Source organism: Papaver somniferum, unplaced genomic scaffold, assembly GCF_003573695.1.
Source record: "Papaver somniferum cultivar HN1 unplaced genomic scaffold, ASM357369v1 unplaced-scaffold_154, whole genome shotgun sequence".
Lineage (NCBI taxonomy): Eukaryota > Viridiplantae > Streptophyta > Magnoliopsida > Ranunculales > Papaveraceae > Papaver > Papaver somniferum.
The window spans coordinates 755,296-899,474 of NW_020624820.1; the positions used below are offsets into that span (position 1 = coordinate 755,296).

At 38.6% G+C, this 144,179-nt stretch overlaps 4 protein-coding genes and 1 pseudogene across 5 annotated transcripts; 4 read left to right on the forward strand and 1 right to left on the reverse strand.

Annotated features, from left to right (window-relative positions):
* Positions 1-21,694: 21,694 nt before the first annotated feature.
* LOC113336964 lies at positions 21,695-21,794 on the forward strand (annotated as a pseudogene).
* A 15,632-nt stretch (positions 21,795-37,426) lies between these two features.
* On the reverse strand, positions 37,427-44,644 carry LOC113336830 (chloride channel protein CLC-d-like). 2 transcript variants are annotated; one of them, XM_026582504.1, is made up of 22 exons: positions 44,285-44,644; positions 43,906-44,200; positions 43,766-43,812; positions 43,521-43,619; positions 43,023-43,097; positions 42,729-42,817; positions 42,493-42,633; positions 42,331-42,401; positions 42,153-42,232; positions 41,875-42,024; positions 41,343-41,402; positions 41,168-41,242; positions 40,358-40,509; positions 39,657-39,792; positions 39,438-39,569; positions 39,279-39,356; positions 39,129-39,184; positions 38,918-39,004; positions 38,671-38,827; positions 38,479-38,580; positions 38,346-38,392; positions 37,427-37,877 (listed from the first exon to the last, which is right to left on the reverse strand). In XM_026582504.1, the coding sequence occupies exons 1-22, from the start codon at positions 44,474-44,476 to the stop codon at positions 37,796-37,798; spliced, it is 2,403 nt and encodes an 800-aa protein (XP_026438289.1). In that variant the 5' UTR covers positions 44,477-44,644; the 3' UTR covers positions 37,427-37,795. The 2 variants fall into 2 exon arrangements, with proteins under 2 accessions (XP_026438289.1, XP_026438290.1); XM_026582505.1 differs by having other exon boundaries at positions 38,351-38,392; positions 44,285-44,476.
* Positions 44,645-63,572: 18,928 nt separating this feature from the next.
* On the forward strand, positions 63,573-64,817 carry LOC113336627. The gene is made up of 2 exons (XM_026582277.1): positions 63,573-64,089; positions 64,318-64,817. Exons 1-2 carry the CDS (start codon positions 63,573-63,575, stop codon positions 64,815-64,817), a joined length of 1,017 nt encoding a protein of 338 aa, XP_026438062.1.
* A 39-nt stretch (positions 64,818-64,856) lies between these two features.
* On the forward strand, positions 64,857-67,674 carry LOC113336628. The gene is made up of 5 exons (XM_026582278.1): positions 64,857-65,916; positions 66,127-66,276; positions 66,434-66,728; positions 66,837-66,997; positions 67,115-67,674. The coding sequence occupies exons 1-5, from the start codon at positions 64,857-64,859 to the stop codon at positions 67,672-67,674; spliced, it is 2,226 nt and encodes a 741-aa protein (XP_026438063.1).
* Positions 67,675-135,795: 68,121 nt separating this feature from the next.
* LOC113336952 (pentatricopeptide repeat-containing protein At3g05340-like) lies at positions 135,796-138,751 on the forward strand. The gene has a single exon (XM_026582668.1). The coding sequence runs from the start codon at positions 135,916-135,918 to the stop codon at positions 137,899-137,901; it is 1,986 nt and encodes a 661-aa protein (XP_026438453.1). The 5' UTR covers positions 135,796-135,915; the 3' UTR covers positions 137,902-138,751.
* The last annotated feature ends 5,428 nt before the right edge of the window (positions 138,752-144,179 follow it).

Here is a 144,179-nt window from a genome sequence, read left to right on the forward strand (position 1 = left end):
CATACATTTTCCACAACTTCTCATACATGTTGGCATACCCAATAGGAACGCTGAATCCACCAACATACACATGATACAGGAGTTGAGCACCAAATGGAGGCTCGCAAACAATACCTGCATTGGTATATTCGTGTATTATTACACGATTCTCAACTACTGGAGCATCCTCCATTGTCATTACAACATCTTCTTCTGAGACAGTCTCTTCTGTTCTTTGCTCGGTTCTCAATAGCAAGTGGAGTCTCAGTTTCTTATACGGCTTCAACAATGATATTATCATAACCTGGAGGTGGAGAGTTGGTGATGTTACTGCTTTGATTCACCACATTGCTCGAATCTTCAACAGTGGTTCTGTTATTCTCAACTTCGGTATTTGGTACCTAATACGAAGATTACATGAAACTAGAGCAGGAAAATCAAAGGCAACCATAAAATTCAGAATGTAAATGAACTAACATCATCTAAGTTCCTTATTTTGCACCCAAAACATGAGAAAATGGTGTAGAATCCATGAAACGCGTTTTCAAACAAGCTCATTTGAAGAGATTCTACACTTTACTGTATTAAACGACGAACTAGGAGAAATTGGTAAAGCATTTTAGGTTTGGTCGTATACCATTCTATTCGTATGGAAGTCCTCTACAACATTTCAAAATTTCATAAAAATCGGATGAACTATCAAGGAGATGTGGCCAATGTATTGGACGACATGCAATCTGGAAAAGTTCCGAAAATCTCCTGGAAGTTTACGGTTTCGCCTTTTTCAGGGCCTAAACATGCTCAAAAATCAAAAAGCTTCTTTGATTAAACCTTGGAAATTTCCTGGGATTGAAGATACATATGCAGACATCGAAAATACGACTTCAAACGAGGATTCTACGGTGTTTCTACTAAAAGATGAAGTCTGAAATTTCCTGGTGGCGTATTTCGGCAAAATTACTCGTATACTCGCATGAACTTTCACTTATTCATTCATAAATCAGCAATATCATATATCTATGAAGAGGTCACAGAAGGTATACTTACTAGGGGAGTCTCTAAACCATTTGAAGGCTCGGCAGTGTTGGAATCTCCGTTGGCACCTCCGTTATCTTCATTCGGTTCGAGATTTCGGGAACTCTCCATGACTCAGAGAAGAGTGTGCTTCATCAACATGCGGCTCATCTACAATGGTTTTCTCTTGGATACATCAACAACGATCATCAATAATTCATCCAAAGGCGTGTTACACTGATTAGCTTGAGGAGGGAATACTTACGTCAACTTCCTCGTCAGTGTTGTATCCCTGAATTATTCGACCAGGAGCAAAACGAAGACCATCAATAACAGATGGAGCAAAATTCTGAAACGAATTAACAATATTCTTTTAAGATCCTGATCACAGGGACGAGAAAGTCGCAACAATGAAAAAAATATTAACAACTCCCCAAAGAAGCGACATGAGACTGTATATCGTTCGAGATCATCCTATGAGATGTCTCGCTCTTGCCTTCTCCTCCTTGAGGACTTTCTTGAAGGTTTGGAGAGTTTACATCAACTCGAAATCTCACAGCACGGTCGTCCTACCATGGAGTCTACAATACAATTAAGAAGCGTGATTGGCATACTTTGGTTAAAATTATGAAAAAGGTACTCACCTGTGTCGCATTTAGAGACGCCTTCCTTTTGTCGCCACTGGAAAGATATCTCAGCCTGGGTCGATCAGAGATCATGTCAGAGGAAGGGAACTCTCGAACTGGGGACTTGACTTCCATTGAAAACTCATACACACGCTCAAGCTGCTAACGCCAGAAATCTATGTAACCCGGAGTCACGAAATTAGCAGGATCAGAGTATGGGAATAAATACTCACTTCCCTCCACATGAGTGCAGTCCATATTAGCCTTCAAATAATCAATTGATGGTTTGCTCATTCGGTGACCCGGAATACACTGATCAGCACCCATCTGTCGGGCCGCTCTATCAATATTGTATTCTTCTACCCGGAATTCTACATTCATTACTGATATCAAGAAACCAGGAGTACAACTCAAGACAAAAGATCTCTATCCTTCACTCAGACCAGCACCAGCACTCAGCGTGATGTTCTCGTCAGTAGTATTGAAAGTGATCAACTGTGAGAAAAGAGAAGGAACCGACACCCAGGGGCGAAAATTGAACTCGAACTCAATGTCCAAAACGTCAGTAATGCATATCTTGTATTGTGGTTTCTTTCTAGACCAGCTCATCATCCTGGCATTATTCTTCTCAAGAAAGGAGTGACGAGTGTCGACCTTAGGGCCTTGCAAAATGCTGCGGGGAATTGGGGAACTCTCGAGATGCTCCCACATCAAGGCTTGGAGGAACATGGTATTGGCATACGTCTCGACTTTCATGAAGCCATCAGAAATACTGGAGTCTATAACTAGAGAGTCTAAATTGGCGAACAACGAACCCAAGAATAGACTGCCAATGGGAATTTTCTCACCTTTTGCCATCTTTATGGCAAAGCGAATCACAAACGGCTTCAGCAAGTGTCCACAATCTTCAAAGATATCCCTGGAAAGCCACAGGCATAAGAAAGCAATTGTTAAAGCGCCATCAACCGGTTCTTCAGGAATTCTATCTCTCGGCCACCAATGTGATAACCATTGAGCATAGCAGGATGCGGGTGACTCATTGAATTCGTGCATCTTGGCCTCTAATATGTTAGATATCTCCTTCTCCTCTGACGAAAGCTCTTCAGGGAAATTACCAGTAATTGGAAGGTGCAACAAAGCAACTACATCTTCTAAAGTAATGGTGAATTCTCCCCATCTGCATATAAACGTGTGAGTAGGAACACACCAACGGGCGAGCAAGGCTACCATACCTGGTATATCATGGTTGATGATTAAATCTCCAGCCTGAATGGCTCGTGTTACCTGGGCACTATCCAATATGGTCCTAACACGGCTATGACCCAGCATGTGTCTTGCCCATCCAGAGAAATGCATCAGGGGCTTTCGTGAAAGCTTGAACTCCACATGAGAAGCCGAAAAGTGTTTTCCTTGCAAAAAAACCGGATTACTTTGAGGAGATACCAATTTATGCTGAGTAGTGCTCCTGGGATTTATTAACAACCGAAACGAGGAGCCTAAGGGACGCTTTTCAGGTCTATATAGATACGTAAAGAACTTATCCTCAGCAGTTGGAATGTTCTTAGTCTTGGGACTTCCCTCTTTCTCCTTGGAAATCTCAGAATCATCATTTCTGGAGGAACCATCACCTCTGGAAGAGGCGTCTGTGGAAACATCCTCTCTCGAAGAAGCATCATCTTCAGAAGCGCTACGGGACTGAGCCATTTTCGCAAAGTTGCTGTGACGTCCATACACAAATTTCATCAACAGAATTGAAGCAACAAGACAATTATATGCTCATATCGACGTCTACAAAAATGGTAATCCTCAACTCTTACCTATTTACGATTTCACGAACTTAGTGATAACAGCGTAAAACCCCAAAACTTGCTCGTTCTTTCAAACCTGCAAAGTCGAGCATAAAACATTTTATTCAAGAGTCAACACTGACTTTTCGAGAAACTATGAATAATTCACATAACTTTCCATGTGAACATTCGCTGGTTTTTACGTGTACATACACTATAAAATCACTAAACTCACACATACACTACGAATTCATCGACTCATGAATTATTCGCTTTCAAAATTTTTCATAAATCAAAACTTGATTTATATTCAATAAAACGTGAACAGGTCACGTACCTTAAAAAAATCGTGAGTTAATAACTCACGTAAATATATAAAAAAAAAAACTTTTTGTTCAATCGAGCATCCGTCTATGAAACGAGAGTCTTTTCTATTTTTGCAAAAGTATACATACTTCAAACAAAATTTCGAAAGTTCTCAAACAAATTTTCATCATGAACTCCAGGTATTTTCGAAATTCCTTTAACCCTAAGGATCGTTATTTATTACTTTTACGAACAAACCTACGTTCCTACAAGTATTTGCAAAGCTCATGCTTCGAAAAACAAACTTGGGTTTTCATGAAACCTAATAAACAAAACTTTTACTACTGCAACTAGACCATGTCTATTCAAAAGTTTATGAATATCTTTCATGTTAGGGATTTTTGCTCGTTCCTTCAACTAACGAACAACGGGCATATACATACGTTTTCTAAAAATCCTTCATAAATCCTACGCATGCATGCAACCATGGGGTTTTTGGTTTTGTGAACAACTCATCAATCATAAAACCTACAGCAAAAAAAAAATCGGACTTACCTGGTCGGCGTCGGTCGGAGCTTGGCCGGACGGCAAACGGCGATGATCGGCAGTGACTAAAATCCGGCAGAATTTTTTTTCTTCCCTGCTGCAACTCGCGTGAGAATGGTGAAGAGAGGGAGGTGCTTAGTCGACCAAAATAAAGAATTTTAGGGTTTCTCCCCTTTTATATCAAATTTATTCCCAAAACCTAAGAAAAACATGGGTTTCCTTTTTTGGGCTTGGGCCCATATGTCCTAAACCGACCATAACTAGGCTTCTCAACACTCAAATCAGCAGTGCCTCATCTCTCTACGCTCACGGGATGACACTTTATCTTACTATCAGGGTTCTCATCTGTGCATTTGCTCGTACATGACATCATTGGGGTAAATCGAGGATTCTGAAACTACCTTTGTAGACTGAGTTCAACCACTGATCTCGTCGACTGAAAATCACCATTTAATGTTTACTGCGGAACATGATTGTTCCTCACTAAGCAGGGGACTTAATGTAGATGGTGGATTTTCAACAAAGGTCAAAACCGTAAAATCATGATACTGCATGTTTCTGACACGGCTTCAGAGATCCATGTGACGATTCGTGTTTTACAAAGTATGATGCATATGTCGCTCGAAAGGCCTCCGGAGCGTTCGACACCGGGAATTTCATCATAGCCTCTATGTAGAATAACGTAATTGGGCGGTTCTTCGTAAGATTGAGAGCTTAACGCCTTCAGGATACCGGTGACACTCACTGTTCCCTGACTACAAAGAGGAATTTGCCTCTACATAGAAGAACAATTGGGCGGTTCTCCGTAAGATTGAGAGCAATAACGTCTTCAGGACGGTGAGACTCACTGTTCCAGACTATGTAAAGAGACCCATGTATAGACTCAGGCGGTCCTCCACACATGAAATATTGAGAGGGCAAAACGTCTTCGGGACATTAGCAACACTCGCTGATTTACTGACTATACGCAAGAGATTAAATTCTAGGTCATATTCACCACCGAATTCCTAGAAGATAATTTATCTTATCTCATTACTCTTATTTCATGATCGAAATGGTAATAGATAAATGTATTACTCCGATTTCATGATCGAATCCACGACTGATCTCATGAAATGGTAATAGATGTTACTCCGATTTCATGGTCGAATCCACGGCTGATCTCATGAAATGGTAATATCTTTCATTACTCCGATTTTATGGTCAAATATGCGATTCCATAAGATGGTGATGAAATTATCATTTTATTATTCTGAATCCATAGTCCGATTCGTTGATGATTTTATGGATTGATAATAAAATAACTACTCATCTTATTACTAAGTTTCATGAATTATTCTCCACTGAATTTCATAAATCAGTAATAAATACCCAACAACCGGCCATCTGGACCATCACTGAGTAAGCCCCACAAAAATGGTGCGAGTGTACTCGACAATGATGCACGACTGAGCACCCGGATGCATGAACGAGTGTCCAAAAAATATGAAATAATGAGGAATCCTTCGCAAAACAAGAGAAAACAATGTATATTAATAAAATAATAAGAGGCGCCCAAGGCCGGGCCCACCAGCCGGCCATGCCCTAGCCATGGTCGGTACCACACCTTGCAATCCCTAATCTTGCATAAATATTATTTTCCTCAATTCATGAAACTCCTGGGTTTGAGTAAAATTAATGATTTCTCCATATTTTCTCAAATATTGCTCAAATCACGAAAAACCAAAAGCCAACATAGTCGCACGACTGGCTATGTTGCTCGAACGCGCATCAGAAAATACTGAAACTCTCAGTATGGAAACACGGATACCACGGAAACACGTGCATTCCTCCATGACCGACCAGAGTCATTCCTAGGGCTTGCACAAATCCGGTCCCACATGTTTTCATAATTCTGACAATTTGTTCAATTGCTCATACTGGTCCCGAACTCTCTCCAACCAACTGGAGAACCCTTCAAATGACCAACAACTGGTCCCGTGACCACCAAGAGCCGGTCTCATGCTCTCTTGGTCGGTCCTCATCTCTCATACCTAGGTTTGTCACCTAACGCTGAATCCAGCAATATTTCAATAAATGATGAAACCTGCATTTAATCATCGTTCTTTCACCAACTCTCAAACTGAGAACCCTAGTGCGTGCTCACTCGAGCACTGGGCATCACATGGACTCTCATCATCCCATGTGGTCGGTCCCTCTTCACTCATGACCAATTTTCAGCAATTCACCAATTGTTGAAGGATTGATCAGAAAATTAGGGTTTCGAATAAACGCTCCACGAATCACCATTCTGAGCAAATTCAAACACAAAATTATGTTGATTCAGCAATCAACATCCAAATTAATAATATTCGGTAATTCACCAATATTTTTGATTAATATTTTATTGGGTCACGACACCAGTAAATAATTCTTTGAATTGAGCAATACTTGCTCAGTTGCTCGAATATTCATCCAACCATCAATATTCGGTAATTCATTAGTAGTTTGTCGAATTGAGCAACACTTGCTCAATTGCACGTCAAATTATCAATATTCAGTGTTTGGTGAATTGAGCAACACTTGCTCAGTTGCACACCAAAATTATCAAATTCGTCGAATTGAGCAATACTTGCTCAGTTCTTCGACAAACTCTCAATATTCGGCAATTCGTCGAGTTGAGCAATACTTTCTCAGTCTCTAGTCAGTAATTCATTGACATCTCAGAGAACTACATGTTTGATCCATGAATCGCCGAGCATCCACCACTTATGCTCGATTCAACAAAATTAGACTCACATTCTAAATCAGTCAACAACTGACAACTAATACACGTATGCCTTGCAGACTCCACGATTCGTGAAATCTCAATCAGGTCACAAATGGGGGATATCACTCAGGGTTTTGGTCTGGCGGTCTACGGCACGTGGATTCATCCACAATGAGAAATGTGCGTAAGTCGTGTAAACGGTGGAAGGAGTTAGCAAAGTAGTGGGTGCACGATTAGTCAAGTCTCCGCACGACATGGAACTGACTTTACCACGATCTCCCACTTTCCCACTCTTTCACTCAAGAAACCCTCACACTTACATGGATCAGTGGTACATCATTCTTGCAATATAAATAAGTCTAAATCGAGGACATCAGAGAGGATCAATGGAATATCATCAATCATCATCATTATTCGTCAACAACTCGATATAAACTTATTCACAGAACTCAACTTCAGCAGTTCAACAATATTGCAGAAACCTTCAACACACCCACAATCCTTGATCATCACTGATCCCACACAACTCTCAGCTTACCTCCTACAGATCAACCCATCTCCCTCTTTGCGACCGAATTGACTCTGGAACGACCATTTTCTTGGTTTAGGCCGGAGTCATACAAATTGATTTTCAGAATCTAAGCACCCCCTTTGCAGCGGTGCATCTGTGTGAGGATTAACATTTTGCCCGCCTGAGGAGTCTCGAAAGCACGCTCGACTCTCCAATTTCTCAAAAAACCGGCGGCTCGTTTTTCCCCATCTACAGTATTTTACATTTATACATCCCCAAAAGCAGTTGTGAGGAAAAATCTGGCAACCGCGGTACATTACAGATTAAATCCATCAATCAATCTATTGTGCAATCGTATGAGCCTGAAAGTTGCATTCAATTTGTCCAAAAATTACTCCATGAATACCCTCATCATAACAACAAGCAACGCAAGAACAACAAAAACCAGAAGGCTCTTAACCTGAGTGTCTGTAGAAATAAAATACTTAGTGGGATTTTCAATGCAGCTATAAAAGTCCTCACTTCAAATGGCATTGCTACATATGAGGAGGATACTTTGAAAAAATTGATTGATAAGCACCCATTTTCCCCTCCCCCTGCCATACCTATTGGTCCCAGTGTTGTAAGAAGTGTGGTTTCCTCAAATGAGATCATTCTATGTAGGATAAGGAGCTTCCCCAAAGGCACATATTGTGGGAGAGATGATTTGAGGGTACAACATCTCCTTGATGCCCTTAATGGACCTGCCGTTGTTATATCTAAAGATTTACTTACCACCATAAAAGGAGTAGTCAACCTATGGTACGACGGCAGGTGTCCATCGCAATTAGGAGAATTCGTGGCTAGTGCACCTCTTACACCCTTGCTCAAACCATATGGGGGAATTCGTCTCATAGCTGTTGGGACAGTAAGGGGAGATTAATATCCAAGGTAGATGCCCAAGCTGAAGGAAAGGATATGTGCACTTACCTCGAAGACTTCCAGTTTGGTGTAGGAGTACCATGTGGAGGGGAAGCCATCTTACACTCTGCCAACAGGATTTTACACCAATAAGGTAATTCTTCCTCTATGACCATGCTACTGGTTGATTTCAGCAACGCCTTCAACATGGTCAGTAGGTCAGCTATGCTCCAAGAAGTTAGAACCCACTGTCCATCTATCTCTAAGTGGGTAGAGTTTTGTTACTCACAGCCGGAAAGACTGTACTACAATGATTCCACATTGTCTTCTGCTCAAGGGGTACAACAAGGTGACCCTCTTGGTCCCCTTCTTTTTTCACTCAGTCTACACCCTTTAGTCAAGAGGGTTGCCGAAGAATGAAATCTGGATTTACAGGCATGGTATTTGGATGATGGCACGATAATTGGAGACACGTTAATGGTATCTAAAGCTCTGAACATCATCAAAAATGAGGGTAGAAAGCTTGGTCTTCATCTTAACATCGCCAAGACAGAGATCTTCTGGCCTATGATGGATATATGCTTTCATGACCGGGACGTCTTTTTTGCTCAAATTAGCAGACCAACCAAGGAGGTAAAACTTTTAGGGGGGCCTATAAGTTTAGACCATGAGTTCTGCAGTAGCTTGATCAAGTTTAGAGTGGTCAAAACAAACAATTTAATGGACGTTGTAAGGAAGCTAGATGATCCCCAAAGCGAATTGTTATTGTTGCGTAGTTGTGATGGAGTCTCCCGACTTTATTTCTCTATGAGAACCACCAGGCCAGATTATGTCATAGATGTTCAAGCTATTTTTGATGCTCACCTGTCGCTACATCTGCGACATATTGTTACTAATGACGAGCCTAGTATGGGGTTGTTGCAGTACCATATGTCTTCTCTACCACTTAGTTTTGGTGGTTTAGGTATCTACTTCATGGATGATGCAATGAACTATTGCTACTTGGCGTCTTGCATACAAACTCATACCCTTCAAATCAACATCCTTCGTAACACTCAATTACAGGGACATAATCACAACATGCAACAAGCCATAGATCTTTTCTCCAGCATATATGGTCTCGACGTCAACATCCAGCTTACTACCCCCATCCCATGAAGACCTTGGCAGTAAAATTACTTTGATGTTGTCATGAAGGAGTTACCGGATAAATTTTCCATGTCCACTCATGACTGTGCTCTTTGGGAATGTAATAAATCTAACCATGCACAAGACTACCTTAAGGCTATTCCAATCGAGGGCTCAACCAGAGGGTTAGTGCTCAACAATTTGGGGCAGTTTTACGGTTTAGGATTGGTATACCTCTTTTTGTTGAAGGTAGCATATATGCTTTTTGCAAAATATATATGGAATGTTACGGGGATCACGCCTTACACTGTGCACACGAGGTAGGCATCAAATTTCGACACGATGTCGTTCGTGACACGTTTGCAAATATGTGTTTTCGTGCAGGGGTGCCGGCAAGAAAAGAAGTTGAACTGGGTTTCTTGGAAGATGATGGGGGGGCTCTCCGTCCGGCTGATATCTTAGTCCTCAACCGGGACAACAGGCGTGACAAGTGTTTAGATGTCATTGGCGTATCACCATTCACCGACTGAGGGGTGCACACATTTCGCCCGGGTTAGCACTGAATAGAGCAATTAAACGAAAGCATAAGAAATATTTGGAAAAATGCTTAGCCCAAGGTTACAACTTCGGCACTTTAGCCTTTACTACTTTTGGTGAACTTTGCAATGAAACGGTGGATTTCTTGAAAAGGCTTAATAATCACTTATCTAGATTTGATTTTAATGCTAGAAAATGTAGCTATTTCTTTCATAGATTAAGAATAGTCATACAAAAAAAGTGTTGCAACCCAGCTTGTCGCTAGGCTTCCATATAATTAATTGTAGACCCTTATTTTCAATGAATAACGGCATATGAAACTAATTTGGATACGAGAAATAAAGAAATAAGATTCCGACAATGTGCACCCTCTTTTAACTCGGGGTGCATATTCCTAAACTGTAGTTATTGTCTTAGTTTACGCTTAGATATTAAAAAATTAAATACATGTTGGAAATCGGAAGTGGGAGAAAAACATCTGCGCACAAATCCTTTAACATTTTTTTATGTCAGAAACTCCATTAAAGAACCAGTCTTGCTAGACACACAAATTCACCCTTTTCCCCTTAACACTTTTCTCTGTTAGAAACCACAATAAAATTTTATGGAAGGATCTGGAAATTTAACTCATGGTCTACCTGTAATTTATTTTTAATTCCGTTTGATATAGTCTTTAGATTGAAAATTACCCCATATATATACCTCCTTCTTGATCAACCGTGTTTTTCAAACTCTAATCATATTTAACGACTTGTCACCCTCAGTATGTACCATGTTCTAAAAGTTTTCCTTTCTTTTGTCAATAAGAATTTATTACCAAATCATGGATTTAACATTTTAAGTTATACAGACACCCTTTATTATTCAAAGATGTGGAGAACATTAGATCTGAAACCTTGAGTACATGATTAATTTGGTCCTGATCTATTAATCAATGAAAGATATGTAAATCAAATTAAACACCTTTGTTCCTATAGCTCTTCTAAATAGATCTGCACTCAACTCATTAAATCTGACTTTCCTCTCTACTCTCTGAGGCGGTTTCTTCGCCACTGCTGAAACCACCACTTCTTAACCAAAAAACACCATAAACTAGCCAGTAACCACCGCCGACGATGGAGAAATTCACTGAAAATATCAATTAACTCTATAAAGATTTCTAAGACACTATGATTTGATCCCAAGGTTCTAAGACACTTATTCTCAAAGAGAAATACCGCTACCAAAGACCTCTGATTTGTTATTACCAGTTACGAAGACTCCAAGATATGATTTTGTGTTTCTATCTGTTACAAGAGTCTTAATAAAGCTAGAGATCTCCACTTGATTTCATCTAGAAGACCCCTCAAACCTATTTGGTTTTGTTTGGTTTTGGATCTTGCTACCTCCAATCACAAAGATTCAGAAGCTCACCTCTTCTAACCCTTCTTCTTAAAATTTCAATTTATGTAATAGCTTCTGTTTGATTTGCTAATTTTTGTATTTTTAGAAACTAATTGGCATTCATCTATCGCTCTCTAATTTTATTTTCTGATTTGTGCTTCATCTTCCCCTAATTAGTTACTCCTTTTTACATAAGATTTCCTTAATTTAGGTTATTAAAATATGTTTTAATTGTGGATCATTTGTAATCCCCTCTGTGTTTCTGTCTACTTTTTCTGGATCGCTGTCATCGGAAGAAAAAAAATTAGATCATTTTTGTGTTCATCTTGTTCTTTTCTGTATATCTCCTATCAGATATACGAAATTTTTTAAATTCTGCAAAAGTCAATTAAAGTCTCTGTCAAGACTGATGCATTCTCGTCTAAACTTAGGTACAATTTGCTACAATCGGAAGAAAAAGAAATTACTGAGAAAACTAGGGATTCAAGGAGATACACAGTCTACTCTGTTGACCCAATCTAAGGTAAATATTACAAATGTTGAGAAGCTAGATCCGGTCCCCATCTACTCTAATACAATAAACCATGCTAGTGACTTGAATCTATTACATCTCATGAAAGAAATGTCATCCTATAATGAGGTAATTCTAACCCCCTTATTGTTCTGTAGTTGTTTGAGGGTGGAAACAGTTTCCGCTGGTTTCGGTAATTTCGTGTGTTGTGGGTGAGAAACGAGTCTAAATCCTAAACAATGTACTGCAAGGGAGTACTTTAGATTTGGGAGATCAATCTGTACAAATCCGGCCTAAACCAAGAAATGGCCGTTCCAGAATTGCTGCGGTCACAAAGTGAAGGAGAAGGGTTGGTTTTGGGGAGGGAAGCGAAGAGAGTGTTGAGACCAGAATAGTTGATTCCGGAAGAGTAGTTGTTTTTACTTGTATCAGAAAGCGTAAGCTAACAGATGGGAAAGCTAACAGGTGATTTCTGAGTGTTGTATACTCCTGACCAAAAATTTTTGTTCGGTGGAAATAAGTAAGACTTATTTATACAAGTCGAAGTGAAACGTACTCTGGTCTCGTAATAAATAGAAACGGATGAGTAAATGGGAGGAGGTGGTAACTGGTAACGCCTGGAATTGATGTTCCATAATGAAGGAGAGCGTTTCACCATTACTCCCTGTATTTACTAACCGCCTCATTCTTATGACACTGTCTTGTAACGGGCGTAGTGTACGCTGCACGCTGTAAACCGCCAAACCAATACCCTAATGAGCATCCCCCAGTTTGTAACATGCGTTGATGTCTCGAGTGTTTTCGTGGAAAACATGTAGCATGTTGCTGCTGTTTGGAAAGTTGAGCTTGGAGACTTGTCGGCTCGGCGGTGACCTTCGACGGTCGAGATTTTTCATCTTGAGAGGAAGGGTAGTCGTTGATTATTGCAACCCTTTGTTTGGTAGCCAGTGACATGAAAGCATGGCCGACATGGATTTGACATTGTTAGGCGTGTCCAAGCTATGATTTTGGCATAGTTTAGGCGCGGCCAAGAGTTATGGTTTTGGCATAGTTTGGGCGCGGCCAAAATTAAGGCTTGGCGTTGGGCCAAAGATTGCCACGCGTTAGCTGGTGGTCTTGGACGGCTAAGATGTGCATCTTAGATGGAAAGGTGACCGTTGATTATTTCAACCCTTTGCTTTGGCAGCCAACGGTCGTGAAGGAAAGGCTGGCATGGTTTTGGCACAACGGTGCGGCTGGCCTGGTTGGCATGCCTTGGTGCGGCTGGAACGGCATGCCATTGCCACATGTGGCATGGTTGGCATGCCTTGGCGCAGAAATATGGCACGACATGCCCTTGGAACATGCGGCATGGTTGGCATGCCATGGCGTGGAGATGTGGCTGAACGACATGCCATTGGCACATGCGACATGGTTGGAGTGACTTGATGCGGAGATGTGGCTGGCATGGCATGCCACGGGCACATGCGGCATGGTTGGCATGCCTTGGCGGGGAGATGTGGCTGGCACGGCATGCCATTGGCACATGCGGCATGGTTGGCATGCCCTGGCGCGGAAAGGTTGCACGGCATGCCATTGGCACATATGGTGCGAATGGCATGGTTGGCATGCCTTGGGTGGCGAACATGGACGGTTGGGATCTGCATCTCAGATGGAAGGGTAGCCGTTGATTATTGCAACCCTTCGTTTTGGCATCCAGCGGCATGAAGGTATGACCGACATGGTTTAGGCGTGGCCAAGCTAGGATTTTGGCGTAGTTTAGGCGCGACCAAAAACTAGGGTTTTGGCATAGTTTGGGCGCGGCCAAAATTAGGGCTTGGAGTTGGGAAAAAGGTTACCACGCGTTAGCTGGCAACCTTGAACGGTTAAGATCTGCATATCAGGTGGAAGGGTGGTCGTTGATTTTTGTAACCCTTTGTTTTGGAAGCCATCGTCGTGCATGGCATGTTGGCACGGTTGGCATAGTTTGCGTTCCTTGGTTCGGAGATGCGTCTGGCACGACATGCTATTGGCACATGTGGCATGGTTGGCATGCCTTGGCGTGGAGAGGTTGCACGGCATGCCATTGACACATGTGGTGCGGCTGACATGGTTGGCATGCCTCGGTGCGGAAACGTGGCTGGCATGGTTTGCCATTGGCACGGTGGCGGGGCTGGCATGGTTGGCATGCCTTGGCACGGAGACGTGGCTGGCATGGTTTTCCATTGGCACGGTGGCGCGGCTGGCATGCCTTGGCGCGGACACGTGGCTGGCATGGTATGCCATTGGCACGGTGGTGTGGCTGGCATGGTTGGTATGCCTTGGCGCGGAGACATGGATGGCATGGTTGGCATGCCTTGGCGCGGAGACGTGGATGGCATGGTTTGCCATTGGAACGGTGGAACAGATGGCATGGTTGGCATGCCTTGGCGCGGAGACGCGGCTGGCATGGTGGTGCGGCTGGCATGGTTGGCATGCCTTGGCGCGGAGACGTGGCTGGCATGGTTTACCATTGGCACGGTGGTGCGGCTGGCATGGTTGGAATGCCTTGACGCAGAGACGTGGCTGGCATGGTTTTCCATTGGCACGGTGGCGTGAGATTTTGGGTTTGGTAATACAAAGATAATGTCGGTCAATACTAGGGGTTCTGCCGTGGAACATGACACATGTAAATGAAAAAAGGTACCCCGGTAATTCTTACGTAGGCATGCTGATTGAATCAATAAATGCGCTCGTGTTCGTAGTGACGTCATGTCAGATACACGGTTTTACGATTTTAACCCTAAGCTAAAAGCCATAATCAACATTAAGTCCCTGCTTAGCTCGGAACAGGAGCATTGTTGCGAGGTAAGCATAAGATGGTGACAGGCAATGACAAAATCGAAATGGCAAGTCATGAAAAATGGTCAGGAAGACCCGGCTAACCTTTTTCCAGAGGTGAGGAGAGTTTGTGATTCTCGTGTTGGTGGTCTTGCATAAATTCTGCTCGTGGTGTTGCTGGCTAGACCGTGAAGTGGTGAGATGTAGACTGTCGGCTTGGCTTGGTCACGCGTCATCTTGGTTGGACTAGGGAACGCGGAGGTGCTGTATTAGCGATTTGTTGGTGTTGCTTGGCTCGGAATGGGAGCCGTAGGTGTTGTGCGGCTTGGAATGGAGCCGCCGACGTAGTATTGGCTTGGGATGGGGTCGTTAGCGTAGACTTGGCGTGGGCGTTGTGTTGGTCTTGGGCTTGGGTGCTGGCTCGGTGTGGCGTGAGCGTTGGCGTGGCACGACATTGTTGGTGCAATCGGCTTTGGGCGGAGAAGTTGCGCTAGAAGGGTGCAAGTTGCCGTCGCTGGAAAGACGTAAGCTGTTAGCGCTGGAAAAGGATGCAAGCTGTCGGCGCCGGAGGGACACAAGCTGTTAGCGCTGGAAAATATGCAAGTTGTCGGTGCTGGAAGGACGCAAGCTGTTAGCGCTGGAAAAGATGCAAGTTGTCGGCGCTGGAAGGACGCAAGATGTTAGCGCTGGAAAAGATGCAAGCTTCCGGTGCTCGAAGGACACAAGATGTTAGCGCTGGAAAAGATGCACGCTGTCGGTGCTAGAAGGACGCAAGCTGTTAGCGCTGGAGAAGATGCAAGCTGTCGGCGCTAGAAGGACGCAAGCTGTTAGCGGTGGAAAAGATGTAATTTTCCGGCGCTGGAAGGACGCAAGTTGTTAGAGCTGGAAAAGATGCAAGCTGCCGGCGCTGGAATTTAGGCTACCAAACGGTGGTGATGGCGTCTGGCAACTTCGTCTAAATTAGGGTTTGGTATGCCGAAACCCTAATTAGCGCCCTTTATTAGAATCGTTGTATAATTATCGTACGAACTCGGATTTTGACGGTCCGCCCCTCCATTTTAATCGGAAAATAATTTCCTATCTTTTCGCGCGGGCATATTTAGGTTTTGAGATCTTTTAGAAGGTGAAAACGGCCCGACAGTGAAACTCAGGAAGAATCCAGGAGGGATGTTGTGGGCCTGAGGTAGCTTAGTCCCGCTCAGTCATCTATTCCCGTTCATGGAGCAAGAAGGAAGTTTTATTCTGTGCAAATTCCAGAAACTCCATCCGCATGAAAAGAGGTATTGACCTTCTTCTATTTTTTGTTGCTCGTCCGGATCCGTGCTTTCGTCTGCAGTGTCTCTCCAGTGGATTCTAAAATTTACCAAACTCCATTACATTCTTGGGATGGATGGATGTGGTTATGTTGTCGTTCCATCCTTGATTTTAGGTTGTTCAGTGCCTGGACCTTCTGATCGCAACGATAATATGTTGTGGATGCTTGTACGGTCGAAATCTTCCGGAGCCACTAGATGAAATAGATGAGTTGGGAGACGTTTCGTTGCCGATGTGATACTTTCAAGCCTTTTAGGACTTGGTTCCAAGCGACATCCTTCAAACCATCTTCTGAATCTTGGGCTATCGTGTGGAATGGGATCCGGTGAGTGATGTGATTTGTAGATAGTGGTAAAACTGGTTCGATTCTCAGACTTGTGAAGATTTGTTTTAGACTTAAATTAAAATAAAAACTCAAGATGAAGTTGTTATCAAGATTATAAAAAGCACCGAGACTCAGGATTCCACCATTGACCAATTAAGTGATTTAATCTAATCAATATTCATGCAATTCTTTGCGTTTAAAGTGATTCTAATATATTGCCTCTAGTAGATTTTTGAAGTGACAATTGTATACATCAAGCATGAAACATCAAAAGTCTTAAACTAAGCATGCTACATCAAAACGGATCACAATCATTCAATAAAAATCAATTTTCCAATATTAGTTCCATGCAAATAATCATAAAAGAAATTGCAAGAATTAATTAAAATAGAAATATACCACTTTTCATGGAACAATGGCTTCCTCCGTCGCCTCGGCTAAGGGGTTTAGCTCCTCATATTATTCACATACTCAAAATAGGTTTTCATAGCTCAAAAGGGTGAAAAACAAGAGAAAACTAGTTAAGCAGACAGTTTGCAACGGTGTATAAGCGTTACAAACAGTTGTTACAGAAACGATATATGAAAACTGTTGTAGAAGAAACGACTGTCTCTGGGAGTAGTATGTTCTTCGTGTTCTTCCCCTACACCAACAGAACTGAATGTCTGTAATTTTAATTTTGAACTTTCTGTGGTTATCTAAACTACCCCAAATTGTCCGTTACCCTTCTATGACCTATCCGAACTCCTTTTATACTGCTCAGAAACCTAAAAATTCCGATAAAAATTCTCTCTTTCTTTTCGTGCAAGTCACGGAAATAATATTCTCTGCCGACTTGTTTACGCGTTTCTGAGCTTTCCAAATCATCCCAAACTCTCTATTAGGTAAGTAGCTATCTCCGGAAAGATTATCTCCGGTTTAATCTCCCTGAAACTTCAAAAATCAGGCCAGCAGAGACCCGTGTGTAACTTCACCTCTGTTTTCTCCAACTTGAGTTCTAGCCTAATTCAACTCATTCCAGCGCTCATACCAAGCCTGTTATGCTAAATCACGTCCATCCCAACAAATTCCCGCGATTGAATCTCCCTAAAACAACCTAGAAATCCAACCCTAACTCTGGTATGCAAACTGGTTTTTTTCCCGCCAATTTTTTCTTTTGAATTTTGAGAAGAAAGTGGTCTCCCCCTATCCAGAGTGGGGGTGCGAATAGTAGATGCCATACAGGGATGCCCCTTAGTAATTAGGTTTCCCCTTATCCATGGTGAGAGTCCGAATAACAAATGTCCTTCGGGGTTGCCCCGCACAACTTTTCGAGCCGATTTTTCCAAAAATGTTCATTGGCCAAAAATACCTACATACACATAAAACACCGTAATAAGTACAAAAATGAGCACTATCAATTATAGAATCGAGACAAATTAGACACAAAAATGTGTCTATCGAATACCCCCAAACTTATTATTTGCTAGTCCTCGAGCAAAGATAAAATCCTAACTCACTGACGCAGGCATCGTCGATTGCATTTAGCGTATGCAATAAGCCTTTAAACCCCTAGGTGGCCCTAGTGGCCGAGTTATAGTCTCGGGAGGGATTACCAGAGGTATACCCACAAAACCTTTATACTCCAGACCCTAGCTATCTACGCAGAACCTTGGAAAGCACTAAAGAATCTCCTTGGTTGGCATACTTATTGACTACAGAAAGAAATACCCGATGCGAAATTCCAATTGTTGTACACGAGTTTGCACTCAAGCATACTAAAATTCATATAAAGTGACAGAGCTCTACTCAGATAGTCGCACTATGGACATCAATATCCGGAGTCCAAACTAATCACATGGATAGATCAAGAAGATGGATATAGAGAAAAACATAGATGGTTTTGATGTTTACTAAGTGAACAGGGTTTCCGATATCTGTCTGAAGGCCTCCGCCAAGATGAAACTATCCTAATGGATTGAGGTACTAGTCTGACTAATACCAACACACTGGCATATACAAGGGAACCAGTGGTCGATAACCTAACTCTAGGTCAACACAGCTGGCATATACAAGGGTACCAGTGGTCGAATTTATTGAATTTATTCCTTTTGGTCAAATGGTCTGGTCTCAATTACTTCCTCTCTTTTTTTCATCTTTTTTTTCATCTTTTTTTTTCTTTTCTTTTTCAACTTTTTTTTTCTTTTTCCTTTTCAACTTTTTTTTTTCATGGTATCTCAATCACTCTAATTCACCCTAGCATTGGTAACAACTTGAATCGTGAGCCCCACCTAATCACTTAGAGAAACATAGTTTAAAAAAAAAAACATCAAAAAGAAGTGAAAAGGACTCAACGAGATATGGTGAAACTATCATGTTATTCCTAACAACTGAGCTCTGTGCTTTTATGAATAGACTCTTTAGATATTTTCATCTAATCAGATTGGTTCCTCAATTCCTACAACCAAAATGCTTCCATCCACTTAGATTGGTTAGTGCAATCCTTAATAAGCATAAATTTATAGGCTCTGGAGTTTATTTATTGCAACTAAAAAGTTTATCCCATACCCCCAAACTTAAATCTAACATTGTCCTCAATGTTCTAAAGATAAAATTAAAAGCATGAACAAGGAGAAACTGTTACCATTTGAAGCAAAAGAGATAAGGAAAGATATTACCGTGTTGCATGAGATTGGGTTACCTCCCAAGAATGCTAAGTTTAAAGTCTTCAGCCAGACATCAAGTTTCATAGAATGGCTAGTTGCCTTTCAGATCATATATCAGTAGTCGAAATAACTGTGGGTCATCAAAACCAAATAAAACTGCCACTAATATGAAACAACTGCACAGGATCAGAAAAAATAACATAAGGAGCACAACCTCATTGAAAGTTTCTTGCAAGACAACTGGATTTATTTGGGGCGCCCATTTGGGCTTCATATGAGTGTCTTGAAAAACAGATTCATCCGAGCAACGGGACTTTAATAGATGGATTTCCTCCTGGACAGTATCAGGAGGATCGGGTTGAGGAGTCTGAATAGACTCAAGTGATACCTCATATGCAGTAGGCTCGAGTCCCAAGTTAGGGACTTCTACTGGGGATAATTGACGATCACTACCCCCAAACTTAGAATTTTGGGTGTCTCTAAATAGACTAGTCACAATATTCCTAACTTCTAGACCATCAGGTTCCTGAAAAAGGTCAATTGTTTTCTATGAATTATAATGGGGTGGTTCATCCTCTATATTATTTTGAGGTATACTAGTTGTAGGACTTATATGTTTCATATCCTGTATGGTCAACCCTAGAGTTTCTTTATTGTCTTGAAGCACGATTTCTGGCTTGTTGTCCTGATCGGACGCTATAATCACAGGCAAAGTCTTAGATGGCCCTAAGAATGCAGATTTAGGGTCCAACTTAGGAGGCTCTTCTAAACAAGGGATTAAGGTAGACTCAAAATCTAGTAATGGTTCTAACCTAGCTTTCCATTTATCAGTATCTAACATAGAAATAGAATCCAACATAGCATTCACTTGTTCAATGTTGCTATCTTCGTCGAAATCCATGCTAAAGTTGGTTAGACAACTCTCTAATGGATCTTTTGATGCGATATTTGGTAATGACTCCTGAACTAAGGTTCCTATCATGTTCACCTCTTCAATGCACGTGTCATCTAGCTCAGAATGTAGCTTATTAACATTAAAAATATTTAACTCAATAGTCATATTACCAAAAGATAGATTCATAATACCATTTCGACAGTTTATGATCGCATTAGACGTAGATAAAAATGGGCGACCTAAAATCACAGGTATCTGGTTCTCTGGGTCAGGGACAGGTTGGGTATCTAAGACCACGAAATCCACAGGATAAATAAACTTGTCGACCTCAATAAGAACATCTTCTATCACACCACGAGGAATCTTGACAGACCTATCAGCTAACTGCAATGTTATCTTGGTAGGTTTCAATTCACCAAGCCCTATCTTTAACTACACATGGTATGGGAGTAAGTTCACACTGGCTCCTAAGTCAAGTAAAGCTTTGTGTACCATGTGTTTTCCTATCGTACAAGCAATGGTAGGCGCACCTGGGTCTTTATATTTAGGAGTTGTGGGGTTCTGAATGATCGAACTTACATGACTAGCTAAAAAGGCTTTTTTAGGGACACTAAGCTTTCGCTTTCGCGTACACATATCCTTAAGAAACTTGGCATAAGCTGGAAGTTGCCTAATTGCTTCTAGTAACGGAAGGTTTATGGTAACTTTCCTAAAAACCTCCATTATGTCATTAAAGTTGGATTCACTCTTTGTTGGTACTAATAGCTGTGGAAATGGGGCTCTAGGCATAAAATAGGGCCTCTCAGGAACCGAATTGACATCATCAGAAACTTTATCAGTCTCCTCAGCTATGGTTGGTCCTGAGGGGTGAACTACAGTATGCTCACTATCGGGCATGATTACCTGATTGTCTACTACTCTACCACTCCTAAGGGTTCTAACAACATTCAATTGATTCGATGGTTTTGCACCTACTTCATGAACTCCTCTAGGATTGGGATTAGTCTGACTAGGGAACCTTCCGTTATCTCTCTCACTTAAGGTCTTAGCTATTTGGCCGACTTTAAGCTCTAACTTAGCAAGAGTCTGAGCATTAGTTTGAAAGTTCTGCTTGGTTTCCTGTTGAATACTAACTTGGATCTTTAATAACATGTCATGGCTCTGTGATAACATATCCTGGCTCTTTCTTAATATACTAAGAGATTCCTCTAAGCTCGTTATTCTATTCTCTGAAGAGTTCTGAAACTGACCTGAAGAGATCTTATCTGAACCAAAACCTGGGGGAGCATTAGAATTACTAAACTGACCTTGACTCTGGCCTTTAGACCACGAAAGGTTCGGATGGTTTCTCCAACCAGGATTATAGGTTTTTGAATATGGGTCAAACTTCTGACGGTTATCGAATCTAGTGTTATTATAGAGAGCATTGGCTAGTTCTTCATTATTCTGTCCTTCCCAAAAAGGCTCTATTCTACCACTAGTATGACCCAATTCTAAGGCTTCTAACATTTTCGCTATAGCAGCAATTTTGGCATCTGATTCAAAGTTTCCTTCTACCCTATTAATGTTTCCTATGCCTAGAAGAATTGTTTCCTGGGGTCCCTTATTACTTTCCCATTGTTGGGTCTTTTCGGCGATTTCATGCAAATATGTCATCGCATGTACACATAGATTCTACTGTGGTTGTAGTGGGATAATCTAAACCCTCATAAAGGATCTTAACTAACCTAACCTTTTCTAAACCATGATGAGGACATTGGGCTAATAGATCATTGAACCTTTCCAAATACCTATACAAGGATTCTCCCTCATGTTGAGAAAATGTGCAAATTTGCGTCCTAATAGACGATCTTTTGTGCCTAGGAAAAAACTTGTTCAAAAAGACAGATGTAAGTTGTTCATACGTTTCAATGGATCCGGAAGCCAAACTATATAGCCACGATTTGGCTTTATCTTTCAAGGAAAAGGGGAATAACCTGAGTTTCAAAGCATCAACATCAAGGTTTCTAATTTTTAGGGTACTACAAATTTTCTCAAAGTCCCTAACATGGAAATAGGGGTTTTCATTTTCTTTCCCTAAAAATATTGGGAGCAACTGTAAGGTTTCAGGCTTAAGTTCATAATTTGCTTCAGTTTCAGGAGGGACGAGTAGTCCTAGTAGGGTTCAACAAAGCTTTTAAAGTTGCCATTTCTGGCACTATCGGGATATTTGGGATTCTATGCAATCACAAAACAAGGCTGACTCAACCAAATCAAACCTAATTTTCTAGCAAACAAAAAGCATGATGGTTCCACTTAGATTGTTTCTAGACCAGCTTCCATTCTTTCGAAAAGGAACTCGTTAGAATCTGAGCAAACCCCTATGGAATCAATCCGAATCAAAGTAAGTTGAATCGAGGCGAGGGAAGCTCAGTGGAGCTTTGATACCCAAGGCCTCACCGGTTACAAGGCGGCGCAGTCACGCATTCAACTCACAGAAACCATCATGAACTTCGAAGTATGCTCAAAATAGTAACCAATATTTTTTGAACGACTTTCCTATTAAGATCGTTACCCTATCGGTCTCGTTCTAGTCAAAATTTTAGGCTTAGGTTCGCGTTTGGTTTCGTTTTCCTAAGGCGGGCAAGAAGAGAACGGTGATGAAATCCGAACCCTTATCTTGTATGGCCAGTCCTTGCCCTTTACTAGGAAATTAAAGCAGCCGTTTTCAAGTCCTCAGCATATATGCAAACGAAGGAATACAGTAAACCCGCTGACAGGGGATTTGCGGGTGTTTCGAAAAACTTACCTCCCGTACCAGACGGGCGAAGAACCGCTGAAGTCGACTCGGGCCACGACTCCTATGTCATGTAATAACCCGAGGGGCCGAGGCGATATCGTAATCACCATCCTTCTCTGCACACAGTTTTTATTTAAACCAACCCTTCCGTAGGTTTTAAAAATAATAATGTCTCAGTCCAAAAAGTGTCCAAAAATAAAAAGAAAAATTACAAAAAATAAAACCCTATTTACAGTTTCTAAAAATAAAACAAAATAACTATATACAAAATCTTCTTCTTCACTCCTTTTGGATTCCTCTCTTCTTTCCTTCTTAGGCAATGCTTTCCTTTTATAGTACTTTTTTCTTTCCTTGTAGCTTCGCTCCAATCTGAAAAGAATCGAAAAATACCAAAGGCGTAAAAGAGAACAAAAATTCTAAAAGAAATAAAATAAATCTAAAACCTAAAACCTAATATAAATCCGCGTCGGCGACGCCAAAAATTGATGTGATTTGTAGATAGTGGTAAAAGTGGTTCGATTCTCAGACTTGTGAAGATTTGTTTTAGACTTAAATTAAAATAAAAACTCAAGATGAAGTTGTTATCAAGATTATAAAAAGCACTGAGACTCAGGATTCCACCATTGACCAATTAAGTGATTTAATCTAATCAATATTCATGCAATTCTTTGTATTTAAAGTGATTCTAATATATTGCCTCTAGTATATTTTTGAAGTGACAATTGTATACATCAAGCATGAAACATCAAAAGTCTTAAACTAAGCATGCTACATCAAAACGGATCACAATCATTCAATAAAAATCAATTTTCCAATATTAGTTCCATGCAAATAATCATAAAAGAAATTGCAAGAATTAATTAAAATAGAAATATACCACTTTTCATGGAACAATGGCTTCCTCCCTCGCCTCGGCTAAGGGGTTTAGCTCCTCATATTATTCACATACTCAAAATAGGTTTTCATAGCTCAAAAGGGTGAAAAACAAGAGAAAACTAGTTAAGCAGACAGTTTGCAACGGTGTATAAGCGTTACAAACAGTTGTTACAGAAACGATATATGAAAACTGTTGTAGAAGAAACGACTGTCTCTGGGAGTAGTATGTTCTTCGTGTTCTTCCCCTACACCAGCAGAACGGAATGTCTGTAATTTCAATTTCGAACTTTCTGTAGTTATCTAAACTACCCCAAACTGTCCGTTACCCTTCTATGACCTATCCGAACTCCTTTTATACTGCTCAGAAACCTAAAAATTCCGATAAAAATTCTCTCTTTCTTTTCGTGCAAGTCACGGAAATAATATTCTCTGCCGACTTGTTTACGCGTTTCTGAGCTTTCCAAATCATCCCAAACTCTCTATTAGGTAAGTAGCTATCTCCGGAAAGATTATCTCCGGTTTAATCTCCCTGAAACTTCAAAAATCAGGCCAGCAGAGACCCGTGTGTAACTTCACCTCTGTTTTCTCCAACTTGAGTTCTAGCCTAATTCAACTCATTACAGCGCTCATACCAAGCCTGTTATGCTAAATCACGTCCATCCCAACAAATTCCCGCGATTGAATCTCCCTAAAACAACCTAGAAATCCAACCCTAACTCTGGTATGCAAACTGGTTTTTTTCCCGCCAATTTTTTCTTTTGAATTTTGAGAAGAAAGTGGTCTCCCCCTATCCAGAGTGGGGGTGCGAATAGTAGATGCCCTGCAGGGATGCCCCTTAGTAATTAGGTTTCCCCTTATCCATGGTGAGAGTCCGAATAACAAATGTCCTTCGGGGTTGCCCCGCACAACTTTTCGAGCCGATTTTTCCAAAAATGTTTATTGGCCAAAAATACCTACACACACATAAAACACCGTAATAAGTACAAAAATGAGCACTATCAATTATAGAATCAAGACAAATTATACACAAAAATGTGTCTATCAGTGAGCAATCCCCGGTTATACTTCTGTTAGATCCGATGGCATGGACGAATATGTGAATGTATCTCTGTGGCGTGCTTTAGGAGTCTTTGATATATTTGTACGGATTCATGTTGAAAAATTCCTGAGGCTCGTAAAACTCCGACAGTGATGATGTTGAAATTAGAAATAACCTGGTTGAGGGGAGTGAAAGCGTCCCATGCTGGTAGTTCCCATGTGTGGTTTACATGTTTCCATCTTTATAGTGATCGTTGATATGGTGAAGTTCTGGCTGGTATTAACAATCGAGCGGCAACAGTTTTTGGCAGCAGATGTGATCAGAAGAGACCACATTGTCGCGAGAACAAAGTAGGTTGGTTGGATGCGTAAGCGAGCAAACTGTCCATGACCATGATCTTTGGCGGGATGGATCAAAAGGTGGCCACGACTACGAAGATTGACTTGCTGCGATCATGATCCTTGACATGGGGAGTGTGGTGGAACGAATCTTGGTAGGAAGGAGTGGCGTCTACGGCATGATCCTTAGAAAGAAGGAGTGGCGGCTACGACACGATCCTTGCCAGGAGGAACGGAGGACACGGGAACGAACCTTGGCAGGAAGGAGGCGTTGAAGCGGCTTTGGTTCTTGGAGATGACGTTGAAACTTATAGACCAAAACGCTGAAGCATCATCTTCGGAGGAAGGGTAAGATTATGAAGAGAACGTTGAAGAGGAGCGGATGCTGAAGCGAACGTTCAAGTGGAGCCGTTGCTGGAGTGAGCATTGAAGCAGAGCGGCTGCTGAAGTGAACGTTGAAGTGGAGCCGCTGCTGGAGGACATTGAAGCGGAGTGGCTGCGTCAATCAGCGTTCTTTCAAACTGGACACCCTTCAAGCGAACAGTGGTTAAGAGTCCCCAGTTCCATCTGTCGACCGTGCTTTCCAGGAGAGGTCGGGGTTTCAGAACAACCACACGACCGTAAATAACTGCTTAGCTTTATTTATATGAATTCTAAGTTTTTGGAAGATGATTTTTGCAATCTTAATCTTTATGATTTTATATATTGCAAATTGTTATGGGATATGTTGTTTACGTCCGTGAACCTGTGACTGTCCCATATTTGTTCAAAATTTATCTCTATTATGTCGGTAAGAAAGTATTGATAGAAGATAGAATAAACTTTTGACATTACAAAAGTTAAAGCCTTTTATGTCATTATTCTATGGAAAAAAGGATAAAACTTTTGTTTACAAGGATAAAGTCTATTACATGTCATTGTGCAAATAGTGAGGAAAAACAGAATGAATCCTTGTTTATTCTGCAGTATTGGTCAATCTCCGATCCAAATTTTTGTGCATATACTGTGTTGCTCCATAAGTTTTCTTCTGTTTGAGCATGACCAATTGAATTGATCATTCTCTTGTGGTTAGTTTAATTGTTTCTCCATAAGTTCTCTTATGACGAGCATGACCAATTGAATTTATCACTTTCTTGTGGTTAATTTAGTTGTGTAATTCCGATTGAATTAATCATGGGTTTTATTGTAGTTAATTTAGTTGTGAATTTCGATTGGATTAATCATGGATTCTTTTGTGGTTAATGCAATTGAATACTTTGGATTCAAATTCATGTTTTCATGTTGATTTGATTATATACAAAGAAATCCTTCTTTTCTTGTGAAAGTAAGGACGCCTTTGTTGTTCTTTCGGGAATGACATTTTTGGGGTGGGGGGGGGGGGGGGGGGGGATTCTTTTTGAACTTGTACTTAATTGCCAAATATTTGTAGGGAGTGCGGATGTGGAATATTATAGATTTGTATCTTTATAAACTCCTTGATGAATGCATTTAGCTTCGGCTTTATGATGGTATCTAAATAAGTTGATATGGTATTCTATTTTGGTCATGGAGTATCTCTATGAAAATTTCATGAGGATCCCACTAGTTTTCATACCTTTTCCAATTTATATTGTCAAAAAGGGGGAGAATTAATGTGTACTGTGACACTACAAATACATATGGTTTACGGATCATTATGTAAGGGGGAGTGGTTTTCATGTTGAGATGAAGTATTGACTAAGGGGGAGTGATATATATCACCATAGTATTATTGTCAAAGTTGTGATACAATTGAACTTTGATGTTGTGTAATAATACTATGACACTGTATAACAATGATTGATAGCACTTTGTTTTCTCATTGGTATCGCTACGGATCTTCAACAACTATGATGCTGAACTTACAACCTTTAGGATCATGGAGTACTTGGAAGTGACGAAGATTTCGAGTCGCGTTGAAGATGTCAAGGAGATCAAGTATTTGGATGAGAAGCTATAATTTTTATTTATTTTGTAATCCACATGTATTGATAGTTTTTTCAATAAAATTGACAAACGGGGAGATTGTTAGAGCACTGCTCGGTCGAACTTGCATGTGTTGCTATCTCAATCATGTTTGCCAATGTTAGTGATCAAAGCAGTCTTGATTTCTAGCCTATTTATAGATGTCTCAGACTAGGACATAGTTTGTGTAGTTGAGCTTAGACTTCACGGCGTTTATCACTTGAAGACGAATAACTACTAAGGAGAGCTTGTAGAACTTTATTGAAAAAAGGTATGTGGAGACTTAAACTCATATATCACTTGGAAAGTCTATTTCTACTCTATCTCCTATATTGAGACATAAGTCGTATTACGATATAGTTTTCTGTATACACATTTGAGATTTCGAGCTGAGTATATCTCGCTTACATATTTCTTGAAATATGTGTTGGTAATCTTTCGCTTCGACCAAGTTCATCTTATATCATGAGAAAATTACCGAGTAACATATTGCATGGTTTGTGTGATACAATCATTTGGTGTAAGACTTGGAATGTTTCGATAATGATTATTTCAATATCTTGAAAATTGCTTTGTAATAGTGTGTGAAAACGGCTATTATCATTATAGAAGAATATTTCAATGATTGAAATAAAGAGTTTAGAATCTTGTAACCATCTTTGGATATAAGCATAGTGTGTTCGCACATTAGTGTATAAGTCCAAAACCGGGAACCTAAAGTATGCATACTTGTGTGTATACAGAAAGGTTGTAGGAGACTGGATAAGTATGCGTACTCGTACGCATACTAGCGGAAGTTCACGTCCGTGAATTTCTGCTGAGTTTGAAAACCAAAACCAAACTCATCCGGTTACCTAAAGTACGCGTACCCGTACGCATACTGGCTAGAAAGTTCACATCCGTGAATTTCTGCTGAGTTTGAAAACTAAAACAAACTCAAATCCGGTTACTTAAGTATGCATACCCGTACGCATACTTAAGTAGGTTACTTTATAAAATCGGTTGTACACGAACCTAAACATTTATCAATAAGGGATACAATCTTTTCAAACCGTGGCTATAATGTTCATGTATTGATTCGAGTGAATCAAACCGATTTTGCTTCAATTGTGTTCTTGTATATTTCTATTAGAATATAGCAATTGAACAACTCTTTAGATAGTTTCATTTCAGTCATTTGAACTAGTAATGGTTAAGATGAATAAGGTTGATATGAGAGTAATCATATGGCTAACCTCGGTTAACTATTTGTGAACCAACATGGTGTAAACGTTTGGGTATGGTTACATAAACCTAAATGAGGGTACATTTCACTTGTGTGTAACAAGATAAGTTCGATCTAACGGTTGAAAGATATTAGCTTGGTTGAATCAGGTTTTTCATCTAACGGTGATTATTGAATGCTTTGTTACCAAGGTAACTTGGATTGCAAACCCTGACTTGAAAACTATATAAAGGAGAACTCTAGCAACTAGGAAACCTAATCCCCACAACTCCTGTGTGTTACTAGTTGCATAACTAGAGTCGATTCTCCTTTAACCTTAGGTTTCTTCTCGAGACCCTGTAGTTAAACGACTTGAAGACTTCATTGGGATTGTGAAGCCAGACCCAACTATTCTCTTTGTAGTTGCGTGATGTGATCTTGTTGTTTCTATCGTGATTGAGTGCAATTGTAAAATTGGCTTGAGATTCATATCTCCGATAGGCAAGATAGAAAAGTAGTCACAAACACCTTCGTCTCATCGTTTGTGATTCCACAATAACTTGTTTCGCTAGTCGATTAAGTTTATTATGAGGTAATTAATAATACTAGGCTGTTCTTCGGGAATATAAGTCTTGTTTATCAATTGGTTCTTGTTCACCTTGATTTATCAAAAGATGGAACAAAAACTCTTGGGTATTTCTGTAGGAGACAGATTTATTCAATCTTATAGACTTTTCTCTGAGAGACAGATTTGTTTATCAAGTCTTCGAATTTGGGTCGTAGCAACTCTTAGTTGTGGGTGAGATCAGCTACGGGAATCAAGTGCGTAGTATCCTGCTGGGATCAAAGACGTAAGGAGCGCAACTGTACCTTGAATCAGTGTGAGATTGATCAGGGTTCAACTACAGTCCAGTCCGAATCTAATTGGTAGTAGGCTAGTATCTGTAGCGGCTTAATACAGTGTGGTGTTCAAACTGGACTAGGTCCCCGGGTTTTTCTGCATTTGCGGTTTCCTCGTTAACAAAATTCCGGTGTTTGTGTTATTTCTTTTCAGTATTATATTTTGTTATATAATTGAAATATCACAGGTTGTGCGTTAAGATCAATCAATTAGAATTTCCAACCTTTGGTTGTTGATTTACATTGATTGACACTTGAACATTGGTCTTTGGTGCCGTTCAAGTAATTCCTCTTATATGCAATCGGGCTCGCAGATTTCTATTTGCTGATTGCGGATTGAATTAAGAGTTAGAGATATTAAACTCTTTGATATACTTTATTCTATATTGAGTCTGAGTGTCTAGTTGATTCTCTAGAAAGTGTATTGGAATAAGTCCTCTCATATTGCCAAACGAATTGTTGGGTATGGTTGTTAGACCCTCGCATTTTCAAGAACATAAATCCTAGATTGTGGATTCCTTTAGGGATATAACTCGTGCTCAATAGGACTTTAAGATTGAAATTGCTAACCTTCAGTTACAGTTAAATCAGCTCTTTGATGGTCAGTTCAAGTTGATCGAAAAACAAAAATTCATGATTAGCAACCAGAAAAAGATGATCTCTGAATATTCTACACTGAGGAAGCATATTCGTATTGTGATCCGAAAGGTTGTTGTACTGAGTCAAGAGCACAACATGATCACCATTCAACGGGTAAAATATGTTGGAGAGTCTTTCTTCGATGGAGTTGCAGAAAGGTATGAAGAAATAGATGAAGTCTAAGTTTTTTTAAAAAAAAAATCTTGTTTGTAATTTTTATTATCTAGGAAACTTCTTTTGAGGATTTTATTCTTGAGAAGGATAACTAGGGTGTTCACTATCCACTTCTGAGTATAAAAAGGACTAAGGGGAAACTTCTAAAAAATAACAATTTTATTAGTGTGAATTTGTTATTAGAATTGCAGGTCATTGTCTTGGTGGAATTCCCAATATTCAGATTGCTGGTTTACGGTTGATAACTAGAATCTCGGGATGACGACCTTAAACCAAACGTTGAGTGGCTGGAAACCTATTTTTTTTTCCTTTTATTTTTCTTAATTTGCATATCATACCTTGATTTTATGTTGGATGAGTCAATTACATCAAGGACAATATAAAGTTTAAGTGTGGTGGTGTTTTAGCATATTTTGCATATAAAGTTTGTAGTCTTTAGTTAGAATTTTCAATCTTTAGGTAGGAGTTTTAGACATTTTGTTAGAGCACTGCTCGGTCAAACTCGCAAGCGTTGTTATCTCAAGCTTGTTTGTTAATGTTAGTGATCAAAACTATAATTATTGATTTCTAGTCTACTTATAGATATGTCTCGGACTAGGATAGATTGTGTAGTTGAGCTTTATACTTCACGGCGTTCATCAATTGAAGACGAAGAATTACTAAAGAGATCTAGTGGAACTTCATCAACAAAAGGCATGTGGAAACTGAAACTCATCTATCACGCGGAAAGTCTATTTCTACTCTATCTCCTATATTGAGACAAAAGTTATATTGCTATATAGTATTCGATTATACATATTTGATATTTCGAGCTGAGGTTAACTCGCCTACATATTTCTCGAAATATGTGTTGGTAATCTTTCGCTTCGACCAAGTTCATCTTACATTCTTGACGAAAGTCAAAAGATGATCATGTGAAAATCGCATGGTAACGTCTTACGTGATTTGTGTGATGCAATCATTTGATGTAGACCTGAAATGTTTTGTAATGATTATTTCAATAACTTGAAAATTGCTTTGATGCTAATAGTTCGTGAAAACAACTATTGTCATCCTCTAAGAATGTTTCCATGATTGAAATAGAGTTTAGTACATTTAACCACAATTGGATTATAGACATAGTACGCATACTTGCATATATATTGATCCAAGTCCGGTTTAGTATGCATACCCATATGCTTGCATATATATAGACATAGTACGCATACTTGCATATATATTGATCCAAGACCGGTTTAGTATGCATACATACCGGTTTAGTATGCATACTGGCGAGGTCGGGTGAAGTCCGGGAGCCTTGGTATGCACATACTGGAGAACTCAGTTGAAGTTCGAGAACTATTATATCCGTACATGTATGCGTACTAATTCAAATGTTGTTTTGGATGTGTGATAGTACGTATGCATACTGTCGGACACAGTCCAAGTCCGGCTAGCTAAGTATGCGCACCCATTTACATACTTGAGTGGGTTAAAGTTTGTGACATGAACTAATACATTTATGTAATAAGGAATGTAATAACTTGCAAACCGTGGAAATAATGTTCATGAACTGATTCGAGTGAATCAATTCGATTTTGCTTCAATTGTGTTCTTGTGTACTTCTATGATAATATAGCAATTGAACAACTATATAACTAGTTTCGTTTGAGTCATTTGAACTAGTTGTGGTTAAGATGAATAAGGTTGATATGAAATTGTTCATATGGCTAACTTCGGTTAACTATTGTTGAGGCAACTTAGTGTACAGGTTTAGGTACGGTTACCAATATCTATATGAAGGTACATTTCATTTGTGTGTGACAATCTAAGTCCATATAATGGTGGAGAGATATTTCTTTGGTTTCAAGCAAACTTAGCTTGGCTCTGAGATCAGTTTTCATCTAACGGTGAATATTGATTGCTATGTTTCAAAGCTATCAAACCCTGATTTGAAGACTATATAAGGGAGAACTCTAGCAACTGGGAAACCTAATCCCCAAACCTCCTGTGTGATACTAGTTGCGAATTGAGTCGATTCTCCTTTAACCTTAGGTTTATTCCAAAACCTTGTAGGTTAACGACTTGAAGACTTCATTGGGATTGTGAAGCCAGACCCAACTATTTTCTCTGTAGTTGTGTGTTCTGATATTACTTCTACTATCGTGATTGAGTATTATCTTTGCTAAGATTTATTTGAGATTTATCTCCGATAGGTAAGATTAAAAGAAGTCACAAACATCTTCGTCTCATCGTTTGTGATTCCAAAATATCTTGTTTCGCTTCCAAACGATTAAGATTATTGTGGGGTGATTGATAATACTAGATTGTTCTTCGAGAATATAAGTCTGGTATATCAGTTGGTTCATGTGCACTTTATTTATCATAAGACGGAATAAAACTCATAGGTATTTCTGTGGGAGACAGATTTATCTATATCAATAGACTTTTCTGTGTGAGACAAATTGGTTTATCAAGTCTTCGACTTCGGGTCGTAGCAACTCTTGGTTGTGTGTGAGATCAACTAAGGGAATCAAGTGCGTAGAATCTTGCTGGGGTTCAGAGAAGTAAGGAGCGAAACTGTACCTTGATCAGTTTGAGATTGTTCAGGGCTCAACTACATTCCATTCCTAAGTTCATTGGTAATAGGCTAGTGTCTGTAGCGCCTTAATACAATGTGGTGTTCAAATATGGACTAGGTCCCGGGGTTTTTCTGCATTTGCACGCGGTTTCCTCGTTAACAAAACTTCTGGTGTCTGTGTTATTTCTTTTCCGCATTATATTTGTTTATATAATTGAAATATCACAGGTTGTGCGTAAGTTCAATCAATTGTGAATCCAACCTTTGGTTGTTTATTAAATTAATTTACACTTGGATATTGGTTTTTGATACCATCCAAGTTATTTCTTATATTCAATGGGGCTCGCAAATTTCTATTTGTTTGATTGCAGATTGAATTGAGAAATTGAGATATAACTCTTTGATATACTTTTATTAAGATTGAGCCAGAGTGTCTAGTTGATTCTCTTGAAAGTATATTGGAGTTAGTCCATACAGATTGCTAAGACAAATATTGGGTGTGGTTGTTAGACCCCCGCCTTTTCAATTGGTATCATAGAAGGCAAACACATTTAAGAACTCATAAGTCTGTGTTTGTAGCGTTCTGGCTATGGATGATAATATCTCATATAACGCATCACCAGTTCAGAAACATTCTGATTTGGTTCAAAGCCTTGTTTTTCCTGAGAAGTCTCTCACACCTTCTCAATTTTCTTAAACTGTGTATAACCGGGAAGCACGCCTGGATGAGCAGTTGGACGATCTTTTATATGGAAGTGATTCTGATGAGGGACAAGGTGTTGATGAGGAAGTCTCACAATATATCAAGCTTTTTGGCCAACTCATGAAGAAGAAAGGTCAACATCTTGCTTGACTAAGTTTCTGACTCCTCTCTGTCTAGAAAACAGGAAAATGAGAAAACTCTTTAAGGGATACGATTGTGGTTATAATATTTTACAATCTATACTTAAAAATCGTGAAGAAGATGTACATTCAAAGAAGTCTGAATGTGAAAATCTTCGTTGAAATCTCTTTAAGTTGAAAGAAGAACTTGTTGAATCTGAAGCAAGGATTAACTCTCAACAGAGCTGTTTCAAAGACAAAGAAACTGTTTTTCTTTCTCGAGAAAAGCAACTTGAGGTTGATTTAACTGTTTCTCTTGATAAAATCAAGATCTTGGAAGATGACTTGGAAAAGTTCAATACTAGTTCAAGGAAATTAACCACAATGCTAGGAGCAAGTAAAAATCATCGTGATACACGAGGATTGGGATAGGGAATACATGCTCCAAGTATTAGCAAAGAGGTAAAATTTGTCAAGGCTAGTGATTCTTCTCAACAAAAGGTTTCCACTGAAGGAAAAAGTGAAATACCCTCACCGGCAGTTAAGGTTCGAAAGAGCAAAGTATATCAACCTCCAAAGTCAGCACATACGGATCGAGGTAAGAATATTCCTTATGTTTGCCACTATTGCGGAAATAAAGGTCACCTGGAAAGAAAATATCGTTTCCGTATAAGGAATGAGAAACTTCGTGATGTTCTTGTTTGGGCATCACAAGAAGTTGTGAAACCAAGGTCATATGTTAAGGCTAATCCCCTTAACGTTACAGGTTGTAACTGTCCAACCTTTGGGCAAAGGAATCAGTGTTTTGATAAACCTAGATTTGCCTATAATGTCATAAGGAGCCTTTTCACAATCGTAATGATTATCAACAGGGTAACTTTGTAAAGATGAAGACAAGATCTGATGCTCCCAATTGGAGAAAGACTAACTTGGAAAAGAATATAGTCAATCCAATTCTCTTCCGAGAATTCCATAAGAGGGTAAGGAAGAAGGTTCAGGTTGTTTCTAAACACACTCAGAAGTGGATACCAAAGAAAGTTAATGATGCTTTGAGTGTGAAAAGGAATGGTCTCCCAGAAAATTACATGACTATGGAGAAGGCAGTATCCATGATGTTGGAACTTGAAATTCCATTGACACTTGGATATTGGTTTTTGATATCGTCCAAGTTATTTCTTATATTCAATCGGGCTCGCAAATTCCTATTTGTTTGATTGCAGATTGAATTGAGAAATTGAGATATAACTCTTTGATATAATTTGCTTAAGATTCAGTCAGACTGTCTAGTTGATTCTCTTGAAAGTATATTAGAGTTAGTCCATACATATTGCTAAGAGAAATATTGGGTGTGGTTGTTAGACCCCCGCTTTTCCACTTTTTATACAAATAATTGCATGATTTCTAACTTTTAGATATTTTAGAGTGACTAGTATACATGTATCTATTACATACGGAGTTCTTACACGAAAACTAAACTTAGACGTGCTAGAGAACAACGTTGGGGTTTCTTACTTGTTCGAGAGTAGTTGTTGGATTTAACCATGCTGCCAGATAATTAGGTGCATACTGATTTGTATTAGATTTTTTGATCAATCATTTGTGTGGACTGCCTATTGTGACATTAAAGGAGGCACAAGATCTTTAATTCTTTGTAGATGTCTAAAAATTATCCCTTAGATTGTGTTTCACCCTACACTAATTTCGGGTAGAATGGTGAGCTACTCGACTTTGCACCATTTGCAGTGTTACTTTTTGATCTCTTGAGTGTTACTTTTTCAATCACGAGGGTTCCATCAGAGTTGCTAACTTAGACATCTGTTGTAGTCTTGTTTGCAGTTAGCATCAATCGTTCTCTCTCGACAACAACAGGTCCATAGAAACATCATCATCAACAAGCAGAGCATCACAAATTCAAAGGAAAGTTGAAGATATTCAAGATTTACAAGCAACGGTACACGGTAGAGAAAATTTCAGATTCAAGTGAAGCAACATACAACGAGCAGTATTATATATACATGTGGAGACTTATGTACAAGAGTGAAGATTATCAAAGGATGTCAGATATTGAAGTTTATGATATCGAGACAATACAAGTAGTGAAGAATCAAGTGGTAAAGTACTTATACCATGGCCATAGTAGTTTCATTTTTTATTTTATTTTTATCTTTTTCAGTTTGTACTTATTTTTCTTGTCTCTTGAAGAAAAAAAAATGAAAGAAAAAATAAAAAAAAAAAGCTAAATAAAAAAATAATAGTAAAGAAAAAAAAGTGACAAGAGAAGAATTTCATTACTTTAGTTTGTTTTTAATTTGTATTTGTTCAATAAAGATGTGGGGAAGAAGAAATTTATGAAGAAGTTTCAAGCAACAAGGAACTTGAGGAAAAAAAATAAAATTATCAAGGTTCTACGAAGTATAAAAATTCATCATCAACAGTTGAAGACGGAAAAACAAAAATAAGGTAGCATCAAAAATTTGGGTCTTAGAGAACCAAAGAGAATATAAACGGTAAACGCACTCAATCATACTTCCACTGTTTCCTGTCAATCCTTAATCCTAATTGGCACGAACAGTAGATGCACTAATATACTATTATAGAGATTTCATGCGTGTTTTTCATGGAAGGGAGGTTCCTAATCAAGTCGACCATTTCTAAGCTACATATATGTCTGGAGAATAAGATTCTAATTAAGTTGACCACTTCTAAGAATAAGGGCTATGGAATGAGGGATCTCATTCAATACTAAGGAGTTTAATAAAAAAATACACCAAGTTAGATGTTATTATGGAATGAGGAAACTCACTCATTCATCATAACTCACTCATATACTCTTCCGATCGAAGGAGTGGGTGATAGTAGAGACTAGGAGGCTGAAGATCAGCCACTTCGGAAAAACATGCTTGGAGCAGCTGAACATCTACCTTGTGTTTTTTTTTTTAGTTTTTTATTCAATTTAAAACTTCTTTTTTAGTTTTTAATTAATTTAAAAATCTTTTATACGGGTTTCATAATAATTTAATTGTTAAAGTAGTAATAAAAGATACGTAAACGGCTAATATTCAGCCGCTTGTGTAAAATTTTTTTTCCAAAAAGCTAATCTTCAGCCTCTTAGTCTGTAACGAAGTCTTTTCATGGTCGGAAATTCACTTTTTCGCCCAGTCCCTCGTTTAATTTGGTAGTGAACGAGGATTTTTACCCTCATTCCATAGCTCTTATCAACCTGTATGTGTGGAGAGATACCGAGGCATTGATTTTTAATTTACCAACACCGAAAACATTTTTCAAGCTTTACTGCATGACACTTCATTTTCCGTAGGTAAAAAAGATTGAAAAGTTGTGAGACAATGTTGCGACTACACTCGGTGGTGCTATACTGACTAGATAGTGACACAGACTCACAGATGTAGTGTGATAGTTAATATTGCAATTGGCAAATGTTCGCTCATACGAGTGGCACCCATCTAGGTACACGAACAACTTAAGAACTATGAAAGGAAAGAGAGTGCGGGTTTTACTATTGAAGTGAACACTGTCTGGAGTACACTACCCTCAAGTGTGCTCGACGATCTGGAAGGCCTAGCAATTGGATTTTGAACAATACTACATAAAAAGATGTCCACGAGCTGGTCCTTAGAGATTCAAGTATGGAAATCGCTAATCTCGCTGTCATTTTTTTTATTTTAAAAGAATGACCGACGAGTAACGGAAAATGGGTCATTTGTTCAAATATTTTTAAAACATGGTTCAAATGGACGAGTAAAAATTATTATGGGTGAAATGGACACTAGAAGAAATAGCAAGGATGAAACTGACTCATCCCGACTTAAACTTAAAAAACAGCAAGAATGAAACTAAATGCATTCTGAAGTAAATTAAAAATAAGAAAAAGTATTTAAAAATAGGTAGGATGAAACTGTTTACATCCTATCTGTTTTTACATTTTTGTCCATTTAAACAGTATTAAAATCTAAATGTCCTTTTCACCCAGGAATTGTTGATTTTGGTCTTTTTAACCAATTTTGTGTAAACCTCTTGTACTGTTTGGGATACAAGATAACAAAGTTGAATTGAGAAAATTCTACAATTGTACAGATTAATTTGTTCCGTTAAAGAGATGACTACATTGATACCATATCTTGCGAACTAAGAAACTGAAATGAGAAAAACTACCACACAATGGTGGAAGCATTGAAGAAACCACCGCCCAGTGTGCTCACTATTCATTATTCAATGGATCAAAGTGCTTATTCTTACATGTATCACCTATTAATTTCCCCTTCATCTGTTTCTTCTTATATACCATTTGACTACCTAATTTCTGAACATATTACAAGGATTAGCTGTTGTGTGAACAGGGGATGATGGCAACTAAAGTATATAAGAAAAAAATGAGCTAACACAGACCCAGCAGGAAAGGAAAAAAAAAAGGAAAAAAGGTTATCAGAGATGCTAGACAATGAGCAGAAAAAAATTAATCACCGTGGTGCTCCAAAAAAATTATGACAATCAGAGATCAAAACAAAATTTTATCGTTGCACCAGAAGACCATCCAAAAGTGGCTGCTCTGAATCTGCACCCCTAGCAACTCTTTTACCGGGTCTACGATCTCTGCAAAAACCCCAACAGCAACATAAACAAACAATTAGCACAAAGTTGTAAGCAGAACAAGTAACACACTAACTTTACTTGTGCACATTGCAGCATTCTTTGTTTTGTTATTGATATTTAGACCATTACACATGGAACTACATCACAAAGATGAGTGACAGCTCATAAATGCATGCCACGAAGGACAACTAATAACACCCACACAGGGGACTAACAACTACCACGCAGCGGAGGCAAAATATTATGCAATGGGAGGTCAAACTTCTGACATTGTTAGACAGACTTATTAGTATTAAACAAGTAGTTCCTCAGATTATTGCATACCATGAGACTATAATTTATGAATCTTTTCACAGCTGCATGAAGACCTTATACTTGTTGGTGGTATTTCTCTCTTTAATATTATCAGCAGACCAGGTAGATTACTTTAGAAAGAAAAGGTGGGAAAACATATAAAGAGAGAGAGACCTTACACTAGTTGATTGGAGCTCTAAAGTTTCTGATTCCTCATGTTCCTGCATTAAAACAAGTTATTATTCTCTATTGGAAAAGCATTTATGTAAGTGCGATAGAACAAATAAGGATCCATTATGGGAAGTACCTCAATTAACAAATCCTTTCTTGTAATTAGACCAATAACACGAGAAGCACGCGGCACAACAAATATATGTCTTAATCCTAGCTGGCGAAAAAGATTGTATACCTGTATCATATGTAACAGACAAAGTTACAGAGATTTGTGGAAGTAATAATAAAACATTAGAATCACTGGCAATACAAGTGAGAATATCACCTTTGTCAGAGACATATCTTCAGGTACAACGTATGGTGAAGGATTCAGAAAAGGGGCTAGATCTATGTACATTTCCAAGTCGTCTGAAGTAAGATGAATATCTCTTATCGACAATCCTTTACTGGAGACAGGTTTCACGAATTCGCCCAAGTTGTGTCTGGTTGTTTAGCCACTTCACACTTGGTTAACTTGGCAGAAAGGATGAAAAACAGACAAAAAAAATATCGTGACTACAAACTCCTCTAACCTGATTGGTATGGATCCACCAGCCAGATCACATGGCATAGGGCTATGTTGAAAATCTAGTTTAGACTGCAGAAGCACCAATAAGTGACTGCACCCGAAAACCAATTATTTAAATTATTTCCTCGTTGGCTAGAAATTGTTCAAGCCTTAAAGCAGTAATCTTCTAAAAAGCTTCACCATAAACTGAAACTACCAGACATAAGAGAACCTACCTACGGAGGATGAGTCCAATGACAACTGATTCTCCATTCCGCGCACGTTCGACCACCTCCAAGACACATAAGAATATGCTACGTAAAGTGAATAGACAAAGGAAAGTTGGATGGAAAAAACCAACAAAGGTGATGGGTTGTTTAACTTACAGGAAAGCCATTATGCTTGTTGGTTCTCAACATAGAAACTAGATCCGCAACTTTAATAACACGAGGGAAGTAAACAACCTTGCATATGAACAAGCTAGGTCAATTGTTGTTTTCAAATATACATGGTAGGCACCAAGCAAAGAGGAATATAAGACCAACCTTTTGAGTTCTACACGCTTCTTTTGCAGTCATAGTTCGCATTTGGTATTTAGGTTTTGAGTCGAGCAAAGGAATTCCCCTTAGAGAGGCTTGTTCTTCATATAGACCTTCATTGAAAGCATCACCAACAGCCTGCAATATAGAAACGACTTAAAATTGTTCTTTTATCTCTCAAACAAAGATAAATGAAGGTGAGAAATTTTTGGGGAGGCATCATACCTTTGATATAAGAAGAACTAGCATGATAAGAGGTAAAAGCTTCAAATTATTTGTAATTTCAACCATAATGACACAAAGTGAAACCGTCATCCGCATTGAACCTCCAAGAAATGAAGCGGCACCGAGTAAAGCATACCTAACAATTTCACCAAGATTATGTGTTATACATCAGAATAAGTGAGATTACTACTAGTCTATTACAACTGGTTTTTGCACGAAAGTAATACAATCTCAATATGAAAACAGGATGCCAACGTGATAAAGCATTGAAAAGAGGGAAGTGGTAAAGAAAAATAAATAACAAGAAAGATTTGGGATTGAAAAACGTAAGTTAACACAGCAGGTTAAACTTTAAGCAGAGTTTAATCTCTAAATTGGGATGGGGCTACTAAGTCCTGAATCACCAGTAATTACTCTAGTAGTCTAGTTTTATCTGATCTGATAGATATTTAACCTTCCTCAAGCAATGAAAATGAGCCCAAAATGCTTGCACTAACCTGCCCTAAGCCCCTACTGGAATAAGTGAAATAGTCAACATTTCATAGTAGGTTTCCGTAAGGTAGTTTGATTTATGCATGTGCGGATCTGGTGATTTTTTGACCTTACAGAATTGAACTGGCATTAAATCTGCATAACCAGTTGTAAACACATCTCCATACTCAATGGATAGTAAGTAGCAGTGATTAAATAAAGGAACTCACGTTCCTTCCTCGATGTTGAGCTTCTTGTAAAAGTTAACTACAAACATGCCAACAAGCCGTCCATATGTTGATCCTATCATTATTCCAGGAACAAATTGACCAGCAGGAACAGCAGTACCAAATGTTACTACTGCTAAAGTGTAAAACATAACCTGGAAACACAAGAAGAAGAGGATAGTCACAATATGCAAGAGACGATAAATTGGGTATTCAAATTGTTTTTGAAACACGGAAATGAAAGTTCAATTCCTCAGTTTCAAATCAAACCTATCTTGTGCACAACTACTAAAGAATCTCTACATCTTTGGAGGATCCAAACCAAAGATAAAATAGACTGTCAGTAGTATTTATCCGGAATTGGATTTTACTTCAATATTCATTATTGAATTTATCTTTACATAAGGAAAGAGGCCCATTTATCTACCTAGAAAACAAAAATGGGACATTTATGAATCCCCAAGTGGTTATTGACCTATTTCAGAGAACATAATCACCACCTATCTATTTCAGGAAAGGCAGGTTTCATGTAACAAATACACACACATTGGATGTAGTCGTACAGAGATTCTGTCATAAATGTTCTCTTTTTTTAAGCTAAGTAAGACAAAAATCGACTACTATTATAAAAACTCTTACAGAAGCCATTTTAATAGAGTTTTAACTTTACGTGAGAATTATATCCTTCCCGTATTAATATAAAAAAAAAATATATATATATATATAATACTGCATGCACAGTGCAAGTATTATTTTTATAGTTACATATGTATCGAAGAACATGATAGAGACCAGAGTGAAGAAATCAATTACCAAGAAAGTGAGAAGACTTTGAGCACTGTATTCATGAAATGTTTTTGCACTAAATAAATTCCGTATTGCATCGTCCTGCAATCACGTATCCTTCAACATTAGAATAGGAAAAACAAACGAGCACCTTATGAGGAGGGGGGAACATTTAACTTGCTGCAAGAACGCTGATGATTACCTGTGTATTAAAAAAGATAGTTGCCAGATCATTGTATTCCTTGTCCTTCGAACAGAAAAACTGCATCCAACAGAAACACACATCAATTTCGAATGCAAGACCTTAACCTCTAACAAGACATATTAACAGTATTTGCGAGCTACAATGTAGATCTTGATTCTTTTTCAGTAGAACCGATATGCACAATAAAACAAGTGGAATAGAGCATGTTAGAATCGGTGCAGGTAAACCTTCAATTCTTGACATGGATAAATAGGATATGTATCGAATCGGCAATCACAGCATATAGCTCTAAATTCGAGGAAGGGTTACTTATAAGTTGCACTGATGCACATCATACATCATTCAATTATTTTCCTTTCCTGAACACAACAAAGTTATGCTTGATTCTAAGTGTCCAAAAGCTAGACTAGGGGTAATGGATAAAACGTATCATAAGCAAGACCTGTAGTTTTGTTAGTTGGCAGACAGGCTAAGCAAACTCAGAGCATTTACACGGAAAACCCAGAAAAAAACGAAAGATCAAGCTTACATTTACATAATTTCCGTACATTCCTGGCGGACGAGGGCATTCTATATCAGAGTTAGCTTCTGCCTCCGGACATGGACTGCATTCTCGTAGAAGTGGTAGCCCAAAGGATATAATTGAGGTTATAAGAGAGATTAGGCATGCTTCAATAATCTGTGACAAAGTAAAGAATAATAGAATATCAGACCAGACTAGAAGTCTAGAACTAAATAATTATCAAATTTTGTGTGTTAAAAAAAACAAAACAAATGATTCTGTGGACTCTTAGGATCATAACTTACCTTGACCCTATTCCCCTTTTTGTGTAAATAAGTTCGGCGCCAATATGATATATAGAGAGTAAGCTGATTAAATAATGCTCCTGAAGAAAAAAAAAAAGAGCAAGCTGCAGTTCAGGAAAGAAGAAGATATTGAACTGTGTGAGTTTACCTAGATGTGGCTCAGCCTAAAGAATCCTACCTAGAAGTCCTCCAATAACCCCAATAATAGCCATAGGTAGTAACTCCTCAAATGAATAGTCATCCTGGCCACTAATAAAAGAAAATAGTATTTGCCAGAGTTAAAATAGCCCATTAAAGGAATAAAACAAAACAACGGAATAGGAAACGCTAAGATGCCAACCCTGATATGTCCCATATTATGAAGCCACCTGAACCAAAATGCCCACATTTTCCACTCTTGCACCAGCCCATAGCAGTACGCACAACAACAGCCACAATAGCAGATGTGAAAAAGACACGCCACATAAGTTGACTCCTCCACCTACATCCGAAGTTAATTTTAGATTAAGAAGTTATATACTGCCAATCAAACAAAAGGAAAACATAGAAGTGGCAAAAGAAGAAAAGAATTCCTACCATGACGTAACCTCTTCAAGAGCAAACAACACACCACCTACAGGAGCTCTGAAAGCAGCAGCGACCCCAGCTGCACACCCACATGTCACCTTTTCATTGTATGAAGGTCAAAATGAGAATAAGTTGATGTATACGGTGCTTCCACTCATCAATCACCAAAGAGGGTGACAATGGGAGCACATGAGAGTTATTAGTTTTGTTTGTGATACATTGTAATCTACTAGCAGGCAGTATATTAATTGGACCAAACAGTGAAACCCTATCATGATGCTTTATGAAGGATAAATTACTCACAAGATCACGGCGGTCACGGTCACTCTTAAATACTTGTAGCCACCTCAAGCTTAGATGATATTTTGTCGACCCACCCTGGAATTATTGAAACGTGAAAGAAATTTTAGTTTGAAGACCACAAATGAGAATGAAGACATACTGGCCATTGAGATTTCAACATTCTGAACAAAAGGCACGGGATCAACTACATTAGGAGCTCAACATATAAGTAACTCTATTCTATGCAAGATATAGCTAAAAGAATAACTTAGATTGCAAACATTAATTGTATTATTGGAATTTGCTCGTCTTTGAACTACATTAAGCAGTAACCTCAGCTACACTGTGGAGCTCCATCAGAGTCAAACAATGAACCTACTAATACCCAAGCTTGCCAATGCTGATTACTTAAAAGTTGACATATGATTATCGGAACAAACACTTTTATAACGCCTGGAAAGCTCAGTATAATTTGTTAGAAACTACAAGTGGCTTCCAAATTGGTGTGTGCTTACTTACTTGTCCTAGCAGAGAAGCAATGCAAGCACCAGTATGGACAAGAGGACCCTCTTTGCCTAGAGCAAGTCCACCTCCCACTGAACCAATGCTTCCAAATATCTGTCAGCAAGTTCACAAAAGAAACAATCAATTTACATCCAAACGAAAAACAATCAATTTACATCCAATCAAAATAAAGGAGAGCTACACTAAAAAATCAACAACAACGACGACAACAACAACAACAACAAAAACACAACCAATACCTTTCCAACCAAGGTTCTGAACAGAAGAATACCATGCGTATCAACCCCTGAAAATTCATCATATTTATCATAATCCTCAAACAACTATATATCAATAACCCACGAGAACGAAGATCGATAAACACTCACACGTTACGTACCGTTTAGATAACCTTTAATCTCAGGAATACCAGAGCCTGCTGCAGCAGGTGCAAATTGTGTGATTATACAGACAGATGAAAATACCAATGCCAAGTTGATTAATATGTACACCAAGAACCCCAATAAATAAGATTTCTGTATTATTGCAAACGTTGCTGCAAACTTCCATCCAGCAAAATTCTCAACGGCAATGTTAATAAAAACAGCAGCTAATCCAGTCCCAATACCAATGAGCAAAGCAAAGAACCATTTAACAGCAACATAGTATCCAACATAAAGCTTTCCTCTTTGTGACTGTTACAAGGAAATCCCCAAATTAAAACCCTAGAAAACTTGAATTAAATAAGAGAAAAAAACCCTAGAAAATAAGAAACAGACCTGTTCTTTTCTGTAAGCATAATTCTCGATAACTTCATAATCAAGACTTTCACTGCTACCTTCACTTAGTTTTCTAAAAGTAATATCATCATCTAAATCACCCCCAGTTTCACCTTCTTCTTCTGAGTTTGGTAATCTAGACCAAACTAATTTTGCTGTCTCAATACCATTCTGGAAATGATTAGACAGCATACTTCTTAGTGAACCCTAAATTTTGTACTCATCAATCAAAGCGATCAAGTAGTATCAGTGAATAATAATTTATTGGTGATAAAGATCAGATTTGAAAAAGGAAGAAGTATTAGCGATTAAGGAATTGAGAAAGGAGGAGGAGAAGTAAGAAAAAAATTCTCAAAGTGGGGAGAATGACTGTTACCAGTACCCACAATAACACTACAACCTTAGAATAAGGGGGCCCAAGTCAATAAGTCCAGTGGGTTGGTAGTTTCTTTCAAATCCCATTTATAGTCTCATTTCCTTTCTTTTTCAGTTACCACCGTGAGCAGTGCGCAGAAAAACCGAAACCGCGGTTTTCACCCGTAATCGGCCGCAAAATTACGGGTGAAAACCAATCTGCAAAAATCTATGGATCGGACACGGTTGAATTTTCAAATCCGCAAGGTTTAGCGGTTTGGTTGTGGTTGGACTTTGAAATCCGCGGATTCACCCGCACCCATAAAAATTGAGTTTTAGATTTTAGATTAGATTAGATATCTCTAATTTAATTTACTGGGAATAAGAGGTTCATCCTCTTCAGAGAACATTTCAAGATCTGCATAATCTTCTTCAAGAAACTGAAGGTTTTGAAGCTTCTCGATGCTTGCATGTGATCCATTCCGTGCGTTGTGAGAAAAACTGGAAAAAGAAGTTGTGCCCTCCCCTTGATACTGAATATAAACACAAAACAAGGTAGTAGTTAATTATCTGCCAAAGGTGGTCTAATGTGGACAAAAATCCTGTTAAAGCACTAATCCAGGAAATTTATCCTGTTGTTTGTCAATTCATAGAGGAAATGAAATTTATTTTCAAAAACAAGGTGTTACATCAAATGATTAAAGATCACTACACTTATCAGTTGCAGTGTTAATTAAGATTACTACCTAGTACGTATATATTGTACTCATAATGTTGTGCAACAAAACTTTGGCATTTGCTTCATTGTTATTAATTTATTATCATGGAAGTGAGACAGTGAGTTAACATAAATAGAGAAATCAATTGCCATACGAAGGGATTTTCACGGATAGGTAGACTTTTTTTTTTAAAAAAAATCTAAATCCGCGGTTAATCTGCATCCGGTACGCATCACCCGCTAATCCGTGAATGTCAAATTCGCGAGTGATTGGTCCGGTTACGGTTCAATTTTCCAAATCCATAACTTCCGATTTAGTTGCGGGTACCCCTAATCCGCAACCGTCCGTCCGTTGCACACCCCTAATGAGCACATATGACATGACTATGTCGTAATTGCCTTAGATTATTTGTGTTTATTTATATTTATTATGAAGGAACTTATATTACAGTACAAGTATACCAGTTATTCTGAAAATTTTGTTGATTTTTTGCCAACAGGAGTAGTATTTAAATATTCCTTGATTCTTCTTCCTTATAAAAATATATCCCGAGAGAGTATTTAAGTTTTGATAAAATTGGATTAGTATTTTATGAAGTGTAAAACTGTATTAGTATGTTTTGACATATGAAGGTGTCAACTCAACCATTTTTCTTTTTTTAAGGTTAATTAATTTATATAGTTTTGTATGTGGAACAAAATTAGACCACGAAATCTAAATTGTAATCCTTAGAGGTATTTGTAATCTTGTCAGAAAAAAATTGGTCCAAGCACTCAACTTACTTCATAAGCAAGAGAGTTTCATCAAACAGTCCCCATAATGGAAATCAAACATTCTTCTCTCATTCAAGGTGACGTCTCTCCTCTGCATAGGTATGCAAGCAACGTCGACGACGACATCCAACACCACCAAAAATAAATAAGCATATATAAAATTGTAGATTGAGTTTTTTTGAAATGTCCAACTCATTGTGAGATGTTACTTCTAATTTTGATAAATTAACAACAGGAGAACCAAATTGAAGCATAAAGGTCAGGATCCGTCATATTATCTGAAAATGTTGAGTTGAAGTTTTTCGAAGGAGATTGAAGATGTAAGTAAAGCAAGTGGAAGATAACTGGATAAACAAAACAAAGTTGATGTTTAAGAATCTGAGTATAATTGAAAGGAAAAAAAACCCTCGAATTCAGCATATCAAAATCAAAATTAGGGATGTATAATCAAAGTTATCTTGTTTCATAACAACAACAACAACTACAAGAAAGAAACTCAACATCGATTGCCAAATTCATGTTTTAGTTTCAGAGGGATATGGGAAACTTATGTGCCGACTAGAAAATCGTATATAGGTGGCGTTGTTATGCTCTCGTCAAGATGAATCCCTAGCATGGTAGTTGTTTTCCAGTAGGAGGACTGGAAGAGGATGCCGGATCATGAGCACAAATGACATGATTATATATATCATAATTTCCTTAGATTTTTTCTTTTTTTTTAAGCGACTTAGGTTATACTACAAGTATAACATTTTTTTTGTTTTGCATTATTTAAATATCCATTGATTTTTCTTCTTTACAAAAATATCTTTATATAAGGGGTATATTTTAAGTTTTAATAAAATTGGGTTAGCAGTTTATAAATTGTAGAATTGAATTAACTAGTTTTTCACCCGTGCGATGCACGGGTTATTTTTTCTCGCTTATGAAATTTTGTATCCTTGTTTTAAAATAAATTTTGGTTAAAAATTGAAAAATGTGATTAAAAAAACTAATATAGAATAAAGTTTATAAGATATAAAATACACAATAAACTAATATAAATTCATGCAATGGAAGAAAAGAGTAATGCGACGTCTTATGATTCTATGTACTATTATTCCAACTCCATAAATTAGCTAAAATTCTCTAAAGTTCGATATTCTTAAAGTTTTTTGATCTCATGTTCCTGTTTTTCAGAAATTCTCAAAACAGCCTTAACCTTTTGGTATAAATTCTTACATATGGTCTATCATGTGACTTTTCTTTTTTTGATGTATTATAAACTCCTACCGCAAATGGATATATAGCTAGCAGTTCCTCGGTTGTTTAATAATTTTTTGTCCAACTGCGGTAGTTCGATAGTTCTTTATGCAATTGTGTTATTTTCAAAATAAATAAACAGCGGGTTTGATGTCTTATCACATACTTGATACCGTGCATTTTTAATTTTCACTCAAAAAATATTTAACCAAGAATGGGGAATAATTACGCATATTGTCTACCAAGTGGTCATAATACTTTGTTATCGATATAAAAAAATATCTTACCGGATATATCAACGAAAAACTTGGTTCCATTTTTTATTGCGATTTCATTTCATGTTTGTCTTTCACAATAGTAATAGAACACTTAAATTTTAGCTTGGATGCAAAATGAATTACTAAATCTTGAAATCGCCCGAGATCTAAAAAACTGAAAAATAATTTTTCATGCCAAACAATATATAATAACCCCCCACAAAAAGAAAAAAGCCAATCATTCACACATTAAAACTATCAACCAGGAGAGAAAAAAAAGAAAAGAAAAAGTCAGGATGACATTTGAAAAAATATTTTTCATGCCCATATATTAAGAAACGATAAATATCTTCTTCAAGTATTCGTCTTAGAAAATACCATAATATGGTCAAGATGATAGAATCAATCAACGTATCAAACGGTGATAAAATTTTGGTTTTCGGTATACTAATCATCAATTGTGCAAACCATTTTTGATTGAAGATTCCTCACATCATAGTAATTTGATATAATTTTATTTCTTTTTAATCTAATTTTTGCCCTATTTGTGATGAGATGAACCTTACTAATTTTAACAAACGTTAGTTGATTCATGATAATATTATGATGTTGATTGATTCAAACAAAATGGTCATTTGATGTATCCTATACCAAAGTCCATCTAATGCTCAGTCTTTTCGGACGCTTATCAAATGATAATATTTTCTTTAATAATTGTTTGGCTCGGCTTGATTCGGAGCTGCATAAAAGATATTGTTTGTTATAACTGCCACCTCATTGGTAATATTAGTCATTGGATACATATGATCTTGTGGACTGAAAAGTTTGTCAAATGTCTTTGTTACCCGATTGCGACCCAAAAAAAAATCAAAAATTACAAAGGAAAGATAGCTAGATATACGCGAACTACTATCATTGTTCACATCCACACACCATATCTTACACTAATTTATAAACTAGAATAGAGAAGTAATATCACCAAGCGTTTATATGTGTCAAGCAACTTCAGTGCACTGTCTTTACTCAAAAGGGCATCTGTACTAACCAAAAAACTATGTAGCTCCCCACAAAATATTCCTATGCCAAAAAAGTTTGTATATCAAAATCCATGAAGATCAAACACAAAACAAATAGACCAACTATCCACTTGTAAAAACATGAAAATTGCAGAGATGGCTATTTTTTGTAATCAATTTTGAGGCTTGTGTGACATTCTATGAACTCTACTTATACTTATGTTGTCTGTTGGAATTTTTGAAAGAAGAAACCATCATGATGGTTTATGACACCACCAGCAAGCCATGACATCTATTCAACAGTCCCTGAACAAAACAATGAAGTGAATTTTAATAAATCACCGAAGCTACTTCTCTAATTGAAATGTTACGAAAAACTATTACAAAGGAAACTATATGGCCCACAAATTAATGCTTTAGGGATCCCTTACCCAACCGCAGCATCACTAAAGAGTGCATTGCAGAGACCCACTGTAAGATGTACTAAGATTAATAGAAGGGAACATACGTCATAGTTCAAACTGGAAATATTGGAAAAACCAAATATAATAAATATACTCACCATGGTCCTGTCTATAAAACATGTTTTTTTTTTCAAATTTTCATGTCTGCTTCGCGGCAAAAACATTCTTACCATCAACCAGTTAACAAATACAAACCTAAGTGTAGACCTGAAGTCCAATCTAAACATAAAGGGGAAAAAATTAACTACATTGTAGGAAATACAAAAATGTAATGAATCAATCTGCACTAAGAATATGAAAGAACTTAATAATATAAGTCAGGATTTGCAGTTACTAACTTTATCCATTTCAGAAAAATTAACGCAGTGTGCGACCGCTCTATGCAGTCCAATAATGACATAAATCAAAAGTGTTGCACAGACCGCTCTATGCATTAAATAATGCAGTGTGCGACTTCCATTCATAATTGAGCGGCTTACACCTTGGTCTAATTGAAAAGAACCAAAAACTCACAGAAACTAAGGAAATCCAATCAATTACCTCGGTCCATGATCACCCACTGCAACATTCTTAACATTGAACCCAAAATTGTCTCATGGAAGAGCTTATTGAAGGGATTCATGGTGCATCACCACAGACTGAACTTCAGTGGTCAACCCAGTGGGTCCAAAATTTGGCAAATGTCTTTGTTACCCGATCCGGATCCAACATCCTGCTATTTTCCTTTTCAGGAAACACAAAACACTAATATGGATTATTATGAATTTTGACTCCACGTAGTCTTGTAATAAGTTCATCTTCATCCTACATAGTTAAGGTAACGTAGTAAACACCAAACTATCAAAGTGTTCATATTAATTAGAAAATCCAAACTACATACCAAAGTGTACAATTTGGTTACACTTAAGACTTTTAACTTGGTTCGATGTAGGCCGATATTTGTATACATAACCTAATCTTGCATCTCGTAATATCCTATCTCGTAATAAAAGAAAAAGAAAGCTGATATTAATATTGCACATATGCTTGTAGGTGGAACGTACGGAAACAATCAGTCATCTGACTCTCTGCATCATAAAACAAAAAACACACACTAATCTACAACTTCAAGATTAAGTTGTAGTATTTACCTGGGTCATCTCTTGAGTGAGATAACACCACCCTGGATTTTTCAGAATGTATTTATCAGAATTCCATGTGACGCTATGATAAAAATCCCTATAACTTCCAACTATGCAAGTCACACTCCAAAAAAACAAAACCTGAAAAACGGATAAACTCAATGAAGGCCATAAAACAAACAAAACAATATAGAAAAAAGAAAGATAAAATTAATGAACTCATCCATAAATTCGGAATCTGGGATCTTACATTTTTTGACTTATACATACCAACAATAAAAGTAGAATGAGAGGGTAAAAAGTTCTACGAAACAAAAGGTTAACCATACAGCGGCCTTATATTTTGATTTAATAGTTCCTACACCACCTGTAAAAGTGGATTTAAGGGTAAAAACAAAGAAAACCATCTATGAACTCACCCATATATCAAGGAGAGGTACCATCAACGACTGCAACACAAACAACACCGAGGGGAGGTACCATCAACAACAATAACTGCAAAACAGACAACAAACCGCGCCCTTGAATTTTGATTTGACAGTTCCTACACCACCTGCAAAAGTGGATTTAAGGGTAAAAACAAAGAAAACCATCTATTAACTCACCCATGCATCAAGGAGGGTACCATCAACAACTGCAACACAAACAACACCGAGGAGAGGCACCATCAACAACAACAACTGCAAGCAAAACATATAACATACCGCGCCATATATTTTGATTTAAGGGTTCCTACACTACCTGAAAAAGTGGATTTGAGGGTAAAAACAAAGAAAACCAGCTACTAACTCACCCATATATCAAGTAGGGGTACCATCCACAACGGCAACACAAACAACACCGAGGAGAGGTACCATCAACAACAACCACTGCAAAACAAACAACATTGTAGAAGAAAAAGCAGCGTAAAAAAAAGAGATATTGGCCCAAAAATAAAGGTATGTAATTTTTATAATTTTGTATGACTACACTTTAGATAGTCATGATAGTTGCCGCAACAGTTTTATATGCAACAGTTTTATTTTCTTATTCGTTTTTCTATGGAAAGACTATGAAAATCAATCTAATATATTGTTTTTGCTTCGAAAAAAATAAGAATTTTTTTTTTTTTTTTGTTAGCTTGTTCCATTAAATACTACTGTATTTTGTTTCAAATAATATACGCCTTTATGTTAATGATTTTGTATATATTTTTTGATTATTTGACAGTTTCTTTGCAAAAGAGAAACACCATTCGATTTTGATATACAGGTTAGTACTATATATGTTGTAATCCATTTCGTTAGAGTTCAAACTAGACTGAAAGAAGTTCATTTGCTCCGTATGTTAAGACTTTATAGTTTGAAAAAAGCACCAATGTATCATGAATCCTACTTGCTAGGGTTAATATCAAATAAACAAAAAACCATAAAACAAACCTAAAAATCATATCGCATCTTTGACAAACGCCAACAATCATATTTACGCGTTTTAGAAAAAACTCGTCAGGTAAACATACATGGTAAAAGCAACAGTTTTCTTACTGTCACAAGAGGGAAATGGTCACATTGTACACTCGCTGAGATGAATTCTCTTCTACTTCTACTATCTCTGCCACAAAACTATCTCTGCCACAAACGAAGCTTCTCTACCATCCTAATCGAAAAACTCAGGGCACAAAAAGTAAATAACCACTAATTTTTATTTGAAAATTCTCAAATAACAAAAAGATAAGCTAAATCACTTACCCGATTCAATGGGAATAACCACCGATAAAAGAGACACAATCTCTCATATTCATCAATCAATCCAACAAAAACAAAAGAAAAGATTATGGAACAAAGAAACTATGGGCGTTTTTTGTCATAGAATAAACTCATAATTATACTACTTGAATAAACAATTAGAAGCAAGAAAATAAAAATCACCCGACCAGTTTTCAAAAGGGAGAAGCATCGCCAGTCGTCTGCACACACTTCCGTTATATCCTGCAAAATAAATGGCAACCACATATCAGACTAATAATTGATCGTAAACATCCATTACCAAAAAAATGAAAAAAACCACACCAAAAGAATGAGGCTTGGCTTTTGCTCAAGCGTTTTTATACAGGAAGAGATTACTACTTTTGGAATTTATGTCTTATATATTCTCTAAGAAAAAAATTGTGAAGATTTTTCCTTCCTTAATTTTTGTTCGCATATTAAATCTTTTGAAATTGAGTTATATATTTATCAAAAAAAATCTCAAAATATATAATTTTGGTTTATCTATTGATTCATTTTCGAAAATTGTTTTAATTTTGGTTCAAATTAAAGTTTTACTACTCACGAAATTTTTTTTATTTACCCAATTTTTATTAATTTCATTTATTTGTGGGAATATTTTTTCCCAAAAAATATTGAGCATTTATTCTACGTCTAAGAATAGAATTTATTTTATTTACTTTTTATTTTTATTGTAATGAATAATCTTACTATGAAAAACTGCATTGAAACAAAATTGAGCTTTTTATTTTGGTTCTCATCACGATTTTTTTTCTTCTTCTTAGAATTGATTTTTTTTTCTTTTAATAATTTTGTTTTTTGGTCATTTGATAGGATTTATCAGTTTTTCCGGAGGAAAGAAGAAGTACAATTCGATTTTCAACAGGTACTAATCATCTAAATCTGATAAATAATTTTTTTATTTTTATCTCAATCTTAATTGTAATTGAAACTAGTTTAATTATTAGCAGCTTGAAGCTGTATTGAGGGCTGGTTTAATTTTAAGAAGTTTAATTGGACGTTGGACACTTTTTTTTGAATGGACGATTTAATTCTTAGATTAATGTCATGGTGCACATTTTAATCAATCGTGATGAATAACATAAACATTATTTCTTTTTAATTATTTGTTTGTGTGTTTTATTGATGGAATTTAATTATGATTTTCTAATATTTTCAATATATATTTGGTAATTATAAGATTTTTTTTCTAATATTATGGGGTAAAAGATTTTTTTTAGATTATTTTGTCCAAAAATTTATAAAATTACCCAATTTTTTTTATGGCGGGGCCAGAATCAACCAGAAGCTCCGATTAACCACATCGCTCGAAAAAACTCTATTTTTATATAGAGAATATGTTTTTGACATATGAAAGAGTCAACTCAACCTTTTCCAGAGGTTGAATTTATATAATTTTATATGTGGACCAAAATTAGACCATAAAATTCCAATAATAATACTTAGAGATATATGTGAAAAATCCTGAAAATAAGGGTCATATCTTGTTTGGGAAAAATCGGTCCAAGCTCGCAATTTACTTCATCAGCATGAGAGTTTAATCACCAGTACCTGTAATGGAAATCAAACTTTCATCTTCTTATTCACAAAGAGAAGGGGCACGAATCAACATTATATAATAAAATGGGTTAACAAGTCAAGGCACCTAAATCTTTTTTATTTTATTTTGTGAGCAGTTTGGTTTTCGGAAGAAATTAAATACATCGAGTGTAAGTTAACTGTTCCCCCCTCTCTCTCGTTCCAAAACCGAAGGGACAATAAAAAAAAATTATGAAATTAAAATTATTGTTTTAGATCATTGATTTTAGATATTGATTTGATTTAGTTTTATTTTATAATTTGAGATTTATCAAGTACTAGGTTGAACTCAAGATTTCTTCTCATAGAACACTGTTAAGGTTTAGTTGATACCTTACGTGATCTAATATAAACAGAGACTGTCAAGAACATAGCAACCACAAGGTATACACTCGGTATATAGTACCCGAACCTTAAATTATAGAGATCAACCCAAGAATTTGGATTAACATACAGGTGTAATTACTTTAATTATATTTAAACAATTATAATGTGGAAAGTAAAGTAAAAGCACGCAACCATATTTTTTTAACGAGGAAATCGCAAATGCAAAAACAAAAACAAAAAACAGGGACCTAGTCCAGTTTTGAATACTCTCATAATTAAGCCGTTATATAAAGAACACTACCAACCTCATATAGTTGTGACCAAGTAAACTACGCCTAGTTACCTAGTTTTCTCAGTATCTTTGTGCCTACAACCAATCTGGCTAATACACGTGAACCCTAATAAATATTTTACTATCTTCAGTATCTTCAACCATTGTGAAGACTTTAAGCACTCAACTCCTTTGGATCGTCTTCCAAACATTAAAGGAATAATCTTTTTGGTAACCGCTCTTCAATCTCGAGAAGTAAATCAGAGATTTTTGTTGAGTACGACAAAGGATCTTATGTATAAATCAATAAACTCCTTTGTTCGGTTTACATCAATCAATATCTAGATTATCGAAATAATCAGATCTAGATTTACAAGCTATCATATTCGGATACTGAAGAATATCACCAAATGATAGCTTATCGATATACCATGACAATTCAATCAATCGCCTATCAAAGAAAAACGAGATATAGTCGGATCCCATACGATCAAATTTGTGCACTAAGCAAATCACAAAGATACGAAACCAATAAGAAAACTTCTTGTCTTCAAATCTTCAATATCTTATTTTATACCTGCACAAACAAATTTGACTCCAACTTATAATCGATCATGCACATAACATAGTCTGTTAACAATGGATGATCACAAGTCAACTCAGGTCTAAAGACATATATGAAGTACTGCTAATCTATTGATCTAGTTTGAGATACCTTATGTCATAAAAGAAGGATATCATGCATAATCAAACTAGGTGCAATCAAGAATTAACAATCGTTAATCAATCAAATCAATAATCGAAAACTAATATAACAATGCAATTCTAACTTCCATCCAACGGTACTAGTAGATGCTTCTTGATCCCAAAGAAGCCTTTAAACTAGCGAACGTAAGAGATTTAGTGTAATTAGGTTGCTCTCCTCTCGAAGATAGTATACAAGTAATGCTATTAGTGGGATACAACAATTGTTATAGAATTTCTCGGTCGAACTCACAAGTGTTTCTATCTCAAGCTTTTTGTCAAATTTAGTTTTCAAAACTATATCTTGAATTTTAATCTACATTTAGTCAGTCTCAGATTAGGATGAAAGTGTGTTGTTGAGAATCAGATTTCACTATGTTCTACCGTTTGAAGACGAATATCATCAAGATATTTGGAGAACTTCAACATCAAAATATAAGTGAAGATTGAACCACCTATATCTCAAGTTATCACCTTTCAATCTTTGAGACATTGTCGCACGACTAAATTACGCAGTATATGCATAACAAAAATTTCTAGTCAAGTTTATCTTGAATATCATTCTCGAAATATGCTAAGCTTAAGAACATTTGTTCATACTTGATGAATTTGTTGAAAAGCAATTTATTTCTTATGATCTAATTATGACTCAAGATTTAATCATTTGAAAATACCCTGGAATAATAGTATATATCATTGTTGTTATTCGGGAATGTTTTGAATCGATTGTTAGAGAGATATAAAACTATTGTCAATCTGGATACAAGACCGTACGCATAGCAGTTCACATACTTGGAGACCTGTTATAGGTCCGGAGCCGCAGTACATGTACCCAGTCACGCACTGGCGTAGCTATACTTCGGCAGCGAATTTTTGGTACGCGTACCCGGTGAACTCGTGAACCAGGAAAGGTACGCATACCTAGTATGAAAATCGGAAAAGATCCGTTGGTTTCAAAACCAAATTAGGTACGTATACCATAAAAGATTTGTGAGTTCCTGAACTCGTTTTTTTCTTAAGGTTACACATACCCGGTATACATACTATGAAAAGAACATTCACGAATAGGTTTAATACATGTACCCGGTACACATACTTACCTTGTCGAATATTTTCAAATGCATCAAAATTATTTCTATGGGATAATCGGCATTTGAATAACTCTCTATAAGCACTATCTAAACATTTTTTATCATATGTGTGAGTCAAGAAAAGTCTTAAAGTGTTATATGAAAATGATTAAGCTTATTGTTTTATTGGCTAGTTTCAGATAACCATTTATGAATTAAGCATTATACGGTTCTGTTATGGTTCATCCTAACCAGAGTGTATATTGTGTTATGTTAATCTCAAGTCAAGTTTTTCATCTAATGGTGATTATTGATTGCCTGGTTCCAAAGCTATCTTAGCTTAAACCTAAAGTAACCTTGATCTTGAAAGTCTATAAAAGGAGAACCTTAAACAGCTGGAATTTTTGAATCCATGACACTATCTTTGTGTGTCCTAGTTGTAAAGTAGAGTCCTCCTCTCCTTCAAATCCTTCTAGGGTTTAGCGACTAAAAAGACTTTCCCTAGGGATTCGTGAAGACAAGTCCAACTATCTTTATCTTGATAGTTCGAGTATCCTGATATTGTTTTAATTGTTGAGTTTCTCACTCAAACAAGATAGATAGAAATCACAAAGTATCATTGTCTCAGACTTTCATGCTGAAACTTGATTTGAGGCGAGAATAACCAAGATTTATCGGTATGGACTCCACAAGTTTCGATTTGTGAGGTGAATAATAATATAGGCTGCTCTTCGGAAGTCATAAGACCAGATTTTGAGGTTAGATAGACTTTGTCTATTGGTATCGATTTCCTACCTCGCCTTGATCTTTGATCAGAAGGGAAATCATATATAGGATTATATATGGGATGCAAATTAGTTTAAAGTCTTCAATTAAGTTGAAGAAATTCTTAGGATGTAAAGGACGTCGACTAAGGGAATCAATTGTGCGGAATCCTGTTGGGATTCAGGAGGCGTAAGGAGCGTGAATGTAACTGAATTGTTGTAAAGGTTTAATTCGGTATCAACTAAATTCCATTCTGAAGTTATGATAATAGGCTAGTGTCTGTAGCGGCTTATTACAGTTTGGTGGTTCAAGTCTGGACTAGGTCCCGGAGTTTTTCTGCATTTGTGGTTTGCTCGTTAACAAAATTTCTGGTATCTGCGTTATTTCTTTTTCCGTATTTTATTGTTTATCTTTATAATTGAAATATCACAGGTTGTGCGTTGATCAATCACATTATCTAGGTCCAACCTTGTTAGTTGGATAAGACTTGATTGATCCTTGGACATTGGTCTTTGGTACCGTCTAAGAACTTTATTTGTAGTTAGGTTCACGGATTCAATTCTGTAAAGGTTCTAACAACAAGAGAGATATATATAACTCTAAGCACTTTCCTTAATTGATTTTTTACTCTTAGAGTTGTGTTGAGTTTGTCCATACAGATTGCCCAAGAAAAAGTTGGTGGTGTATTTTGGCACCCCGACGTTTTCAATTAGTATCAGAGCAGGAAAACATGTTTAGACATAATACGTTAGTGTTTGAAGCAGTCTGATTATATAGACAAGACGAAATCTCAAAAAACGTATCACCATCAGATACCGTACCAAATCCCAAGTGTGTTCTATAAACCATCGATGTTGATTTCAGTACCGATCTAAAGAAGGTGATCGATAATCTCTGTCATGAGAAACACATATTAAAAAGAATTATAGATAGACTTCACTGTGAGATATACATCAAAGATTTCGATCTTCGCGAAGGATCTAAAAGGGAAAAGACTATCCAGGATAAATTGAATGAACAGATTCGAATTAATAAAGATAAAGTTGTAGGTGCTGGACATTCTATATCCTCTATCAACAAAACTCTTGGGATTTTGAATTTTGTTGAAAAATATTACAATCTATATGTGGATTCGAATTCTCTTAATTCATGTGTCATGAATTGCCATCGGTATGGAGATAAAAAAGGCTTAGGTTTCAATAAAACCATTCCGACTCATAGTGGTTCGAAGGAATCTCTTGGTGTTGCCACACAAAATATAGGCTCATATATGTTTTGTAATGCTCTCGATCATTATCGACATGCGTGTAAACTCTTCAAGAAGAAATTAAAAGTTGCTAACAATCTTAATAAGAAAGATAGAAAATTTTTCTCTGATCTTATGAGTTCTAAAATACTAACAAATTCCTTCCTGGGAACAATGATGTTAGTATGGGAGCTTTCGCTTTAAAGTCATCCTCACATTTTCGATGGTTTCTTGACAGTAGGTGTAGCCGGCATATGACAGGAGATCATTCATAGTTCGTAAACTCGAGCAACTTTGACGTTCGGAGATGGAAGTTGTTGCTATATTAGCAAAAAGGGAACGATCAAGCTACCTGGCGTGCCTGAAATCCATGATGTTGTTTACGTCAAAGGTATGATTGCAAATATTCTTTCTGTTAGTCAAATTTGCAACAAAGGCCATAAAGTTATCTTCAGTGCTGAAAGATGTGAAATTGAAGATAAATCTGGAAAAGTAATTTTTCGGGGAATACGTGGCAAAATAATTGTTGTATGTTAGATATTCTGTGTAATCTTTGTTGCAATCTGACCAAGGTGGAATCTACTCACCTTTAGCATTAGCTTTTTGGTCACATCAATTTCCACCTCCTTGGCAAGATCATTAACAAATAATTTGTCAAACGAGTACCCAAAATCAGTGCCAAGTTTGATGGTATCTGTTGAGCTAGTCAAAAAGGAAAACAAGTACGAGTTTCATATAAATCATCTCGAGACATTTCCACCAAAGATACACTTGATTTATTCATATGGATCTCTTTGGACCCAATAATGAGACCCTAAGTGAATTCAAGATTATTCTTTAGTAATTGTTGATGTTTACACCAGATTTACTTGGGTGGCGTTTTTGGCTCACAAGAATGAGGCCCTACGTGAATTCAAGATTATTGTTAATAGAATCCAGAACGAACAAGGTCGTAGACTAAAGAAAATTATGAGCAATCGGGGAACTGAATTTAAACATACAAAAGTATTTGAATTTTGTGACCAACTAGGTATTATTCAACAATATTCTCCACCTATCACTCCACAAGCAAATGGAGTTGTAGAAAGGAAGAATAGAAGTATACATGAAATGGACAGGGTAATGCTCCGTAACAAAAACTTACCGCTAAAGTTTTGGGGAGAAGAAGTCTTTACAGCCTGCTACTTGATCAATCGTGTGTATCTGCTCACGAACTCTGAATACTCCTTATGAGTTATGTTATGGTAAGAAACCTAACTTACACTATCTTCGTGTATTTGGTAGTAAGTGCTACTGAAAAAGCGGGGGTCTAAAAACACCACCCAATATTTCGCTTAGCAATCGGTATGGACTAAGGCCGAAATACTTTCTAGAGAATCAACTAGACAGTCAGACTCAATCTAGGTAAAAGTATCTCAATGAGTTAATATCTCTCTCTTGTTTTCATTTATTCGAGCTAATAGAAATCAGCGAGTCTCCAATCAAACACAAGGAATAACTTGGATGGTACCAAAGACCAATATCTAAGGATCAATCAATGAAAATCAACAACCTAAGGTTGGATATTCCAATTGATGATCTAAACGTACAACCCGTATTATTTCAATTATAAAGATAAAACAATATAATGCGGAAATAGAAATAACACAGACACCAGAATTTTATTAACGAGGAAACCACAAATGCAGAAAAACTCCGGGACCTAGTCCAGATTGAACACACACTGTATTAAGCCGCTACAGACACTAGCCTACTCGAAGCTAACTTCGGAATGGACTTTGGTTGAAACCCAATCAGTCTCCCACAGATCCAAGGTACAGTTGTACTCCCTATGCCTATGATCCCAGCAGGATACTGCACATTTGATTCCCTTAGATGATATCACCCACAACTAAGAGTTGCTACGACCCAAAGTCGAAGACTTAACAATAAACAAATATTTCTCACAAAGACAAGCCTATCAAAAGATCAATCTGTCTCCCATAGATAAACCTTTAAAGGTTTTGTTCCGTCTTTTGATAATAATCAAGGTGAACAAGAACCAATTGATAATCCGGTCTTATATTCCCGAAGAACAACCTAGAGTTATCAACCACCTCACAACAATATTAATTGTATGGTAGCGAAACAAGATGTTGCGGAATCACAAACAATGAGACAAATATGTTTGTGATTACTTTTTATATCTTGCCTATCGGAGATATCAATCTCAAGCCAATCAATCTGATTGTACTCGTACGATAGAATATGCAAGATCAGATCACACAACTACGATAAAAGTAGTATCGGTCTGGCTTCACAATCCCAATGAAGTCTTTAAGTCATTAACCTGGTTTTAGAAGAAGAAAACCAAAGGTTAAAGAACCGACTCTAGCACGCAAACTAGTATCACACGTAAGGTGTGGGGATTAGTTTTGCACAATACTAGATGTCTCCTTTACATAGTCTTTCAAATCAGGGTTTGCAATTAAGTTACCTTGGTAACAAAGCAATCAGTATCCACCGTTAGATGAAAAACTGATTTAGATTCAAGCTAATATTTCTCAACTATTAGATCGAAAACTTAGCTTGTTACACACACTTGACAATGCACGCTTCTAGGTTTTTTAACCGTACCCAAACGTATGCACTTGTTGGTTCAACAATAGTTAACCAAAAGGTTAGCCATATGAGCATTTCATATCGACCACGTTCTTCTTCACCATAACTAGTTCAAATGACTTCAAATGAACTAGTTAGAGAGTTGTTCAATTGCAAGGAAATCTCATGTACTACACAAGACACAATTGAAGCAAAGATGATTTGATTCACTTGAATCGGTTCATGAACTTTTATAGCCACGGTTTGCAAACTGCATTCCTTAGTCTTTTTAAGTTTAAGTTCAGAAATCATCTTCAGATATATAACCTTCTCAAGTTTGCATACTAGGTTTGCGGACTTAAGTTACCGGGCAGAGTTTACAAACTCCAGCATAAATTCTCGGGTATGCGAACTTCTCCGGTTCGTGGACTGGGTTCGCGGACTGAGTTCGCGGACTTAGTTTCACGCAAATAGTTTTTCAACTCCAGCAGAAATTCTCGGGTTTGAGAACTTCGGCAGTTCGCGTACTTGGCTCACGCCATTCTTCCGGTTCTCTTGATCAACAAAGTTCGCAAACTTTGGTTCAAGGAATATGACTTATACATAAATGTGTTTCCACAACAATGCTTATGTCCAAAATTGGTTATGTAATCTAAAATCTCATTTCAATCATTGAAACATTCTTAGAGGACGTTATACAGTTTTTATACCATTTCTCGTCAAAGAAATTTTCAAGATGATTGAAACATATCACGACTTTCGTCACATGGTAAAGATAAACTTGGTTAAAGAGAAAAGCTTACCAACTCATATTTCGAGATATAGATAGGCGAGGTATACTCGGCTCGAAATACCAAATGTGTATAGTTAAAGTCTATATATATATATAAAAGAAGCAAAAACCTAGGGTTTGGTCGGACTAGCTCCGGTTTTTTCTATCCTCTTTTCTATTTGCGTTCTTTGTGCTAAGATTTGGCGTCAATAGCGCTGAATCAATCAGTTCCGCCTGATCTGGGTAATCATCCAAATCAGCAACGCCATGATCGTGCTCAAAATAGGAATCGATCACGTTCAAGGCCAAGATTAACTTACGTTCCAGAAAAAGGTAACCCTAATCATGGTGTGGACAATTCCAAAGATGGGAATAGTTCGTATGCAAATATAGTTAAGAAGAAATCAATTGTTATGTCCAATATTGATGTGGACTCTTTGTCACATCCTCCGGTTCGTGCCTCTACAGGGGAGATTGTGATCTCGACGTTCCAAAGAAGTATGGAAATTCAGTATTGTAGGCCGTTTTGATTTTAAAACCCTAGATGCTAAGTTTGAAGATGTTAAGAGTATTTTATGCGATCAATAGAAATTAACATGCCAAGTCCAGTTTATTCCATGGGTGAAATGTTATTTTGTCATTAAGCTTAACAATGAAGTTGATCGTAAAAGAGTTAGATATGAAGGTCCGTGGAAAGTTAAGGAACAACAATTAAAGATGCTGCCATGGACACCTATGTTTAATCCTGAATCGGAAAAAAACTCAAGGGCAACAGATTGGGTGGGTTTTCCATATCTTCACTTTGAATATTGGGAGGAGGAAATCTTATTTCGAATATCTCGTGGCCTTGGCAAGCCTGTAGCTGTTGATCCGAGAACACTAAGAGTATAATATGGCTAATTTGCTACGATACTTATGGATATAGATTTTTCAAAACCTTTGCCTAAGCTTGTCATTGATGATGAAGATTGTCCAGAGGGTTTTCGTCTTGATTATGATTTTTTGAATAAGCCAGAATTTTGTGATCATTGTAAATCAGTTGGTCACACTTTATCCCAATGCATACCGGCTAGGCATAAAGATTTGGAGAAGTTGTATGATGCTGAGGAGGATGCATTAAGACGTGCGGCCCTTAAGGCTGAAATGGATGAACTGAAGGATTATTGGAAGAAGGAATAATATGTTAAGCCAAAAGATAAGCCTCCACCACCGGCATACACTGGAGGAGGAGGAGAACAATCATTGGATCCCAAGGAAAACAATGATGGGTTATGTATTGGAGGAGTTAGACATACTGGGCGTCGTACTCTGATTCCTAGTTCATATTCGAGTATTGCTGGAGATGGAAATATTGCAGACATTCCACATGCCTTGCCTGAATCCGCTAGCACTAATCTTACAGTTGGTTCAGTGCCTTTGCGTGAAACTGATGATGCTGCTACAATCTCTTTGGACCTTGAAAAGGAACAAGAAGAACTTTACAAAGTTTATGATGAACAAAAAAAGATAACTGATGATATGGCTAAAGCTGAAAATCTTGCAAAAATAGAACAAGATGCTCTCTTGGCTAAATTGCAAAACACTAGACAATTGCTTATGGCAAAGAAGAGGCAGGAGGAAGAGAAGCGTGCTCAAGAAGAAGATGGTATTTTGGACGTAGAGAAACAACAACAAGAAGTTGCTCAACAAGATGTTTCACAAACGCAACAAGTTCAAGACTCACTCTTAGTAACAGGTGATATGCAATCTAGTTTTGTTTTGGAAAAAATTGATGATGGTTTTAGTTCTCCAACTAAAACGGCTAGAAGATCCTCTCCAGTTCGAACTGACGAAGTTCTTGAGACATCTAATATGTTTGAAACTGGTATTGAAGATAGTGAAGATGAAGAAAAAATTATTGAAGCTGATGTATTGCCTATTAAGGAAAAGGCGCCAGATTCTTTGCAATCTGCTAGTACTAGTAACGTAGAGACTGAAGCTGGAAAAATTGGAATGGAGTGCCGCTAAAGATGAGGAATATAAACTCAAAAGAGAGTTAGATGAGAAGAAAAAGTTGGATAATTTGGCTAAGAAGGGCGCTGTTAAAACCGCTCCGAAAAAGAAAAGCAAACCTGGTGCCAAGCCGGTTGAGGATGATGGCCAAGTTGTTAGAAGAGGTAGAAGTCAGACACGCAAAGAAGATGATAAGGGTCCAGCAAGCCCTTCAAAGATCATGGTTAATTAATGCGTGTTTTTTATTGGAACGCTCAAGGCTTGGCTAAAGATGGTGCAAGAGCCAAGTTGCATGAGCTTTCTTTCTTGCACAAAGCTGACATAATTTGCATTGCAGAGCCGCATATTTTCTGCAATGTACGTTTTGTTAGGTCGCTTAAACTGGTTGATTTTTGTGAAGATGTTATTACAAACGAGGTTGATGGAGAAAAAGGTAATATTTTTATTTTATGGAGGAATACTCTATTGAGGCCTGATATTTTATCTACTTCAAAGCAAGCAATTACTGTGAATTTTGTGGGGGATTTCATTACGGCAGTTCATGCTTCTTATAATCCGGTGGTAAGAAAGAGACTTTGGCGTCAATTGGGTTTAGGTTTCATATCTATTCCTTGGTTGGTGTTGGGAGATTTTAATTGCGTTTTACGCTTGGAGGAAAAGAAGGGTGGAAGGCCGATCAAAGAGGTTTATATGAATGAGTTTCGTAGCTGGATTTCTGACAATGGTTTGGTTGAGGTTGATGCTATTGGTAAAAAATATACTTGGTCTAATTGTAGAAGTGGAGATCAAAGAATTGTCTCTAAACATGATAGAGCGGTTGTTAATGATACTTTGTGCTATAAGTATGCGAACTGGAGATGCAAGGCCTTGCCTAGGGTTTGTTCAGATCATTCCCCCCCTTTTGGGTTTGCTTTTGAAAATCCAAGGCCGGATAGAGTTCCTTTTTGAATTCAGAAGATGTGGCTTTCCCATCCAGGTTTTATGCAGTTGGTTGAGGAGAACTGGAATTTGGATCTTAATGGTGCTCCCCCCTTTGTTTTTACTTCTAAGCTGAGGAGATTAAAGGAGGTGTTGAAGATTTGGAACAAAACTATTTTTGGAGATGTGCAATTTCGCTTGAAGCTGGCTGAATTGAAACTTGAAACTGAGAATGATCTTCTTGATTATGATCCGGCTGATGAGTTTCAATTCCTAAAGGTTACGGATGCCAAAAAGGATGTTGATGATGTGAGAACTGAGTTGGCAATTATGCTTAAGATGAAGTCGAGAGTAACTTGGTTGGAGGATGGTGACCAACATACTCGTTTCTTTCATAATAGCATCCGCATGAGGAGAAGTCAAAATACCATCTCAGAGCTTAAGGTTTCTAACGATACTACTTTGCTTTTGCAGGATGAGATAAAGGATTTCATTGTTAATCATTATCAGGCCAAGTTCAATGGTGGTGACGTTCATATTGATCCAGTTTTTTTTTGATATTGAGCATGGGAGCATTTCAGTGCTGAGAGTGCTTATATGGATGCTATTCCATCTTTGGAGGAAGTTAGAGTGGCGGTTTTTGACTTGGGAGCTGATTATGCGCCTGGCCCAGATGGCTTCACAGGCTCTTTCTATAGACAGTGTTGGGACATTATTTCTAGAGATCTCTTTAATGCAATTGCAAACTGTTGGTCTATGCGTAAAATTCCCAATGACATTAACTCTAGTTTTATTGTTCTTATTCCAAAAAATAATAAATCTGATGCTATTAAAGATTATAGGTCAATTGGCTTGAGTAATTTTTTCTTCAATATTATTACTAAGATTATGGCTACCATGATTGGTACTGTGCTAAATAAGCTGACCTCTGAAGAGCAAGTGGCGTTTATGAAGGGTAGAAACATACATGAGAATATAGCTTTGACGTCTGAATTGATCAATGGGATCAATACAGAAAGGAGGCATGGAAATGTTGGCCTCAAACTGGATATTTCTCAAGATTTTGATACGGTAAGTTGGGGTTTCATAGATGAAGTTTTTCGTCAATATGGCTTTTCTGATTCTTGGTGCATGTGGGTTCTTAATATCCTTAGCTCAGATCGGATTTCTGTCATGATTAATGGCTGCCCTGAAGGTTATTTCAGTATTACTAGAGGTCTGCGTCAAGGTGATCCTCTCTCACCTTTGATCTTTGTTCTTATTGAAGCTGTTTTAAGTCGCAATCTTTCCAAGTTGTTTGAAAATCATAGTATGAATTTTATGGTTAGTAAAAAGGGTGTGGCTCCTACACACTTCCTTTTTGCGGATGATATCCTTATATTCTGCAGAGGTAATCTTCATACTTTGCAAAATTTGAAGAATATGCTTGTTTTGTATGAACGTACGTCTGGCCAGTGTGTAAACTATGCAAAGAGCAATTTTTATTTTGGAGGTGATAGAATTTCTCGTGCTATTGCTATTTCTAACTATTTGGGTATGGAGAGAGATATGTTTCCGGATAAATACTTAGGTATTCAATTGAAGCCTGGTATTGTTCGGCATATTCATGTTCGCCAAGTTGTTGAGAAGATTATGGAAAAGCTGGCTGGCTGGGAAGGTAAACTTTTATCATTTCAGGCGAGGCTTGTGCTAATTAAGTCGGTGATTTCTAGTTATGTTATTCATTCTATGGCTGTTTATAAATGTCCAAGCACGGTTATTAAGCAAGTTGAGAGGGCCATTAGAAATTTTCTTTGATCCGGTGATGCTGAGAAACGTAAATATTTTACGGTTCTATATGATGATCTATGTCTCTGAAATCATGAAGGTGCTCTTGGCATTAAGAAGTTAAGTGATGTTAATAGGGCTATGCTGATGAAGCTTTGGATTTCTATTCGGGATTCAAACAAGATTTGGGACAGATTTTTGAGGGCCAAATATTTTAAGATCAATGGCAATCTGATAAATTATAAGTTGGGTTCTTCGTTTTTTCCTGGAATTCGTTTGGTTTACAATTTTGTGCAGAAGCATATATACACGCTCAATTATAGGTAATGGTGCTAATACTTACCTATTTTTTGATAATTGGTGTGGTGATTTTTCTATTGCGCAAAGACTTGGCATCACTTCCAAAGGCCCTAATGATTTTAAGTCTAAAGTAAGTGATATCATTTTTGATGGTGTTTGGGTTATTCCTGAAAAAACAAGAGATTTGATGATTCGTTGTAATATTGATGTGAAAAATTTCCCTGTTATTGCTGGTGGTGAGGATTATAAAATTTGGGACTTAGATAGCAAAGGCGTTTTTTTAGTTAAGTCGTCTAAGGCCGCTCTTAAGACGCCGGCAGAAGTTGTGCCTTATGCAAATCTGTTTACTAGACAGGTAGTGCACCCTACCTTGAGTGTGCAATACTGGAAGATTTGGGCCAAGTAATGTTGTGCCAATATTATTAAGAACACAGGTAGGAGCATGCCTACTATGTGCCGCTTATGAAGGAAAAGTTGCGAAACTCTTAGCCACATCACTTGGCATTACAGAGTTGCTAGGAGGATTTGGGCTTGGGTGGCTGGAATTTTCAAGCTGGATCCAAGTGAAGACCTGGTGGACTCGTATAAGGCTGCTAAGGGTCGAAGCAGTATGATAAAGGACCCGTGGTTAGTTGCAAATCTTGCAATTGTCACGGAGTTATGGAAGTTACGTAATAAGTCTTATTTTGATAATATGACAGTTCAATAGTTGGGCTTTAAAGGGAGAGTTTATCAGGTAATTTATGATAATTCAATTAGAATGAAATGCCACATGCATAATACTTTAGAGGAGTTACGCATTCTGAATTATTTCAAGGTGCGGCATAGATCATGCAAAACGTCTACCACAATTGAGATTAGTTGGACTCCTCCTAATCAAGATGAAATCATGATCTGTTGTGATGGTGCATCTTTCGGAAACCCAGGCCAAGCTGGTTCAGGTGTTGTTTTCCGTGATGCAAGTTTGGAGGTGCTTGGTGTTCTTTGTGTTGGACTTGGTTGGCAAACAAATTTCTATGCAGAAGTATGTGCGATTATTTATGGTGCAATTATGGCCAAGAGATGGAATATGCGGAGTATATGCATTCGTTCTGATTCTAAGAGTTGCATTCAAGCTTTTCAAAAGGGTGAGCTGCCTTGGCAGCTGATGCAGAAGTGGAAAATTACGAAATCTTATTACATCAACGTTCGTTATATTCATAGTTATAGGGAGGTTAATTTCTCAGCTGATGCCTCGGCCAAGCAAGCTTGTTTGCGGACTGAGGATTTTTTTGAGTTTTTTGAGGGTAGGCCAAGTTTTATTCCATCTGTGGAATGGCCTGGAAGGGTTTATTATCGTTTCAAATAGGTTTTCCAGTGAGTGGCCTCACGGTTAGCCATTAGGAAGACCTAGTCCCTGTACATTTTTTCGCTTTTTTAATTTTATTTAACCGAGAAAAAAAAAGTCTATATATATATAGCATACGCTTGTCTCAAAGAGTAGGAGATATAGTAGATAGACTTTTGAGTGATAGATAAGTTCAAGTCTTCACATACCTTTTTCTCGAGAAGTTCCACCGGTTCCTTTAGTAGTTCTTCTTCTTGTATGATGAATCGCCATGAATTCCTTGAGCTCAACTATACTTTCTATCCTAGTCCGAGACTTAGATATAATAGACTAGAAATCAATACTTATAGTTTTAATCACTAACATTGACAAACATGCTTGAGATAGCAACGCATGCGAGTTAGACCGATCAATGCTCTAACAGCTACATTCTCAAGAATCGAGAACAGAAAGGAAAATTTGATTTAAAAAATCGATGAAGGTATTTTCCTTGGCTATGTGTCTGACAGTCTTGGTTTTAGAGTATACAATCTCAGAACCCGTGCCATGATGGAATCAACAAATGTTATCATTGATGATTTGAAGGACTTTCATCATGATGAATCTCCTGCTGAGTTGGCTCCCTTGGAGACAACTGAGAAACTCAAGGAAGTTCCGGACCTGTTGAACGTGCCACTCCTTGACATTTGTGGGTTCATAGGAATCATGACACTGACAATATATCCACCGCTAATATGAGAAACCAACTCAGAAACATTTGTAATTTTGGTTGTTATCTCCCGCAAGTGGAGCCTAATAATGTTGACGAAGCTCTGAATGATCCCTTCTGGGTGAATGCAATTCATGGAGAGATAAATCAATTCAAAAGTTAAGAGGTATGAGAACTCGTACCTTGTCCCCCTAACATTAATATTTTTGGTACAAAATGGATATATAAGAATAAGTCAGATGAATTCAATACAGTAGTCCAAAATAAAACTAGACTTGTCGCTCAAGGATACTCACAGATTGAAGGAATCGACTTTGACGAAACCTTTTCTCTTGTTGCTCGCCTTGAGTCCATAAGATTATTGTTATCTCATGCTTGTTTTCTCAAGATTAATCTATTTCAAATGGACGTAAAATCTGCATTCTTGAATGGGTGTTTGAAGGAAGAGGTATATGTTCCCAACCTAAAGGTTTTGAAAGTCTGGAGTATCCCGATTATATATTTAAGCTCAATAAGGAATTACATGGATTAAAACAAGCACCTCGAGCATGGTATGAAAAGCTTACTACTTCTCCTCTTCGTAAAGGGTTCTCAAGAGGAGGAGCAGACAAGACCATGTTTACCAAATGAAGTGGGAAGGATGTTTCTATTGCTCAAGTCTATGTGGATTACATAATTTATGGGTCTACTTTCGAGAAACTTGCTAAAGAGTTTCAAACCTCTCTCGGCAAGGAATTCAAGATGAGCAATGTTAGTGAATTAAGATTCTTTTGGGGTCTACAGATTCAACAACACAATAATGGAATTTATATTTCTCAGGAAAAATATGCAAAACATATTGTTAAGAGATTTGGTCTTGAGAAAATTACTCCCAAATTAACTCCTATGTCCACTACAGATAAGTTACATAAGGATGAGAATGGAGTTGATGTAGATCAAAAACTATATAGATCCTTCATTAAGACCAGATATCGCTTTTAGCGTTGGTTGTTCTGCTAGATTTCAGGCTAAGCCAAAAAAATCTCATCTTACAGCTGCAAAAAAGATCATAAGATATGTGCATCATACTATCGTTTATGGTCTCTCTTATACATTTGATACTAACACTGATCTTACAGCGTATTCTGATGCAAATTAGGAAGGTTGTGCAAAAGATAGGAAAAGTACATCTAGAGGATTCTATTATGTAGGACTAATCTTGTTGCCTGGCACAGCAAGAAACAAAACTCACAATCCTATCAACATGCGAAGCTGAATACATCGCTGCAGGTTTGTGTTGTACTCAACTTTTATGGATGAAGCAAATGCTTACTGATTGTGGAATCGATTCTGGAACAATGAAGATCTTTTGTGATAACTCAAGTGTGATTCGAATTACTGAGAATCCTGTTGAGCACTAAAGAACTAAGTATATTGACATAATATACCACTTTATTAGAGATCTATATGAAAATAGTATTATCAGCATTGAGTTTGTGCCATCAGAAAAAAAATTGGTTGATATTCCCACCAAGCCTCTAGAAACCGCAACGTTTCAACACTTAAGGAAGTCTATTGGTGTTGTTTTGGTTCATTAAATCAAGTTTCCCGATTGCCCCTGCACTTATATGTATCCTTTGGGCAATAAATAAATTGAGTTCCAAGTAAGGAATTATTGTCATCTTACTCCTTCTTCTTCATGAAAGTAAGGTCAATCATGTTGTTCTCTCGGGAATGACATCTTATGAAGGAGAGTTCTTAAATGAACTTGTGCTTAATTGTTATATCTTTGTGGGGAGTGCGGTTGTGGAATTATAAAGGGGATGCTTGTATATTTTTAATATCCTAGGATGAGCACTAAGTGTTTATTACTAAGTGATATCATCTAAATAAGTTGACATGAGGAGTTGTATTTTAACTATGTTATTATGTAGTATCTCCATCTTCCTTAAACTTGAGATATCTTTTGGTTGTATTCACTATGATCCCGCGATTTTCGTACTTTGTTAATTTTATTGACAAAAAGTGGGAGAATTATTTAGTAGTTTCATACTACATACATAAGGTTTATGGATCATTATGCAAGGGGAAGTTAATCACTTAAGCAATAGGTTTACTTTATTAAACAAAAGATGTAAGTATTGATTAACGGGGAAAAACATATCACCATAGTATTACTAGTTGAGATACGATTGAACTTTGGAGAGAAGATAATAATATTATGTTTCAGTATAACAACGATTGAGAATAATTGTTTTCAAAATGTTATTATCGTTATGGAATCGGTTCATCGACAACAACGATGCTGAGTTGAACACGGTCAGAATAATTGCTACTTGAAATAACGAAGAGGTCAAGGAGAGTTGGAGAAACCAAGGAAATCAAAAAGACATGGTGGATCGAGGAGTTTATTCAAAACTTTATTTTTGTTATCCATATGTATTAAATAGTTTTGTCATTAAAATTGACAAAGGGGAAGATTGTTAGAGAATTTATCGGTCAAACTCACAAGTGTTGATATATCAAGCTTGTTGTCAAATTTAGTTGTCAAAACTATATCTTGATTTCTAGTCTACAATTAGTTAAGTCTCGGTCTAGGATAGTGGAGTTGAAAAATGAACCATTCATCATTTGCGTTCTACCGTTTGAAGGCGAAGATCAACCGAAGCTTTTGGAGAACTTCATCAATAAAAAGTAAGTGAAGACTGAACCACCTATTTATCAAGTCATATTCACATTTCTATCTTTGAGACGATTGTCACATAAATAATTAGACTAGCTTGCATAAACAATAATTTTGAGTCGAAAACTAATTATTTAGTTTACGAATTTCTTGAAATATAATGAGCAAGCTTAATGAACATTTGTTCATACTTGATCAAATTCATTGGAGAACAATTTATTATTCGGAATCGAATCATGATTCAAGTTTATCATTCGAAAATAGCCTGGAACGGTGATATGTATCATGGATGTTATTCAGGAATGTTTCGAATTGATTTAGATAAATATGGAACTACTTGTTTGTGGATGAAAACAGTTTCTGTTGTTTTTGGTAAATTCGTGTGGAAGAGAAACGATTCTAAACCCTAAACAATGTACTGCATGGGAGTACTTTTGATTTGAGAGATCAATCTGTACAAATCTGTCCTAAACCAAGAAATGTCCATTCCAGGATTTCTTCGGTCACAAAGTGAAGGAGAAAGGTTAGTCTTAGGGACGGAAGCGAAGGAAGTGTTGAGACCAGAATAGTTGATTCTGAAGGTGTAGTTGTTTATGACTTGTATCAGAAAGTAGAACTAGCTAGCAGGATGGAGAACTACCAGGTGATTTCTGGATACTGTGTTGTGTTGCCGACCAAAAACTTTTTCTTTGGTGGAAATAAGTGAAACCTATTTATACAAGTCATATTGAAACGTACCCTGGTAACGTAGGAAGTGGAAGCGATTGAGTGGTGGAAAAAAATAGTAACGTGTAACCGTCGGGCGTTATGATTTCATGATGAAGGAAGTGAATTCGTGTAACCGTCGGATATTATGCTTCCATCATGAAGGAAATGAATTCGTTTACACCGTTACTTTTCACCACCACCAATTGTCCCACTTCATGACACTTTCCTGTAACGGGCGCATCGCACGCCGCACACTGTAAACCGCCAGACCAATACCCTGATGAGCATCCCACAGCTTGTGACATGTTTGATGTCTCGAGTGTTTTCGTGGAAAACATGTAGCACTTCGCTACGTGTGGCAAGTCAAAGTCAAGGGACTTACCGCAGGAAAACAACATGTAATGCTATTAGGCTCGTTTTGGCTTGTCGTCTAAAACTTGCCACAGGTTTGTCAGTTTGGTGGCGAACTTCAGTAGCTGAGATCGCATCTCATGAAGGAGGGTATCCGTTGATTATGGCTACCTTGTATTGGCGCCTGATAATGGCGTAATGGCGTTTTGGTGTACGCCAATGGCAATGTACCATGGCTGGCATGGCTCGTGCATGCCAGTGGCATATTGATGGAAGTGGCGCCTGACGTAGCCATGGCCACTAGATTTAGGCAGCTGTTCGCTTGAAACTCACCACAAGTCTGTCAGTTTGGTGGCAAGCTTGGATGGTCGAGATTGCATCTCATGAGGAAGGATGGCCATTGATTATGGTCTCATCTTGTTGTATAGCGGAGTGGCTCCATTGACATAGTGGCATGCTAGTGGCATGCCAATGGCGTAGCCGTGGCATGGCGGCATGCTAGTAGCCGTGGCATGGAAGTATTCCAGTAGTCGTGGCATAGTGGTATGCTAGTAGTCGTGGCATAGCGGTGTGCCAATAGCCGTGGCATAGCGGCATGCCAGTGGCGTTGTGGCATGGCCACGCCTGTGGCGTTGTAGCACGACCAAAGCTAATATTTGGCTATGTGGCCAAAGTTAGGGCTTGGTGACATGGCCAAAGCTAGGGTTTGGCGTCGTGGCCAATGCTAGGGTTTGGCGTTGTGGTGTTGGACCCACATGTGGCGTGGAAACATTGGCCATGTTGCCACATCAATCCCATTGCTCTGGGAAACGTTATTTTGATTTGGTAGCAACTTGCCCAAATTAGGGTTTGGCATGTGGAAACCCTAATTGGTGCGTGTCGCATGCGACCGCGACATGGCGATACTTTTGTGCGAATGGCGCCATGGATATGCCAAAGGAACTATGGAAAGGCCCAGTGTGGAAACGACCAAATGAGTAGGGATTGCCGTGTGGTGGCTATTTATGGCAGTTTGCCATGAAGTGGCATTTTACCGCGGCAAAGTGGCATGTTTGCATGTTACCGCGGTAGAGTGGCATGTTGGCATGCCGATCAATATGTTGTCGTGGCAGGGCGCGTTTGGCGTGCCAGTTAGTATGGTGGCGCGGCAGGGTGCGTTTGGCCTTTAATGTATGGTGGCAAATTTAGAGCAACTTGATTGGCCAAGAAAAGGGGGACGACCAAACATAAGGCACGGCTACACTTCTGGTGAGAGTGTGGCGGATTTAGAGCGACCCGATTGGTCGATCCGGAAGTCCGACCGTCAAGCATGGGCCTAGCCACAACTTATGTGCGCACGTCGAGTTTAAAGCGGCCTGATTGGTCGAGAGAAATAGGGCCGGATTATGATGGGACGTAGCCAATGGCAAGTGGCGCCATCTGGCCTAAAGCATGGCCACGCCTCCCTTTGCTGCTGCGGCTCCCTGTTTTTATGATTCTGGGCGAGGTTTTGCACCTGCTAATCCATGGCGGATTAATTACCTAGTTTTCCTCGGCTTAATTTTTACAATCAAGGTCTGGTATACTGCGCGAGGCGCGAAACCCTAACTTATGCAAGTTAATCAGGAAAATTGATTGAATTATGTGTGTTGACACAGAGTTCTTTTAAGTTCATTTCCAGAGAGAAGCATGCTTTTCTGATTGAATACCTTATGCAAAGATCTTATCCTTGATATTTGGAGATTCGTGCTACTCTGCTGCGAGTGAACACAAATCGTCATGCCATATCAACATTAAGGGTTCAGCCGGAGAACATAGCATACAAGGCATTCAAAGGACATCTGGGATGGTTGCTACATTCGCTAGTCTGGATAAATTTCATGTAGATATATTAAACGGCTCAATAAATATGTAGGTGTAGAGGTTAGCACTCACGGAACCGTTTCCTTGTAGAGTGACGTCACATCAGATGCAAGGTTTTACGATTTTAACCCTAAACTAAAAACTACCATCAACATTAAGTCCCCTGCTTAGCACGTAACAATGGCATTGTTATGGGGTAAGCATAAGATGGTGACAGACAAGAGTAAAATCGAAAGGGCAAGATGTGAAGAGATTGCCGAGGAAATTCAGCTAACCTTTAGCGGAAGGCATGAGGAATCTATAATCCTTGTGTTGCCGGCTCTGCGTAATTCGGCTTGGCCATGGGGTATTGGCATCAGCGCTGCAGCTTTGGATATTGATCGGCAGAGGTGACATTGCAACTTGGTCCACGGAACGGGCGATGGTTGGCTAGGAAAGGGATAGCGCTGTCGGCTTTGAATGATGGATGGATGATGGACGACGCTGCTTGCTTGGTTACATCTATGGAATGGTGCTGTTGGATAGATCCGCGGAGCACCGCTGTTGTCTAGGTCCATGGAGCGGTGCTGTTGTCTAGGTCCGTGAAGCGGTGGATGTCACTTGGCTGGCTAGATCACGTAGAAGCATAGATGGCACGACTGGCTCCTGATTCGTGGAACGGTGGATGACGCTGCTTTGAACGGCCAAGATGGCGCTTCCTTGGATGGTAGAGATGGCGCTGCTTTGAATGACCAAGATGGCGCTAGCTAGGTCATGGAATGGTGGAAACTGGCTTCAATCCATGGAATGGTGGAAACTGGCTTCAGTCCATGGAATGGTGAAAATATGGCGCTGGAAATTTAGCTACCAAACGGTGATGATAGCGCTGGAACTTTGGCTACCAAACGGTGATGATGGCACTGGAACTTTGGCTACCAAGCGGTGATGATAGCGCTGGAACTTTGGCTTCAAATGATGATGGTGGCGCTGATGTCTTCAGTACGTGGAATAGTGGAAATGACACTTGGAAGGCTTGCTGGATGGATCACGGAATGCTGGAGCATTGGCGCTAACTTAACCATGGAGTGCCGGAGCCATGGAGAGTTGGCTTGACCACGGAGTGCTGGAGCCATGGAGAGTTGGCGTGACCACGGAGTGCTGGAGCCATGGAGAGTTGGCTTGACCACGGAGTGCTGGAGCCATGGAGCGTTGCAGGTTGAGTGACTGGTGTTCCTCGTTGTGGCGCTCTGCTGGTTCGGTCATGGAGCGGAGGTATTGTAACACTACTTGTTCGGCCATGGAGCATGAGTGTGGTGCGCCCAGTCATCTGTTCCCGTTCATGGAGCAATAAGGAATCCTTATTCTGTTCAAACTCTAGAAATTGCGTTCGTATGAAAAGGGGTATCGATCCTCTTCTATTTTTTGTTGTTCTTCCGGTTCCGTGCTTTCATTTGCAGTATCTGGCTCCTCTTTGTCATTTCTTAGCGGTGGTATAGCGAGCATTAATGGCAACAAAATAATCTCCAATATTTATCATCAGCAGCAAGGCGAGCCAAGAGAACTCAAAGTAGGTGCTCTCGCATGTATCCACCCAACAGTATCATCGATCTTCTCCAGAATGTGTAATAAGGTTCTGACTCCAGAAGAATGAGTATCTGACCTCTCCAGTGGATTTCAAAATTTACCAAACTCCATTGCACTCTTGGGATGGATGGATGAAATAATGTCAGGGATAATCTTGGAGATTGTGGTTGCGTTGTTGGTTCATCCTTGAATTTAGGTTATTTGGTACCTAGACTTTCTGATTGCGATGATGACATGTTGTGGATGCTTGTATGGTCGAAATCTTCCGAAGCCATTGGGTGAAATAGATGAGTTGAGAGACGTTCTGTTGCCGATGTGCTGCTATCAAGTCTTCAAGGACTTCTTCCTAAACGACATCCTTTGAACCATCTTCTGAATCTTGGACTATTGCATGGAATGGTATGCAGTGAGCAGACCCAAGTTATACTTCTGTTAGATCCGATGGCGTGGACGGATATGTGAATGTATCTCCGTGGCGTGCTTTTGGATTCCTTGATGCACGTGTACGGCTTCATGTTGAGTAATTCCTGCGGCTCGTAAAACTTTAACAGTGATGATGTTGAAATCGGGAATAACCTGGTTTAGGGCAGTGAAGGCATCTCATTCTGGTAGTCCCCATGTGTAATTATCCTGAGCTTATTTTCTCGTGGAAGATGTGCTTCTGCTGCATTCACTGGTAGGGTGGTGACTGCGTTTAAGCTTCTAAACATGAAGGAGGATTCAGTCCCCAGGTGTAGCGTACTTTAATTGCATCGCCTTGAATCCACGCTTATGGAATTTGATACAATCTCATCATACTCTCCTGGATGTGATGCTGGGATGCTTGGAATATCACATGGACGAAATATTCTGGATATCGAAGAATTAGAAGTGAGAGAGTTATGTCGTTACTCGTGGCTCCATCTGTCTCTTCAAGGAAAATGTTTCAACCGCGTCTCCGGAGTTATCTCATGAATGCTTGATTATTGTCGGGGATGGACCGTGGTGAGCAGTCCCCAGTCGCACTTCTCTTTAGGTTACTGAAGTTGTTTTCTCTGAGTAGGCTTGGGATCCGCCGCGGCCTCGTAAAGTGTTGCAGGCGCCTTCCAGACATAGAGGTGATGATATTCTTATGCTACACCTTTGAATAGTGGATGACCTTGTCGTGGCTATGACTTTTTGGTTGATCGTGTCTTCTAAGATTTGACAGTGAAGGGATCCCGTGTAAAGCCTCAGTCCCCAAGTGTGGTTTACATGTTTCTATCTTGTATGGTCGATGAGTTGACCACGATAAAGACATCATCTTGCATCCGTACTGGTGACTCTATTACTTCTTCTACGTGAAACTTTGTAGTGGTTGTTTCTATGGTAAAGCTCTGGCTGGTATCGACAAACGAGCAACAACAGTTCTTGGCAGCAGATGTGATCAGAAGAGACTACATCGTCGTGGGAACCAAAATAGGTTGGATGGAATTGCATGGGCGTCCATGGAAGCAAATAGATCGGCTGGATGCGTACGCGAGTAAACTATCCAAGATCACGAGGTTTGGCGAGATGGATCAAAAAGTGGCCACAACTGCGATCCTTGGATGGTTGTGATCACGATCCTTGACAGGGAGGAGTCTGGTGGCTACGGGCACGAACCTTGGAAGGAAGGAGTGTGGAGGCTATGGCACGATCCTTGGAAGGAAGGAGGCGTTGAAGCGGCTTCGGCTCTTGGAGAGGACGTTGAAACTTATGGAGCAAAACGCTGAAGCTTCGGCTTCGGATTATGGAGCATCTTATGGAGAGAATGCTGAAGCGGAGCGGCTGCTGGAGCGAACGTTGAAGCGGATCCGCTGTTGGAGAACGTTGAAGCGGAGCGACTTCTGGAGAGAACGTTGAAGCGGCTCCTGGAGAAAACTCCAGTGAGGGCGCTATTAACCATTGACTTCGAAAAAAGACTTGATACGATATGGCATATGGGAAGACGGCACAAATAGTGCTGGTCGGTAAGTCGTGTTTTTCTCCTCATGGGAAAGAATACGCTTCTTGTGTTTGATTTTCCCTTGCAACTCTCAGAGCCTTGACGATTACAATGTTGAAGGTGGAGTCCGCGTCAATCAGCGTGTTTTCAAACTCGACATCCTTCAAGTGAACAATGGTTAGGAGTCCCAAGTTCCATCTATCAAACGTGCTTTCCAGGAAAGGTTGGGGTTTGGGAACGTCTTCCCTGGATGGGAACGACTGCTTTCCTCATGCAGTGCGGTTGAGGGATGCAAATATGTCTTGATGCTGCGCCTTGAAGAAATACATAATCTCACATAAATGTTTCATCATAGACTGCACGATTTTGTAGGCGAAGTCCCCAGAAATCATGCAGCTCATGACGGGAAGAGGGTCCCTGTGAACTCAGGAGGGTTGCTGATTTTATTTGCCTCGATTTTGGAGAAGTCGTTCCTGATCTTCACGTGAGACGAAATTGGATTGCTGATTCCTTTCTACTGGGCGTTCAAGAGAAACGCGAGCCTTTTCATCTATAAACGCGCGTCCTGCTGAAGTGGATGCGTCGGATGTTAAAAATGTTCCTTGTCAGCTCCATATGGGGTTGACGTGACTCTTATGGTAGCCTCTCCATTAGTGTCTTGAGGAAAATAGGTATCTCTTTCTGAGTTGTACCCTGTCTATATGAGCCTTATGAGAACCTTTTGTCTTTCCATCAAATCAACAGTGGTAAGAGGAGATCGGCTTCTTCTGTATCCTCCAGTCTCTCGTCCTGATGGTGAAGTAGTAACGGCTCTGGTGACGGTTGGAGGCATCACACTTGAAGAAACGTTGGGAGTGGCGGCAGCGGATCTGGCTCCAGTGATCGGCGGTGTAACACCTGAAGGAACATTTTCCGCGCCGCTGGTGTTGGCTGGTGGCGTATTAATGCCACTATAAGGAGCGTTAGTACCGGGGATGATTTCAATGCTAATGTTCTCAGGGTTTGTTGTTGATCCGGACCTGAGTTCTACCATCTTGAGATCGAGGTTGAAAAATAAAATTGGGAATTGAAAATTGATATTGCAACCGAGAGATTAATCTCCCAATGTGGTCGCCAATTGTTTGTGGGTGAAAACGGTTTCTGCTGTTTTTGGTAAATTCGTGTGTGTGGAAGAGAAACGAGTCTAAACCCTAAACAATGTGTTGCACTAGAGTACTTTTGATTCAAGAGATCAATCTGTACAAATCTGGCCTAAACCAAGAAATGGTCGTTCCAGGCTTGCTTCAGTCACAAAGTGAAGGAGAAGGGTTGGTCTTAGGTACGGAAGCGAAGAAAGTGTTGAGACCAGAATAGTTGATTCTGAAGGTGTAGTTGTTTATGACTTGTTTCAGAAAGTAGAACTGGCTAGCAGGATGAAGAACTACCAGGTGATTTCTGGATACTGTGTTGTTTTGCCGACCAAAAACTTTTTCTTTGGTGGAAATAAGTGAAACCTATTTATACAAGTCATATTGAAACGTACCCTGGTCTCGTAGGAAGTGGAAGCGATTGAGTGGTGGAAAAAAAGAGTAACGTGTAACCGTCGGGCGTTATGATTTCATGATGAAGGAAGTGAATTCGTGTAACCGTCGGATATTATGCTTCCATGATGAAGGAAATGAATTCGTTTACACCGTTACTTTTCACCACCACTAATTGTCCCACTTCATGACACTTTCCTGTAACGGGCGCATCGCACGCCGCACGCTGTAAACCGCCAGACCAATACCCTGATGAGCATCCCCCAGCTTGTGACATGTTTGATGTCTCGAGTGTTTTCGTGGAAAACATGTAGCGCTTCGCTACGTGTGGCAAGTCAAAGTCAAGGGACTTACCGCAGGAAAACAACATGTAATGCTATTAGGCTCGTTTTGGATTGTCGTCTAAAACTTGCCACAGGTTTGTCAGTTTGGTGGCGAACTTCAGTGGCTGAGATCGCATCTCATGAAGAAGGGTATCCGTTGATTATGGCTACCTTGTATTGGCGCCTGATAATGGCGTAGTGGCGTTTTGGTGTACGCCAATGGCAATGTACCATGGCTGGCATGGCTCGTGCATGCCAGTGGCATATTGATGCAAGTGGCGCCTGACGTAGCATGGCCACTAGATTTAGGCAGCTGGTCGCCTGAAACTCACCACAAGTCTATCAGTTTGGTGGCGAGCTTGGATGACCGAGATTGTATCTCATGAGGAAGGATGACCATTGATTATGGCCGCATCTTGTTGTACAGCGGAGTGGCGGGCATAGCGGCATGCTAGTGGCATGCCAATGGTGTAGACGTAGCATAACAACATGCTAATGGCGTAGCCGTGGCATGGCGGCATGCTCGTAGCCGTGGCATAGCAGTGTGCCAGTAGCCGTGGCATAGCGGTGTGCTAGTAGCCGTGGCATAACAGTGTGCCAGTAGTCGTTGCATGGCGGTGTTCTAGTAGCCGTGGCATAGCAGTGTGCCAGTAGCCGTGATATAGCGGTGTGCTAGTAGCCGTGGCATAGAGGCATGGCCACGCCTGTGGCGTTGTATCAAGGCCAAAACTAAGATTTGGCTTTGTGTCCAAAGTTAGGGCTTGGTGGCATGGCCAAGATAGGGTTAGGCGCCATGGCCAATGCTAGTGTTTGGCGCCGTGGTGTTGGACCCACATGTGGCGTGGAAACATTGGCCCTGTTGCCACATTAATACCATTTCTATGGGAAACATTATTTGGCTTTGGTAGAAACTTGCCCAAATTAGGGTTTGGCATGTCGAAACTCTAATTGGTGCGTGTGGCCTACGGCCGCGGCGTGGCGATAATTTTTTGCGAAGGCGTCATGGCCATTCCAAAGGAACTATAACAAGTCCGTAGTGTGGAAACGGCCACAAGAGTATGGATTGCCGTGTGGTGGCTATTTATGCCAGGTTTCCATGAAGTGGCATGTTACCGCGGCAGAGTGGCATGTTGGCATGTTACCGCGGTAGAGTGGCATGATGGCATGTTACCGCGGTAGAGTGACATGTTGGCATGCCGATCAATATGTTGTCGTGGCAGGGCGCATTTGGCTTGCCAATTAATATGGTGGCGCAGCAGGGTGTGTTTGGACTTTAATGTATGATGGCAAGTTTAGAGCAACTTGATTGGCCACGAAAAGGGGGCTGGCCAAACATAAGGCGCGGCTACACTTCTGGTGAGAGTGTGGCGGCTCTAGAGCGACCCGATTGGTCGATGAGAAGTGGGGTCGGAAAGCATGGGCCCAGACACAAATTTTGTGCGCGCGACGAGTTTAAAGCGACCTGATTGGTCGAGGGAAATAAGACCGGATTAGGATGGGGCGTGGCCAATGGCAAGTGGCGCCAGCTGGCCTAAAGCATGGCCAGGCCTCCCTTTGCTGTCGCGGCTCCCTGTTTTTCAGATTCTGGGCGAGGTTTTGCACCTGCTAATCCATGAATAATTAATTACCTAGTTTGCCTAAGCTTAATTTTGACAAGCAAGGTCTGGTATACTGCGCGAGGCGCGAAACCCTAACTTCTGCAAGTTATTCAGGACAATTGATTGAAATTTATGTGTTGACACAGAGTTCTTTTAAGTTCATTGCGAGAGAGCAGCATGCTTTTCTGATTAAATACCTTATGCAAAGATCTTATCCTTTATATTTGGAGATTCGTGTTACTCTGCTGCGAGTAAACACAAATCGTCATGCCATATCAACATTAAGGGTTCAGTCGGAGAACATAGCGTAGAAGGCATTCAAAGGAACTTAAATATAGGCAAGGCGCCGAAATTTACATGACATCTGGGATGGTTGCTACATTAGCCAGTCTGGATAAATTTCATGTAGATATATTGAACGGATCAATAAATATGTCGGTGGAGAGGTTAGCACTTACGACACCGTTTCCTTGCAGAGTGACGTCACATCAGATGCACGGTTTTACGATTTTAACCCTAAGATAAAAACTACTATATTCGGAATACAAGACAGTGTTATCAGTCTTACAAACCGAGTAAACTGTTATATGTCTGAAGCCGTATTACATGTATTCGTATACATATCGGAGTAGTTATATACCAACTTTCATATTTGTGTGATATGCATACTCGTATGTACATCATAGGGAGATGTGTTTGTTTCGTGATCCGGATAGGTACGAATATTCGTATACAAACCATTGTGTAACTGTGGTAAGGAAAACGGGTTAAATTATCAAACCGGTATGCGAGCCAAAACAGTTATCTGTTCTAGAACTAGTTTAGTACCAAACCAGTACGTAAACTGAATATTCTGTGAACTCTGGAACCGACAAAGGTCCTAAGTTTGCAAACCGGTACGTGAACTAAAACGTTTTGTAGAGTCCGGAACTCGGTAATTACATAAGTGTGCAAACCGGTTTATGAACTGAGAAGTTCTGTTGACCCCGGAACTCGGTCATTGCATATAAGTTTACAAATCGGTCCACGTACTGTGACTCAGCCAATTCACGAACAGTTCAAGTAATTGTACTTTGTACATTTACAAACTATGTCAATCATGATTCAATTGCAATCAAATTATTTCCTTGAAGTAATTTGCATTTGATCAATTCTATAATTAACACTAAACTCATTTGATCACATGATTGTGACTCAATATTAATGTCTTGTGAACATGAAAATGAGTGTTATGCTTTTATGTTCAAATCGGCTAGTTTCGGATAACCATGTTGAACATAGTCTTTATACACGGTTCGGTTACGGTTTACCTAACCATAGTGTATATCTTGTATATATGATTAAGATTCAAAGCTTTCATCTAACAGTGAATATTGTTTGTTTGGTTCCAAAGCTATCTTAACTTAAACCTAAAGCAACCTAGGCTTTGAAGTCTATATAAGGGGAAATCTTGGAAACTAGGATCTTTGAATCCTGACACTATTTTTTGGTGTGTCCTAGTTGTATCTAGAGTCATCCTCTCAAGAAACCCTTTTAGGGTTTAGCGACTACAAAGACTTCATTGGGATTTGTGAAGCCTGGTCCAATTATCTTTTATCTTGATAACTTGAGTATCCTGATCTTGATTGTTTGTAGAGCTTTATTCCATCAATCAAAATAGATAGTAATCAACAAAGTCTCTTCGTCTCATGCTTTTTTGATTCCACAAGTTTTACACTTGTGAAGTGAATATTAATCTAGGCTGCACTTCGGGTTGCATAAGTCCGGATTTTGAGGATAGCCAGACTTTTTTTCTAAGTTGATATGGATTTCCATCACCTAGATCTATCGTTTGATCTGATCATCCGTTTAGATCGTAAATCAGGAAATCAATAATAGGCTTGATATGTGGGAGGAAAATTTGGTTTAAATTCTTCAATTGAGTTGAAGCAACTCTTAGTTGGTGTAATACCATCTACGGGAATCAATTGCGCGGAGTTCTGCTGCGATTCAAGAGGCGTAAGGAACACGACTGTACCTGAATCAGTGAGAGATGAGTTTGGGCTCAACTACATTCCAGATCGAAGTTAATTGGTAGTAGGCTAGTGTCTGTAGCGGTTTAATACAGTTTGGTTTCAATCTGGACTAGGTCCCTGGGTTTTTCTACATTTATGGTTTCCTCAATAACAAAATTTTTGGTGTGTGTTATTTGTTTTTACGCATCATATTGTTTATATTTATAATTGAAATATCATAGGTTGTGCGTTGATCAGTCACAGTAGCTAGGTCAACCTTGTTAGTTAGATAAGACTTGATTGATGCATGGAAATTGGTCTTTGGTACAGTCCAAGTCTCTTTGTAGTTAGGTTCATGGATCCAATCATGTAAACGTTCTAAAAACAAGAGAAAGAGATATAACTCTAGGCACTTTCCTTGATTAAGTTTGAAAAAGAAGGGGTACAACAACCACACCCAATATTTCGATTAGCAATTTGTATGGACTAACTCCAATATACTTTCAAGAGAATCAACTAGACTCAATCTTAATAAAGTATATTAAAGAGTTATATCTCTCTTTGTCGATTCAATTCTTACTCAAGAAAATAGAATCTGCGAGTCTAATTGAATACAAGAGAAATCACTTGAACGGTACCAAATACCATTGTTCAAGTATCAATCAATGTAAATCAACAACCAAACGTTGGATATTCTAATTGATTGATTTCAACGTACAACCTGTGATATTTCAATTTTATAACAAAATATAATGCGGAAAAGAAATAACACAGTCACTAGAATTTATTAACGAGGAAACCGTAAATGTAGAAAACCCCGGGACCTAGTCCAGATTGAACACACACTGTATTAAGCCGCTACAGACACTAGCCTACTACAAACTAACTTCGGTCTGGACTGTAGTTGAACCCCAATCAATCTCACACTGATCCAAGGTACAGTTGCGCTCCTTACATCTCTGATCCCAGCAGGATACTACGCACTTGATTCCCTTAGCTAATCTCACCCACAACTAAGAGTTGCTACGACCCAAAGTCGAAGACTTTAATAAACAAATATGTATCACACAGAAAAGTATATGATAATAGATAAATATGTCTCCCACAGAAATACCCACAAGTTTTGTTCCGTCTTTTGATAAATCAAGGTTAACAGGAACCATTTGATAACCCAGACTTATATTCCCGAAGAACAGCCTAGAATTATCAATCACCTCACAATAATCTTACTTGACGCGGCGAAAGAAGATATTGTGGAATCACAAACGATGAGACGAAGATGTTTGTGACTACTTTTATATCTTGCCTATCGGAGAATCAATCCCGAGCAAATCTTAGAGAAGATAGTACTCAATATGATAGAACAAGGCAAGATCAGAACACACAACTCCAGAGAAAATAGAATCAGCTCAATGTTAGCTTAGTAACAAAGCATTCAATATTTACCGTTATATGAAAACCTGATTAGATTCAAGCTAATATCTTTCAACCGTTAGATCGAAAACTTAGCTTGTTACACAAAAATGAAATACACGATTTTAGGTTTGTGTAACCATACCTAAACATGTATATTTGTTGGTTCAATAGTATTTAACCAAATAGTTAGCCATACGAGTACTTTCATATCGACCATATTCTTCTTCACCATAACTAGTTCAAATGACTCAGGTGAACTAGTTATAGAGTTGTTCAATTGCAAGGAAATCTTATGTAACTACACAAGACACAATCGAAGCAAAAACGATTTGATTCACTCGAATCAGTTCATGAATTTATATCCATGGTTTGCAATTAATATTCCTTAGTTTATATAAACATGAGTTCACAAACAATCGTCTTTAGATATAACCTAACTCAAGTTCGCGGACTTAAGTTCCCGGAAGGAGTTCTCAAACTCCAGCAGATTTTCTCGGGTCGAGAACCTCCGCCAGTTCGCGGACTGGGTTCGCAAACTGAGTTCGCGGACTTAGTTCACGGCTCTTGTTCCAGTTCTCTTGATCAACAAAGTTCGCAAACTTCGTCTCAAGGAATAAGGACTCATACATATATGTGTTTCCACAACAATGCTTATATCCATCGTTGGTTATATAATCTAAACTCTTATTTCAATCATTGAAATATTCTTAGAGGACGTTATATAGTTGTTATTCACAAACCATTTTTCGTCAAACCCATTTTCAAAGTGATTAAAACATAACATGACTTTCGTCACTAGGTAAAGATGAACTTGGAAAAAGCGGAAGCTTTCCAACACATATTTCGAGAAATAGGTGTTGATGGTGGATCTTAGTTCAAGGCTAAAATTGTAAAACCAAATTTAATGCGCTGAAATCCTGCAAAGGGTAAATCCGTTTGATAAGTGATCAGTACCTCTTCGATTTATTCGAAGCGATTCAATAAATACATGAAATTCACCCAGAATGGTGCATGTAGCAAAAATCCCAAATATTCTGTGAATTTTTTTTAGCATTATTAATTAATGCATGATTAGCCTAGTATTTCATATGTTGTTCCTTGCCGAACTCTCATTACTAGCATGACATGACGACTGAGTGCTTACTCTCAGCAGAGTAGCATGAATCTCCATGCCAATATTGAGACATGCATGAAATACCCACACAGGCTACACCACTCTCGGACAGAGAGAGTCTCGCATCGGTGCGCTTTGGTTAGCCCGATCGAGCATGCTTAATTTCCTTAAGGAAAATCTGGGTTGTCCATATCAGTCTCAGAAACGATCACGGCCACGCAGGTTGACTGCATGATTTAACCAGCCTAGACAAACCCTAGCAGGATAAGGCTATCACCGTGATGACCACTGGCGGGCCTATTTATGCCCTAGATGGTCGAACATTACACTCTACTTCCCAACAAGCTAAAACGCCAGCCCCAAAGTAGGATAGCCGCGCTGATTTGGAAGAAGCTCGAATGAGCAAGACTGCTTAAGACAGTCTCAAAATGATCGTGACCATCCAACTTCACTAGCCTGATTGGACGGCTTAGATTGCACCATGAAAGATGGAGGAGGCACTAGGACGCACATTAGTGACCCACTCTATCCCTACCTAATCGGTTTGCTCACAGCGTGGTCATGCAACCACAATCGCATGCCCGAAACATGGCTGGTGTGATGCTTTGCAAGCGTCATGAAAATTCCATTAAAGTCTTAAATTGATCACAACCATCCAACTTCACCAACATATTTGGATGGCTTAGATCGTACCTAAGACCGTTAGAGAAGTGTTGTTCACTGTCAGCCCAATGTGGGTCCCACACAATCGGTCGAGGAGCATAACTTTCCAAACCGTTTGGTCGAAGTCGTGTGCGCGTGGCTGTTTCAAAACCCTAATTAGGGTTTGCGGCACTGCATAACTGTCGCAGTTCGATCACGACCATCCATCTTCGCAAGCTTGGATGGAGGGTGCAGATATATACTTAAAAGGTCCCAAACATGTCAACATGATCACCGTGGGACCATCTTTGCATGGAGATGGTCGGCTTAGGCAGACTAGGACTCGACGACCTCGAAATGCGCGCCCAAAAGTGGCGTGCTGATGATCACCATCCGCCACTCTTTCACAGGGAGTGATCGTCCAGGAGATGGCTCACCCATCCGACCTCCAAACGATCACTCGAAGATGGTTGGATGTGATGCTATTTCCGCGACTTATCCGGTCAGGCTTTAAAACATCGATGCTTCATACATGTTTATTGTCTTGGATGCATTACATGCATTGAGCATACACGATATTTCATAAATATCAAATCCTTAGTTATTTTAGCATCACATGCTACTTCCTACAGTCGGTCCCAAGATCCACTCATTCAAGACATCAAACATGTCACAAACTGGGGGATACTTACTGGGGTATTGGTCTGGCGGTTTACAGTGTGCAGCGTGCAACGTGCCATTACAAGAACGTGTCAGGAAAAGGTGGACGGTTAACAGTGATGAGGGAAGTGGGCAAAGGTGTGATCGTGTGACAATCACCATTCCTGCACGACCCCACAACTCCATCATTTCACCTCCTCCACTTCCTACGATATGAGAGGTTGCGCTCAATGACTTGTATAAATAGGTCCATCACCTATTTCCCAATAACACAAGCAAGCATAGAAAACCAAGTGTTGTAATCCGTATCCACAAAACACCAGAACTGATAGCTTACATTATTGCAAGCCAGTTCTTATTTCTGATACAAGTCATAAACAACCAACACCTCCACAATCTCAACACCTTCTTCGCTTCCCTCCCTATGATCAACCCCATCTCCTTCACTTTGTGACCGAAGCAAGTCTGGAACGACCATTTCTTGGTTTAGGCCAGAATTGTATAGATTGATCTCTCGAATCAAAAAGTACTCCCGTGCAATGCATTTGTTTAGGATGTAGATTCGTTTCTCATCCACACACACCCAAATTTACCAAAAACAACAGAAACCGTTTTCACCCATAAACAATTGGCGACCACAGTGTGAGATTGATCTCTCGGTTGCAATCTCAAGATTTTCAAAAGATGGTTGGCCTCAGGGATGATTCTGCCGCGACGGATCTCAGCCAGAATCCCTCAAACGGTAATGTTTCTCACCCTCCTTTGAACAATTCTGCTTATAACGAATTTTCATATTTCAATATCCCCATTATCTCTGTCGCTTCAACCGATAGAGAAATCCCAACTCTGGATGAACTGGCACGGAGGCAAGAAATTCTGACAAGAAGTGTAGACCGGATGAAAGGAGCGATTGACAACTTGTTCGCCTGCTTGGTACATGTGACGAGAATTTTAGGAGCAGAAACGGTGGAACGCCCGGCAGAGAATCCTCCTCAGGTTAATAGTTTCACTATGAACCAGAGACCAGTGGACCAGGAAGCATCTTCTCTAGTGGAAAGTTGTGAATAATGTCACATTTACAGAAGACAACATGATAGCGTAGGAAGGTCACAACCAGGCCCTACATGTTACTGTACGCATCAAGGATTCAGAGTTCAAGAGGGCCCTCATCGACACGGGAGCGTCTTCGAATGTGATTACTCTCAAGACTCTCAGGACGGCCAAGGTTTGCCCAGGAAAGATTGTACGGCAGCCTACTACGATGACATACTTTGAAGGAAACCAAACCAACACGTACGGGTATGTCAATCTGAATTTATCTGTAGGGCCCGTCCAGTCAAAGGTGAAATTCGAAGTCATAAAAAAGGAGCTGGACTGCCATACGATACTTGGGAGACCGTGGCTTCATGATAATAGGATTGTCCCTTCGACATATCATCAGTTCCTGAAGACTATGTTGAATAAAGAAGTCGTTCGTATTCCTGCATCGTTGTCTCCTTACATACCGGTATGTGGAGTGGAATTGTTTGAACCAAGGGAAGCTCCGCGGGAAGAACCAGACAAAGTTCATTGCATCCCACTCCCAACATGGGCGTTAATCCAGGAGGAGAACCGACTTGCATCATTGAGGGATAAGCCCCACGATGCATCTTTGATTACAAGGCGTTCTTCTTCGTCCAGTGAAGCCGCGACCCACGTTCAAACTAAGAGGGAGCGAACTTTTGTGGCGAGCCGTGATCAGAAAGGGGAAAATGTGTACCGACGCCGCTGTTAGCAATTAGCAGGGGAGACTGTTACCCAGTCTCTCCTCCTAATGGGATGCTACAACAGCGAAGAACCACAATAAGAAGTGCTAGATGCTCCATGACATCTGCAAGATGGTACCAACTCCACAAATGATGAGATCGAAATCGTTAAGGAATCTCCTAGGCCTATCTCCATCAGCTCAACCTTGTGTACGGATGATCACATGAAGCTCGTGGAACTTCTCAAAGAGTACCAGGACATATTCGCTTGGAGGTATGAAGAAATGCCCGATTTAGATGAAAAATTGGTCACCCATCATCTACATGTCATACCTGGATCCAAGACGGTTAAACAGTCTCCGAGGCAGTTCAGACACGAGAAAAATGGACAGACCAGGGGCTGCGTGGATTTCAGAGACTTGAACAGATGCTTTCCCAAAGATGATTTTCCTCTACCTAACATTGACATGTTAGTAGATGCAACCAGCGGACACGACATGTTCTCCTTCATGGATGGATATAGCGGCTACAACCAGATAAGGATGTATGAACATGGCGCAAGAAAATTTCTGGGATTCCAGTTGACTGCTGAGGGGATCAAGGTAGACCCAAGACCCAAGCTATCCCCACGATGTCGTCTCTATGAAGGATCTACAAAGATTCATGGGCAAGGTGAACTACATTTAACGTTTTATACCTGGTTTAGCCCATCTCGTTGCTTCATTCACCCCATTACTGAAGAAAGGAACAATTTTCGTCTGGACCGCACTACAACAGGAAGCGTTTCGGAAGATTCAACGAATATTGTCGTCTCCAAATCATCATAAAGAGTTCGCCTATTATGTCATCCCGGACGAGAGCGCGCCCGGGACATCTTCGATTCTACTGGAAACGACACCTCAAGGTGTAATTGTGCATCAATAGGGAGGTACCTGTCAATCGTGCTTTGTTGAAAAAACCAGCGCTTTCAGACATCCTCTGAACTCTGTGAAGTTTCCAAACGCTCAGTTGCGACGACACCTTCCCTGTTAGAAACAACAAGCCTACCAATAATGAAGAGCCTCACGATGTTCGTGGAAGTATACATCTCACCAACAGGCAATACAACCTTCAGCCTTCTGTAAGCAGTTTCGCTGAAGCAGTAAGAGGAAAACCACCGAGATACAACATCCTGCGCGTCAACTCCAACTCCAGTACCGCATGCGCGACTGCCACAATGATGAAACAACGTCCAAGATATTCCATATCTGTATCGAGGGCAGAGACATCAATGAGAGACACTTTCAGAATCTCGTCTCCCGTAGAAGAAGTATTTGCGTTACCAAAGGAGATTGCACCCGGGACTTAAGAGATACATACAGATTCTCCATGAAAAGAGCTTCATCATATTTGCAGAACATATTAGTTAAGTCATTCGCATGAAGGAACTTCCCTACTCCTCAAAGACACGATCCAAAGATGATAATGACAAAGGAGTGTGACCGGGGACTGCTTAGCACTTCCCATCTCAAAGATGCTGAATTTAGACAGATGCAAGCACGCTATCATTGTGATTCCAAGATGTCCAAAAACGAGGACATACTCAAGAGAGCAGACGTATTGTCAAAGACCATCGATATTCCTGGATGTCTATGAAACGCAACGCAGGCGTAAAGACGGCCTCATGAACCTAGCGTGACAACGTCTATCAAGTCGAAGGCCTAGTGGATACTCGTGGGAAGGGGACTGTCTCCTTCTTTTCCATTCCATGAGGCAGCATCGAGGAAGCCTCTCATGAAGAAGCTTGCTTCAACGTTCGCTCTAGGAGAAGCCGCTTCAACGCTCTCTCCTGAAGAAGCTTGCTTCAACGTTTGCTCCAGTAGAAGCCGCTTCAACGCTCGCTCTAGGAGAAGCCCCTTCAACGCTCTGTCCTGAAGAAGCTTGCTTCAACGTTTTCTCTAGTAGAAGCCGCTTCAACGCTCGCTCTTGGAGAAGCCACTTCAACGCTCTTAAAGAAGCTTGCTTCAACACTTGCTCCAGAAGAAGCTTGCTTCAACGTTTGATCCAGTAGAAGCCGCTTCAACGCTCGCTCTAGAAGAATCCGCTTCAACGCTCTCTCCTGAAGAAGCTTGCTTCAACACTTGCTCCTGAAGAAGCTTGCTTAAACACTTGCTCCAGAAGAAGCTTGCTTCAACGTTCGCTCTAGAAGAAGCCTCTTCAACGCTCTATCCTGAAGAAGCTTGCTTCAACACTCTTTCCAGAAGAAACATCTTCAACGCTCTCTCCTGAAGAAGCTTGCTTCAACGTTTGCTCCAGTAGAAGCCGCTTCAACGCTCGATCTAGGAGAAGCCGCTTCAACGCTCTCTCCTGAAGAAGCTTGCTTCAACACTCGCTCCAGAAGAGGCATCTTCAACGCTCGCTCTAGGAGAATCCGCTTCAACGCTCTCTCTTAAAGAAGCTTGCTTCAACACTCTTTCCAGAAGAAGCATCTTCAACGCTCGCTCTAGAAGAAGCCGCTTCAACGCTCTCTCCTGAAGAAGCTTGCTTCAACACTCGCTCCAGAAGAAGCTTTCTTCAACGTTTGCTCCAGTAGAAGCCGCTTCAAGGCTCGATCTAGGAGAAGACGCATCAACGCTCTCTCCTGAAGAAGTTTGCTTCAACACTCGGTCTAGGAGAAGCCGCTTCAACGCTCTCTCCTGAAGAAGCTTGCTTCAACACTCTTTCCAGAAGAAGCATCTTCAACGCTCGCTCTAGGATAAGCCGCTTCAACGCTCTCTCCATAAGAAGATTGCTTCAACACTCGCTCCAGAAGAAGCTTGCTTCAATGTTCGCTCCAGTAGAAGTCGCTTCAATGCTCGCTCTAGGAGAAGCCGCTTCAACGCTCTCTCCTGAAGAAGCTTGCTGCAACGTTTTCTCCAGTAGAAGCCGCTTCAATTCTCTCTCCTGAAGAAGCTTGCTTCAACAGTCTCTCCAGTAGAAGCCTCTTCAACGCTCGCTCTAGGAGAAGCCGCTTCAATGCTCTCTCCTGAAGAATCTTGCTTCAACGTTTGCTCCAATAGAAGCCGCTTCAACGCTCGTTCTAGGAGAAGCCGCTTCAACGCTCGTTCTAGGAGAAGCCGCTTCAATGCTCTCTCCTGAAAAAGCTTGTTTCAATATTCACTCTAGTAGAAGCCTTTTCAACGCTCGCTCCAGAGGAAGTTGCTTCAACACTCTCTCCATGATCCGCTTCGACGTTCGCTTTAGAAGATGCTTCAGAACGCCTTTCGAAGCTACATCAACGTTCTCTTTGAGAGATGCTTAAACGTATTTTTAGAAATTGCTTCAGCATATTTTAAAGAATATTCCTCATGATAAGGCTCGTCCACATCAGATTCGAGGATTATGACATAAACCGACATCATGCTAGGGGAACGCTTACCTGGACGCCTCTTTAACGTGACATGTTCCAAGGACAGGACGACCCATTTCTCCTGGTAACATCTAACTTTGTCTCATAAGTTTTATCTTTATTTGTCACCATCTCATGCCTACCCCACAATAATGCAACCATTATGTGCTAGGCAGGGGACTTAATGTTGATGATGGATTTTAGTTCAAGGCTAAAATTGTAAAACCAAATTTAATGCGCTGACATCCTGCAAAGGGTAAAGCCGTTTGATAAGTGATGAGTACCTCTTCGCTTTATTCGAAGAGATTCAATAAATACATGAAATTCACCCAGAATGGTGCATGTAGCAACAATCCCAAATATTCTGTGAATTCTTTTTAGCATTATTAATGCATGATTAGCCTAGTATTTCATATGTTGTTCCTTGCCGAACTCTCATTACTAGCATGACATGACGACTGAGTGCTCACTCTCAGCAGAGTAGCATGAATCTCCGTGCCAATATTGAGACATGCATGAAATACCCACACAAGCTACACCACTCTCTCACAGAGAGAGTCTCGCATCGACGTGCTTTGGTTAGCCCGATCGAGCATGCTTAATTTCCTTAAGGGAAATCTGGGCTGTCCATATCAGTCTCAAAAATGATCACGGCCACGCAGGTTGACCGCATGATTTAACCAGCCTAAACGAACCCTAGCAGGAGAAGGATATCACCGTGATGACCACTGGCGGGCCTATTTATGCCTAGTTGTTCGAACATTACACTCTACTTCCCAACAAGCTAAAACGCCAGCCCCAAAGTAGGGTAGTGATAGGTGTCTAAAACACCTAATTTACGATGTAGTAGTTATGCTTTCTTTGCTATTTTTTCTTCTGAATTTTGTATTTTACGTTTGTTTTGAGTGTTTTAGGTGTTTTGGAGTCATACGGAGGAAAAGAAGAAGAAATCACCCAATTTGAGCATGGAAAGGGTAAGAAGGTCATTCACAACAAGCACTATTGGGAGCCTGGCAAGGTTAAGGGGCAACTCGACGTTAAGGGGCTACCGTGGGGTGACTATATTCCAGCAGTGGGTGCAAATAGCTGTCCCGTTTTTATAACCCTAAAATCGATTTTCTCATTTATTCTCTCAGTTCCACCTGAAACCGAGAAGAAAAGCAGCGCTGCTGCTATTATTTCAGAGAAGAGATCGAGAAAAAGAAATAACTGAAATCAAGATGATTGAGGAGAATTGAAGAACTGTGATTGTTGTTATCAACGAGTCCATGTTCTGATGTTGTGTTTAAGCGAGATTTAATTGAAGTAAAATTAGGGTTTAGTGATGTTGATCTCTGAATTAAGATCTGATACTGATGAATCAAGATGATTATAGGATGGGTGTTGTTCAACTCGGGCTCAGATGAAGACTAGAGCAAGAAAATGATGATTCTGGTACTGTTGCCGAGATGATGGTGGTGTCTAGATTAGGGTTTGAAAAAGGGGATATGTTGTGTGAATAAAATGGGTTTTGGATCAAGAACACAAAGATTGAAGATTTGGTGTGTCACTGTCATCGTCAAAAATCGCAGGAAGAAGATTAAATATAGTTGAATATGGGTCTGAGAAGATGATGAAGTTGTTGTTTTCATTGAACCGAAGAAGGTAAAAGATGTTGCTGCTGAGAAGTAATGGAAATGATGAAATTGAAATCCTATGACAGATATGAAATGAATGGAATAGATGTATGTGTAGGTTTTTAACAGGAGAAGACCAAAAATAGGCCTGAAATTTGCCTGGGAATACACCTTAAACAGAGGAAACTCTATCGGATTTTCTACTCCGACGAGTCAACTCGGTGACGGTAATGACCATTCCAGACGAGTCCGATGACCGATACATCCGTGTGACTCAGTTGAGTAAGAAGATTCAGACCAGTCAGATGTCTAACTGACTCGGATGACTCCCCTCCTTTGACCCATTGACTAACAGAAGACCGCCAGTCTGACAATTAACTTTAACAGAATCTTGACAGTATATTCTGTCGACGGTGACAGAACTTAGGTGGCCGGCGGTAACGTTTTAGGCAGGATTCTGGTGATCCCGAGAACTTTTTCAGGCGAACAAAAGTGTAGATATTTATGAAGAATTCTCTAGACTCCTTGGTTTGAAGAATTGAGCTTGAATTTGGAAGGAGAAGGTGGAAGTATTTTACAAAGACAAGGATATGGAATGTGGAATTGCTATGGGAAAGGGAGTCTATTCCTAAGAGGATTGCAAGGAAATTGAAGTCTATAAATAGAGAAGTTCTCTACTTTTCTATACACACTTTTACACCTCTCTACACACACAACACTTGTGTTTTTGTTTGCTTTCAAAATTCTTCTTTTAATTATTTGTGTGAACTTTAAAAATTCTCCCTTTAATTATTTGTGTGAATTTCAAAAACATGAGTAGCTAATTTTTGTTATTTATTGAGGATGAATTCCTAGTTCTTAACATGTTTTGAGTTTTGTTTTTAAATCTACTTTGAAGTTTTCACATGATTATCGTTTGTTTTTACTAATAGGAATGTTTATACATTCATGGTTGATTGATAGATTATTTAGGAGGCCAACTAAATTGATTTGTTAATTGATCTAAAGCTAGTGAAAGTTAGGGGATAAGTAATCGTTTCTTGACTCTTTACATAAATAGCAAACACGAGACCTTGCGGAGGGATTCCGTGGAGCAATTGTGTGTGGAAACAACGTTAGCAAGTAGACCTTGAGCTAAGAGTCTAACTACTAATATCAACCTAATAAATTCATAAATCTTAATGCGCTTAGCTAAATTACATCTTGAGTGAGCTACTACTAGGTGGTTTGGTGAATAAAATCCGGTAGTCGAGAACTTCTGTATCCGGTGATACTAGGGATTTAGGGGTTTAACACTGAGCTAGCTGCTTTATCTACGGTTAGTGATAATCTGTGACTAATAAAAAGTGGAAAAGAACATAACTTGAATCATTGTTTTGCAACGAAGAAGGATTCCTTGATCTAATCTCTCTTATTGATTTCAACTTAAACTTTTAATTATTTTATTTACTTTCTTTTGTTTTTAAAATCTAAAACCAATCCCCCCTTTTTGTGACAACTAAACAACTAAAACCTCTTGCTCCTCGTGGGAACGAACTTGACTACACTATATTACTTGTTAATTAGGTGGAAAAATATTAATTAATTTGTTGTGGTTACGGCACGCATTAGGTAGCCGCGCTGCTTTGGAAGAAGCTCGAATGAGCAAGACTGCTTAAGACAATCTCAAAATGATCGTGACCGTCCAACTTCACTAGCTTGATTGGACGGCTTAGATCGCGCTATGAAAGATGGAGGAGGCACTAGCATGCACATTAGCGGGACCACTCTATCCCTACCTGATCGGTTTGCTCACGGCGTGGTCATGCAGCCACGATCGCATGCCCAAAACATGGCTGGTGTGATGCTTTGCAAGCGTCACGAAAATTCCACTAATGTCTTAATTGATCACAACCATCCAACTTCACCAGCATATTTGGATGGCTTAGATCGTACCTAAGACCGTTAGAGAAGTGCACGCATGTTCACTGTCAACCCAATGTGGGCCCCACACAATCGGTCCCTCCAAAAGAGGAGCATAACTTTCCAAACCGTTTGGTGGAAGTCGTGTGTGCATGGCTGCTTTAAAACCCTAATTAGGGTTTGCGGCGCTGCATAACTGTCGTCGTTCGATCATGACCATCCATCTTCGCAAGCTTGGATGGAGGGTGTAGATATAGATTTAAAAGGTCCCAAGCATGTCAACATGATCACCATGGGCCCATATTTGCATGAAGATGGTCGTCCTAGGTAGACTAGGACTCAACGACCTCGAAACGCGGACCCGAAAGTGGCATGCTGAGCGGCTTCCAAATCCTATGCGACAATGGATTTCTGCCGCAAATCGATCTCGACCACTCACCTTTGCCGGTCAAATTGAGTAGTGTAGATAGCACCTTCATGAGACAAAGAGGTATGGGCATATACACCGGCAGGACGTCTACATGCATGCCTGGTTGACCCCACCAAAACTTGTGCCCAAGCTCGGGTTCGGTCAAGCATAGGAGTGATGCTCGCGCACCTCCTAAAACCCTAAAAATCCATCAACGGTCGCAGATGAGGGTCTTAAACCATCTTGTACGAACAAATTCGCTAGCTTGGTCGGACACCCTAGGTTGAAATCTAGACGACCAGTGAGGCATCCCTATGATCACCATCCGCCGCTCTTCCATAGGTAGTGATCGGCCAGGAGATGGCTCTCCCATGCAGCCTCCGAACGATCACTCGAAGATGGTTGGATGTGATGCTATTTCCGTGACTTATCCGGTCAGTGATTGTCTGCGATGCATTACATGCATTGAGCATACACGATATTTCATAAATATCAAATCCTTAATTATTTTAGCATCACATGCTACTTCCTACAGTGAGTCCCACGATCCACTCATTCGAGACATCAAAAATGTCACAAACTGGGGGATACTTACTGGGGTATTGGTCTGGCGGTTTACAGCGTGCAGCGTGCAACGCGCCATTACAAGAACGTGTCAGGAAAAGGTGGACGGTTAGCAGTGATGAGGGAAGTGGGAAAAGGTGTGATCGTGTGACAATCACCACTCCCACACGACCCCACTACTCCATCACTTCACCTCCTCCACTTCCTACAAGATGAGAGGTTGCACTCAATGACCTGTATAAATAGGTCCATCACTTATTTCCAAATAACACAAGCAAGCACAGAAAACCAAGTGTTGTCATCCGTATCCAGAAAACACCAGAACTGATAGCTTACATTATTGCAAGCCAGTTCTTCTTTCTGATACAAGTCATAAACAGCCAACACCTCCGCAATCTCAACACCTTCTTCGCTTCCCTCCCTAAGATCAACCCCATCTCCTTCACTTTGTGACCGAAGCAAGTCTGGAACGACTATTTATTGGTTTAGGCCAGAATTGTATAGATTGATCTCTCGAATCAAAAAGCACTCCCGTGAAGTGCATTTATTTAGGGTTTAGATTCGTTTCTCATCCACACACACCCAAATTTACCAAAAACAGCAGAATTAGTTTTCAACCATAAAGCATAGGTAAGCGAGATAAACTCGGCTCGAAATAGAAAATGTGTATAATCAAAGTCTATAAAGCAAAACGACTTTTGTCTCAAGATAGGAGATAGACTAGATAGACTTTTGAGTGATAGATAAATTCAAGTCTCCACATACTTTTTAGTCGATGAAGTCCCACCAGTTCCTTGAGTAGTTCTTCGTCTTGTATGATGATCGCCATGGAGTTCTTGAGATCAACTACACTTTCTATCCTAGTCCGAGACTTAGTTATAGTAGACTAGAAATTAATACTTATAGTTTTGATCACTAACATTGACAAACATGCTTGAGATAGCAACGCATGCGATTTCGACCGAGCAGCGCTCTAACAATCTCCCCCTTTGTCAATTTTAGTGACAAAACTATCAATACATATGGAATACAAAAATAAATAAATAAAATTTTGTAGCTCTTATTCCACATGCCTAATATTCAACATTACTCGAAGTCTTCGTCACTTCCAAGTACTCCAATGATCCCAAAGGTTGTATGTAACACCCCGTGTTTTAAGTATGGCGAATACTAAAAGATGCGCCATGGTCTGATATGAAGCTTCATCCAAAGCTTCCGTTGCTTGGAAAGAGGTAGATTGGCTTAAGGACAATACCGCGCCAAAATGGCGCATTATGTGTGGCATTTGGCCAAGAGCCAAATCTCGCGTCATCATGTTACACTAGGCCAGTTGGGTAGGTGGCCTTGAGCTTGCAGCTTAATCATTGCGCATTAAGAAAGTTATTGGCCTAGAGCCAATATAGCACAATCATTGTGCATTAGGCCATAGAGGGCTGGCTGAACGAGTGTTATGTAATCATCACACACAACCATTGCGAATGAACGTGATTATTGCGGATGAACGTGATCATTGCGAAGGAACGCAATCATTGCGGATGAACACAATCATTGCACGCAATCATCACGAAGAACGCAATCATTGCCCAGGAACACAATCATTGCGGATGAACGGTGAAGCAAGCATGACATTTTGGTCCCCTTTCCATACTTGTAGAAATTCCATTAAGACATATATAAGGAGGGGTACTTGGTTGAACGTGCATATGCGGAATATGTTCCAAGTAAGCTTCATAGCTTAGCCAAAGGAGTATAAATGATGCCCAAGGCTCATTTATAGTTGTGTAGACTTGCGAAGAGGGCATTTGATGCTTAGGCATCACTATGCCACAACGTGGACCCGATGATGCATAATCTTTGTGCATCTTGACGGAACGGCCTACACGGACCAGGCCATTGCCATTTTTGCTGGGCTACGGCCTTGCAAACGAGTTGGGCTAAGTTTATGTCCCTTCGCGGATGAACTAAGGTTTGTGCTTGATCCCTTTATAGTAGGGAAGGGTACGTAGGCAGCCGCCATAAGTTGCAGCATTGCCGGTCCAGCAATTTGTCGCTCATATCATCTAACTGAGAGATGATTGCGACATTCTGGTCTCTCATATCATCTGGCTCGGTAGCTCGATGCAAGAGATTATTGTGGCCAAACTTGATGAAGCAAGTTTCATTTCATTCACTGGATGCTCATACTTCCTATCAAGGCATTCGACATAGGCTAAAAACCCGAGTGTTGTAATTTAGTTCAATAGGAGTCCATTTTGATGGGAAACATCCCAAAGATCAAGACATGTGATCTATAGATCCACATGGTCACCAGAATTTAGCCAAATTCCATCATTTAGGGCCTCAAAAGTCTGTTCTTCCCGTTTTAAGAAAGTTTTTGGTTTACTTAATAAACCTTTCGCAGAACAAGGGTAAGTTGGAACGGTATGGAATCTAAGTTAGCTAAATCATGTTGTACGAGCATTCCTGCGAGGGAAAATGAGCGTGCATTTTCCTATATTTGAGGCCTGGATCGTAGATTCAACATGGGCATCGGGAAGTTACGACCTGCGGGGCAACGCGCCAAAGGCGTAATTTTTCGGTCCGTCACAGTTGGTATTAGAGCAAGTTACGAGATAACTCTTCGGACTATGCGGAATGGACTCATTGGCGAGTATTTTCCTGCAATGGAAAACTTAAAGTTGGAGAGTAGGCCAACTTTTGCGCGGAAAGAAGTTTGTAACTGCTATCCCAGTTACTATGCGAATCGAGTTGAGCTTGTTTGAGCGCTGTGAGTTTCCCTGGCCTAAGTGGCACCCCACTTACGAATGGATATCCGGAAGACCGCCTGGGACGGTAGGTAGACAATGGGACTGATCACCCCCACACGTTGGCAACTGGCCAACGGTATGCGTTGTCAGGCCCGACTAGCATCCCACTTACGAGTGGCAACCTGGATGACCGTCAGTGACGGTGGGCAACTGGATACTGATCCACGCAGTACTGTGCTAAAATCTTGTCATTTCAATGACATCAACTTTGTGAACTTTAGGAACTCCTGAGTGCGTAGTATGGGATGCACATTTGGGATACCTAGTCGACATATCCTCTTGGCACTGGCCAATTACAATTCTTGGTATTGTTGTGGCACTTTTGGATTCCTGGGCAGGTGGTATGGGACATTTGCTCAGAAGGTCTAAATTGTTGTTCATAACAAGTTGAAGAAACCCGTGATTTCTGAGCATCTGGTATGGGACTTTTGCTCAGGATATGAGAACAGAGGAGATTGTCTACAATAGTTTTGGTTTTGAATTTCGAGGACGAAATTCTTTGAAGGGTGTGATAATGTAACACCCCATGTTTTTAGTATGGTGCATGATAAAAGATGCGCCATGTCCTGATATGAAGCTTCATCCAAAGCTTCCGTCTCTTGGAAAGAGGTAGATTGGCTTAAGGACAATACCGCGCCAAAAGGGCGCATTATGTGTGGCATTTGTCCAAGAGCCAAATCTCGCGTCATCATGTTGCACTAGGCCAGTTGGGTAGGTGGCCTTGAGCTTGCAGCTTAATCATTGCGCATTAAGAAAGTTATTGACCTAGAGCCAATATCGCACAATCATTGTGCATCAGGCCATAAAGGGCTGGCTGAACGAGTGTTGCGCAATCATCACACACAACCATTGCGAATGAACGTGATTATTGCATATGAACGCGATCATTGCGAAGGAACGCAATCATTGCGGATGAACGCAATAATTGCACGCAATCATCGCAAAGAACGCAACCATTGCGCAGGAACACAATCATTGCGGATGAACGGTGAAGCAAGCATGACAGTTTGATCCCGTTTCCATACTTGTAGAAATTCCATTAAGACATATATAGGGAGAGGTACTTGGTTGAAGGTGCATATGCGGAATATGTTCCAAGTAAGCTTCATAGCTTAGCAAAAGGAGTATAAATGATGCCCAAGGCTCATTTATAGTTGTGTAGACTTGCGAAGAGAGCAATTGATGCTTAGGCATCACTATGCCACAACGTGGACCCGATGATGCATAATCTTTGTGCATCTTGACGGAACGGCCTACACGGACCAGGCCATTGCCATTTTTGCTAGGCTACGGCCTTGCAAACGAGTTGGGCTAAGTTTATGTCCCTTTGCGGATGAACTACGGTCTGTGCTTGATCCCTTTAGAGTAGGGAATGGTATGTAGGTAGCCGGAATGAGTTGCAGCATTGCCGGTCCAGCACTTTGTCGCTCATATCATCTAACTGAGAGATGATTGCGACATTCTGGCCTCTCATATCATCTGGCTCGGTAGCTCGACGCAAGAGATGATTGTGGCCAAACTTGATGAGGCAAGTTTCATTCCATTCACTGGATGCTCATACTTCCTATCAAGGCATTCGACATAGGCTAAAAACCCGAGTGTCGTAATTTAGTTCAATAGAAGTCCATTTTGATGGGAAACATCCCAAAGATCAATACATGTCGATCTATAGATGCACATGGTCACCAGAATTTAGCCAAATTCCATCATTTAGGGCCTCAAAAGTATGTTTTTCCCGTTTAAGAAAGTTTTTGGTTTACTTAATAAACCCTTCGTAGAACAAGGGTAAGTTGGAACAGTATAGAAGCTAAGTTAGCTACATCATGTTGTACGAGCATGCCTGCGAGGGCAAATGAGCGTGCATTTTCCTATATTTGAGGCCCGCATCGTAGCTTCATCATGGCACATCGGGAAGTTACGGCTTGCGGGGCAACACGCCAAAGGCGTAGTTTTCCGGTCTGTCACATTGTAAGTTCAGCATCATCGTTGTTGAAAATCCGTAGCTATAACAATGAGAAACAAAATTCTTGATCATTGTTATACGGTGTCATAGTATCATTATACAGCGTCAAAGTTTAATTGTATCACAACTTCAACAACAATACTATGGTGATATGTATCACTCCCCCTTAGTCAATACTCCATCTCACATGGAAACCACTCCCCCTTACATAATGCTCTGAAAACCATATGTATTTGTAGTGTGAATTACATATTAATTCTCCCCCTTTTTGTCAATAAAATTGGCAAAGGTACGAAAACGGGATCTTAATGAAATTTCCAAAAGAGACATTTCATGACCAAAAGAAAGCATATATCAACTTGTTTAGATGCAATCATAAAGCCGAAGCTAAATGCTTTCATCAAGGATTTTGTAAATATACAAGATAACTCCTATAATATTTCACAGCCGCACTCCCCACAAAGATTTGGCAATTAAGCACAAGTTCAATTAAGAACTCTCCTCCATAAAATGTCATTCCCGAAAGAACAACTGTTTGAGGGTAAAAATAGGTTATGGTGTGTTTAGTAAATTTGGGTGTGTTGATGAGAAACAAATTCAAACCCCAAACAATGCACTGCACGGGAGTGCTTTCAGATTCGAGAGATCAATCTGTAAGACTCTTTCCTAAACCAGGAAATGGTCGTTCCAGATTCAATTCGGTCACAAAGTGAAGGAAAAGGGGTTGATCTTAGGGAGGGAAGCGAAGAAGGTATTTGAGATCAAAATATTGAATTATGAACGTTTGGCTGTTTATGACTTGTATCAGAATGTGGAACTGGCTTGCATAATGTAAGCTATCAGTTCTGGGTGTTTTCTGGATACCAAGTTAACAACTTGTGCTGTCGTTAACCAAAAATGTCCCTCTCAAAAATAGGTTGAACAACTATTTATACAAGTCATTTGGGCGCAACCTTGATCTCGTATGAAGTGGAGGAGGTTAAGTAGTGAAGTAGTGGGGTTGTGTAAGAAGTGGTAATCATCACGTACTCACATCTTCATCCACTACTCTCATCATCGTTAATCGTCCGTCCTTTCCTGACACGTTCTCATAATGGGCGCGTTGCACGCCGCACGCTGTAAACCGCCAGACCAATACCCCAGTAAGTATCCCAAGTTTGTGACATGTTTGATGTCTCGAGTAAGTGGGTCAAGTAGTGGGACTTGCCGCAAATAATAGCATACAGTGCTATTAGGTTGAATAACTAAGTTATTTATATATGGAACCGATATTCATAAAACATCGTATGTGTTCGATGCATATAAAGCATCGCTTTTAAGCAAGCAGCTCAAAATAATTGATGTGCACGAAACATCGTTGTTTTAGAGCTTGATTGAATAAGTCACGAATTGAGCGTCTTAAAAAAGGTATCATGTCCGACCACCTTTGGGTGATTGTTTGGAATCCCTATGGATGAACTACCAGTTGGTTGATCATTCCCTGTGGAGGAGGGGTTGCTGGTGATCATGGTGTCACCCTACTGGCCATCTAGATCCAATCTATACCGTCCGACCAAGATGGCAAATTTGGTCAGACAAGATGATTTGCGGCAGTTGTACGCTGTCGCTGATTATATTTTAGGATTTGAAGCCGCATGGCCATCCCTTCTTTGGGCGAGCAATTCGAGGCATTGAGCCATAGTTTGGGCAGGCCGGTCGGCCATGTATAAAGGTGGGTCAACGGTGATCACACTGACATCTTCGGGACCCCCGAAATTATATCTATACCTCCCGTTTATGCCGGCGAAGATGGATGGTTGTGATCAATTTGTGACAGTAGTGTGTTGCCGTAAATCTTAATTAGGGTTTTGAGACAACCACATCCACCTTAGTTCGATCAAGCGTTTTAGCGTGCCATTGACTTCCCTTGGGCAAGTCGATCGAGTGGGGATAAAATTGAGACGGTGGTGAACTCATGTGCATCCTCTTGATCGTCTGAAATGAGATCTAAGCCGTCCAATTAGGCTGGCTAAGTTGGACGGACATGATCGATTTGCGGCAGTTGTATACTGCCGCGACTAAATTAGGGTTTTGAACACAGCGTGTTTGATCGAGTTTGGGCAAACGGTTGAGCCATTTACAGGCTTGTCGTAGGCAAGTCGATTGTCCAAGGTGAAAGTTGGGGCGCCAATGAACATGCCGGCACTTCCTTGATCGTTTGTAGGAAGATCCAAGTCGTCCAACTAGGCTGGTGAAGTTGGACGGTCGTGATATTCTGAGACTGTTTTGGACAGTTAACTCGTTTGAGATCTTCTTCAACAGCGCGCGATCATCCATGTTTGGGGTTGGCGTTTGGTGGCGCTGGAGTGTAATAAATGAAGTCCGGCTGAGGCATAAGTGGGCCCTCCGGCGGTCAATATGATGATTGCCTAGTCCTGTCAGGAGTGGTCTAGGCTTGCTGAATCACATGGAAAAATTGTGTGGCCGTGATCGTTTCTGAGACTGATATTAGCAATCTAGATTTTTCTTAAGGAATTTAATCGTGATCGAGCTAACTTAAAAGTGCGTCGACGTGAGATTCTCTTTGTCAGAGAGTGATGCGGCCTATGTGGGTACTTCCATGCAGATTTCAATACTGACACTTCGGGAGACTCATGCTACTCTGCTGAGAGTGAACATTTAATCGTCATGTCATGTCAATATTGAGAGTTCGGCTGGGAACATAGCATAGGAAAATACTAGGAAAGTCATGCATTAGTGAATAATGTTGGTGGAAGATAAAATTCACAGAATATTTTGGGATTGCTATTGCACGCACCTTTCAAAGTAAATTTCATATATACAGATATATTGAATTGCTCAATACATATGTGAGCGAAGAGGCTTAAGCACTCATTGCTTTTAAATGGATTATGTTCCTTTGCAGGATGACAACGCATTAAATACAGGGTTTACGATTTTAGCCCTTGAACTAAAAACCACCATCAACAATAACAAGAGCGACCTTAATTTCAAAAGAAAAGAAAGATTTCTTTGGACATATAACAAATCACATATGAATATGAATTTGAATCCAAAAAATACTCAATTAGATTAATCACAATAGAATCCATAATTAATCTAATCGGAAATATACAACCACATTAACCACAAAAAGTGATGAATTTAATTGATCATGCTCAACATAAGAGAACTTACAGAGCCTCACAGTATATACATAAAATATGGATCAGGGAAGATCAATACTGCGGAATATACAAGGATTCATTCTATTTTCCATCACTATTCGCACAATGAAAAACAATAGACATAAATCCTTGTCAACAAAAGATTTTAACCTATCTTCTATCAATAAATGACATAATAGGCTTAACTTTTGTATTTGTCAAAAGTTCATTAATTCTTTTATCAATACATGCATATCGACTTACCAAAGACTTAACTTTTGACAAGAACGCGCAATTGGGGGATATGGAAACTAATTGGGGGCTATAGATACATGACAAAATAGGGATACTAATATCAAATATGGGTCACCCCTTATGTAATTACTTTTTAAATTCCTAATCTAGCCCTCGCTAATCACGTTTAGTGGTTAATAATAATTAGTAAAATCTTAAGTCTTTGGGGGATAGATTAGTGTGTATTTTTATTTGAATTTGTTTGAGGGAGGTGAGAGTAGAAGGAGGGAAAAATATTTTTGAGTGGAATTTTTTTTGTGAAAATGGAAGATGATTGTGAGAAGCGAATTGTAGTTGCTGAATCTTTAGCTCAACTACAACAACAATCATATCTTCAATCTTCGGATAATAATAACAACTCACAATTAGAGTTATATGATGAACCAACACCCCTTGATCATGATTTTCGTGAGCATGAAGTGTTTTATGAAGAACCAACCCAAGAAAGTAAACATGTTCAACATACAAGCAACCCCAACACACAGGTAATGCTTCAAAGAGGTCGACAATTTGTTTGTTTTTTGTTTTTGAAACCGCCATTTTTTTTCTGAAAAAGCTTGGTGCCGGCATATACGTAGTATGAATACCACGCCAGAACATCCATACCCGGCATGGTATTCATACTATTTGCATGCCGGCACCAAATATCCCCCATTTTGAATTATCTGTCGGTGTGGTCTTCAACCAAAAAATACATGCCGGCACGCAGTAAAATTTTTACCTACCACCGAATATTCCATGAAATATTCAAACCGGCATGGTTCTCTCCTAACTTTCCATGCCGGTACCACAAGAAAAAAATCCAGGAGTTAAATATTTTTGAACTTAAGTACCGGAGTGGTATAAAAGTTATCGAGAATGCCGACACAAAATCCCGGCATGGTTTGAAAATTAAGTACCATGCCGGAAACGTCTACCGGCTTTGGACCTTACTTATTCAAGAATGCCGGTACCACTAAAAAAACATCCAGAAATTAGTCAGTTTGGTAGTAGTTTTCCGGATTGGTGTTAAATTTATCGACCATACCGGCGCCATGTTCCGGCTTCAATCCTTGTGGATCTTGCATGCCGGTAGTATCTTTTCCGACATTAATATTCATGAAAATGCAATGTCGGTAGTTTTTAAAATTAGGTCCTCTTTTTCAAGTTTATTTACGAAATGCCGGAACATTATTCTTGAAGGCCGGCACTTGTTTCCAGCTTTGGTTATTTTAGCGGAAGTGTCGTCGAGCATGCCGGAACTAGTATAGTAATTTAATTTTTTTGTGAACTAATTCAATTTTCTTTTCATTCATTCCTTAGATTGTTCCCTACATTGATCCAACAAATTCCAAATCGCTTGATCCGGATACGTCCAAATACTATAAAATACCTCCGGTATGTTACCAAACAATACTTTTCACCTAGTCTTTAAAACTTTATGTGGGGATTGCTTGTAATGAACATTATATCTTCCATTGTTGTCCTCATGTAGGGAATAAAATCTCCAAAGGAAGCAATTTCTTGGGCAAAAGAGACGGCACTTAAACAAATGTGTGTGTTGGTGAGGAATACCCGACGTTCAGATTATCGTTTTGAGATGGTTTGCGAGAGAAGTGAGAAATACAATAATAAGGATGGCCATAAGAGAAAGGGTTATGTATATCCAAAGAAGATTAATAGGGTATACAAGACTCGTACGAGGAAGGATGATTGCCCCTTTAAACTTGTATTCTATTTAAGAGACAAAGAAACCATTGAAAAGGAATGGGATTATAGGCCGTCATAACCACCGGGATCCGAAAGATTTTGTTGGTCACTCCCTAGTTGCGAAGCTAAAACCTCATGAATTCGATGATGTAAAGAGAATGACCAAAGCATGTATCAAACCACGAGTGATTCTCAGAGGCTTCAAGGAAAAGGATAAGAGGAAAGTTTCTTCTCTAAGTGAAATCTATAGCGCGCAAGCAACCATTAGAGAGTGGAATGGGAAGGGAGGACCGTTATGCAAGAATTTGAGAAGATAGCTTGGGATCACAACTACACGCGTATCATTAAAAGAGGACCGGACAACAAGCCACTTCAAATATTCATTGCACATCCTTTGCTTTCACAATTGGCTCATACATGTTGTGGTGTTCTTATGATGGATTGCACCTACAAGACAAAAAAAATACAACATGGCGTTGTTCAACATCGTGGGGCAAACATCGGACAAGGTATCATTCACATTGGCTTGGTGTTTAATGGAAAACGAGAGGGATTACAATTATCATTGGGCATTACGACAATTGAAATTATTGTTCCCGGAAAATCAATTTCCGAGGGTCATCATAACCGATCAAGATGACGCATTAATGAATGTTATATCCGACGTATTTCCAGATGCACAAAATTTCCTATGTACGTATCATATAAGTCAAAATGTGACAAAACATTGTCATGCTTTGTTTGAACCCTCTAAGGCGGATACTAAGAAAAGAATGATTGCTCAACTAGAGGAAGATGTTCTCAAGAAGAAACTATTACCCGAACAAGAAGAAGATAAAAGAGGAAAGATTAAAGAGCAGGTGGACAAAGAACACGACGAAAATCATAAAGAGTGGTTGGAATTTCTAAAGGATTGGGAGAAAGTTTATTGGTCTCTTACCGAGGATATGTATGAAAACAGATTGAACATGTTCAGTGCCAAATATAACGAAGTGTATCCAAGTGATGTCTCGTACTGTCGGGATAAAGTGTTGGCTAAGTTCAAGGAAAGATTTGTGTGTGCATGGACAAATCGGTATAGACACTACGGGAATGAAGCAACTAGTATTGGGGAGTCTGCTCATGAAATATTTAAAGATCTCATCCATTCCGGCCAAGGAAACGTGGTTACGGTCACCGAGGCTTTTGAGCAATACTTTAAGTCAGATATCGATAGGATCAAGAAGGCCTTTGAGAAAAGCTCAATGGAAAGGATGACATCACATCTTCGATGTCGTAATTTTCTCCAAGGAATAGAATTCAACGTCTCGCAATGGGAAATAAAACATATGATTAAAGAAATGGAAAAGGAGATAAACCACGGCAGACCGGGTGATGTCTGTATTTGTCCCGACATATCTTCATTGGGGCTTCCGTGTCGTCATATGCTTGTGAAGTATGAAGAAGTGATACCTATTGAGGTTGTTGATCCGTTTTGGAAGAAATTATCTTTCGAACCTCCCCCTACGGAAGCTTCCGGACAATCACCATGGGATACTCCCGAAGCAAAGGAATTTTATGAAGCTTACTAACGTGGAAACTCGGCTATCTGACAAGTATTGTTGAGCCAACTAAGGCTAATTACACGCCCATGGATAGCACAAAGTTAAGAGCCAACAAAGGGAGATCCGCCCGGTAAACCACAAATTAAAACCACAAGGAGAAAACAAAGGAAATAATTTAAAGCAATGAGTCAACACGAATGTGAAGACGAGGCAAGTAATAAACGAGATCCAACTGGATGTGAGCTTTCGGAAGCAAGATTCACGGAAGCGCCGGTTCAAAAGAAAAGGGGTATGCCGAGAAAGGAACTTCCATCAAGTCAACAACAAACATGGAATTCCGTATCCACATCACAAGTCGGTGAAGTGCCGGTTCCAAAGAAAAGAGGTAGGCCTAAGAAGTTACCGCTATCAAGTCAAGAAAAAATGACGGATTTCGTATCAACACCACAAGCTGATGAAGTGCCGGTTCCAAAGAAAAGGGGTAGTCCGACGAAGGTACCCGCATCGATGGAACAAGAACAACAAGCCGAGTAAGCGGATGCCATGCCTGGAGTCGATGTAGCGGAGGTTACAAAGAAAAGGGGTAGGCCTAGGAAGGTACCAACAATGATTGAACAAGGAGATCATTCCGAAGTCACACCCATAGTCGGAGGGGCGGCTTTGCATATCAAAAATGAAAGGCCGAATAAGGAACCTACATCAAATCAAGTACATCAAGCTGAAAATTCCGAAGTCGCGCCAAAGATAAGTGATAGCAAAGGTAAGCGACCAATGCCTAGTCATCAAAAACACGATGGTTAAGTAGTCCCTTTTAAAAAGTGAAGGGGTAGGCCAAAGAAGTACGGACTCCACACACATACCGAAGACATTGGAAGTGTAGAGATTGCATAGGATGGAATGGATATAATTAAGCTGTAAATTGGTAATATGAAGATGTATAAGGATTCCAAAACAGGCAAGACTTATAGACATTACCATACCAAAATAGAAGGTTATGTAGACCAACTTACCGAGTTTATTCGCGAGTATATTGTATATACGGATGATGTCGATGGAGATGGAAATTGTGGCTATCATGCCGTGACCGAATAATTAGGAATCTTTGACACAGCTTTTAGTAAAGGGATGACACCATGCCGATACGCTAGAAAGAGGATGGCCGAGCAACTTATGAAAAAGAAGATATGTTACAAACAATTGGTAGATGATGACGAAGGGTTTGATAGTTTGCATGCTCGGGTGTTAGGGCCAGAGCACGAGATGAAGTTCCTTCCTATTGAATATTGGATGAAAATTCCGGTTTGTGGGCATCTTTTGGCGGATACATTTAACTGTGTTGTTCATTATTTTCCCCCCACCGAACAAACAACTTATACGACAAAGTGGCAAAAGTGCGAAGGATCTCTTAAGAAGAGAAGAATTGTCTTGGCGTTCGTGAACGAGAATCATTTCATTATTTTGAAGCTCAAGGAAAATTGTCCATTGCCACCGGTTTGTCCGTTGACTAAAAACAAGGATATAATCCCCAATCACTCGGAGGAATTGATGAAATTGTATGAGGAGAACCACCAATTGTGGGATGCGTTGAAGCTATCAATTAACCCGGAGAAGGGAGAAATTCCTATTCATAAATTAGAAAGTGATGAAGAGTAATTTGGAAATATGTGGTTCACTGCTACGCAACCTTTTGTTTTTTTGGAAGTTTGAATTGTAATCATTAAACCATATGCTATGACATGCCGGCATGAATTAGTTCAAACTTTACAACGCCGGGAAATGATTCCGTCTTAGAAAGTATTTTTTTATTTTATGCCGGAAAAGCACCATAAGTACACAGAGTTATCATGTTTAGTGCCGGCATTGAAATTAACTTCCTAATAATGCCGGAATTCTACACAGATCACTTATGTGTGAGGAAAGAAAGATTACCGGCATTGTCGAGAAAAGCGTATCAATGCTGGAATTCTAAATTCCTTTGGTCTGGAAAAGAAATCAGTATACCTGCATTGTTCTTACAATTTCAACCATGCCGGTTCTGGAAAAAAAACATAAAAATTGCAATGTTTGACATAGATTTACCAATATAATATGTTCTAAGGCAAAAACAAATGAAATCAACATCTCCAAAGTTTAGCAAGACATACAAAATAACATAAGCAAAGACTAGATTGTTTAATAAACCATACGTAAAGTTAAGATATTCCAACCCGAAAACAAATGAAACAAAGATGTTCAAAGTTTAGCAAGACACACAAAAAACATAAACCGACAGTAGATTTTTCAACGACATAACTAATACTATAAAAGAAACATTAACAAACATCTTAGATCACTCGATCCTTGGATTCTTGTGAACCCTCTTCTTCATTTCCTTCCACAAGTCCTTTGCATCCGGATCTTCAACTTTGTCTATCTTTTCCTCGTCTGTCTTCATTTATGCCGGGGTCAACACCTCTCCTTCCTTGTTCTTGCATTTAAACCAGTTTCCCAATTTTCTTAACCGCGAACGCTGTTGTCATATTATTTCATTAGTATGTTTACTTTTATAAGTTTATAGATATAATTCTAATAATAGGAAGTGAACAATAATTACTTACCACCAACGTGAGGGTCTTTAGAAGTACGGGTACAATAAGTTTTTCAGCAGTTGTGGAGGGAGGTTCTGCTTGTGGAGGCACTGTTTCGGTGGCCGGGCGTACAATACAAGGATGGGAGTACCTCAAATGTCCTCTGAGGAAACTTGGTTCTGACTCGTAACCGTTTTCCGCCAATTCCCAACCAACCCTATCCAGCAGTAGTTGTTGTTCTTCCTTTTCATTCCAATGTACAAGTAGAGGAGTTGGTTTGTAAACTGCCAGCGTATGCTGTTCATCTGATAGACATTAAGGAAAGTCATGAGATAATTTGGTATCAGATTTACCCGTAAGTTTTTTCTGTTTGTACCCAAGTTGGCGCATCACACGACGAGGGTTATGCATAACAAATCCTTTTGGATGAAACAATGGTCCGTTCTAAAATGCTACATTGTCATGCCTTGCAAAGTGAACTCCTCTTTCGTTCTTATATGGGTCAAACACTACATCTTCGGCAATAATAGAGTCCAAAGCCTCTCTCATGGAGAGTAACCGAGTTCTGTTATTGGGCTTCAGTTTATTGTCGAAAAAGTATATTTTTATCTACAGGAATACGTGGTGCCAAACCATACGTTGACGACTCCAAATATTTGTACTCCTTGAACAATGTTGGGAAGTGTTCATAAGCCCATACCTATGCCAATGAAAGATCGTTCCAATGAAATGTATAAGAAAAGAACTAATTGGAAAACAAAATAACTAGTTCACATTACCTGTAATACAGTGAAATTTCCATTAAATTGATAGGCTGTCGCCTTAGAAGATATACGCATCTCTACTAATAAATGTGCCAAGAAAGCAGTGCCCCATGAATACTCATGAACCTCCTTCAAGGGATCCAAGTATTGTAAGTGGTTCATATGCACCCTGTTACCATTAGAGTCAGGGAATATTGCGATGCCCAAGAGGAACAACATATAAGAAGCGATAGTGTGCTGAATTTGTTCGGCATTCAATTCCTTGCCCAACGTATGCCCAAACAAGTCTATGAGATTGACGACTTTAATAGTCTTTGTCATGTATTTTTTGACACGTACATATTTTCTTTTGTCGTTTCCTCGTCCCAACCAAACAACTTTTTAGTCAGCTCATAGATCTTGGACCATTTTAGGGTCTTACCGTCATCTTCTTTCTTAACGGCTATTCCAAGGATCTGTAGACCTAATAATCTTTGGACATCTTCATGGATAATGGTCATCTCGCAAAAAGGAAAATCCATGGTATCAGTTGAAGCAAAAAACCTCTCCAAGAAGCAATTCGCCGTCACTTGATCAGTGGACACATAATTTTCTACCGCGGGATATAACCCAGATGCTCTTAGCCGCTTGAACAGACCCACACTCCCCTTCCAAATCCCATGTATCCATTTGTTGATGGCGGCAAACACGGAAGGCTTTCTTGTGTTCTATCCAAACACATCAAACAAACTTCAATTCACGGGATGTCATATATAAACAATATAATAACAAGATGAAAACGTCTTACATAAGTTGAATAGATCCACCGAGCCCAAGAGTCCTTGTAGTCAAATAAGAGTTTCGGATATCTCGGCTGACCCCAGTGTTTGCCATCATTGCGTTCTGGAATCATGTTATATGTTTTTGGGAGGTGCTTTGGAGGGTCCTTTTCCTTTCTCTCACCGGCTTCAACTTCGGGTTGTCCTAATCCATGTGAGGATGAGCCACCTGCTGGATCAGGAGGTACAAATTTCTCCCACTGAGCATCATCATCGCTGCTCGTGTCTGTCTCCGGGGGAATCTCCCGAATCATGACCTTACCACGTTCCGGATCATCTCAACTACGTCGAGTCCGAGAAGACTTAGGTTTTCCTTCATCAACATCTTTTCCCTTTCCTTTCTTCGTTTTTGCATCTATGGACCTACGTACAAAATGAGATTTAACACAATAAGAAAATCAGAACCGGCATGGACGGTGAACATAACGATACTGCCGGAAAATATTCCGGCATTGTAATCTGAAAGGATGTTATGCCGGTTTTCACGTACCGGCATTGTATGTAAATAAAATCCTATGCCGGTAATATGGGAATTGTCTACAGAGATTTAATAAAATAAGGTGATCAAAACCGGCATGGATAGTGAACATTACGATACTTCCGGCATAGGTGCCGGCGTTCAAATTTATAAGGTTTGTATGCCGGTATTTTAATAACTTACATGCAATAAAAGGGGGATACAGGACATATAAACCGGCATTGTATTCAAATTTAATGGTACGCCAAACTAAATTCGAATTTCAATTCACTAAATTCAATTTCAAATTTCCTTTTACCTAGTACAAACAGTAAACATGCAAGTTTCAATTTGTGTTTTTTATACTATGAAATAAACCCTAAGAATGCTTCAATAAACATAGACATCACTTACCTCATCATCTCTGTTATTTCCTCCTCATCATCTTGTTCAATAGATGCTTCTTATTTCGATTTACCACCAGGATTAGGTTCTGGTTTTTCAGGATGTTTGCGAGGACCCATTCTTTTTTGGGTTTGAAGAATTGAATGAATTTGGTTCAGAGGATGAAACCAAATAATGGAGTTTAGTGGTTTTGGAAGTTCTTTTGGAATTGCGAAGTGAAAACAAAGAAATTGAAAGATGGAACCATTTCCATTTTATAACCGTCAATTTTATGTAGTAATGGAGTTTGTAACCGTCACATAAATGGAATGAGGGAGTTTGTAACGGTTACAATGGGGGATAATTGGTGCGACAGTTACAATGGATAAGAATAAGGAGTTAGAATTAGTTTTCGAACTTTCATAAGTGGAATCAAGGGGTTTGTAACTGCCACATAAATTGAGTTTGTAATAGTCATAATTCCGGCATGGACATATGGTACGATTCTATGCCTGCATCCTGATAATAAGTTTAAATTGTGTCTACAATACCGGCACTTGTAACGGTATAGTATTTGGTTCTTTTTCAATGTCGGCACTTGAAATAAACTTAAGGAAAAAAAAAACATTAACCACGTAATCTTAAGAAAATAAATAACATTAACCCAAACAGGCCCTCATACTAATCTTAAGGAAATTAAATTAGAAACATTAACCGCATAAACAATGTTACACATGAAATGAAAGATCTTAAGCTAATTGCAACTAACATCATTTCTTGGGACGAGATTCAAGAAACAAAGCAGTTTCGAAATGCCTAAAAGGATCTTTTCTCCAATTGGTATATGCGTCCTGATCTTGATACCTATTCCCTCTGAATCTTGCGAGAAACTCGTTGTATTTGCGACATAATCTTATGAGGGAAATTGTGCGATTCGCTACAAACACATCCCCGTAATCCATTTTGCGTTTTTTGCACTTACCGTCCACAAACTTCGGCATATAAGGACCATCCTCAACAAGACCCCAAAAAAGGTTTGAAGGACGGTGATCTTCCGGGAGATCCGATACTATGTAGTAATTTTTAATCCATTGGGTTTCTTCCTCAACATCCGCTTCTATCTTCGCTTGTTTTACAAGTTCGTATATCTCTGTAGTTTCTTTGAGATATTTTGCTTCTATTGCTGCCTATTCTTCTACTATTTTCCTTCTAAGTATCTCTTCTTCCATTGCGGCAAGTGACTTGGTAGTTTGTTCCTTCCTTCTAAGTTTTTCTAGTATCATGGGAATTGATTTGGTGGTGGATGATGATTGATTCCCTATCGGAGTGGATACTTTTTTTTTATATAAAAATTCTCTGAAATTCAGTTGGTGATTGATTTGCCATCATAGAAATGTGTTGGAGCTCACCTTTTTTTTTTGAGGTATCAACTGCAATAGGTGTATCCACTTTAAATAGATGAGGACACAATGGCTCTTTTCCACTTTATCATTCTGGCATTGTCAGTAACTTAGATTCCACCGGAAATGGTCTTTACTGGTTTATGGTTTTAAAAAAATAGCCGTTATGCATTTAATGTTCAATTCCGGCGGTTAACGGAAGATGTTCGACCATGCCGGTAGTGTAAACCGACACAATATTGTATATAAATTCAAAGTCGGAACATGGTTTACTGCACACAGAATTTTGACACCATATTCCGGCATAAAATAATATATAGTTTCTATGCCGGAGGTATAACAGTATTGAATTATGTTAACGATGTAAGCCGCAACTCTAATTTATTTCAAATGTAATCTTGTCGCAGGAAGCACGAATGCACTTAACACGTGCATCAAGCCTTTAAACCACCTGGTGACCCAAGTGGACGAGTTTAGTCTCGTGAGGGTTTGCATAGAGATGTACCCACAAAACCTTAACAAAAACTACCCTAAAAACCTAACCAAATACCACTAAACCTATCAATCTTCTTATGAAGAATCTGTCTCCAATTCACGCAGCTGGTGGTACTCCGTGACTTTGCTTACAATGTGGTTCACGTTGGCATCAAACATGAATGCTTCTCCCCTTTCTTGTAAGTAACGCGTTTTCACGGCTTCATGCTACAAAAACAACACAAAAACTTAGTTTGTTACATAAAATTTGAAAAAGAGTGGATTGTGTCGAATTTATCATAAAGATACTTACAAGTTGTTGAGGGGAAAATCTATTGCGGGTAGCATGCTCGATCCGGTGTTTCATTTTTAGATACTCAACCACCGCATTTAGGATGATGTCGTGTCGTTGCTCGATTTGTTGAGCAGTTCTTCCTTTTGGGTTACCGTAATCGTGAATAAATTAGTTAAAAATCTTCAACCACATGGAATCCCGCGTGCTGTTATCTATAGTTGAAGGACGAGTTTCGACGTACCATGCTTGGGTGATTGCTAAGTCTTCCTCGGAGTCGAACGATGCCATTTGTTGTATGTGGGATTAGGTACTATACTTAGCTATTTGTAGATGATTATTCTAGGGTTTAGGGTTTCTAAGTTAAGAGGCTCAAGGAGATATATAAGAACACACGAGTTTTGGGCTTTTGGGCCCAAGTATTAGCTCTCCTTATATAGAGAAAAACCTCAACGACTAGTTTTTTTGAAATCACTCAAACTCCGGCATAGAAGTAAATGTGACATAGGATGCCGGCCCACAGTACCAGTATAGTTTACCGTTAGATGTTCATGCCGGAACAAGTGAATTTCTTCACAGAGAAATATGCAACTATTACCGGCATGGTTGAACAACATGGTTTAGCGCCGGTACGATATACCATCATTGCATATATTATTGCGACCATGCCGGTATTTGTGAATTTAGAAAAAAAACGGTCCAAAAATCCTTCTCTCAAGAAATAGGTCAATCAAGCACGGTTGAAGTTCACAAGCGATGGGAGATTCATCATCAAGCTCTATTTGCAAAGTAAGTAAATTGAACATTACTGACAATATATGGACAATTAAAATCTTCACCACTATGATGCATAACTAATATAATCTTCTCTTACAGAATCATCATTTGCAGGTGTCAAATTTGCAAGTCACCTTCTCATCTATCCATGGACTGTCCTTTTATCTATTCAAAGTGTAGAAGTTGTGATGGGACACGCCGGTTTTGGATTGCAAAAACTGATGATGCTGAAAATGGAAGAATGTTTCTAAGATGTTTGAATTACCCAAAGTGCGAAGTTTCATGCCAAATAGATACATATGATCCTACAATTAGGAGATAATACGATCAACAGATTTTGTATAAATACAAAACAATAGATATGCACGAGATATAAATTCTTACTTGATATATAATACGATCCCACGAGTCCTTGTAGCCAAATAGATACCCCGGATCATAAGAACCTGCGCCCCAAATTTTACCACGATCAAGGTCGGGTATCATGTCATCAACATGAGGAAGGTGCGAACCTTTAACTTTTACTTTTCCTTTTCCTTTCCCCTTGCCTTGTGTGGGTTGTTGACTTGGACCACCTTTTTCCACTACTCCTTGGCTTTGGTTTGCTAATTGAGTTGGATCAATCTCATTATCTTCCTCCTCACTTTCTTCTTCATCTTTCTCATCTTGCTCATCTTGATCATCAACTGCTCCGGTAGATTCGCGGATTACGAGTTTACTACGGTCACGACCACTCTCCCAAACTTCACCTCTTGTATTATCCCCCAATCGGATTTGCAACCTTGGTATTTCCCTCGAGGAGGCAGAGACTGAGGAGTATCAAGACCATCCTTCCTTCTTTTCTTAGTGACAACATCTTTAGCTTTTCCTTTGTTAGCCTCCTTTGCTTTAGATCTATTTCAAAACAAGCACGAAATAAATATAAGACAACTAACTTTCATTTATAATACTGGCATAGATACACCACATTACGCCATAGAATCATCACTACCGGCATCCTGAAAAAAATATCGAACATGCCGGGAGCTAATATCGACATTGTAAATTCAAACGATTACATGCCGGGAGTAACTACCGGCATTGACAAATAAATTTTTAGGATGCCGGTACATTATAGGAAATTCCTGGATAAGAAAACACCAGTACCGGCAGCTACGTAAAATAAAAACAAATGTCGGAACACAGTACCGGCATTAAAAAAAATTGTCGACGACGCCGGTAGTAGTTCTGAAGTTTCTGGATACCAAAACTCAAGTATCGGCATGGAATCTAGCCTAAAATGTACGCCGGTGCAAATAAAAAAAATCCTAGGGTTTTCTGTTTATTAGAAGCCTACTACCGGCGTACTCGTAAAAGTTAAAATCAATGTCGGTACTAGGTTCAGAAGTGGTGTTCATCCTAAATACAATGCTGAAAATAAGTTCTGGTGCGGTCTTCAACCTAAATTAGATGTCGGAACTGACTACCGGTGTGGTCTTCATCCTAGATTGAATGCCGGTACTGATTTCCGGTGTGGTATTCATACGAAATTGAGTGCCGGAACTACTGAAACTCAACTGCTTCAGTTAGGGTTTCGCGATTTTGACCCAAACCCATAGCTACAAATCGATTGAAACACTAATTAAATAGTTTTAAATGACTTACCTTCTCACAGAAGCCATATTTCTGAGTAGTTGATTGTCTGATAAATCTTGTTCTTCGTGTTCTTGCTCTTGAGCAATCAAAGCAAGCCTTTTCTTTAATTTCTGTTGAGCAATCGATTTTGATTTCGATTGGGAATCTGATTTCTTTCTTAGAGACATTCTTATGGGTTGGTTTTAATCGACGAAGAAATTTTTGAATTAACGATTAATCGACGATGATGAACGATGGTGTGAACGATGAAGAAGATGAAGAATTTTTTTTTTGAAACCCTAACCTAATGAGTGCCGGAACTGATAGTGTAGAATGGGAGATAAATGATTTGGTTTTTGATTTTATGTTTTGGTTGAAAGGGTATAACAGTCTTTTCATAATGGTTTTTAATTAATCTAAGGGTATTTTAGTATTTTCGGCCCAAAAAACGCCCCTTAGCAGACACCTTTGGTTGGGGGAAGTAATTCATATCCCCCGATTAGTTTCCATATCCCCCAATTGCGCGTTCTTTGACAAGGTATGGGACAATCACAGTTCACGGACGCAAACACACATATCCCATAACAAATTGCAATATATAAAACCATAAAGATTAATACTGCAAAAATCATCTTCCAAACAATTTTAGAATTTAAACACATAAACCTAAAAACATGAAGATGAAAACGTTTGACATAACTATGTATATCACAATAATGGCTATTCCAAACTCTAGTTATTCTTCTAAACAAAACAAGAAAAGAAGATTTACTAGGAAAAAAGATCAAATTACTCATCGTTTTCATCATCGGAATCACTCCAAAATGCTTGAATCATGTTCAATTCTTCCTTGAGCTCGGAAAACATAGTTGCAACCAATGACAATTGTTCTTGCACGCACTTCACCCTTGAATTTACCTTACACACACCTTTGTGAACTTTTTGAAGAAGACTCGAGGTGGTATGGCCACAATCGTCAAGGGAATCATCTCTTTGTCTTTTGCACACATTCTCCCTTATATGTCTGAAGGTACAGGGACGAACAGGTTTGGGAATCCCAAGAGAATTGCCAATTGAATCAAAACCACGATCACGGAAAATTTGACTAATCAATCAAGGGTAACGTAACTTCTTGATGGGTAATGTCATTGAAGTCATTTTAAAAATGATGAATCCACAAATATCGAGACTTGGAACACCCAATTCAAGGAAATATACCAATTCCGCAAACTCACGACTCCACCGAGAATTCTCAATTATGGAGGGACAAAGATTGGAGATACCAAGTTTTCCGAAAGCCATCAAAGGAACACTAATAACATTAGTAGAAAACTTCCCTTGATTCCAAGCAACCTTCTTACCGCAAAGCCCAAGAGAGATGTCATCACATGATGGTCGTTCATCATAGGGCCTAGGTAGACGAATGTTTCCCAACGGGATTTCGTAGTCTTTGAAATCAACTCTCCATTAACAAGAAATATTTCTCTATTTATCATAGATTTGAATTCCATCTTTGATCAACATCATGAATGTTGGCATAAAAAATTCTTGTGAGAGAATCAGAACCTTGACCAATATCATCAAAGATGTTTCCAAGATTGAATTTTTCAAAGCAAACTAAATCCTCTTTATGTCCACTAGATAAATCCAATTTCTTTTCTACAATCCATAGATGAAATCCTTTCAAAATTATTAGCACAAGAATCATTAACAAACCTAATCCTAAGAGAATTTTGGTCCAAAGGAAGATTCATGCTAAAGGAACCCAAACTTTTTGAAGTTCTTTTTGAAACCTTGAAATTCATCATGAGATCTAGAAATTGGAGAGGAACAAGAGGAAATTACTTACTTGGAATGAACTTTGACCACCCATTTGTCTTATTTTCTTCCAAGGAAGATTTAATGGAGAAGAAAATATGAACCCTAAAAAGTTCACATACGCGGACTGATAAAGGAAGAAGAAGGTCCGCATACCTCTTCTTTATAGGCTCACTAATGGGCTTGGACCCGTTTATGAACCGCAACCCACAAAAAGAATATGGAATTTTATTTGATGTTTGCACATCAAAGTTGTGCATTCCGTGACACCACAATTACTAACAGGAGACAGATGCAGTAGAAAGATCTATTTGACACTCCAAAAGATGGAATAACATTAACTGTACATAAGTCAAACCATTTTCTTGCTCCATTCCAAGATATGTACAAATGGGGTAATGCCAAAATTGTTACCGAGAGGCATATTGTTCAGAGGGATCCTCATGCAACATTTCTGGTTGATATTTGTAAGCAGCCCCCGTGATATAATCAAAGTAATGATGATAATCAGGGCCGTCAGAGATTTTTATCTTCCTTTTGATCTGACTAGAAAGAAGATTCTTCCGATTTGATTTCTAGTCTGTACAATATTATTCCATGGTTTAACATGTACAGAACTTTTGTCGGGTTGATTATTAAGCTTAACAGAATAATGTTTTTCTAAGAATCTGAGAACGTTTTCAAAAGCTCTAAATAGATATTTATCAACTGATCCATAACGATAGTATTTCTCAAACAGATCAAGAGTTAATCTAGTGAGAGTCTATATCTTCGAGCGTAATGAATTTTTTCTCAATCTTCTCTTCTTTTGTTTTTTTCTTTAGATTGGTCTTTACCATTTACATTTTCCAAGAACTTAGATGAACTGAGATTATCATGAGACATCAGAAGTTTTGTCCATAATAATCTTTGACCAATCTTTAAGAAATATGGCGTGGTTTACAGATGCCAAGAGCAAGTTTTCCAAAGAAATTTCCCATACGGTAATTTTTAAGGATCAAACAAACACAAACTTATTAGGTTTATAGTGTTTGCCTGCTCTGATACCAATTGAAAAAGAAGGGGTGCAACAACCACACCCGATATTTAGATTAGCAATCTGTATGGACTAACTCCAATATACTTTCAAGAGAATCAACTAGACTCAATCTTAATAAAGTATACTAAAGAGTTATATCTCTCTTTCTCGATTCAACTCTTACTCAAGCAAATAGAATGTGCGAGTCTAATTGAGTACAAGATAAATCACTTGAACGGTACCAAGGACCAATGTTCAAGTATCAATCAATGTAAATCAAGTATCAATCAATGTAAATCAACAACCAAAGGTTGGATATTCTAATTGATTGATTTCAACGCACAACCTGTGATATTTCAAACTAACTTCGGTTTGGACTGTAGTTGAACCCCAATCAATCTCACATTCATCCAAGGTACAGTTGCGCTCCTTACGTCTCTGATCCCAGCAGGATACTACGCACTTGATTCCCTTATCTAATCTCACCCACAACTAAGAGTTGCTACGACCCAAAGTCGAAGACTTAATAAACAAATATGTATCACACAGAAAAGTCTATGATAATAGATAAATCTGTCTCCCACAGAAATACCCACAAGTTTTGTTCCGTCTTTTGATAAATCAAGGTTAACAGGAACCAATTAATAACCCAGACTTATATTCCCTAAGAACAACCTAGAATTATCAATCACCTCAAAATAATCTTAAACAACGCGGCAAAAGAAGATATTGTGGAATCACAAACGATGAGACTAAGATGTTTGTGACTACTTTTACATCTTTCCTATCGGAGATAACAATCTCAAGCCAATCGTTACGATTGTACTCAAAACGATAGAATCAGCAAGATCAGATCACACAACTAAAAGAAAGTAGTATCAGTATGGCTTCACAATCCAATGAAGTCTTGAAGTCGTTAACCTACAGGGTCTCGAGAAGAAAAATAAGGTTAAAGGAGAATTGACTCTAGCTTATACAACTACTATCATACATGAGGTGTGGGGATTAGGTTTCCCAGTTGCTAGAGTTCCCCCTTATATAGTCTTTCAAATCAGGGTTTGCAATCAATGTTAGCTTACAACAAAGCATTCAATATTCTCCGTTAGATGAAAACCTGATTAGATTCAAGCTAATATTTTTCAACCGTTAGATCGAAAACTTAGCTTGTTACACACAAAGGAAATGCACGATTTTAGGTTTGTGTAACCGCACCCAAACATGTACATTTGTTGGTTCAATAGTAGTTAACCAAATGGTTAGCCATATGAGCACTTTCATATCAACCATATTCTTCTTTACCATAACTAGTTCAAATGACTCAGATGAACTAGTTAGAGAGTTTTTCAATTGTATAAATCTTATATAACTACACAAGACACAATCGAAGCAAAAACCCGGTTTTCCTGATCAACAAAGTACGCATACTTTGGTTCAAGGAATAAGTACTTATACATATATGTGTTGCCACACAATGCTTATATCAAATATTGGTGATATAATCTAAACTCTCATTTCAATCATTGAAACATTCTTAGAGGACGTTATATAGTTGTTATTCACAAATCATTTTTCGTCAAAGCCATTTTCAAAGTGATTGAAACATAACATGACTTTCATCACTAGGTAAAGATGAACTTGGCCAAAGCGAAAGCTTACCAACACATTTTTCGATAAATAGATAAGCGAGATAAACTCGGCTCGAAATAGCAAATGTGTATAATCAAAGTCTATATAGCAAAATGACTTTTATCTCAAGATAGGAGATATAATAGATAGACTTTTAAGTGATAGATAAGTTCAAGTCTCGACATACCTTTTAGTCGATGAAGTTCCACCAGTTCCTTGAGTAGTTCTTCGTCTTGTATGATGATCGCCATGGAGTTCTTGAGATCAAGTACACTTTTTATCCTAGTTCGAAACTTAGCTATAGTAGACTAGAAATCAAGATTTATAGTTTTGATTACTAACACTGACAAACATGTTGAGATAGCAACGCATGTGAGTTCGACCGAGCAGTGCTCTAACAGAGTTTTTACACTCGGAGTTGTGTTGAGTTTTTCCATACATATTGCCTAAGAAAAATTTGGTGGTGTACTTTGGCACCCCCGGCGTTTTCAAAAGTGTTAACTCAACCTTTTCTGGAAGTTGAATTAATTTATATAGTTTTGTATGCAGACCAAAAACTAGACCACAAATTATAAGTTATAATCCTTAGAGGTATTGGTGAAAAATCCTGAAAATAAAGGTCATATCCTGTCTGGGAAAATCGGGTGTATCTCTCAATTTACCTCTTCAGCATAAGAGTTTCATTAGCATTTCTGGTAGTGAAAATCAATCTTTCTTCATCTCATTCACAAAAAGAGAGAAGGGGTACAAATCAATATTATATTATAAACTAGGTTAACAAGTTAAGGCACCTAACTTTATTTTATTTTCTGAGCAATTTGGTTTTATGAAGAAATTCGATACATCGCGTGTAAGTTAACTACTATTCCCTTCTCTTTTTTTCCAAAATCGAAGGGAAAAATCAAAAATCAAAAAATAAATAAAAATAAAAATCATAGTTTTAGATCGTTGATCTCAAATTTTGATTTGATTTGATTTTATAATTCGATATTTATCAAGTACTAGCTTGAACTTAAAACATCTTCTTTGTAGTATTCATTATAATATTAAAGTCATACGACATTGTCTCGGTAGATAGAATGGTAGAAAATATAAGTAAATAGGATAGTCATTTTTCCCATATCTTTGTTGTTGAAGTTCTTGTAGATGTCTCATTTGTTTTTCAATCTTCAAGGTCAATTGGTGGATTTTGATATTCAACTACTATACTTACTCCTAGTTCGAATATGTCCTTAGTTAATTATAAATCAAGATGTAGTTATGATCAACTAAGTTCGACAACAAGTTCGACATACCAAAACCTGCGAGTTTGACCGAGCGAAACTCTAACAGTCCTAAAAATCTCCTCTTCGGGCATCCGTAAATCAATCGTTAAAATAGACACGAAATATATTATTCTGTAGAACCAAGGTTCATCCAAATGTATAATATAGTTCAAACAGATTGAAACTTCCCTTTAATTCTAACAAAATCATTAAGAAAGTGTTGATACATGACTTTTAAACGTAGTAACGATCCCCTTATCACAACCATGGAGCTTCATCCTGAATCGGCTGAGTGATAACTTGGTCGTACTTGTCGCTTGGTTGTTATAGTTTTTATGTTTGTTGGTATACGCAAAAATTAACCTCTCTTATGGTTCCAACTAATTTTTCAACATATACAATACAACAAGAGGATAATGTATCCAATACGCCACTAGGATCTTTGTATTTACTTCATATATATCCCCCGTGATATACAAAATCAAGGCATCTCACTCATTAAAAAAAACTAGCTTATTTTATGTTCATTAGTTTATGTTTCTCTTTTACTTTTTTATTCACCAGTAATCTAGATACCCTCTAGAATTTTCCTTTTTTCGAAGTTATAATCTAAAATAGAAACAAAAACAAAGATAAAATACATGCAGTTAAAAACTGAACTTTAAAAATATAGATTGCAAAAAGTACATGAAATGTAGATTGCAAAAAACTGAAATGTTTATATTAGAAAATTGCAAAGTCGAATAATTGTAGTCCAAACTTAAATTAGAACATAAATGAAGTCGGGACTAAAACTGCGTTTGGCGTGGATAAAAGTCTAAAAATAAAATTCAATCTAAAATATACTTCACAACTCCAAAGTACTTGTCCTTCGATTATGAATAGTCAATACATTGCATCTATTACAAGTTCTCATCTTCGTGTTGGGAGTTGAACCGGTGTTAGGAATTCTTCTCTTCCTTGAACATACTGGTGCGAGTTCTCATCTTCTCATTAGGATTTGAACGAATATTAATAATTATTCTCTTACTTGGACACACTTGTTGTGGCATGAAAACGGGGAAACTGAAACTCTGCTTAGGTCGCGTAACCTTGTTTGGGACGGTGGAAAGAGCTGACTTATTTACGACCTTGTTTGAGAGGAATGAAAGAGTTGAGTCATTTTTCAGAAACAACTAATGCAAAAAATGAAAGAAAAATAGTGTTCATCGGGATTTGAACCACACACCTTTAAGTCATTCTATTACATATTCACCCTCATCACCCATTCATTATTAATTACGATCTATCCTTTGTATGTTTGGTTTTATAATTTTATATTTAGAGATCATATTGTTAATAATAATAAAAACTTCACGAAAGATAAGGCTTCACCAAAAAGGAACGTTTTCTTTGTTATAGTACTAGCAAAACTGCATGCGCGATCCACCTGTCATTCTGTTCCAAAACCTACTAAAAATGCGAGCATGGATGTGAATGCGCAAAAAGAAGATATTTAGTTTCCAACAATAAATTGTTTCCAACTAAACTAGTCAAGAATATTATGAACATGGCTAAAGCAAAAAGCTTTCAACACATATTTAGAGAAATAGATAAACGAGATAAACTCGGCTCGAAATATCAAATGCGTATAATGTAAAAGTCTATATAGCTATACGACTTAGTCTCATTAGAAGATAGAATAGAATGAAATTCTAAGTGATAGATAAGTTTTAGTCTCCACATAGCTTTTGTTGATGAAGTTCCTCCAAGCTCCTTAGTAGATCTTCGTCTTCAATTGGTGAACGTCGTGAAGTCTAAAGCTCAACTACACATTCTATCCTAATCCGAGACATAACTATAAGTAGACTATAAATCAAATATATAGTTTTGATCAGCTAAACTTGACAAACAAGCTTGAGATAGCAACGCTTGCGAGTTTGAGCGAGCATTGCTCTAGCAAGATGCATCCATATAGTTCTGGCAAATTTGCATTCTAGGAGAAGGTGGAAGAGAGATTCCACAGGGAAGTTGCAGATGTTGCACCGAGTGCCAATATTGCTATTGAAACGAGCCGTCTTATCTTTCGTCTGCACTATATGCTTGAGACACTTCCAAATGAAGAGTTTGATTCTATGTAAAATCTTCATTTTCCAGAGAGCTTTCCATACTTATTTGGGAATAGTATTAAGTGCAGATTTTTGAAAAACTCTATTTTCTACAATCTTGTTATACACACTTTTTACTATGAATAAACCATCCTTCGTAGGTCTCCATCTAATAACATCGTCTTCTTCCATATTGATTTGCATTCTTGTGATTTTGTCTACGACTTCTGGAGAAAAGATGGTATGCAGTAAACTAACAATCCAAGAAGAAGTATTTGGAACTATGAGTTCGAAAACGTACGTATAACTCCAGTGACTTGTACAAGAAGGAATCGGTTTAACCTCCAGAATGATGATCCAATTGTCATGCCAAATGTGTGTCTTCTTCCCATTATTTATCTCCATCACACATTGTTTTGTAAAATATTGAGGCCAACTTTAACACCCTTCCATATTCAAGAAGAGTTATTTCTTTCATCTTGAATATGCAGAAATTCTTTACTGTTAAAATATTTAGCCTTCAGTAATTTAACACACAACATATCAGATTATGTGCTAATTCTCTAAGCCATTTTGGTGAGTAGAGCATGATTCAGCATCCCCAAATCTCTAAAATCTAGGCCTCCAAATTCTTTAGGAATGCACATATTACTCCATGAAGTTGGATTGTTACCTCTATTAGACTTATATCCCCATAAGAAATTTCTTTGTAATGAATCCATCTTTTTAATCAACTTTTTTGGAATATTAAAATGTACTCATTTGATACAATGTAACATCATTGAGAACAACTTTCACCATAGTACCTCTACCATCTTGACACATTGTTTCACCTTGTCAAGTAGCAAGTCTTCTTTCAAAAGAAGTGTTAATTTATTCAAAAGACTTCACTTTAGATTTACCTATAAGAAGTGGAGATCCTGAGTATTTCTCATTACTACTGACCGTATTTTTATATAGTGGTAAATAGAGTTGTCGTCCACTCGAACTTGATGAGATTGATTTTTAAGGTTGAATTAAAGAAAATAATAAAACTAGCAAAAATATAAATATATATGAGTAACAAGATGGAGGGACACTGGGACTCAGGATTTCACCAAACAACAATTTTATGCGGTTTAAATATCAATTCTAAACAGTAATAGCTCATAAAAATTCATTAACTCTAATTCATTTCCTAAACTAGATTTCGAAAATAATGGATGTAAATCTAAAACATGGGATATCAAAACATTTAAGAAAGCATAACCCATCAATTGAAATGACAACTATTCAACGAAAATCATAAATCAATTAAATAACAGTGCAAATAGTCATAATAAGATTAATATAATTACCGTATTCATGAAATTTGGTTTCCTCCGTCGTCCCAGAAATGGGGTCTAGCTCCTCATGATAATACCAGAGACGATAATATGATTAAATAAATTTATTTTATTAATCACCATTGGAGTTCTCACAATAAACCGTACAATCTTTTTTCTAAAATAATAACAATCAGAAACAGTAGAAAATAGAATTGAAAATATTAAACTTCAAATGAAATAACGCTCTTGGCTCCAGACTACCGGCCTCCTCAAATGTGCTCTCTAGCTCTCTATTTATACACACAAATACACATTACTCAAATATATTCTTCCATAAATTCAAAATATTCTTCTTTTTAATTAAAAATATCTTCAGAATTTTTCCTTCTCTTTATTCTATATATTTCTTTACTAAACCCATATCTTCTTTAATTCACAGAATAAAATCCAAGATAAAATCTTCTAAGGATATCTTTCTTATTTAATACAAGATAACTTCCTTTCTCTTCAAAACTTCATGTTTATAAGGAAAGAAGATATTCTTATCTTAAAGATAATAAACCCTTTACTGTTGACACCAAATTTCCCGCCAATTTTTATTTTCAAATCAAGGAAGAAGATGGAGTCCCCTTAACCAGTGATGGGGTGTGATTAGCAGCTGGCTCTCTAGGGTGCCTATACCAACTTTTCGAGCCGAATTTTCCAACAATACCTACAAACACATAAAACACCATAATAAGTAGAAAATCGAGTACCAACAATACTGAAAATTGAGGACAATTCAGTCACAAAAATGTGTCTATCAAATACCCCCAAACTTATTATTTTCTAGTCCTCGAGCAAATCTAATCTAGAAAATAAAATCCAAACTCACTAGGTGGACCTAGTGACCGAGTTATAGTCTCGGGAAGGTTTACCAGAGGTGTACCCACAAAACCTTATACTCCAAACCTTAGCTACTTATGCAGAACCTTGGACAGCACTAAAGGACCTCCTTGGTTGGCATACAATCATTGACTACAGGAGGAAGTACCCTGATGCGAAATTCCAATTGATGTACACGAGTTTGAACTCAAGCATACTAAAATTCATATATAAGTGACAGATCTCTACTCAGATAGTTTCTGGACATCATAACCGGAGTCAACCAATCACATGGAAAGATTAAGAAGATGGAGGTAGAGAAAAACGTAGATGTTGACTAAGGTGAACGGTGTTTCCCATATCTGTCTGAAGGCCAATACTAGGATGAACCTATCCTAATGGACTGAGATATCGGTCTGACTAATATCAACACAACTGGCATATACAAGGGGACCAGCGGGTGATAATCCTAACTCTAGGTCAACACAACTGGCATATACAAGGGCACCAGTGGTCGACTTTATTGAATTTATTCCGGTTGGTATGATGTTTTGGTCTCTTTTTTTTTCATTTTTTTTTTGTATCTCAATCACTCTATTTCATCCTAGCAATGGTAACAAATTGAATCGTGTGCCCCACCAAATCACTTAGAAACATATTTAAAAGAAAGGAAAATAAAAACAGAAGTGAAAAGGATTCAACGAGATATGGCGAAACTACCATGATTTTTTCTAACACCTGAGCTCTGTGCTTTTATGAATAGACTCTATTTAGATGTTTCCATCCAACTCAGATTGGTTCCTCAACTCCTACAACCAAGATGCTTCCATCCACTTAGATTGGTTAGTGTCATCCTTAATAAACATAAATTTCTAGGCTTTGGTGTTTATTTATTGCAACTAAAAAGTTTCTCCTATACCCCCAAACTTAAATCTAACATTTTCCTCAATGTTCTAAAGATAAAATTAAAAGCATGAACAAGGAGAAACTGTTACCACTTGAAGAAAAAGAGTTAAGGACAGATATTACCGTGTTGCATGAGCATGGGTTACCTCCCAAGAAGTGCTAAGTTTAAAGTCTTCAGCCAGACATCGGAAGGAATTAGTCACCTCATAGAATCATAAAGAAGTAACCTGAACAACTGAGGGTCATCTGAATCAAAAAGTGTTACCCAAAGGAAATTACAACATACCATGAAGATACCGAACATACCCTTATCTAAGACAACTATACCTAGTTGTGGTTCAGGTTCAGGTTCTATAAAATGTTCTAAATAAAATGTTTTCAAGGGACGAATTTCCTCAAAGGTAAGATCCTGAAGGTCAGGTTGAAGAGTCTGGAAATACTTAACTAAGAGCTTAGAAGCACATAACAACAACAACCTGAATAATTGGGGATCCTCTAAGTCAATCAGATTTGACGCACACAGTTGACCGCAATGAAAGTGGTGGTCTTCCTTAAACAAATTTGTCGACCCTAATATCCTAAAATAATTAGGTTTAGTCTCAAAACTTAATAACCGACACATCTGAAACTCATAAGTTCCCACAATTGGAAGGAAGGTTTTTGGTGGGAAAATGAAGTCAATTTGGGTATTATCGCCTGGGTAAACCACATCAACCAGATGATGGGTTTCTAACAACTGAATTTCTTCCTGGACGTTATTAGGTTCGGGAAAACGCGTATGAAGATAATATTGTGAAATGGTTGAGGCACATATGTCAAGTCCCAAGTGAGGGACTTTTCTAAGAGTTAAAGCACATGGAGAATAATGATCACCCCCAAACTTAGAGTTTTCAATGTCTCTAGAAGAACTAGTCACAACTTCCCTAATTTCTAGGTCATCAGATTCCTGGAAATGGTCAATTGATTCTTCTAAGTCAGGTTCATCCTCACTCATCTCTCCGACTTCACTTTCTTTGTCTAAAACTATTGTTTCTAAATCACTAGACTCAAAATAAACCCGTTCCTCTAAACCATAATTGGCTTCGTAAAAAGGAAATACTACATCGTCTAAAACGGGGGTATTTCTAGTCAAATCCTCGTCCTTTTGAATAGGTGAATAATTATTAAAATTATTTGGATTTAAACCAGAAATAGTATTATCATTATAAAGCTCAATTGGAGTAACAAATTCCTGATCACTATGCCTAAAAACTTCAGATTCTTCATTAAAACAGTCCACATCATAATCATCATTATAATAACATGAAAATGATCGAACCTCATCTAAACAAGTAGTGTTATCAATTCTAACCTCGTCATCTTGATTATGTAAATAGCTATCCTCATTTTCAAGGGTACTATTGGAAACACCATATTAAAAATTAAGATTATTTCGAGCAATTCTTTCGTTCGTCTCAGCTATCAGCTTAAGGGATTCCTCTATAAAAAGTTTTCTTTCGTCATAAACTAAGTTATTCATCTCAGTTATCTTACGTGTCGACTCCTCTAATTTCCTGAGGGACTCTTCTAAAAGAGAAATATAAGAATTTTGCTCGTATGACCGGTGCGTCTGTGGATAGTAATTGGGCTCATCATGGTATGATCCATAACCTTGAAAAGGTTGATGTTCCCAACCACTATTCATAGTATGGTCATAAAAAGAATAATGTCAATTTTGATCAGTCGGATAATCATTGTATTGGCTATTTTAATACCAGTTCGACATTCTATTGCAGGGGTGTGAGTTGTCACACAAAATAAAACCCACTGACAGGGGATTTGTGGGTGGATAGAGTCTTACCTCCCGTACCAGACGGGCGATGAACCGTTGAAGTCGACTCAGGCCACCGACTCCGATGTCAGTGTACGAACCCGAGGGGCCGAGACAGTATCGTAATTGTCGTCCTTCCCTGCAAACAGTTTATATTTAATTTTAACCCTTCCTTAGGGTTTAAAATAAAAATGTCCAAGAATGTCCAAAGTGTCCAAAAAGTCCAAAAATAAAAATGTCCAAAAAGGAAAAGAAAAATTATAAAAATAAAATCATATTTACAGTTTAAAAATAAAACAAAATAACTATATACAAAATCTTAGTCTTCACTCCTTTCGGATTCCTCTTTTCATTCCTTCTTTGGAAGATGCTTTCCTTTTATAACACTTTTTCTTTCCTTGTAGCTTCGGTCCAAATCTGAAAAGAATTGAAAAATACCAAAAACGCGTAAAAAAACAAAAAATAATAAAAATAAAAGAAACCTAAAGAAAATATAAATACAAGTCCGTGTCGGCGGCCCCAAAAATTGATCGTATTTTTATATAGTGGTAAATAGAGTTGTCGTTCACTCGAACTTGATGAGATTGATTTTTAAGGTTGAATTAAATAAAATAATAAAACTAGTAAAAATATAAAATATATAAGTAACAGGATGGAGGGATACTGGGACTCAGGATTTCACCAAACAACAATTTTATGCGGTTCAAATATCAATTATAAACAATAATAGCTCATAAAAATTCATTAACTCTAATTCATTTCCTAAACTAGATTTCAAAAATAATGGATGTAAATCTAAAGCATGGGATATCAAAACATTTAAGAAAGCATAACCCATCAATTGAAATGACAACCATTCAACGAAAATCATAAATCAACTAAATAACAACGCAAATAGTCATAATGAAATTAATACAATTACCGTATTCATGAGATTTGGTTTCCTCCGTCGTCCCAGAAATGGGGTCTAGCTCCTCATGATAATACCAGAGATGATAATATGATTAACTAAATTTATTTTATTAATCACCATTGGAGTTCTCACAATAAACCGTACAATCCTTTTTCTAAAATAATAATAATCAGAAACAGTAGAAAATAGAATTAAAAATATTAAACTTTAAATGAAATAACGCTCTTGGCTCCGGACTACCGGCCTCCTCAAATGTGCTCTCTATCTCTCTATTTATACACACAAATACACATTGCTCAAATATATTCTTCCATAACTCCAAAATATTCTTCTTTTTAATTAAAAATATCTTCAGAATTTTTCCTTATCTTTATTTTATATATTTCTTTACTAAACCCATATCTTCTTTAACTCACAGAATAAAATCCAAGATAAAATCTTCTAAGGATATCTTTCTTGTTTAATACAAGATAACTTCCTTTCTCTTCAAAACTTCATGTTTATAAGGCAAGAAGATATACTTATCTTAAAGATAATAAATCCTTTACCGTTGACATCAAATTTCCCGCCAATTTTTCTTTTCAAATCAAGGAAGAAGATGGTGTCCCCTTAACCAGTGATGGGGTGCGGTTAGCAGCTGGCTCTCTGGGGTGCCTATACCAACTTTTCGAGCCGAATTTTCCATAAATGTTTATTTTCCAAAAATACCTACAAACACATAAAACACCATAATAAGTAGAAAATCGAGTACCAACAATACTGAAAATTGAGGACAATTCAGTCACAAAAATGTGTCTATCAACTACCCATGTTCTTTACACAAAGATACTAAGAGAGCACAATAACAAGGATCCAAGTTATTGCTGAATAAAATAGACGATTTGTCAAAATTAATGACCTGACCAGATTGAGAACCAAGATCTTCAATGACTTGTAAGAGATTAGTAACACTGGTTAAATTAGCATGTGTAAAGATAAGACAATAATCTGCAAAGAGCAAATGATTAATAGGACGTGCACCTCTAGTTGCTTTAATACCTGGGATTTCTTTTGCATGATGAGCTGAAGTACGAGTTCTAGAAAACCATTCCATTGCCATGATAAACGGATAAGGAGATAGAGGATCTCCCTGTCGGATTCCTCTTGAAGTATTGAATTCAGCACAAGGAGAGCCATTAAGCAGTACAGATAAAGAAGTTGTGTTGATGCGTTGCTGAATAAGTTGAGTCTGTTCCTCACATAAACCAAAACTTCTCATGGTTTTTAAGATAAAACACCATTCAAGCCTTCAAAAGCTTTCAACATGTCTATTTTAAGAGATAACCAACCATATTCACCTTCTTTCTTCTTCATTGAGTGAATAAGTTCATGTACAATGGTAGTGTTATCATTGATTAATCTACCAGACACATAAGCCGCTTGATAAGCGGATATAATACGATCCATTAAAGGCTTCATTCTTGAGACTAAGATATTTGAGACAATCTTGTAAGAAGTATTGCACAAACTGATAGGTCTGAATTCAGAGGGTGTAGTAGGTTTTCTAGTTTTAGGAATTAAAGAGATATATGTCTTATTGAGAGATTGAAGAATATACTTGGAGCTAAAAAAGTTCTTCACAATTTCACATATATCTTCACCTAAAATATTCCATTGAGATTTATAAAATCCTGCTTGAAATCCTTCTGGTCCTGGTGCTGACCAATTCTCCATACTTTTTAAGGTGCTAAAGATCTCCTCATCAGTTAGAATAGCAACAAGCAGTCTGTTATCTTCATCAGTGATAATAGTGGGAAGATGATTATAAATTTTTTCTTCAATATGAGGATTATAATAAGTGTTAATATCTTGAAAATTTTCTATAAGGAGATTTTCCACTTGATCTCTTGAATGAACCCAATTATCATTTCTATCTTTGAGGGAGTCAATATTATTTCTAGCTCTTTTCCTCTTGTAAATAGAATGGAAATACTTAGTATTATTGTCCATATTTTTAAGAAAATTTTCTCTAGATTTCTGCTTGTTGAATTTATGTTGAATATGATTCCATTTTTGAAGTTCTTCATTTACTTGAAAGGCTTTGGAAGTAGTTTCTTGAGAATATGGAAGAGATTGTAAATTGGAGAGTTCTTGCTGAAGAGAATCCACCTTAAGATTAATGTCACCAAAGTGCTTTCTATTCCACTTGTCCAGAGAAATTCTAGTGAACTGCAACCTTTTAGTGAATTTGAAAGCAGCTGAACCTTGGACTTGAATACTCCATGCTTTAGTTATCTCTATAATACACCTTTTATAGTTTAACCAATTTTGAAAAAATTTGAATGGCTTCCAAAGTTGTGGATGATTGTAATCAGTGATAAGCTTAATTGGGTAGTGATCACTGCCCATTTGACTACCAAATGATATAAAATCAACTATTAATGGGACATATAAAATAAACTATTAGGCCTATTCCTATGCACATGCCAAAAACTGATATTTGGAATATATGCACCCACTATGGGTATACCAAACTGCCAAACTCATATGCCTATATGCCAGGAATAACATATAGGCATACACGATGGAGTTTCCAGCGAGCGATAGAGTTTACATCGCTCGATGGTCCTAATAACGCTCGCTGGTCTTTAAAGCGCTAGTCAAGCTACCGCTCGCAAGTATGATCATCACTTATCAGATCTTCATCCAATGGATACCATTTTCCCCCTCTATAAATACCTAATTTCAATCTCATTTCAACTCACACCAGAATTTCTAAATCTCTCTAGAATTTCTCAATCTCTCAATCTTCTTCTTCAAACTAAAAAAATCACACCTTATCTACAATTCTTTATTTCTTATAATATGGATTCACAATCTCAAAGTCAAGGCAAAGGAAAAGCTAAAACAATCAAAGTCTGTGGCGCAAAATACAACATGATAGAAGATGAATGCATTTGTTGTAATTATGTTTTTTTTACCCAAGATCATATCGTTGGTGCACAACAACATGGTAACACCATGTGGGAAAATATATTTCATAAATATAAAGAACAAACCATGAACATCAATGGTCGTGATGCAAAAGGAATGGTAGAACACTTCATTATAATTAACAATGAAGTAGCCGCTTATGTTGCTTTGACAATGCAAGCCAAGAGAGAAGGAAAGGAGATTGGTCAGGTGGATGTCGATTTTGAAAGACATGTTCGTACAGATTGGCAGCGAAAACATGGTAAACAGTTCGTTTACGAAAGCTGTTATCATATTTTGAAGGTGTTGAAAAAATATAATCCAGATTTCTTAGTAACTAATCAACAAGTACCTGAAAGGTCACCAAATAATTCCTCTCCCTCAACACCAAATTATGCACCATTTTCACCAGGTCCATCAAATTCTTCACCAGATAATGCAAGAAACCAAAATGGTAAATTAGTTTTTAGTAATTATGATGATGGTAAGAGAAAACTTTCAGGGAGGAACAATGAAAGACTAGCTAGAAAATTATCCATGAGTGTACTGATAGCCGTTGTTCATGAAACAGACTTGGGGACAAATTCCATGTTTCAAATCTTCAAACAAAGGTGACTTGTGCAAAACATTGATATCGTTTTGTGAACCAGGAAGACCAAAAAAAACGTGCCATATCCCACAATCATAAGAAGAAGCAGCTTCAAGGATAACTGTTGGTTTTGGATAATGACCCTTATATTGACCGACCCAATAAGCAGAGCATCCTTTCCATACCCAATGCATACAGTCGAGACTACCTAGCATTCCTGGGAATCCCCTTTCCTCATTCTCCCTCAATTTTTGTCTAACATCTTCCTCGGTTGGTTTTTGTAAATATGTTGGACCAACATGATTAATCATTACTTTACAAAAAAATGAAAAGTAAGTGATTGAAGTTGTTTTACCCATGCAAAGGGACTCAACGTTTGCATCCGCTAGAGTGCCATAACCTAGAATCCTTAAAGCCGAATTAACTTTTTGTTCAGGACTATGACCTCTAATATTGGATGCATCAAACTGATAATTAAATTGAGGTTCTACTCGACAAAGCTCTTCAATAATCTTTTTCACCAGATGACGAGGCATACATAATCAACCTTGAAAATTTGATCAGAGTACACACAATTGGGAAGGAAATAATCGTGCATCAGCTTCTGATGGTAAAATTCCCTCCCTCGATATGTATACCTTCTTGAGAACACTTCTTTTGGCTCTGGAACTCTACGTATTTCGCCCGTATGTACAAGCATCAAAGTGTCGATTAGTTCATTATCTTCAGCTTCCTCATCATCAAGTTCTTGCAACCTCCTTCGATGCATTTCTTGTTGTAATCTAAACCGATTCACAATAACATTCCTCTCTTCATTGGATCTCACCATTGATGATTAAGAAATTTAAAATGAGAATAGAGATGAAGAAATTGGTGAAATATAGGTTGAAGTAGGTGTTAGTAACTTGGAGAAATACGAGGGCGTATATATATGAACCAATAAGGGGAAATAGCCGTTGCAAAATATCTAGTGATCGATAATCTTAATATCGCCAGCGATACTATTTAAATCACTCGATTTAATGTATAACGTCAGCGATACTCATAATATCACCAGCGTTATTCATAATATCGCTCGCTAGAGTGAATTGAACGAACTACCAAGTACAACCAGCTTAAGCTGGTTTTCCACATTCTATCGCAGTAATTTTCTCATAGTGGCGCAATTGGTTTGCCATGCCACCTGGTATGTCAAACAACTTTTTTTTGACATGTGCATAGGAATAGTCCTTGGACAAAATTTGAAAATGACTAGCTTATCCGGGAGGATGTATTGAATTTGATTTTTTTTTTAATTAGTCCTTAATTTAAGGATTAGTTTTTTTTTGAAAGTATTTAAGGATTAGTTGAGTTCTATATATATTTCTTTTTAGGATTTAGTACTTAGTAGATCAACCAATCCCGGCACTCGTTCGCAGGCTAAATCATCTTCACCGACTGTAATATTAACTGCGTACCTTTTCATGGATGAAACCAATCAATATATTCACCAGATTCAACTCTACCATTTCTGCAGCAATCACAAAACCCTTTCAAATCCCTCAACAATCCCTTCTTCTAGAAAGAAAAAGAAAAGATTTTCAAATATCTTCAAACTTTATAAACACTAGTCTCACCCTCTCTAATTGTGGAAAAGATGGTAATTTTCGCCTCGGGTCTTCTATTCATGCTTCCATTATCAAGAACCCCTATTACTTTTATCCATATTCCCAATCCAATGATCGTAATATCCTCGTTGTTTGGAACTCTTTGGTTTCTATGTACTCGAAGTGTGGGAAAATATATCATGCAGCCAAACTGTTTGATGAGATGCCCATGAAAGATACAGTTTCATGGAACTCGTTGATATCGGGTTATGTCAGGATTGGGGAATTTGATAAAGGGTTTAATGTTTTTAAAAGAATGAGAGGTTCTGCTTTAAATAGGTTTGATCGGGCGACGTTAACTACTATCTTATCTGTCTGTGATAAACCCAGTATGATTCATGTGTGTAAGATGATGCATTCTTTGGCGTTTCTTAATGGTTATGGAATGGAATTTTCTGTTGGGAATTGTTTAGTTACTTGTTATTTCAAATGTGGGTGTTCGTGTTCGGGAAAAAGGGTGTTTGATGAGATGTGTGAGAGAAATGTTATTACTTGGACAGCGGTGATTTCTGGTCTAGCTCAAAGTCGGTTGTTTCAAGAGAGTTTGGGTTTGTTTTTTGAGATGTGTCATGGGGATGTAGAGCCTAATTCTTTGACGTATTCGAGTTCGTTAACGGCGTGCTCTGGTTTACGTGTACCAAGAGAGGGTCGTCAGATTCATGGGCTTGTATTGAAATTAGGACTTGAATCTGATTTGTGCATTGAAAGTTCACTTATGGATATGTACTCTAAGTGTGGTTTCATGGAAGATGCTTGTCAAATCTTCGACTCTGCTAGAGAAATTGATGAGATCTCCATGACAGTAATTCTTGTGGGTTTTGCTCAAAATGGATTAGAAGATGAAGCTCTTCGGATATTTATTAAAATGGTGAAAGCTGGTATCAAGATCGATGCCAACATGCTGTCAGCTGTTCTTGGTGTGTTTGGTACTGATACATCTTTATCTGTAGGGAAGCAAATTCATTCTCTGGTGATCAAGAAAAATTTCAGCTCGAGTCTTTTTGTCAACAATGGTCTAATCAATATGTACTCCAAGTGTGGTGACTTGACTGAGTCTATCAGTATCTTCAGTCAGATGGAAGAAAGAAATGCAGTCTCTTGGAATTCTATGATTGCGGCTTTTGCACGTCATGGCTTAGGCTTTGAAGCGCTTAAATTGTATGAAGAGATGAGTTTAGAAGGAACAGAACCAACTGATGTAACATTTTTATCATTACTTCATGCTTGCAGCCATATCGGGTCAATTCAAAAGGGTATGGAATTTTTGAAATCTATGTCTAAACTGCATGGAATCAACCCACGGCTGGAGCATTATGCGTGTGTAGTTGACATGTTGGGTCGAGCAGGATTGTTAAATGAAGCTAAGAATTTCATCGAGAGTTTGCCAGTGGAACCAGGGGTTTTACTCTGGCAAGCTTTGCTTGGGGCTTGTAGCATTCATGGAGATTCAAAGATTGGTCAATATGCAGCGGACAAATTGCAGCTAGCTGCACCAGAGAGCTCAACTCCTTATATTTTGATGGCTAAGATTTATTCTTCTGAAGGAAAAAAAGCAGAAAGAGCTAATGTTATAAGGAAAATGAAGGAGATGGGAATAAAAAAGGATACAGGTTTAAGTTGGATTGAGATTAAGAAAGAGGTTCACAAGTTCACTGTTGATGACAGAATTCACCCACAACATGAAATAATCTACGATACCTTAGGCCACTTGTTTTGGGTAATGAAAGAGGAAGGTTGCGTGCTAGATAAATGTTACTCAGTCGATGATTTTGGTCAAGAGACAGAGTTTGAGTATCTAACAATTTAGCTTCTGAACCAAAATCTTCGCGAGGGATTCAAAGTATAAGGATGCAAAGATTACCTGCTCCAAACAGGTTTTCAGCATACAGTATATAGAAGGGGAGAGGCAGCTAATTTGATGGTGATAATGTAATTCCTCTTGGATCAATCCTTGTTTAGTTGAACATCGTGTAGGTGGTAGAGATACTCAAGCTAGAGTTCTGGTGATTATGCTACTGTTATCAGTCAAAACCCGGATAATGGAACTTCAAGAAGAAAGCTAGAAGCTTCCTTCTGTAGCCAAGTTAATATTACCGAGTGGAGGTAGGACTGAGAAGCCCATCTTGGAGGCAGGAAATGCTTACAACAAATACAAATCTTCTGGTCCAAGGTTCGTGTTGTTGCTATGAATCTAGTTGAGCATCCTCATAGAGGATGTATCCACCAGTATATTCGACTTGCTGCTGCTACTGCTGTTAAGTCGGAAAACGCTCAAGTTCGAAAAAATATGTTCTCTGGTTTAAAGTCTTGGTATGTTTTCTTCCAAATATTTCGAGTTTTGTTTCCAAGTTTGAGACCGGTGGATTGGTTACTTTGAAGTTTGAACGGTGGAAGGTTCTTCGAGTATGAATAAAACAAACGAAACCAATTCGAAAGGCTATGCACAAAGTTGAACTTCTGTTATCCAATTCTTTGAATATTTACTGCAAGTTTCAATGAAAGATTGCTAGAACGGATTGATTATCAATGTATTATAGAATACACATCGTTAACTTTTTGTTGCTTCATTTCATCACCTAGAAATCTTTTTCATATGATGAAAAATCTTCAAAAAAGATTTTGGCGACTCATAATTTCACTGCTTTTTGTAGTTTCAATGTTGTCAAATCTGTAGGATTCATGAACACCATAATCTATTGTGTCTCAAAAGAGAAATCTTTATTGAGAAAATGTGAGGTAAAATCAACCTTGGAAGTGCAAAAAACTGCACATCATCTGTATCTTACACTCATTACCCTTCCAGACCTTGTAAATGACACTGTAATCTTCTTTGGGCTCTGGGAATTCTCAAGAAGATAGGAAATTCTTTTCCATATCTGTTAGCGCTTTCTTCAGTGTTTCCTTCTTTTGCCACAGATTTTACGGTTGGATATCGATGCACCACCGGTTTATGTGCCTTGACGTGCATGAATACTAAGTACTAGAGTCGATGCATGCTGCATAAACAGCCGGTAGTTCATCCATTCCCAAATGTACCATGTTAAGTTTTCAGACAGTCCAGACTCCCTTGTTTTGAGCAAAGTAAAAAATTGGACCTTTTGTGAAGCAGATCACTTTTGCTTCTGACTTTTATAAACTCTGTTAGACTTTTTATCGAAAGAGGGTGCCAAGCTCGACGTAAACCCGGCAACCAAATGAAGAGATTCCAAGTCAGAGTGTACCAATTCCATTTCACTATTCAAATTTAACAATAACTTCTTTGTTTCACAATGAGAAATCTACAAAATGTGGTCCAACTCTTTGTTTCAATTGCCATTGACAACTCATATTTTATCACTCGATTGCAACCACACTAGATCAAACCCATAAATCCTTTGAATTGGTAATTCGGTAGGTAGAAAGAACATAGAAAAACAACACTACCAGCACTTCTTGAATCAATGGAAAGTACCCACAGACAGGACCAAGGAAACATGGCCAACTAGACTGGCAATTTGGCAAACAAATTTCTTAGATTTTTTAAACATTCCCAGTTAGTCAAAGCAGTCCAACTTAACTTAAGTTCACTCCAGCTAATTAACATTTAAAATATAATCTACCGGTTTGTATTAAATCCAATCCAATCCAAAAATGAACCAGCTAAACGAAGCACAAAGAGATTCTTACTTAAACCACGTGAGAGTGCGTACACGTGTCTGCTACCCCAAACCCTCATCTCCCAATCAAAGAAATTGGACCATTTTTTTGCAATCTTGTCCCTGTTTCTGATTTTAGTGTTTTCTGATATATTCCGAGCCTCTGTCTGATCTGACCCCGAGTGAAGTGACCCATCTCCATTGCCATTCGGATGCAGCTGTGTTTTTTGGATGGATAATGGGGTTCCAGGGTCAAGGGGAGGGGGCAATAGCCCTGAGTGCTGCATCGACAAGTGTGCACATGTTGTTGATGATAAGAAAGAATACGGCATATTACGTACAAGGTGTACTACTGATATTATGTTTGATGATTTAATCTTTGTGTGTGTGGTCCTGATTTTTAAGAGCTGGATTATGTTTTCCGATTGTCTCACTGTTGGATTTATTGATGAGTCAAGACTCTGTAATACGTCTATTCTGCAGACTGGGAATTATTGATGAATCGTGTTAATTAGCTTGAGACTAGAGCTAGCCTCATACAGTATTTAATTAGTAAGGAGTAATAGTTATCTCCGGTAGTTGATACTTAGTACAAGCTAATAATGGAGTCCAGTATTTATGGTTTCTGTGACCATACAATACTCGAGTGCACAGATAAATACAAGCTGGATCTACTAATTAAGAGGTTACATACAAGGGAGTTTGCTTGATGAGAAGCTGTGACCTTGTGCATCCAGCACTTACAAATAACACACTGCATTAGTGGATCTGCAGCACATCCTTTTACACACTTAGGGAAATTCTTATGGGATGGGTAAATGAAAGATTGTGCATTCTGATCCCACTATGAACTCAACAAAAGAGAAAAATGGCTGGATAAACGGACAGATTTAATGGTTTGTCCATTGCGATAATTTATCAGCTGTGCGGCTTGCGTCTCATTTCAAGCCGTGCAGTTTATTTCCGGCCGCCAACAGATTATCTTCATTCGCGCGTCCCTAGTGAATTCACTGGCGGTTCAAGGTAATCCGCGCGACCCTTTTTGAGTGCCAACAGATTAATCTGCAAGGCTACAAATTCAATCATCGAACGGTTCTCTTTGAAATTCCTATAAATACTACTCATTTCAACTCAAAATTCACACTTTCACCTCTAAACCTCACTCAAAAATCATCCATAAATGCCTCCCAGAGTGTCTCTCAGAGTTCGTGGTCCAAAGTACACTCTAGAAGAGGATTTAGCTATATGTAGAGCCTATTTATTTATTTAAAAAAAAAACAATAATGAAGCCGGGTCGATTAGTACTTTCTAGGAGAATTTTTTTAGAATGTTCGTCGCAGAAACTACGAACATGTTTAACCGTGTGGCTGAAGGATTGTCGCATCGTTTTAGTGTAATTAGTCGGAAAATATCACAATTCCTAGGTCTACTAGTGCACAGTCACCGTAATAAATTGAACGATGAAGTTGTAAATGACGTGGAACCAAAAACACTAGCGATATGGGTAGTATCTCATGGCAGACCTTTCTCCTTCCAAGTTTGTCTCAACATTCATAGTGAGCTCAACTGATTCAACCCTTTCATCGTCCTAAATGCTCCACTACCCGGCAATTGAATGAGGACGTTAATTGACAGTTATGTAATAATTTCTTTAATCTAATGCATGTGTTTTAATTTAATGTAGTTGATTTAATCCAATGCAGCATGCTTTTATTATAAGAAAGGTTGAAATTACTTATGATATTGATGGTGCAAATATAAAGAAATTTTCATTAATTCGATAAACATAACACCAAAATAAAACATATAACGGTAGTGAATCAATTAGTTCCTACACTTTAATGAGTCCACTCCATCAAAAAAACACCTAGGACATTTCCAGAAGTGATTTCTATAGAAGTATAGAAATGCATAAAAGTCATGCAAATGGGCTTTGAGCATCCACTAATTCTATGTGGACAACGTTTGAATTCGTGATCTCCATCTCCACAACACTCACAGTGTAATAATTTTTTTTTTAATTTGGATTTAAGTTTGAAGTTTCTGCACAGTGTTGTTGTAGTTGCATAAAATATAACATCCTACATCTAACATTCATTGATATTCATGTAAGGTAAACAAATAAATAAAAACATAAGAACACAAAGATGTACGTGTTTTGGCATGATTGCCTACGTCCACGGTGATGTACACAAATATTATTACTTTCTCTCGATCTTAGAATGATGTTTATGTTTAAGAAACACACAAGAATAGTAGTCTCACTTTTTTTTCTCATTTCTTTACACTTGCATAACCTGCCTCTACCTCTTTACTTCGCTGGATATTTATAAACAGAGACACACATACAATGAGATTACATTGTTTAACTATCCCATCGACTTGATGTTCTTGTCGGATTGTTGTCACTGAATCTTCCGATCATATCTTCTCCCGATGTGTTAGTGTCCGATGGCTCTGAACTCGTGTGTCTTAGTTCTTCCCGACCCGAGCTATACGTTTTGTTAGTCTTCTATCATCGGGCCCACCTTAATATGAACCTTCTGATACTACGCGTGCTCTGCTTGTCGCATTAAATGCAATGTCGTTTAATTCAAACAAAACCGTTGATTCTCCTCGTGCTTTACACATGTTCTTTTTCTGGTCGGATATTGTAGATATCTCTTTTACCGTGCCTAGACCCATGGGTTCGATCCTTTACTTTCGTTTCTGTCCGTCTTTGGGTACCACATAGCTTGAGATGCAGCCACAAGTATCTGCCAGATATTTTCTATTACATTTATGCCCCCTTCTTTCCACTCATGTGATCAGCACGATGAGAAGAAAGTGTTTCTCTTTCTGCAACCGCCTCCATGTCGTCTTCTAAGTCACCACGTCTCTCATTAAATTCACTTTATTACTTTTACCTTTTATGCCGGTTAAAATTTCATCTGGTATAAATGCAGCCTCGATCTTTGATTTCTTATTCTTCTATCATTCCTTCTCTCTCACCATTAAATCTTCGACTTTGTTTCCTTGTTGTTGTTGTCATCATCATTGCGCTTATCGTCCTTTCATTATCATATTCTTTACTCCTATTTACCGTGTTCTTTGTGATCATCATCATCAATAGCATCATCTCCTTCCATGACTGAAAAAAGGTGTGTCAGTTATACATTTTGTAATGAAGACAATTTTCCGCTTCATTTTCTGTTTTCGACCGTTGATCCTTCGCTCCATGTGTTTGACTTTATTTTTTTGATGATTCTTCGTTATCTGCTTGTAGGGATGAGAAATGGGTTTTCAAGTATTCCAACCTTTTTGATTCTCAATTCATTGACCAACTGAAGGATGAGTTTGAACTCCACGACCACGAAGTTGAAATTTTTTCGGGTCAGAAAAGGGTCCTGAAGAAGGATACGTTAACTGCATTTTCCCATTCTCACGAGGAGACTATCATAACCAAGGGTCAGCTTGAAGTCGGATTGCGCCTGCCTTTGTATCATCCTTCTCGTCCTTTTGTTTATGAAGTTTTATCCCAGATTCAGCCACCTCGGGCCTTAGCACAATGGAATGGAAACTCATTTCGGCTCATGGCTGAGTGGGAGAGACGAGGGAGAGGTGAAGTTCTCAGAATAAATATTCGACCTATGATCCTTTTGACAAAGATAACTATACTTCTTCTAGATTCTTGGATAATTACAAAGATAACTATACTTCCGAGAGAATCAACTAGACAGTCAGACTCAATCAAGGAAATATATCAATGAGTTGTATCTCTGTTTCTCAATGTAATCATCAAATCAAACAGATATAATCCGTGAGCCTGATTATTATGAGAAACAACTTGAACGGTACCAAAGACCAATGTTCAAGTGTTAATCAACAACCAAAGGTTGGATTTACCAATTGACTGAACTATGCACAACCTATGATATTTCAATTATATAAACAAATATAATGCGGAAAAGAAATAACACACACACCAGAAGTTTTGTTAACGAGGAAACCGCAAATGCAAGAAAACACCGAGACTTAGTCCAGTTTTGAACACCACACTGTATTAAGCCGCTACAGACTCTATCCTACTACAAGTTAACTTCGGGATGGAATGTAGTTGAGCCCTAACCAATCTCACACTGATAAAGGTGTATTCGCGTTCCTTACGCCTCTGAATCCCAGCAGGACTCTACGCGCTTGATTCCCTTAGCTGGTCTCACCAACAAGTAAGAGTTGCTACGACCCAATGTCGAAGACTTGATAAACAAATCTGGCTCCCACAGAAAAGTCTATTCTGATAGATAAATCTCTCTCCCACAGAAATACCTATGAAGTTTTTGTTCTGTTTTTTGATAAATCAAGGTGAATATGAACCAATTGATAATCCAGTCTTATATTCCCGGAGAACAACCTAGAAATATCAATCACCTCACAATAACTTAACTATATGGTAGTAGAACAAGTTATTGTG

Excerpts from the sequence above, each read along its gene's own strand:
- LOC113336830 (XM_026582504.1), bottom strand. The coding sequence starts at position 44,476 with ATGCTGTCTAATCATTTCCAGAATGGTATTGAGACAGCAAAATTAGTT. Across the intron at positions 42,402-42,492 it reads ATAATATGGGACATATCAGG|TGGCCAGGATGACTATTCAT; the intron begins GTTGGCATCTTA and ends TTCTTTTATTAG. Across the intron at positions 39,793-40,357 it reads CTCAACATCGAGGAAGGAAC|GTATGCTTTACTCGGTGCCG; the intron begins GTGAGTTCCTTT and ends TGAAATTGTTAG.
- LOC113336627 (XM_026582277.1), top strand. The coding sequence starts at position 63,573 with ATGCGTGTTTTTTATTGGAACGCTCAAGGCTTGGCTAAAGATGGTGCA. Across the intron at positions 64,090-64,317 it reads GGTTGAGGTTGATGCTATTG|GTTTTATGCAGTTGGTTGAG; the intron begins GTAAAAAATATA and ends TTTCCCATCCAG.
- LOC113336628 (XM_026582278.1), top strand. The coding sequence starts at position 64,857 with ATGGATGCTATTCCATCTTTGGAGGAAGTTAGAGTGGCGGTTTTTGAC. Across the intron at positions 66,277-66,433 it reads TCTGATAAATTATAAGTTGG|GCCCTAATGATTTTAAGTCT; the intron begins GTTCTTCGTTTT and ends TCACTTCCAAAG. Across the intron at positions 66,729-66,836 it reads TACTGGAAGATTTGGGCCAA|AGTTGCTAGGAGGATTTGGG; the intron begins GTAATGTTGTGC and ends TTGGCATTACAG.
- LOC113336952 (XM_026582668.1), top strand. The coding sequence starts at position 135,916 with ATGAAACCAATCAATATATTCACCAGATTCAACTCTACCATTTCTGCA.